General features: G+C 52.1%; 15 protein-coding genes across 15 annotated transcripts in view; 8 read left to right on the forward strand and 7 right to left on the reverse strand.

Annotated features, from left to right (window-relative positions):
• LOC100900130 (coiled-coil domain-containing protein AGAP005037) overlaps nt 1-12711 on the forward strand; it is a 16145-nt gene extending 3434 nt beyond the window's left edge. The window contains exons 3-24 of the mRNA XM_029111847.1: nt 1027-1305; nt 2065-2269; nt 3015-3083; nt 3279-3470; nt 3671-3874; nt 4032-4286; nt 4494-4601; nt 5227-5364; nt 5475-5684; nt 5820-5882; nt 6309-6371; nt 6452-6505; nt 7374-7517; nt 7578-7711; nt 7877-8028; nt 8133-8283; nt 8398-8537; nt 8661-8780; nt 9263-9266; nt 11527-11654; nt 11742-11936; nt 12049-12711. Coding sequence (XP_028967680.1) covers nt 1027-1305; nt 2065-2269; nt 3015-3083; nt 3279-3470; nt 3671-3874; nt 4032-4286; nt 4494-4601; nt 5227-5364; nt 5475-5684; nt 5820-5882; nt 6309-6371; nt 6452-6505; nt 7374-7517; nt 7578-7711; nt 7877-8028; nt 8133-8283; nt 8398-8537; nt 8661-8780; nt 9263-9266; nt 11527-11654; nt 11742-11936; nt 12049-12403 — 3363 coding nt within the window. The 3' untranslated portion in view covers nt 12404-12711. The remainder of the gene's footprint in view (nt 1-1026; nt 1306-2064; nt 2270-3014; nt 3084-3278; nt 3471-3670; nt 3875-4031; nt 4287-4493; nt 4602-5226; nt 5365-5474; nt 5685-5819; nt 5883-6308; nt 6372-6451; nt 6506-7373; nt 7518-7577; nt 7712-7876; nt 8029-8132; nt 8284-8397; nt 8538-8660; nt 8781-9262; nt 9267-11526; nt 11655-11741; nt 11937-12048) is intronic.
• Nucleotides 5075-22587, forward strand: LOC100904569 (muscle LIM protein 1). Its single transcript, XM_018640086.2, has 5 exons — nt 5075-5085; nt 12616-12626; nt 20035-20098; nt 20941-21079; nt 21237-22587. The coding sequence occupies exons 4-5, from the start codon at nt 20965-20967 to the stop codon at nt 21464-21466; spliced, it is 345 nt and encodes a 114-aa protein (XP_018495602.1). The 5' UTR covers nt 5075-5085; nt 12616-12626; nt 20035-20098; nt 20941-20964; the 3' UTR covers nt 21467-22587.
• Nucleotides 22588-23729: 1142 nt separating this feature from the next.
• On the forward strand, nt 23730-25126 carry LOC100900271 (peptidase M20 domain-containing protein 2). The gene is made up of 2 exons (XM_003744768.3): nt 23730-24788; nt 24893-25126. Exons 1-2 carry the CDS (start codon nt 23766-23768, stop codon nt 25124-25126), a joined length of 1257 nt encoding a protein of 418 aa, XP_003744816.1. The 5' UTR covers nt 23730-23765.
• Nucleotides 25127-25340: 214 nt separating this feature from the next.
• Nucleotides 25341-26907, reverse strand: LOC100904862 (uncharacterized). The gene is made up of 4 exons (XM_003744716.1): nt 26634-26907; nt 26273-26367; nt 25917-26124; nt 25341-25448 (listed from the first exon to the last, which is right to left on the reverse strand). Exons 1-3 carry the CDS (start codon nt 26884-26886, stop codon nt 26014-26016), a joined length of 459 nt encoding a protein of 152 aa, XP_003744764.1. The 5' UTR covers nt 26887-26907; the 3' UTR covers nt 25341-25448; nt 25917-26013.
• Nucleotides 26908-30967: 4060 nt separating this feature from the next.
• On the forward strand, nt 30968-33160 carry LOC100900413 (cytochrome P450 3A16). The gene is made up of 4 exons (XM_003744769.1): nt 30968-31808; nt 31890-32220; nt 32318-32495; nt 32783-33160. Exons 1-4 carry the CDS (start codon nt 30968-30970, stop codon nt 32966-32968), a joined length of 1536 nt encoding a protein of 511 aa, XP_003744817.1. The 3' UTR covers nt 32969-33160.
• Nucleotides 33161-34373: 1213 nt separating this feature from the next.
• Nucleotides 34374-38253, reverse strand: LOC100900554 (C2 domain-containing protein 5). Its single transcript, XM_003744770.1, has 9 exons — nt 38060-38253; nt 37724-37810; nt 37410-37610; nt 37061-37280; nt 36070-36917; nt 35710-35997; nt 35368-35579; nt 34994-35279; nt 34374-34917 (listed from the first exon to the last, which is right to left on the reverse strand). Exons 1-9 carry the CDS (start codon nt 38147-38149, stop codon nt 34807-34809), a joined length of 2343 nt encoding a protein of 780 aa, XP_003744818.1. The 5' UTR covers nt 38150-38253; the 3' UTR covers nt 34374-34806.
• A 2069-nt stretch (nt 38254-40322) lies between these two features.
• Nucleotides 40323-41682, forward strand: LOC100900695 (myoneurin). The gene is made up of 4 exons (XM_003744771.2): nt 40323-40673; nt 40778-41022; nt 41169-41290; nt 41365-41682. The coding sequence occupies exons 1-4, from the start codon at nt 40554-40556 to the stop codon at nt 41613-41615; spliced, it is 738 nt and encodes a 245-aa protein (XP_003744819.1). The 5' UTR covers nt 40323-40553; the 3' UTR covers nt 41616-41682.
• Usp5 (ubiquitin specific protease 5) lies at nt 41665-44722 on the reverse strand. Its single transcript, XM_003744717.2, has 4 exons — nt 44451-44722; nt 43964-44260; nt 42293-43829; nt 41665-42116 (listed from the first exon to the last, which is right to left on the reverse strand). Exons 1-4 carry the CDS (start codon nt 44643-44645, stop codon nt 41773-41775), a joined length of 2373 nt encoding a protein of 790 aa, XP_003744765.1. The 5' UTR covers nt 44646-44722; the 3' UTR covers nt 41665-41772.
• A 1836-nt stretch (nt 44723-46558) lies between these two features.
• On the reverse strand, nt 46559-51337 carry stmA (Protein EFR3 homolog stmA). Its single transcript, XM_029111835.1, has 10 exons — nt 51212-51337; nt 50948-51024; nt 50420-50820; nt 50107-50300; nt 49779-49802; nt 48799-49013; nt 48441-48637; nt 47718-48345; nt 47354-47597; nt 46559-47248 (listed from the first exon to the last, which is right to left on the reverse strand). The coding sequence occupies exons 1-10, from the start codon at nt 51219-51221 to the stop codon at nt 46746-46748; spliced, it is 2493 nt and encodes an 830-aa protein (XP_028967668.1). The 5' UTR covers nt 51222-51337; the 3' UTR covers nt 46559-46745.
• Nucleotides 51338-52827: 1490 nt separating this feature from the next.
• On the forward strand, nt 52828-54946 carry STUB1 (STIP1 homology and U-box containing protein 1). Its single transcript, XM_003744718.2, has 5 exons — nt 52828-53118; nt 53484-53625; nt 53843-54100; nt 54232-54482; nt 54613-54946. Exons 1-5 carry the CDS (start codon nt 52987-52989, stop codon nt 54691-54693), a joined length of 864 nt encoding a protein of 287 aa, XP_003744766.1. The 5' UTR covers nt 52828-52986; the 3' UTR covers nt 54694-54946.
• Nucleotides 54947-55420: 474 nt separating this feature from the next.
• Scgalpha (sarcoglycan alpha) lies at nt 55421-57760 on the reverse strand. Its single transcript, XM_029111848.1, has 9 exons — nt 57579-57760; nt 57384-57488; nt 57062-57195; nt 56862-56918; nt 56607-56723; nt 56415-56512; nt 56224-56334; nt 56074-56143; nt 55421-55949 (listed from the first exon to the last, which is right to left on the reverse strand). The coding sequence occupies exons 1-9, from the start codon at nt 57652-57654 to the stop codon at nt 55728-55730; spliced, it is 990 nt and encodes a 329-aa protein (XP_028967681.1). The 5' UTR covers nt 57655-57760; the 3' UTR covers nt 55421-55727.
• A 672-nt stretch (nt 57761-58432) lies between these two features.
• On the reverse strand, nt 58433-61726 carry Tmx3 (Thioredoxin-related transmembrane protein 3). Its single transcript, XM_018640089.2, has 7 exons — nt 61515-61726; nt 60887-61008; nt 60608-60771; nt 60324-60480; nt 59946-60138; nt 59572-59794; nt 58433-59478 (listed from the first exon to the last, which is right to left on the reverse strand). Exons 1-7 carry the CDS (start codon nt 61534-61536, stop codon nt 59052-59054), a joined length of 1308 nt encoding a protein of 435 aa, XP_018495605.1. The 5' UTR covers nt 61537-61726; the 3' UTR covers nt 58433-59051.
• Nucleotides 61727-62280: 554 nt separating this feature from the next.
• On the forward strand, nt 62281-63119 carry LOC100905391 (uncharacterized protein C45G9.7). Its single transcript, XM_003744720.2, has 3 exons — nt 62281-62331; nt 62452-62580; nt 62745-63119. Exons 1-3 carry the CDS (start codon nt 62287-62289, stop codon nt 62931-62933), a joined length of 363 nt encoding a protein of 120 aa, XP_003744768.1. The 5' UTR covers nt 62281-62286; the 3' UTR covers nt 62934-63119.
• A 992-nt stretch (nt 63120-64111) lies between these two features.
• On the reverse strand, nt 64112-66705 carry alpha-PheRS (phenylalanine--tRNA ligase alpha subunit). Its single transcript, XM_003744721.2, has 7 exons — nt 66523-66705; nt 65929-66069; nt 65698-65854; nt 65213-65614; nt 64645-64995; nt 64365-64528; nt 64112-64277 (listed from the first exon to the last, which is right to left on the reverse strand). The coding sequence occupies exons 1-7, from the start codon at nt 66658-66660 to the stop codon at nt 64140-64142; spliced, it is 1491 nt and encodes a 496-aa protein (XP_003744769.1). The 5' UTR covers nt 66661-66705; the 3' UTR covers nt 64112-64139.
• Nucleotides 66706-68295: 1590 nt separating this feature from the next.
• LOC100901126 (uncharacterized) lies at nt 68296-95557 on the forward strand. The gene is made up of 22 exons (XM_029111849.1): nt 68296-68407; nt 68537-68832; nt 69003-69440; nt 69548-69669; nt 69772-70017; nt 70162-70345; nt 70444-70554; nt 70672-70828; nt 70922-71055; nt 71207-71345; nt 71455-71724; nt 71835-72010; nt 72094-72375; nt 72496-72697; nt 72828-72981; nt 73132-73438; nt 73599-73741; nt 73852-74131; nt 74211-74486; nt 74591-74698; nt 74796-74964; nt 95199-95557. The coding sequence occupies exons 1-22, from the start codon at nt 68296-68298 to the stop codon at nt 95555-95557; spliced, it is 4665 nt and encodes a 1554-aa protein (XP_028967682.1).
• The last annotated feature ends 40886 nt before the right edge of the window (nt 95558-136443 follow it).

The following is a 136443-nucleotide window of genomic DNA, read 5'->3' on the forward strand; positions in this document are numbered from 1 at the left end:
CCTGACTCCCCCCACCCCAGCGAATGCAACTAGCTCGTTGGTTCTCCTCACTGACGAAAGCGTCGCCAGTTGACAGAGCAGACGACGCATTCGAGAGGGGCTGGTTGGTAAGCGGCGCGGAGGCAACGGGCCGGCTGTGGTGGAGGCTGTGTTGTCAGTGGCGGTCGCCCCCCATCGGGCGCGCGGACGGACTGACAGGCGGGCGAGCGAAAGAGACAGCGACTGAGCCCTCTAGTGGGCCCGGTAGGAACCCGTCCTGACCCGGTGGATCGCGTGTGCGCAGGGAGTCGCTTGTTCGTGAGTGAGAACTTGCAGCGGATCTCCCAAGTCGAGCGAGCCAGCGGGCTTCAGAAGAGCCGAGAGCTCTAGCCGCTGTGCGAATGAACCGGCTTCGAAATCGTCGTCGGAAGTTCCACGGCTCAACATGAGCTCCATCTTCCTTCGCGGTGCTCCCTGAAGACTTCGAACCCCTTTCCCACTTGGTGCGCGACGTCCGACGTCAGTGGTGCCATATTGTTTCTGCGCCCCATCATCGACAAAACTAGCGAGCGAGATAGTGAGTCGGGAGTGGAAGAGAAGCCGTCTCCATCCATCCACTCGAGCAGTTGATCGAGGGAAGCCCACCCCACGCATCGCGCGGCCCATCGCGTTGTGTTTGTCCTGTCCATCGCTGCTGGAACGCTCCGAAGCTCAGCCAGTGGGGAACGCTCGATGGCTCGTCGGTGAATTACGATCGTTCCGGGCCCCGCACCTCCTCCTCTTCTTATTCTCCTTCCTCATTCTTCTATTCCTCGATCGATCGAGAGTTCCCTCTGTGTTTCGCGATATTTCCGTGTTGTGATTTTTTTCCGCCCTGTTCACGTTCCGTACTTCCGTCGTTCACTCGCTCGCCGAGTCGTCCGTTCGGCCTCACTCCGATTGTGCTATCGGCGGCTTTCGACTTGTTGCTGAGAAACAAGGATCCTGGTGTGATGTTCTGGTGACATGTTGAACGCAATTTCAACTCGGCTGAGGCCCTCTTCGCAGCCGCCATCGACGGCCTCGTCGGGGGTCAGCGCGGGTTCTCCATCGTCTTCTGGCCAGAGCAGTCCCGAGCCGCCGCCCGCACCGCCTAGTCATCGTCACAAGCAACATCTCATTCGACGGGTTCTGCAGGCGCCTCTGGGGGGCAACAACCAGCAAGGAGTCAGTGGAGCAAGTAAGGCCAAAGCGCAAACTAGAGCCGAGCACCGGGATGCTCAGAAGGCCGCCGCCGCTGCTGCAGCTGCAGCCGCCATGCACAACTCGAATTCCGTCAAGGACCTCGTAAGTTCCATCGGCTCACCGGATAGTTCCCTGGCTCGGCCATCCCAAGGCTCAGAGTCCGACGTCGACGTATTTCAGACTGAGACATTCCCGTCGAGATGGGGAGCGACTTTCAGGTTTCTCGAATCTCACTTACATATCGAAGGAGAGCTGTCACGGCGACTTTTTAGCTCACCCGCACGCATAATGGCTCGCTGGGGTCCGAGTTCCCGAATGAACGCCGTTTCCAACTCTCATGGGAAGAAAACAAGAGGTGAATGGGTTGTAAATGTTCTCTGAGGCGCGCTCGTTTCGTCGAGTGCCGTTACGGCCGAGAAGAATCTCGGCCCAAGAACGAATGGCCCAGGTCAAAAGAGAGCTCTGGAGAGACCACGACTCGGAGCTCGAGTTTTTCAAAGCGCTCCATCTAATTCAGGTGTACAGCGACATGAGTTGTCAGAAGCCAACTCCGCTGTCATGACAGATGGTTCGCGAAGGAGTGTCGGGAATCAGATTGTAGCGACATTTGGTCAGGAGCGAAAAGCTAAACTGTTCCAATTTGAGCGATTTTTCTATCCGCTCCCAGAAGGCTCCCATCGCCCGGGAGGAATTTAACTCCGGGAAGCATCCTTCTCTTGATAGGAAACTCAAAGGCTGGAATGTTTCTGCTCCCTCATGAACGTCGAATGAATAATTTAGGACTCAAGGATATATTTCCCTCATCCCTGTAGTCCCTCGAGTCGCTTTCTAATTATTATGCTTTCTCTCTTCCCCATCCAGCGTCTATCTCAGGGTCCAACGGGTGCAGGTGTGATGGGGCCAATGCAGCCTCCGATGTACCAACCGCCAGCAGCACTGTATGACGACGATCCAGGGATCATGTCAGAGGTCGAGACCTCTGCGACCGGACTCCGGAGGGGCACCAAGGCCCGCTCCAGCTTACCGATCGTCAGAACGCCTAACAAGACTAACGAACGACCCCTGGGTGAGTAAGGCTTCCTGTCGGAATCGGCCTGTACTACATAGAGGAGGAGAAGGACATAATCCACTGCATGAGAGATCCGGCCTCGCCAGCACAAGCCGTGCCTCCGCGTACCATATATATGGGTCCCGAATCCAATCTGAGGCGAAGTTAGAGCATCGCCCTCGACTTACGGGATCGACGATTCTGAGCTCTTCCACTCGAAGCACTAAATCTTCCGCACAGCTCTCCTCTCCTATTTCCAATCAGTGTAGTCGAAAGTTCCGCGAATCGAGATAGGAACGAGTTCTCGATCCAGAGGGGAATCGATCTCGTCCATCGGCCACTTAAGATCGTAGTCCGAGGAGAGTGTTCCATCATTTAGAAAATGCCGTTCGAGCCGAAGCGAGGTCGAAGCGTTCTGAGAAAAAGAGGATTATCTTTTTCTTTCCTTTCCTGCCCTTGCCTCGTGGGCTCGTTTCCCCCGCGCGAGACACACCCTTGATTGACCTTCGGTTGGTCGAGACGACGCCCTTGCACCTCGTAGCCTTCTTATTCCGTTGTTGTGGCTTGCTGGCTCCGGTCGGTTCCCCGAATCGGTACATGGTTGATGTCCGTCAGTTGCCTCGTTCGTCTGAATCCGTCGTTCTTTGCGCCGCCGAGCATTCGTGTTTGTGTTCGATGGTCGGATCCTCTCTCTCCTCGAAACTAACACTGTGGTTGCCTCTTTGCTGCGTGGACCGTCACCAACGACGCCGACGACGTGCAGATCCGTCTGATTTTGCCGGCGGGATCTATGCGTACAATGAGTACGGCTCCGCAATGATGATGTCCCTTGGTACGTGAGCTTCTAACCATTAACCAAGCAGCCTTCCCACCCGAGAGCAATATTGGTGCTGCTGTTGCTGCATTCCTAGCTGTCGCATCTGGTTTGCCTCTGACTATCGTCTGAGTGGGTTTTGATACTTTTTATGGAACTCCCGCCAGTGATGTATTAAGAGCTAGACCCTAACGATTGCTTGTTCTCTGACAGGTCTTGTGTTTCTACAATACCGCAACGAGACGAAGAGAGCTCTTCTACCGAATGAAATCACATCGATGGACACCGTGAAAGCTCTTTTCGTACGCTCGTTCCCAAGACAACTCACGATGGAATACCTCGACTCGGCCATCATTCGCATCTACATTCACGACCCTGCGCGCGACATGTTCTACGAGCTTGAAGGTCCGTACGTCGGGAGTTTTAATTCGATTGTTCTCCCGCGTTTCGTGGATGGATGCCTCCTCTTTCCTGACCGATGCGAAACCGCCGTCGAGGTCCCGATCTTCTGCTTGGTCGACAAGTCCTGGGTCCCCTCGCTCCTTCCTCGTCCCTTCCCTCGGCCGCGATGCGTACGGCTCGTTACCATCTCCGTTGCCTTGCAGATCTACGTGACATTCGAGATCGATCTGTACTGCGAATTTACGAGCACGATCCACAGAGCGGGGCTCCGATAGTGTTCGCCCCGGCTCCGATGCATCCCCAGGAGGACATGAGTTATTTCTCGGAGCCCGAATTCGACTCCGATTACCCGAATAACCACAGCATGCACCGCCAACGAGGGCCTCCGCCTTGTCCTCCACCGAAAGGTACGAGCGGATCATCGCTGACTTGTCTTCTCACAGGATATCAGTACATTGTCTACATAAATTCGCACGGAGGGCTCGTTTGCCTCGCGACTGAGAACTTCGACACGCCCATGGTCTGAACGAGCGTAAAATTTCTCTCCCATTACCCTGTTAGCAGGATCGAATTACTACGGCGTCCCAATGTATGCAAATCGCGCGGGACCACCGCAGCCTCCGATGAGACCGTATTCGCCAGCGGCTAGCGAGCGGACGATGCGAACAGTCCCTCCGGGCGCAGTTGCAGCTCCCCAAACGGGCTTCTCTCAAACGCTTCCCCGAGGGATGACCTACTCAGGGGTTGTCCCAATGATAGCCGACGACAAGCGCCAAGTGGTTCCGATGAGCCAGTCTCACCACGACCTCAACCCGAAAGGTAAGCGCATGTCATGCGTCCGGGATGAGACTACCGCATGTTCGGTAATGACGAAAGGGATTGGTGAAAGTGATTGATGGGGTTCGTTGGTGAGTGTCAGAGTGACAGACTGATGAGAGGATGGCAGGGTGCGTGAATGAGTGTGTGATTGATTGATTTGAGTGTCTTGCCTGCGATGCTGTACAACGCCAGTGTTCGATGTTGCAGTGGGTCCTCCCAAGCCGCAGCGGTTGGCCGGTTTCACCCCTCAGGGCGTTTCCCCTCTGGGGTCTCCCCATAGTCCCCAACCGCCAACGGCCAGAGTCCCTATCCCCGGTAAGTGTTGGCTTACTCTCCGTATTTCTCACTCGATTCACAGAAAAATCACTCTCTGACTGACTGGCTGGCTGGCTATTGAATTCCCGATGAACTCGACTTTCGAGTTTCACGGAAGAATACGGCCGCTCCTGACGGCACCTCCGATCCGCTTACACGAAATTCACACGGCGAACATATTGTGCAGCTCCGTCCCCCCGTAGCCTAAGGAAATACGTCGCATGAACGTTCGTCTTCTACATCGCGTCGGGGCAGAATCTGACGTGTGAACTACGTATTCACTGCACTATGAATGGCGCGCATGCAGGTCACTCCTAGATTAATCTTCATCCACGGTGTCGACATCGATGGAAAATCTCATGCATGGTGATCGTATAATGTACTTGACGGGCCTCTCTGCCTCGTGAGTCTCGTGGATCGTCGTTTCGATTGGCGAGTCGAGTTCCAGCATTCGAATAGGCACTGCCGCGCTTGCAGTGGTATCGTTTCCGCCTCGGAAACTGCACGCTAATCGATACGCACGTGCGCATAAGCCCTGTTTGTAGCCTAGTCTCGGAGTCTGGAATCAGATTCGGGAGTTATCGACCGGAGTCTCCTGTCTGATTGGGTCGCTGTCGACTTCCAGGACGCGCATACAATCCACACGAGATGATGCCGCGCTCACGAACTCCCGAAGGCTATCTTAGTTCTCCCGAAAGGAGTTCGAGGATCATCTATGAAGCCGATCAATTTTTCGACCCTCGACTGGCTCAAGGACCGCCGGGTAGGTTCCTCTCTTCACAAACCCGCGAGCTGGAATTCTGCGAAATCCCTCTCTCACGAGAGGTGCTCTGGCCCATCGCTCAATGTGCTCCGGTGTGTTCGATCCTACAGGCGGTGGTCCGTTAGTTGACGAAGAAGCACGGCTGCGAGTGGAATACATGGAACGACAACTTGCTAGTTTAACAGGACTGGTTCACAAAGCTTTGGCGCCGAGTGGTCCAACGCCCCACGGCAGCTCCGTGAATGTCCAAGGAGGCCACCACGGGATTGGAGCACCCAATCGACCTCAGCACCTCATTCCTACTCGAGACACCGATAAAGGTATGTATGTCCGCTCCGCCTTCTGAATCTGCGACGAAGAAACTAGCCGCAGCTGACTCATGGGGGGGACACATTCGCGTGGAGTAGGTATGTCGACAGAGAAACGGAAACTAGGGTTTTGCTTCGACCCTCCAGACGGCTCATCGCCTTCATCGACGCTTGCAATGCCGATCTCAAAGTCAAGACAATCATTCAAAGGTACTGCGAGAGTTTAATCTTCGGAACCCTTCCCGTATTTAATGGAGCCATCAGTCGATTTCTGTTCGAGTCTACTCCGACTTAGTCCCTTTCCGCGTCAGGCGAAACTCTGAGTCCGCGGAATGCCGGACTGAACCGTCAAAAGTTCTTTTTTGAAAGGCTTCTCTTTGTCAAGGGATTATTCCCCGAGTCTCATACCCCAACGAACGGAAGGGATGCGCTCGAGTTTCACTTCCTCAATTGGAGCCTTATATCGCGGCGTACCCCGGAAGCCTCTTCTGTCGAGCCCCTCGACTCGAATCCGTTCCTCTCCCGGCTCCTAATCCCGTTTTCAACCCCTTTCCCTTACCTCCGCCCTCGATCCATTTTTGATGATGAATTGTCCGCTCTCCGTACGATTTAACTTTGGGCTTTGAATTACGCCAGAGGAGAAATCCGTATCGTTCTGCGAATCCACCTTAACACCATCAACACATTCACCTTCACAAGGTATCGCTTGCAGACAAAGAGCCTCGGGTATACAATCGGATACCTCGATGTACACACGCCTAACTCTATTCTAATTGCAGCCGATAGACCAATCAAACCCGCATTGAAAGGGTTCCGCTCATACTCTGTGTCGGGTCAGTTTTTTCGACACATTTTTGAATGGCTCATGTTTTTCCTCGGGCCAATCGTCCTCTCTCGATTTTGGCTTTTGAATCGATTTCGAATTTTTTCGATCCCACGCCAATGTCCGATCCATCTCTAGATCGAATGTTCGCTGTAAACGCCGCATTGTGTGATCAACGTCGAACGTCCGAGAGGAAGACGAGGCCTCTCGTCCCGAAAGGATGAAATTCCAGGCGTTTCCGTGCCATCATCGTTGATCAGAGCGAAATCTTCCCGAATCCATTTTTTCGTCATCCAAAAGCATCTTGAGTCTTCAGCCAGTCCATCCTCCTACGCCCAAAGTCCAAAATGCCCGCACCTCTCTCTCTCATCTACGACCACAAACGTCCCGGGACCGTAGCAGATGTCGAGAGTCCGTCAAACGAATCCCCGAGTTTTAAACGTTACGAATTACGTGGACTCGTTTTTTCGTGATCGCGGTCTTCAACTCGATCCCGAGAAATGGCTTCTTTCTTTCTTCGGACTCTGGGGGATATTCAAGTTCCAGACCTAGGAAATGAATTAGCCTGCATGTTTTTTCCGGAAAAGGTCCCCCGTAGAATGATAAATCCCCCGTACACAGGTCCTGAGCTCAAACGCCACAACGGTGGCGGTAGCTTCATGCCTAAATCGCGCCGGTCCCCGAGTTTCCACCTCTTCCCTTGAAGCCTCTCGTGACTTTTTGCATTTATCGTATGGAACACGGGAATCTTTCTCTCGGAGAGTCTATGCTTCGTACGATTCGAGTCCCTAGGAGATTCGCGTCGCTCGAATTCACTCCAACTGAGTGGAATGCAGAATCTAGGATCGATCTCTCAATCGTTGGCGAATCTTCTTCAGATGCGGACTACATCGCGGCTTCGAATCCGCCGGCTTTACCAGACAAGGAATCGCGTCTGAACAAGCCTCCACCTCCTCCTAAACCAGCATCTTTAGCTCAAAAAGGTGAATTTCGTATATTCGCTCGATCAAAATCAAAATCTCGCCGGAACGCCCGAAGCCTCATGGAGGGCTCTCACTCAGTCCTCGAATTTCCCCTCGCAGATCAAAATGTTCCACCTGAAATGTGTGTTCAGCTCCGACAGTTACGGAAACAAAGTAAAGATCTTCGCGTGGAGATCAGAAATCTCCGTCGAATGGCTCAAGCGCAGGCAGCAGCCCAAAGGGATGCAGTAAAGGTGAGTGTCCGTCTATGACAATCGGGCTCCTCCCGCCGGAGTTTCCGCATTCATATCCCTCCGCATTCATATTCGGCGACTCGGGGCCGAGTCTCCCATCGGCATGGAGGCTGCGCCCTCGCTCGATCGTTCCGTTCTGAATCGAGCTGCTTTCGAAATCAATAGGACACGTGCACTAAGATAAACGAGGCGATTGCGCAAGTGAAAAGCGCCCAGGAGAAGGAGGATGCTGAGAGCACTTGCAAGGATCGGAAAAAAGTTTCCAGAGAGGAAACCTCCTATAACGCTGACGCTACAAGGCTCGAAAAGGACCTTGCGTGAGTATGCCTCCGGATCGTGTGCATTTTTCTCCCACTGTCGCTGTATTCCTGCGTTAGACCTCGCCGACATCGATAACGAATCTCGGACCATGTAATTTCAGTGAACTGGAAACTCAAGTGGAGGAACTGCGCTCAAATGTCATCAACAGACGTTGTCGTGTGAACATGTCGAACGTCGAAAGCATGGCACTGGTACTCTCGAAAGCGAGTAAAACCGTTGCAGATCTCAAGAACCGGTTCCCTTCTCTTCAGGTATGACGCGCGCCGCCGATCATGGATGGCGCTCCTGAGATCCGAGAATAAATATATGAGAACTCTTCGGTCCGGATCTGAATTGGGAGGTTGTTAAACGGGAGACTTTTCCAGGACACGATGAAAACGGTCATATCGGCCGAAATGGAGACAGTCGTCCGCGAAGAGAAATTCCTCAAAGAAGAACCTGAACGGCTCGAGAATGCACTCCGAAGATGTAAAAAGCTCACCGGAACATTAGTTACACTTAAACGGTTGGTTCCTCCTTGGCTCTGTATGAATACTCTCGACGCTCATGTCAGCCGTCCGATCGTGGACTCGGTGCAGGTGGACGGGGAGCTCCGCTGGGATATTGATGACGCTCTCTTCGACTACAGACTGGCATCGGTTCAAGAACAGCGGCACACATCTTTACCCGAGAAGTCAGTATCAACCGACGGACCCCATAGCGACGGCGAGCCCACTCAAGCCAGTCAGTCCCGAGTAAGTCTCCCCCCGCAGAGCACAGATCCGAAGCAAAAATCCTCTACAGATCTTGAGACACTTCAAGAGCGGAAAATCGTCAAGAAACTCGAAGTCAGCTGTCTCTGACCTCAGAGCTCGGAACCCAGCCTGTCCAAGCGGCCTACGCTGCCGGGTTGCGGGGGGTCGGGAACGAGCGTGCTTGAAGCTGCAATTCGAGTTCCGCGAGAGTCGTCTCGAAATGCTGGCCCGAACCCCTCGAAAAGGGAAGAGCACCTAGTAATTTTACTGATGGCGAAATAAAGCTTTTGATTCAACCTGGTGGGTCGTAGTGTGGGGGAATGTCCGTCGCGATTACCTATCCGCGCCGTCATTCTGGCAGCGAGCCGCTTCCTGGGAGTCTGAAAGAGACCCAGCTCGTGAGAGAAAGGAGCTCAATTGCTAAGTTTGAAGAATTTTTGCTCTTAACATTTTTCGATTTTTGCCCTCACAGAACGCCCAGAAGTACGGCTGGAAGAGGAGTTCGAACTTCCGTGAGAAGATCGAGTATGATAAGCTATTTTTTGATATATCTTCATGTCCCTTTTTGTAAATGACGGCGAGAAAGTTCCCAAAAATTTCAAGCCATCCGTCGTTGGAGGAAGCAATCGCTTCGTGAGCAGTGGATGCGTTGTTCTGCTCTCTGGCCAGCCTCGATAGTTTTTGCGAAAGAATTTTTTGTGACCCTCCTGACCGACAACTTTGAGGCCTCCGTCGCACTTGGTCCGAGGACCGTTCGCATCGTACACATTTTTTTCCATTTATTTCAATTTTTTGTCAAGAGTATGTATACTCCCCGTTTTTTTACTTTCAATCATTATCCATTCACGGTTCCGTCTGGCTCATTCTCAAACATGAACCATTTTTTGGCGTGAGTCTCCTGATTCGACTGGTCCGCCCGAATGGAAATCTCTCTTGACTCTGACTTCGCGGAGGACTGGCATTGCGTAGCGTATTCCAGGACCAAACATTTCTCTTATTCCGAAAATCTGATATCTTCGATCTGCGATTACGTTTTCATTTCTTCACAGATTTTTCGGGATTTTCCGAGCCTCCAGACCCCATTTGACGTCCCGGAGCGTTTCCGCATACTTGTGTCGCAAATTTTCGCCTCAGTCAAATCTTGGCTGCGAAGTATATCCGAAATCTCGGAATATGCCTTGCAAAGCTTTTTTGTTACTGACGTCACATTTCTGCTCAGTTCCTTCTCATGCATTCTGTTTCTGATCATTGTTTCACTATGGGTTTGTTCGCTCTCTGAGTATATTACACGAGTCTAGCAAAGTTCAGTCGGTCATACCCCGCCTCCGAAGTTTTTCAATCTAAATCTAATGAATGACGTTTTTTTCTATGAAACCTTGTCTTTGAACTGTCATGGTGGATGAAATTCCTTCTTGCCATCCTATATGATAACTGCCTCCACATTGTGCACATTGGTTGTCTCCCGGAAGTATTTCCCCATCTTTTCCACAAATCAGCGGATAAGCAGCTATAAACTGATAGGGGCTCTTTTTGAACGTCTTCCGAACACTTTCTCCGATGCTCAGCTAATTTTTGAACTATTTAATCACTGCTCTCATCGTTTGGACATGCATCCAAAGGACGGTCTGTCCAATGAGGTTTAATGGCGTATGTCTTGGACATTTTCCGATGGACGGATTGAATTAGACGCTCGGATTGTCTTACGGGATGATCGACAGCAGGCTGGAAGTGATTGATAGTGATGGTCGGTCATCAGAATCTTCAAATCCCATGGACCGATTAGATCGTATCAGTCCTTGGGGCGATGGGGGTCAATATCGGAGACCGAACGAGTGCATGAACCTCGTTCCCGTCGTCCTCCATCGGACGATCGGAACTACCCCCGAGGAATTGATGTCAAGGGCTGCTTCGGAATTGCTCGTTTTCTCACGAGTCCTGAACGCGAGACTCATTAGTTCGACTCATCATCCACAGTAACGATCCGATGAATATAATCCGGCCCGAAATCCAACCGAGAGTCCACTTCCATCCTACCCCCGAAACCTCTCTATCATCACACCCATCTAACCGTCCAAGGAAGTCCCTCCCCCTCGTCGAATTATATTCAATGAAAAACAACAGTTCACATAAACAGTTCAAATACACAATTCTCCTGCGGCCCTCGTAGATGTGCTTGGTCGGTCGTGCACCCTCTACCACATTCGAGGGAGACGGTGCTAAGTTGGTTGTCATGATAAGTGCTAAGGTTTCAATGAAACTGTCTATGTTCGTTCGTTGGTTGGTTGGTTCGCTGGTCGGCTCGTTCGTTGGCTGCTCGGTGAAATTCGTGGCTATTTTCCGCCTACTCCCTGTGGCTATTTTCTGTATCATTCCCTATTCTCTCTGTCTTTGACTACTCTTTCCAACTCTGTGAACTTGTTGTCTCCCCGTGCCGCAGTTTATGGAGAGGAGGATTCACCACAGTGGGTTGGGCTGACCCGGAACCCATGGACTTGGGAGATGGGGTGGCGCCGATTCCACGTTTCGACTCGGCGGCGGCCACTCCGAGCACGTCGGGGGGTAACGATAACTCTACGTCTGCAGAGCATCCGCCACTCGTCCAACAGAGGAGCGAGGTTCGTTCCGGGTCGTAGCTCTCGTGTCTCTTCCGTGGGAACGAGAGGAAAAGCCAAGCGAAACCAGAAAGCAAAAAAAACACATCGTTCCGCCCGTGGCATCCGCTCCGAATCGGCTGAAGTCATTCACTGTGCTAACTTGCAGGGATCAAGCGGATTGAGTGGCAATGGTTCATCAAATCGCGAGAGACGCCGGTCCGAGAACGCACTCGACGCTTTGCTAGATGAACTGCAGACATTCTCCCCGCGTTCAGCTGAGTCCCCCTCTAAAAAGTGGGTGTGAAGGCCCGGAAGATGCGACAGTTCCGAGAGCCACAGCCAGGTGTCAACAAGCTCAACCCTTGTCTCTTTTCCGTACAGGTCGCTCCCGGTAGAAGCAGTCAGCGTTAGCGGAGACAATAGGAGCAAGTCGACAACTCCTCCAGGCAATGTCGGCAAAAAGACTCCACCGCCTCCTCCCCCTAGGACCACAAGCAAAAGCCCCGTTCAGAGTCCAACAGGAAACGGGCACCAGCAAACTGCCCGCAGATGCCAATCGGAACCTCCCTCAATCAGGTAGGCAGCGAAGTTCCCCAATCCCGAATCATAGGAATGATGAAGTACCTCCTTCATCCTGCATGGATGGAAATATTTCCTCTAAATCAAAACCCTTCCTCGATAACTCCAGGAAAATCAGCGAGCAGAACAGCTCTGGAAGCTCAGAGAGTGTGAACTCGCAAGAAGGCACCCAGAACAGACAGGAGCTCTTGGAGCAGAGACATCAGGAATTGCTCAAGAAGCAGAAACTTCTGCAAGAGCAATACGCAAGGTTACAGCTGCTACAGAAGCTGTCTCCGCCGAAGCCTGATTTGAAGAAAACCGGATCAGAAAGTAACATTCTCCACAAGGCATCTGGTATCTGCACCAGCCACACCTCAGGATCTCTCACCTCTTTAGCGTGCCCACCGGCGCAGAAGCTCACCAGCTCACCTTCGCAGCCCCAATTGGCAAGGAACAAAATATACGAGACCGACATTCTCTAGCTAACCGCCTACCTGAACTCTGTGCTCAACAAAAAGACCCCGAATCCCTTCCAACAGAATGAACTCGGAAGAAACGTGGCAGCGACTAACAATAAGACCCCATCGACGACATCTTGAGCAGATTCAATCACTCTTCGCACAGAGTGAAGGTACTCGGGTTATGGACAGAAGAAATTACAATTCAGAGCAGAAGTCAGACAAACAGAAGTGAGAACTGCACAGTGTGAATTGCCGTGAGAGTACAACTTCAAATACTACCTTAGCATGTTCGTAAAGGATCTCGTAGACCCGAGAAACACTGGGGCTGCGAAACGGCTTCACAAACACAAAGGTCATTGGAAGCAATTGCCAAAAATTCACCGATTCCACCACAACCACCGACACCACCACGCGACCACCTGGAACGAAAATTCAACCACCGAAACCACGCTTCAACACCGGTACCTTCTCTAGAAGCATCGCTCATCGTAATTGGTGCATTCTGATCTGGCGAACGCAGAAGTCAGGACCCGGAACGGAATCGTGACGCGTCACAGGATCGATCGTTGAGAGGTGTGGCCTTCTTAACCATCTTGCGGCAGAAATGGTGCTCAACTCATATTACAGCTCCCTAGACGTTTGCCTGCCGCTCTACAGCTAGAAGTTGATTAGCTTCCGATGCCGTGCTCGGAACAGGAGAACGCGAACCCGCGATGGAATCTGAGCGCGGTCAGGGAGACACTATGTTGCCGTTCTAAAAAGTTAAGCCAATCTTCAACCTTAAGTGTAGTTCATGTTAGACAGCTGGAATGAAAAGTTAGAAAATCTCTGTAATCAAAATAAATGATGTAACCATTTACCTACGACGTCGATGCGGCTGCGAGTGATTGTCAGCACGATCGGCTTATATCGTCAGAGTCTAGGAACGATGGATAGAAGGGTCGGGGGAACTGTCGAGAATTGTTGGAATATTCAACGACCCCCATCGATGGAAACATCGAGGATAAATATTTGAGTACGTCCACCATGCCATATCGCCAATCGTCTGTTATCGGCGGAGGTGATTGACATGGAGGAAAGGAAACGACCGATCGGAGCTGAATCAGCTCGATCGGAAAAGTGTTTTGACAATGTCTTGACGTTTGATGATGACGCTACTGTGCGATGTGAAACGAATAACAATCAGGTGGCTCACGAACTTTCGATTGTCTGTCTAAACCACGTTCATGGAGAAGAACAATGATGATGTACTGCATTTCGAAAACCATCTCTACTATAAATAAAAGAGTGATCTCTGTCTGTCTGCTTTCTCGTCTGTAGGTTCTTCGACGGTGGCGACTCCGTTCCCTCTGATCGTGAGCCTGAGCTCCCCGGGTCGAACTCGGAACCGGGGACCGAGATCCAGGATCGAAGTTCGCTCGACTTCAAGCCTCATGAGTCGCGGAACGAATCGAAGATCTGAGAGACAGTTCCGGCATTCTCCTTTCGTCTCGCGCCGTGGGGATTCCATCGCCGCGTAATCTTTTCCGTCAAAAATGCTTTCCCATAACGCTCGGCCTGCGTCGATCTGAATGCTTCTCTCTATCGGCATTTCGTCTCGAATTCGGGCTCATTTTGTCGGACTCATGTACCGTCTTGCCGAAAAGTCTTGTGTCATCTTGAATGGCCACCGGCGGAACGACATTGTTGGCTCCGCGGGGGACCTTCGCGAATTCGTGTCTGATCCCCTTATCCAATACACGTCCAAGACGCCAAGAATTGGGACATCAGCGGGCGTGCCTCCCTGAGGATAGTCTACCGATATCTATTTACCCGGAGAGCTCATGCCCGGAACCACCGCTATCGTTCATTGCCGGGCTGCGGTACCGGATCTGCCGGCGGATACTTACGTGATGCCACGGTCCGCAAGGACCGACAAACACCGGGTAGGCAAGCGACCGCGCCGGCGGAGAGAGGCGGTCCCTGAGAAGCGGACCGAGCTTCATTCGGAGTTCGTTGACCTCAGCCAATTTATTTCTCTCTAACGAGCCTTATGATCTTTCTTGGTGACAGCTCTTGTTCCGCAGCTGGATATCATTCATGTCGAGCTACTTGCGGCTTTCCGCTTGGAAATCACTTCCCTGCGACAACTCGTCGGGACTCCACTCTCACTCAGTCAGCCCGGTCCCAAGCTGCCTCATTCAAAGCATAGACCGATGCCGCCGGCGAGCGCGATGGAGGGTCATTCCTCGGGACAGAAAACTTAGTGCGGGTCTGCAGATGTTTGGAAGCCCGCTGAAGTTAATCGGCTGTTCGTCGATCAATCCGATTTCAGCTTTATTCGAGGAAACTTCCTCTTGAATGTTCTGGAAGAGCGACGATTCCACCAGGTGTTCATTCCGGGGAAGACATTCCTCCTATACACTCGCGTTATCCCGACGCTCGATTGATCTGGTTTGCCGATCCGGAACCTCCGGAGACATGAGCGTGAACGTGACTTCGGCATACCCGCAGCCGAAATCTCCCATGGGAAAACGCGTAAAAAACGTCCGTCGCGTGCTCGCGGTCAAGCCTGCCATCTTTGAGAGCGACAGACGGAGAATACTCTTTCGTTTGTCGTAGGGATTATTTATTTGTCGAAATTATAGACGCTTCATCTCCCCCGTCTCGACTCTCCTCAGAATATGTTTCAAGAGGGTCTGTCATCTATTTAGGTCACCTGGGCTGCGATCGGAAGCTCGGCATCATGTTAGGTTCGAGTTGCCTTTCCCGGAACGGTGTGACTCAAGAGTGTGAACTCTCGTCCGGCCTTGACTGCGCCAGAAGTCACTGACTGAGTCTCTTATCTATCGAACCGCGCTCAGATATCATAATTCCCCTAGCGGGAGATCAACCTCAGGCAACAGAGAATTCCTTCTTCTCGGGCGGGATATTCGAAGGAAAAACGAGGCAAGCCATGAGAAATCGAAGCAGACGGAGTTTTTGCCAACCTTATTGAATATGCGCTTTCTGTCCGCGAAGATCACCCGTCTGAGTTCTCTTCGAACGATTCCTCCGGGCAGTCCTGAAGCGACATTTTTTCGTAAGCAGCCGAGACCATCTCTGAAAAGGTCGGCTCCGTGGACCATTAATATCTAGTACCAAACCATCATCAAGGTGCAGGACCAAATAATGAGCGTCTGACTACAGATTTGAAACGCCCATGTGATTAATGAACGATAGAAGAAAGAATAATAATTGATTTCGCATTCGCTCTCGCTCGCAATGAACCTCGCAGAGGCATTCATCGATATCGGAACTCGACCTGGGGGTTTCTCGAGAGGAACTCTCTCTTCATGCGCAATAATGAAGTTCTTGCCCTTTGACAAAGCCGTCGAGCTCATTTTTTCCGCCTCGAGAGATATCTACTGGCCCGATCGCGAGGCCCTCATGCGTTGAGTCACCCATACGGTGATCGGACCGCGCTGTCGCTGGCTCTGAAATCGCAGCACGCCGACTCAACATTCCAAAAACATACAAGAGATTTGAATGAGCGTTAGCCGACTCCTCTCTTGGGAGAACATGCCGATAGCGACCAATTGTGAGTCATATCTACTGCTGCTTATCCCTCCGGGAGCGGTCTGCTCTTCCCTCGAGGGGATTTGCGCGGCTGAAGATCCGCGAGTCGGTCAGTCGGTCGGTCGGCCTGCTGGTCGCCCGATCTACTCCACATCGTATGCTCGATATGCTCCCGAAATTTAGAATTCATCGATCCGTCTTGGGTACCGTTCTCAATCGTCTTCAGGAAATTCTTCCGGGACCCTCTAACCAGGCTTAGAGGCAGTGCTCTAACCGGTGCTCTCCGCATGCCAGTGGCAGCGATAGCGGCAGTCTCGGCAGCGGCGGCGTCCCACTCAGGTCTCCGAACCATTTTTGTCTTTTCGAACCGCCGTAGGGTAGAGTTCCACCCTCGTTCGTTTCGCCAAAGAATTCGACTGGTTCTGGCGACGTTCGCACGTGAGGACTCGAAGGCCGGACCGTGTAAGTACCACGTAGTCGTTGCCTGCCGACCGGCCGACCGGCTGACCGTCGAAAATACATGAAATGCAGACACTTGTTTCAATTACGACTTGTATGGCTTCGAGATTTCTGGCATGCAGAGGATGATGATGATGTTCCGCTCGAGACCTTGATGAGTCGCGATGACTCACGCGCTCGATGAAGACTGGCTCTTAGTCAGTCCGTCAATCTGGTCGTCCATCGCAGTCGTCGCCGCCTCCTTCAAGCTCTGATGCTCTCCGGTGTGTCCGTTCACACAATAGACCCTGTTCATCGGGACTAAAATACGCTCTTAGCTGGAAGGAACAACATGGCTGATGTCTCTTTTTTTCTCCAGCGTTCCGACGCCTTCACGATCATGAGGCTGACGGAGAACGGATATTTATTTGTAATTATTATTATGGCACACCCATGTCCGGTGCCCAGAGCTTCGTGCGAGGATCTCGAACAGCAGAACTCGAAGCTTCGCGGCCGATCGGTTGAAATACTCAAATTTAGCGACAGGTTTCCCGCCCGAAGGCCCAAAATAGCCATTGGGCGTTTCAATGTCGTTTTGTTCACGAGCCATCTTGTTGTTCTAAATGTGGGCATGCTCGTAAACATTTCGAGAAGAGTACTAATGAAGTCTTTGTACCAGGGAAGACTCGTTATTGGTCTCCGAGTTAAGTATCGAAACCCTTGCTTTGTCCTAGTCCTTGCTCTTGAAATCGAGCGCCGCCTTGATCGAGCTGGGAGAATTTGAAAGGTTCTGTTGTTGGCGTCCTCGATAGATTCACTGAACGTAAACAATAGGATGGAGTCGTCCGGAAACTGAGACGGCTCGCCGACGAGCCCGGGCTGGGCTCAGGCTCCGCTCACAGGGTTGTTCGGACATGAAATAATATTAGATGACTGAATACAGAGACGGGAGACGTCATTATACACCGGAATCTATTTACTCGAACCGTATGAGAAATTTCTTTCCCTTTCGAAGCGCAAGAATCTTCGGTGAAGACTCAGGAGCCCCAAGGGTCGATGGCAGGGACTGATGAAAATTGCACGGTAGTTGTTGAGAGTTCTTGGGAATGTTCCCCCTGGAGTAAGATAACCCGAAGCTTCATAATTTATTGATCAGGGAATAGCTCTCAGTTTACCACATGGAGCTTCAGCATCGATCTCGAATCTGTTCCGCCAAGCCGAATCCTCTTCAGTTGAGATCCCTACAGCTTCGAGGGTTTTTCGAATTTTCTTGTCACACGATAAATCCATCCACCATCAGGTCACCCAGGTCAGGGAAGCCAGTAGAATCCAGGGGGAAGACGACTGATTTACAATCTTAAGCTCGAATTAGCTCGACCAAGCTCGCGGCTCCCAACCCGGAAGTTTGGTCCCTGGCCTGAAGCCAGAGGAACCAGGAATCGACTCGTCGCTTCAATGTTGCTTCAGGCGAGAAGCGTTATTTTTGAGCCTACAGTTATGGCAGTCCTGTCCGAAATGAGAGGCAACCTCGAGCGAAGACAGACCGATCGTCAGAATCATAAGTAGGTTGACATAGCTCCCTCATCGGGAGTGACATGCCTTGTATGTGCATATGTATGATACATCGGACGCATCCGAAGCTGCGATCGCTGAGAGCTGTGACAGCGTGTGCGTTGATTGGGGAGTCCATCAGAATTCGACGTTGGCGATCCTCGACTTCGGAAGATCGAGTATCTCCAATTCCACAGAGTCCGGACTTCGAATCCGGACTATATGCAGACGCTTGCTTTTTCAAAGTGTGGCTTGATAGTCGGCAGGATTTCCCGCGTAGGCAGCTCGGGGATGCAGTGCGATGATTGACAGGAGCCCTTGCCTAAGAGCTGACTTCGGTCTAATCCACGGTAAGGAAACGAAAACATAAAAAATAGAATGCGAAACTGGCACTCGTGAGGTGGTCGAAGTGCCGAAACAATTCAACATTGAATCCAGGCACGGCGATTCCCCTCTGAGAATCAGAGGACCATTTGCGCTGCGAACTAATTGGCTCGGTGGCATTTCTCCTCTGCGTTTGCCGGTGTCACGGCGATGAGGAATTCGAGGATGTAGACGCCCCTGTGGGGCCTTCCTGGAGAAACTCCGAGGCGGGAGAAACGGTCCAAGCGAGATAGGGAGCGGAATCTTCCATCCAGACGAGGTTCACTGGAAGCCAACGCAGTCAAGAAGTCTTGGCATTGCGCTCCTCAATTCCGCGGCAATTGCTTCCGGGGAGTTGTTTCGTCAAAGGAGATGACCTCCTCAATTTGCTAGAGAAGTGATTCGCTCGCAACACAGCCGCCACTGTCAGATTTCGTTTCAAGCAGACATTGTATGCGGACGCTCTCAACTCGAACCGGCTCCGAAACGCGATGAATTCAGGAACTCTAGAGAGAGATGGAGATCTTAGCGCGCTCGTTCGTAAAGCGTCGAGGCGATTGTTGGGACTCCAGTTTTTGGATCGACTTGCCGCTTCCGACGTGGTCGAGACTCCACTGCCCGCTGTGATGATCAGCGGAATTCAGCCGGGCGAGACATCGGGAGAATTTACCCTCGGCCTTCTGCAGCTATGCTTTCACGAATACAGTGAAAGTTTCTACAGTCGGCATAATCTCCAAACTCAGAGCCGCTCTCACGGTGGGCTCTATCAGCGTGAAGGTCGCGGAGCCACGAGATCCCGGTCTGTTTGTCTTCGTTTCTTTGGGAGGTGATGATTAGAAACCCGTAGCTTCGCATTTAAGAAAAACTTGACGCAGGACGTTCGAATCCCGCTCCAGCCCACTCAAGTTCGATAAATTGGTCTCCATGGGAAATCTGGAATGAATCCGCCCGACTCTCCAAGAGGAATCAAGTTCCGAGCTGTCGAAGCTGTCTGTTCCGAGACCCATCAATCAATAATTTGAACTCTTAAGGCGATTTCCTGAAATCTCGGGAGTAAAACGCACCCATCGATACTTATCCCTGTAAAAATAAATGGCTAGATATCGGACTGACGAAGTTTCAAATAGGCCTTTCCCTCCCCAAGAAAACCGAAAGTTCCCACAAAATGGGCACCGCCGCGTCATCTCGGAGAGACGAAAAGCGCGGAACCACCTCCTCGATTCAATCTCTGTTTGGCGGTGATCGGGAGAATGGGATTGATGTCGAGGACTTCCCTCCTCCCTACGGAACAAGAAATCAATGACTTCGTTTATTGTTCGCGATCCGCTCTAACTATTCGGCAGGGTTGCTCGGAGTCGTGACCGCCGCCGCCACCGTCGTCGCCGCTGCCGCTGCTGTCTCTAAAGCCGCGGCTATGTAGCCTTCCAGGGCAATCTGTGCGCTATGTGGCTGGCTGGTTGGCTGGCTGCGGTGTCTGAAAGTAGTGTGCCTGAGGTCAGTTGAGGGCGGTGCTCATGTTGTTCTCTTGTTCTGAGCGGCGGCTGCTGCTGCTGCTGCCGCTTCTTCTACATACATAGATGACTATGTGAGTGTGTGATTCGGTGAGTGTTAGGATGAGTGTTGGTAGTTCTGGCGGCCGTCCCGGCATCCTCTCCAGACAGGCCGCTCGGCTGGGAGGTGGCGGGCTATTTCCAAATAAGCTTCTCCGGGTGAGGGAATCCTCTCTCCTGTGGTGTGGGTGGCGACAACCATTTACCCTGCAGACGCATGGCGGTTTTTCCAGTTCGACCGAAGCTTTCGAGTGAACTCGATCCTCTGCGGTGTGTGGTCAGTGAAATACCCTTGCAATGAATCGTTCTCCGAATGGAAGAGTTTTCTGGCTTTGTTACCTTGCTCGAACCCAGGAGACACGCTGGTGTGCTGTGAAAAGATGTTCTCCCATTGGGATTGCGCTTCTGGATTACCAAACCGACTAACCCCCGCTTTGAACTTCTCTCTCTCTCTCTCTCTGATTCCATGCTGCGAAATCCTGCTACCTCAGGGGCTGGAGCCGGATTCCGTCCAACATTTGACGCGACACCGAGAACCGTGATCTACGGGAGGTCGTTCCGTAGCACGAAAAGTTTGTCGTCGTCAAATACATCACGGCGGATTCCTGCCTGAACTCCATACACAAGGGAGAATCTCCCGTCACTTGGGAGAAGAGATTTTTCGGCCCGGAGGGTGTCTTCAGCCCCGAAACTCTCGTCGTGCTCATGCACCTGCACTTCGGGAGTTTTGTCTCCGATTTGGTCTCCATGAAGACCGCTAGGTCGGAGGAAACATGGGCTCCGCTCGGAAGGAATTTTCTAGGACATCGGTCGCACATTTCCCCTATTTCGTTTCGATACGATTTCGCCGAGACAGTTTCTCGATAGATGCCTCTTCGCGTGCTTCCTGCGTTCGCTCTTTGTCGATGCGGGACAAATGGTGACCTGAATGTCTGTGCTCAAAGACAACACTCTATGGGTCGGCGAGCACGCGAGCCGTGGGCAGCTTCCCCTACCCAACTAAAGGAGTGAGGGCTCGGCGCTCTTATAATCTGCAAAACGATCTTTTGTGCTTTGGCCAGCGACCCTCCCGAGGTGCTCTAGGTGGTTCAGCTCACCGGTTTCGTTTTGTTTCAGCAGCAATCCGTGCCATAGAAATTGAAGATGCCTTTCCAGGCTCAGGAGGCCGCCCGCTGCCCCAAATGCGGACACCAGGTGTTCGCTGCGGAGGAGATGCTCGCCGGAGGTGCTAAGTGGCACAAAATCTGCTACACCTGCGGTAAGCCACGCGACTTCCCCGGAATGAGCCGAGAGGGAAAAAATAGGATATTCCGGTTCTCGGGTCAAAATCGAGGAACAGCGAGGAATAAGCTCCGAAGGAATAAGTTCGTCCATCGGCTGACGAGAGAACGAAACTGATTTTTCGGTGCTTCCAGGATTGTGCCGCAAGAGGCTCGACTCCACCAATGCCACGGAGCACAACGGTATGCTGTGGTGCAAGATCTGCTACAGCAGGAAGTTCGGACCTAAGGGAGTCGGTTTCGGTTGCGGAGCAGGCACCTTGAACATGGATAAGGGAGAGGTGTTCGGTAACTTCGAATCCTCCTCCAACAAGCCGATGGATCCCTACTACGGAATCAACTCGAAATTTTTCCAGTTCAAGTAAACTAGAAAAACCCGCCGCTAGCCCGACCGCATGACATTTCGATCGGAGGAGGCTCCGCCGACTCTCGATTTCCCGTCATTCCCCAGCACATCACCCAGAGGAGAAAGGTCCCGTCGAGCGTCAAGGCAGTGGCGTCAGACAGAGAAACCTGAACCTCGAGCAAACGTATTCCTTAGCCATCCACCGCCTACCTCTCCACCCTCTTCACCCCGCTTGTGATTTGTACACTTTCGAGTACAGTCGGCTTTGGGTGCGCGGGAGGCCCCAAGAGGCGGACTCTGACGTCCTTGGAGCGATGGGCCGACTTGAAACCGACTGGGCCGGGAATCGCCCCGAAAGGACGTGTTGGGTCTACGCGAACGCCCAGCGAGTCGTTCTCAGTCGAAGCGCGTAGCGAGCCGCGCGGGGTCTTTTGGACGCTCTAAGCCGACGTGCCCACGATGTGTCAACCGATGAAAATTTTCAACGGACAGCCAGACAACCGAAGGAGATACTATCCCGATATTAAAGAATACGCAATCCCAACGCTTAGCTCATCCCATTGTGTCCCTTGCGAGTAATGAAAGTGAAAATAGATGAACGTGCAGCCAGCAACTTGTCCTCCCCGAGATTTATACTCCCCGATGATGAGAACAACAACAACAACAGCAACAGCTACGACGACGCCAGCAGCGAAGACCACCACCGATTGCTTGATCAATCATTACGACCATTTCAACGACGAGTATATGTTAAGCAGACGATAAGCAACCTAGAAGAATGTGTCGATGGATAGAACGAAGGTGCGAGAAAACAGCAGAAGCGATACGATTGTACAGTGAGCGAGTCATCTGCGGGGCTCTCTTACGAACACCGACTTTTATCTTTTCAATGGAGAGAAAGAAGAACAGCAGCAGCAAGGAGAGCCTTGTCCCCTCCTCTTTGTAAACATTAACCACATTGATGGCGGTGAGGAAGCGGGCGCCTGCAGCGTGTCGCGATCACCCTCACGTGAACGTGACGTGCCGCTGCGCCCACGACTGCTGTCTACAGATGAAAAAGATGACGAAGAAAATATGCGCATGGAGAGAGGCAACAGACGAAAACGAAAAAAGATGTTAATAAACATTTTTACTCTTGATGATCCGAAACTCCTGGCATTTTCAAACGAAGAACATACATAGAAGTGGACATCCGAGCCATTGACCATCACGCGAAAGGAGTCGAGTCTCGACTCGCGAGAAACTCGCAATTATGCCATCCGATACGACGTACGACACGTAATATCCGTCCATTCATTCTGCTAGTTACACGGAACACTCTCCGAGACCGGTTCGAACGGAGCCCAGCTGGCAGTGGCCTTTTTCGCCACAGGTTTTTCCGACGACCACCTCGTGCACGGGAACCTCCTTGATGGTCATTCCGATCTCCACAGATTTGTGGCACAAAGCGGTGCACTCATTTTCCTGGAATAAGAAATGATATACGATTTCGAAGCTCGATCGAGCCATGACCCCCTTCGTCGGTCTTTCCGAGGACCAATTCCGTTCCCCTACCCCCCCTCTCGCCCCAGAGTCATGAGGCGCTCTGGATTTCTTCGAGCACGGGAGTCAAAAAGTGGAGTTCCACGAGAACGGGGTCACGTATGATGCACCGGCCGTCAATCGAAGTCATACATACCCATTTGATGAATTGGTTGGAACCGCAGATCTGCTCCTCCCCGGCAACGGTAAGGATGATGAAGGCAACAGTGGAAAACGCGAAAGTTACAACGAAACGCATGATGAGTCAAGGCGAGATAGGCTGCGTGAATCTTGGAGAGTTGTTCCTGTACTGCCTTTTATACCCGCAACCGTCCATCCGTCGCCTAGCTGGGCCTTCACTCCGCTCCACTCTTCTTTGCTCACTGTTCGGCGTCGCTGAGAGACCTTCCAATTTTTCCCACAGCTCCCACCTGATACTGACAATGATTATTATGCGACGCGAGTGGTCGATCAGCACAACTTGTCTTCATGTATCAATCAGCTTCGTGCGAACACACGAGTCGTGTCAAGTTCGCGGGTCCGGAACTTCAGTCCCGCAATTCAGCAAGCATAGACCGGTCGGAATCACGCTGGTTGATAGCTCTTCCGGAACTCTTTCTATAGGAGCTGAAACCGAGAGAGAAATTAATCTATTTCACTCTCGCTCCGTGAAAGGAGCCGGCGCTATCTTTACGAGCCATCAGCGGCGATGCTCCCCGTCCGGTATTGACAGCGTTCGTTCGGCACCGCAGTTCATCAACAAGAGGCGGAGGCTGGCGGCCCGCATCGCACCACCAATGGCGAGCGCAGAGTTCTTGGAACTTATCGAGACAGAACTCGCAGCTAAACGCAGCATTTTGAGACAGACTTCACTTCGGATTTGGGCGAACCCGGAAGTGTGTTTTGAAGAGCACAACGCGCACGATCTCCTCTGTGACGTCTTGGAAGATGGCGGCTTCCGAGTTACCCGCCACCATATCCTACAGACAGGATTCAAAGCCGAGTGGAGCAGCCGCGGTTCCGCAACGCCGAGAATCGCCTTCGTCTGCGAGTACGACGCTCTGCCAGAGATCGGACATGCCTGTGGCCACAACCTCATCGCCGAGTGCGGACTTGCCATGGCCTTCATGGTGAAACGTGTGCTCGAAACATCTGACCAGATCGACGGCACAATTGTCGTCATCGGAACCCCGGCCGAAGAGGGCGGCGGGGGAAAGATCCTAATGATCAGTGCCTTCGATGACATCGACGCTGGGTTCATGATCCACCCGTTCGGGGGAGGGGACAGAGCTTTGAATGGAAAGACTCTCTGCAGCGCGAGGTTCGAGGGAATATTTCGCAGCGACGTTGACTGTGAGCGTTCGGTGCACGTCAGTCGAGATCTGAACCGGAAAACGGTTGCCCGTCAAAGCTCGATGGACGCTGCCGTAGTCGCTTACGGGCACTTGGCTCTTCTGCGAAAAACGATGCCCTCCTCTTGGCGGCTCGGCGTTGTGATGAAGCCGATGGAATCGAACAAAGAAACTCGTCTACAAATTTCCTATCGATCTGTAAAAGGAGTCGACATGAGGCCCCTGCGAGAGAAAATCGTGGTCTGCTGCGAGACCGCAGCTCAGTGTACGCGCTGTGAGTTCGAGTATTCCCACACGAAAGAGTACCTCGAGCAGTGGCCGAACCACACGTTGACAGCTCGAATCGGGGAATACTGTACCAATTTTGAAGAAGACATGGAACTCGTACGAGAAGGAAAAAAGAGGGAGACCCAGCTTCTGGGTTCCAGCGATGCCGGGAACGTTTCCCAAATCATACCTTTTGTTCAGGTCAGTGCTGGTTTTTATCGTAAAAGCAAATGCTCGTTTTCGTTCGATCGACGGCAAGGGATGATTAATTGGTGGACGATTACGATCCAGCTGTGATCTTCCAGGTCTTCCCTTGCATTGATGGATTGGCGAACATACATCACAAGAATTTCACTGACGTTACGAAGACCGCTGCTGCCGAGGAAACGATGCTCGAGGTAGCGAAAGCGTGTGCGAGAACCGCCATTGACCTCCTATCTGATCCCAAGTTCCTCGAAGCCGCGTGGAGCGAGCTGCGTGCACGACAGCTCGAGGAGTTTTCAGAAAGTCGTAACATCGACGCACATTTATCTCCGTGATTCCTTTGCGGGAATGTAGTTCCGATGCGCTTCTAACGTGATATGTGATTCCGATCGACTGCCTCGGATAGCCATGTTCGGATGCTGACGTTTCCGTGAGACTGAACTCATTGAAGACTGTTCTCTGGATTTTTCTTTCTGAACTTCCGCCATTACATTTCGGTAATTCCTGTGGGAAACTTGAACACCCAATGGCTCAGCAGGTCGTTTCCTTCTCTTTTATTAGAAAAACTCGCCGACATGTCCATATAAACAGCAAGAGTATCATAAATGCAGATCATGGCGGCTCAACAACTTCATGAAGGAGTCAGATGTTCGATATCTGAAAGGTTTTTGAAGCATTAGATGACGGATTCACTCCATGCCTCCGTCGTCAATCGAAAATCCCCATGGAAGTCACCCCGGCACAAAACAGCCCGACGGAGTCTGCCGACGTCCGCCGTATTGTACCAGGCTTTGGCGCCAGACGGAAACTTCCGTCGGGCGCTCCTTCTGGGACTGGGCACCTCATTTAACGTGGGTCACTGATCGAAATCGAACTATCACAAAAACATCCGTCAAGACACGTTCGCCTTAATCGTTCCGAGGCTCGAACGGGTCTTCACGAGAACAGGATCCACGCGGTTCTCCTCCCTTCCACAATTCGGTGGGTCGATACCAAGGGAACTAACCGCATTCAATGAGCAGCCATGCCCATCGATTCGCAGATCCGTAGCTACCTCAGTGTCAGAAAACGTGCGCGAGTCTACGTGTATATACATGTATTTAGAGGCGATCTCAGGATACCCACTATTGACTCACGCTCAATGATGGGGAACGGAAGGATTCAGACGATAGCGGGAACTGAATACTCGGGCCGAGATTCATCCCGCTATCTCGAGCCGCTATCATCGTATCGCAAACATCGTCAGACTTATGAATGCGACCAGAATCATCAAGGACGACTCGTTCCTCTCCGACACGTTGCAGCCGTTCTCATTACATGTAGTTATGCATCCCTGTAGAGAAAAATGATCTGCAAGTCAAGTTTCCGCGCATTCGGAACACCGCCCTCGCACGGCATACTGCTTCGCGACTGAATCCTCTACTTTGATTGATTCCCACAATCGCCTTCGACGGTAAACACTTCTGAGCGGAGTGACTCACCTTCATTAGCTCGTTCTGATACCGAAACATGCCGCACGAGTTGTCCATGCTTTCCAACGAGCATACCCTGATCGTCAGTTGTACGCCGGTGCTCACTTGAAAACCATGGGAATAAGGGATGCTCATTTTAGTGGATCGTCAGCTGAGGTTCATGGGAGGCAAGAACTTCGGCGGAAATCTTTTTCTGATTCTACGATTGGAAGGAATCTGGGAAGACTCTTTCCCCTCTGAGCCTCGTGTCACAATCGAATGTAGTCGATCCACGATCGCCGACGTACTACGTCGCATGAACACACAGGGAAGCTGCACAGGTGTTGTCTGATTCTCTTGGCTGGATGACGAGAAGTCTAATGTTCCTCACCTGCGATTCCGTTCAGTTTTACGCAATATTGAGCGGGAAAACGCCCCGTGTGTCCCTCCTTTGGCACCATACAATAATGAGTATACAAGGCGTCTGTTGGGTGGAACGGGTCGTGACATCCTGGATTCGAGTTGTTCAGTGAAGTGCATGTGAAGCAGTCTATGGCTTCTGAACCTAGAGGCACGGACACCACGAAAGCCAGAGCTGTGAGCGCTATGTGGGTGAAAAGTCGGCGCATCGTCGCTGAATCCATTGCTGGAGGAGCGGACTCTCCGAGAATGAGTACGGGCTCCCTTGTGAGGAGCTGGAAAAGGAAAGGGAAGCTCTCGTTTGGTTTGGGAGAGGGTCGACACCGAAAGCTTCATCTAGGACCTCGTCTCGGCTCCGCAATCAGGATCCATTTGGCAGCCTGAGGGAATCTTCCTATCCTGGTATAGCCCCGATAATTCGATCACTGTCGAGCCTACCGCTCAATGTGCTACCGGGGGGTCCGAATCCCGGTGGTGATGGAGCCGTGAATTCAGGCGGATCCGGTCGAAATCGCGCGAATCTCCAGTGGGGGCCGCACTCCGACCCCCTCGCTGTGGCAACTCGGTAGCGCAATCCCATGATCTCCATGAGGGACCTTCTTGGGAACAAAAAGGGTCAAGCGATCGACGGAAATCACTTTGCTCCCTGAGCGCCGATACCCTCATCCCGCTCGGGTACTCGGGTCGATCACGGATTTCCGCACCGACGCGGCTTGTTTGCCGCCCCGAGAATGGGGGACACTCCTGCGATTGACATGTGGAAAGAGAGGGGCTCATCTGATCGGTCTCAGCAGGGGTACCTGATGATTTATATCGAGTCGCAAGAGTCTCGCATGGCGATGGAGGACTCGGAAATCGACCGCAGCGTTGTCCGGCCGCGTCGGAGATTCCTCTGGTTCGTCACTACCCGGGATCCGCGGCTTTCCCGGCTCACTCCTCGAGCTGAGGAGGACTTGTACAGGGTGTATCCAAAGTCTGTTCCAGCTCTCGAATCCGAAGCCTTGCTTTCCGCTGCTGATTGAGGGAATTGCCTGATCTGCTCCGGTTTGTTGATCGCGAACCTTATACGCCTGCTTCCGGCATCGTGGTAGTGGCCGTCGATTACCGTCCAGTATCAGAAGCTCAGGTAAATTATCTGGAAAATTCGCTCTCGGCCTTGGAGTCTGCCATCCACTAGGTTTGATGACATGGATCGGTTGAACGCACAGTCGACGGGGGAAGAGGACGGCTTCCGAAATGACGGCCCGATCCCTCATCAGATCGCTCGAATAGCCCTCCCGGTCGGAGGGCTTGCAGAGCTGGCCTTCCTTCTTTTCCGAAGTCCTGTCTGGCCTTCGGAAACGCGGAGCCGATCCTCCAGGTTTCCCACCTCCCACTGACTGCTCGCCGAGAGTTCCAGCATACTACGATCGTCTTTAGAGCCGCAATCTGCTCCGCCGCTCGGACCCTGGAGCAAGCATCTCGATATGTTGGAATCTGTCCCCTGCCTTCTCCGCTGAGCTTTGGATTTTTTTCTCGATGACATTCGCTGTGATTGATGTTCCGCCGCCCACGAGTGGGTGTGTCCCATGATTTTCTGGAATAGCACGCTGTCCCATGAGCAGCTCAAGCAATCAAGTTTCATCTCAAATGTCCTCATTGAACAAATTCACGCGGATGAAATTTTCTTCTGGAGAGAGTTCCGTAGATGATGGAGCTATCCCCTTCCTCCCGCACGGCGTCTTCACTCCGGACGGCATCGGAGTCCGATCGAGGGCTTCCTCGGATCTTCTGGCCTGACCGAAGTTTTGATTCTCTCTACGAAAAGGAGGACCCAATTATTCCTCGAACGAACTGATTTCGCCGTTTTCGCTGTCGCCGTATTGACAGGGCCGCTGTTTCTGGGCTCACACTAATGCAGAGGAGTGACTGGATGAGCGAGAAACCGAGCAACAAGGGAGTCGGCTGCCATTCACGTAATTCCGATCATAACTTCGGCCGAAAGAGGTGGGCAATCAGTCGGTCAGACGCTCGATCCAGAAAGAGTTGCCGCGAGAAACTCTTCTGGTCGCCGCGTGGATTCGGTTCTTGTCGTCTCAGCGGCATCGAATTAATTGGATCAGAGAGCTGAATCCATCGCACACCTGAAGCTGGAGCCGAAGTTACCGCTTGCAGCCATATCGCTGAAATACGAACCATCAGCATGTTCCTCCCCATGAGCCCGTCTCCCTGAACATTAGCTTCGACACGACCTTTGAAGAGAGCCAGTGCCAGCTCAGCCCTGAATTACGATCCCTAGTCCTGACTGCGGACGGAGGTTCCGTACGGCTTCGTGGCTTTCGGAATAGAGGCCTGTTTCCGGTGGGTTATTTCGTCTAACGACCCGCGGTTGGGACTCCTGCATCCTGCGGCTGTTGCGCGAATCAACGGGAGAACCATTCATTACGGAGTAAGTGAGCTTTACAAAGCTTGTACGGGGAAGAGAGCAGGGTTCCTTTGCAGCTAGATGCCGCCGCATTCTTGAGCCTCTCCGGGAGGGGGATCGTCGTAGACAAATGAGAAAACTGAGACCTCGATGTCTCCCCCAACGAGGTCTCTTCGTGTTGCCCTGCGTACCTGAATATTATAAGGAACAATAGACTTATACATGATGTTCGGCAGATAATAATTGGGGGTAGGGGATCGATGCGTCTCGTGGATTATTGGATTCCTTCGCTCGTCATCTCTGTCGCGAAAAACAACCTATTTTTCCTGTCGCATTCGTTCCTCTCTGGATTTGTCTTTAGCAGCTGAAGCCATACGGGAGCAAAGCAGGAACCGAAGAATGAGGGAACGTCGCGCAGCGTGTTCGGAGGGCCGCGGGGGATGGTTCTCTTCGGTTCCTCAGTGTTCGCGATGTCGATGTCCCGAAAGTACCTCGGGTCAAGGGAGGTCCTGAGCAGGATCGGCTAGGATTCGGCACGGTAATATTCTATCATGTGCTATCTACCTGAGTAAAATCTCATGTTTCAAGGTCCCGAATCGAATATCTCTGCATGTCTCGAGTTTCGGGGAAAACACCCTCATTACTACGATGGCCATCTTCGGGAATCGGAATTTCGATTCCTCGGATGCAATTCTCCGACGTCTGGCTCCCAGCCAATTCCTCTATCTGACCCACCGTCCGACGTGTATCGGAGGATTCGTCCAAGAAACATTAATTGCCATTCGATTGGGATTCTCCTCCCCGTTTAACGATGGGAGGGAGTGTCTCCGGGTTCGAGTCGGAGATGGGAGATCTGTCAAGTGGACAAGAGAAGGGTGCCGATGATCTTTGTCAGGCACCGCGATCACGCTCGGGCGGCTCCTCAATTTATTCCATGCGTCTGAATTAGAACTGACCAAGTGATACTTACAAACAACGGTTTTGATTTCGCGAAGGCCGTCGAGCGTCCCTACTTGCACGCTACTTCACAATCTTCTCTCACGCGCGCCACCCTTCGAGAATTCCTGATGGTTTGGTGGGACCGTCTGTTTTCGGATACGTGAGCAAACTAAACGAGGCTCCCAAGGGTCAGAGGATCGACACGACTCGCTACACTCTTGAATCGAGCCGCAATTCGGCCCGGGCTTCGGGGCTATACATACATGTATGCATACATATATATGCGTCTGGAATGACCGAGAGTCCAGTGGGTCAGCATGAGAGCTCGGCGCTGACAGCTAGAGGCAGACCGATTTGATACGTCAGCTTACGGGAATTTTTTTTCTTCGAGAGGCTTGTATTCAGGAGCTCCTTCTCCCAGCCGCAATTTTATCTGAAGCAGATTCAACGATTGGGGCATAGCATCGGCAGTAAGAGATTGGGAGTGCAGACTATTTCATCCCTATGCTTCAAGCCAGAAGGTCCGGATATATTTTCCGGTTCCTCGGCTTCCTGATTCAATTGGACCTGAATCAAGCGATGTGGTTTTCCTCTTTCTCCAAGCTGGCTAATGACGATAGGCGATCATTTGAATCGTCTCTTGGCCGATCCCGACTTTCTGTCATCTATAGATTTAGGGAAAAGCTCCAGACTGACAAGTCCAACCAAATCAGGACACATTTCCAAATCAAGGGCTCAATTATTGCCGATTTTACGCCGATACATCATCCCCAAAATCCTCGGACTCGTCCTCCCAGCCAATGTCGAACTGAGCAATTAGGCGAGAGGAAAGTTCCCATTCATTTTTGTGCTTGAGAACGACCGGGACTCGAGGCCGTTCGAGCGGAAACCGATTTTAGACCGCGAAAGCTCATCGACAGTCTCACCTCTTCCCGGACGCACTCCGGACCTGCTGTGGAATCATGTTCACGGCGGCGTTGTTTTTCGTGTTTGTGGCTCTGATCGTCAAGTTTTTGCAGCAGCGATGGATACGGTTCCAGTATTTCAAACGGATGGGCATTCCAGGTCCTCAACCTCATTTTCTCTGGGGTCACTATCGAGAGCTGCGCGAAAACCACGTTCTCTGGGAGGAACGATGGAAAGCCCAATACGGGAAAACGTTCGGTGTGTTCTGGGGCGATAAGCCATTTTTGATAACGTCCGACCCTGTCATGGCGAAGCAGGTTCTGGTCCGCCAGTTTTCTAATTTCGTTAATCGCGCGGAGCAGTTCGCTCTCGAAAGAGCGCATCCGATCGTTCAGCACGTGGTGGCCTTGGAGAAAGATGAGCACTGGAAACGCACCCGCCTGCTGCTTAGTCCTGCGTTCTCCGTCGCGAAAATGAAGAACATGATCAGTATGATCGAGAAGTGCGTCGACGAGTTCGAGAGCAACCTCAGGAAGAGGGCGTCCGGGAAGCAATTCGACGTGTATCCTCTAATCAAACGGCTCTCCATCGACAACATCTGCGGCATAATTTTCGGGATCGAGACGAAACTGCAGGAGAACCCCGAAGAAGACTCCGTTTTCCTGAGAGCTACTCTGAAAGTTTTCGAAGCGGATCCGCATGGTCTCTTGGATCTGATTTGTAACAGTTTCACCTCGGTCAACAACTTCCTCAGTTCGATTCTCTATCTGCTACAGTATCTGAGGATTGTACCTCATGTGCTCAACGACATGATCGATGAGGTCGAGAACATAGTCAAAGCTCGCCGAAAGTCACCTCCACGGAAAGACTTGATGCAATCTCTCCTGGACCATCAACGTAAGTTCCCTCAGCGCTTCTAGTCGATAGGTAGTCCCTTTCGATCCCGAATGAGGACCTCACAACAATCGTCTCCTTCAGAGATCAGCTCTGACGGCGCTCCACTGAAAGCGACGGACGCCGCAGAAGATCAGAAAGCGTCATTCGGTAAAACAATTTCGGCCCGACTGACGAATGAAGAAGTCGTGGCGAGTGCTATCGTGATGTTCGCTGCAGGCTACGAAACCACGGGCACCGCAACGGCTTTCACCTTCAAGTGTCTCGGCTCACATCCGGACATTCAACGACGACTACGCCGAGAGATCAACGATGCTACCCGAGGCAAACCGCTTAGTTACGACACGGTGATGTCCTTACCGTATCTCGACGCCGTCATCCGAGAATCTCTACGTCTCTACCCTCCGCTCACCAAGTAGCGTAATCTAGATAAGCTTTAGTATCATCGAGTTAATCAAGCGGAGAGTGGAAAAAAAAATTGAGCTGAACCAAGAAAAACAAAATTTCGCCAGTATGATTCATCGCGTGGCATCCCAGGACACGGAGATCAACGGCTTGAAGATCCCGGCAGGGCTCAGCATCCTTTTCCCGACGAAAGTGATGCACTCCGACGAGGACTTCTGGGAAGATCCGAATCGTTTCGATCCCGAGCGTTTCCTCAAGAAGAATTATGATGCCTTCACGTATCAGGTGAGATTGAATTTTTTCTATCACACCCCTCGGGAGGACGGTCACAGCGGTCCCAATCGAGCTTCTGGTGTAGAGCCTCTCTCTTTCTTCAATTTCCACCCTCTGATATTCGCCCTCGGACAGTCGCCCTCTCGAGAAACGGAAAAACGCGAAATGCTCCCTCCGGCCCAGAAATTGTGATTCCCCCAGCTTCGACTCGGGGGTGGGGGACAACTCACTCGGACATACATATGAGTCTTCTATCTCCCGCTAACATATTACATCAGAGTCTTCTTCCAACTCCATAGCCTTTCGGTGACGGTCCCAGGAACTGCCTTGGCATGAGGTTCGCTCTACTGACAATGAAGTTGACTCTATGCAAGATATTGCCGAAATTCGAGGTTGTCGCTACTGAGGAACCTGTCGTCGAAGTTGTCCGCATCGTATGTCGACCTGCTCAGCTGAACATCTCTGTAGAGGAGATCGCTCCTTGAATGCCGCCTTCGGAGTGGAATCGTGCTTCAACCACCGGAACCCCTGCAATCTTGGGAATGTCCGTCATTCACTGTCAAATATGTCACCGACAATGACTCATCTTCATCGGCTCAGTTGACCTAGCTGCCGATGGATAGTCAGCAACGCGCGCCGCTTTATCGTCAGGTGTCTGAAGAGCTCGGCTGCTTTCCCCCAGCTACAATAAAGAAATACCATCAGCTACCTATTGGATTCGATTATTGACGCTGTGTCTCGGGATATTCAGAGATTGCACTCGAGGAGGTCTGCCATTGGTTTTTCCGGGAGGTATTTCACGACGGTAACCCTTGCGTCCCTCCAACCGCTTCACGGGAGCCTGTGTCGCGGGTATTGACACTGGAATGGGATGGAACCTCCAGAGAGTTGCCGACGCATGAGATTCACCCTCAAGGTCTGAGCGGTTCATACGAATCTGCCAGAGAATGAGAGACCGTCCACAATCCGAATACCCGTTAGCCAGACAGCTGACTTCAACTCCCTTCCCTCGAAAGTTGGGTTGGAGTCAAGTTTCGGAGCGAGAACATGTGTGGAGCCCAACTGGAATCGCCAACTCATTTGAGTCTGCTCAGACTCATTTCCAGACGTATCCTAAGTTGGATAGAAGCTCGCTCCCGAGAACATTTGACCGGCCGAGCAATCACAACGAAGAAGAATCTTTCTAGCCGAAAATGCTTACATTAGTCCGGGATTCCGCTGCATGCGATGCATACTCCGAGACTCCATGCTGAGTATACGCTCTGGGGTCGTCGGAATCTCACGGCTGAGTGTGTTTGGTTGACGCACTGCAGGATCGAGAAGCCCGCTCGCCGGGATATGCGGTGTCTTTGGAGTTTCCCGTTCCCCAGGGCCCCAGCACGATTCCAGAAAGAATTCCGGTACCAAATCCTGACTGTGGCCATCGCACCAGTCCTGAACGGAGACTCCTCCCTCCTCCCCGACGCGATGGCGAATTGGAGTACAGTAAAATCTCGTTATAACGACCCCCATTAAAACGAATTTCTCGGTATAACGAACGAGGAATTTCTCCTGCTTTGGCCAGCTCGCCATAGGGATAGTGTTGAGCGGCATTCGTTACAGCGAAAACTCGGTACAACGAACCAATTTCGTCGGTCCCTTCGTGTTCGTAGTAACGTGCTTTTACTGTAATATTCTAATCTCCTTCTTACTCAAATCGAGCACTGGAATCGGCACGGAAAAACTTCGCGCGCTGACTAGTCGAACAAGAGTTATCCGGATGGTAGGCGACGCAAAAACTGGACGCGCCTCGACGGTATGAGCTAAACTACCCTTGCGATATGATCATTCACATCATCCAATTCCCCCTCTGACGCGGATTATGCAAATGATGGCACTGCGAGACTTATTCCAAGACGGAGAGACTTTATCTGTAGTTGTTTCCACTCATATCCATATGTATATTTTCAGAGGTATATATATATTCATATATTTGGCTTCGTTCTAGAACAGTTAACATTGTAAAGTTGGTAGATATGTTTAGGGGTAAAAGTCAAAGTTATGAACAGTATTGGGAGTGTTCGGGCGCTGACGAGCAGTCATGGTATACAACGTCGTTCCCGATAGTACATCATCACCTGTCATTCCCCGTCAAGAAAAGGGCACGCGAGTGAAATCAAGGGAGCACTGCGGGAAATGGATTCATACGCGTGGAAATGTTGGAAGAACAAAACAAAATTATTGTCGATCGCGGATCGAACAATTGTGCTTAGGAGCGTGGACGGGGGTGATATCTGAGATTTCTTTCCCAAGTCATGAGCCGGATGATATCTCATATCGAGTCTCACACCGGAAATGCAGAACCATCGAATACTTTAGTTATATTATTGCTAGGCTGAGTTTTGACGCTTCGTAGGAGGACGGCATCACCCCGTACGCTGACTAGACATTGTCCCTGGAAGGAGGAAGGATTGCTTACGATCTTCATCGGGACTCGATGCTTTGAATTTATTCCGGAGAAAATACGGTACCTGATGTTTATGAGTTCCGTGCAGCAGAAGCTGGTGATCGGTCTTGAAGGAGAGGAGACCGTTGCCACCCAGAGCCGACACATGACACCGAGCGATTGCTAAGATTTCATCGAGGAACGTAGCAACGAAAGCATTCAAGCTCTGGGTGAGATTAGTCGTCTCTCGGATCAAGAAGAAATTCAAGTTGCCCAAATACGATTCGATTTCCCTTCCCGGCAACGAGGACAGAGTCGACACATCCACTCCCACATGACGACCACCACTGTTGTCGCCATGCACCACTGTCCTGCGAGGGAGAGAGGAGCTCGCATTCGACGCTGAACGAAAACATTCGACGAATTCGTGAACTTTTTCTATTCCGTTCAGCCACTTACCCCAAAACAGTGACTTGCATCTCATCCGCCTGCGGGAACATTGTCTTGATCTGCAGACCGAATATCTGACACGGGCGGTATTTCCTCAAACGTACGAACAAGCTCTGGACGATCCGATCGAGATGACGGCTCATATCGTAGCCAAACGGCATCTGCGACGGTGGCGTGCAAGCTCCCACGAGTGCAGGTTGGAACGCCTGCGTGAGTCGTACCTGCGGTTCGAAAATTCTGTGAGCGCTCGGATCCGGGCTGGCGTAGCCAGGGCTGAGCTCAAGCTTCCTCTGTGAAATTCGGGATACCCGGCTCTCGGGAAAACACAATATTTATCCATCCCAAGCTTACCCGAAATGCTTGCATAATCAGTTGGGAGCAGCTCGAAGGCGGTCCCACGGCGAGAGGAGTTTCGGTCGACGCCAAGAAGAAGCCTTCCGGCGGTTGCCGAATAATACACGCGTCGCGTGACTCGTGTAAGAGATTGTCCGAGTGGTCGAGATTCATGATGCACAACCTTTGTTTGAAAGATGAGCTGAGAATGTCGTCATCTTCACTTTCCGATAAGGACCCTGAGACGACGGGAGGCGCCGTGCTCCCAGGCTGCGGGAGAGCCGGAATTACGCAAGCGGTACCGATCTGAGGGAAGATGGAGCGTTATCGTTGCTGATTGAGAGCGGATCGGCCGAGTTCAGAGGCGAAGCGACTCACCGCAACTCCCAAGAGGAAATGCTCTCCAATCGCCACTTGAACGTTGAGTCCGATAATGGCGTTCATACCACGTTTTTTTATATTGGCGAGCATCTGCTTGTGGAGCTCATATTCTAGAAATGGTAGATTATCACTGATTTCGCGAGCACTCGCTTCCCCCTTCAAATCTTTCTTGGGCTTGCAGACGCGCGCTTGGATGAGACTCGGTCGCTCGACCTGGCCCAGCGCGGCCGGTGGCTCGATCGTCATGAACAGCACGTCAGGCACTTTTCCCACCGTGCAAAGTTCACAGCTGCTCAGCTGTGTTTTGAATGGTGTTGAAGACGCTCGATACGGAGCGTGGCACAACGTACAATCCGTTTGACTCGCGTGGCCAGGACTAGATAATAACGCGGCGGTTCCGCTGGCTGACAACAGGAGAACTTCCTCGTAGATAGTCGTCGTCTCCGAATATCCGACGACAATATTGCATCCGAGAGATTTCGCGTGTGATCGGATCTCCTTCCGGAGCTCCGTCCACCAGGAGTCTCTCGTTTCGGCTTCGGACTCGTCCAACAGTTTCACGGACCTCGCCGAAACCACGCCCCCCACGCTTTCGATTAGGCCCGGCGGGACCTGTTTCATGGTGATAAAGGGGTATTCCGCCATGTCCTCCGACATCGTGGTCCTTGGGCCCTGATTGCGAGGGCTCGAGAGCCCATCGGTGTCTGCTTCCAGCTTGACCGCCGTACCGATGCCCCGCACGACGATACCGCTGTCGCCTTCGATATCGAAATACTGCTGATACCCAAGTACCGCGTTGCCACCGAGCTCTAGAGCCTTCAAACCGACGTGACGTTGGAGCTGACCTGCAAGGAATGAGAAAGGTCGTCAGCTTATCGTATTCCAAAGGGATGGGGCCCCGGGGAGGTCGGTGATTTAAACAATTCGAAACAATCAGCCGAGCTATCGATTCTCGAGCGTCCCAAATTTTCCGGATGTGACTGCTTACCGGCGAATCGGGCAAAGAGTGCCTGCCTGGTTTCATTTGAGGCTCTCGGCGTTCGAATCCGATCCATCCAGTGGAACTCGGGATCATCGCCTGCTATGAGCTCCTCGGTGAAGCCCAGAACGGAAACCAGACGGTAACCGTCAGGGACGCGATCAGAATAAAAGAACCTCATGCCCACCGAGGAAACTCTGTATTTATTGGCATCCGAAATGAGATCAACCTGTGGATGGACTGGACCTTGATCTCGGTCTTTTCCTCCTCGAGGTGGCTCCGCGAGTATCCCATACACCTCCATCGAAAGGAATCGAGAAAGTGTGTGACTGATCGAATATTCCCGTGCGGATCTCACCTTTACAGTGACATTGATTTCACCACGTATTCCATGGAGTGTATCGTAGATGGGGAGCCAACCCTGCATAGCGCAATTCGCCTCTCTGAGTAGATAATTCAAATCAATGTAGACCTTGCCGATTGCGTCGTTCGCGGAGTAGGTGTCGTAATCCATCACTCGGAGCTGCAGTTTTTCGTCCTGCAGCGCCTCATCGTCGACCTGTAAGAATTGAGGGCGCGCTATAGGGCAGTTGTTCACACAATGCAGGGGGCTAGATTCGATAGACAGGCATCTAGCCCCTGGCTCTCAGTGCACGAGAATATGATCGGTACCTCGAACCGGAACCACTCCGAGTTCCACTGCGGGTGGAGTGATTTGCGGTAAATTTCTGTTTTGTAGCAAATCTGGCCGAAGCGAACCTGGAAGAACACATGGAGTGAGCCGGGCCCCCTTCCGCGAAAACGCTCTGTGAGCAGTAAGCACGACGGTGATAGTGTTCGTGGGATTTTTGAGCTTCTCGGAGAAAATATTCCTCTTCAGAAAACGCCGTCACGTGCCCACTACGTCGATGGGTCCGATCAGCTCCGGGTGGCTGTCCTCCTGTCGGTAGTCAACCGGCGAATGGACAATGTTTTCGCCCAAGATTAGAGAAGGATATGATTTCTCACCTCGGTGAAAGCATCACAAGCTTCACTAGCTCTATCCATTACCGGGAGGTTCCTGGCCGCCACCACTTTGACCGACACGCGGCCAGGCATATCGAAGCTCGGATGGAATTTCTGTCACTCATAGAAAATGGAACATTGCCAGGCACAGTACTATCCACGCAGGGAACTGTCGGTGGAACAATTGGTCTCTGACGCGCACGTTGCCGAGTACCGACCGGGGGTCGGCAATTACCGCGTGCGGCGCGCAGCGCGCGACCGACGTATCTACTCTGTGTAATGCTGAACTTTTCCGTCTGGGTCAAGTCAGCCATTCGTCTTTGCTCCGATGCCGAGAACGGTATCTGGCCTTTTAACACTCATTCTGCGATTTCCGACTCGAGTGGGGTCGTTCCTGGATTTCGAACTCCGGCAGTCGATCTCGATGAAGGCAGCCTCTGGCCTACACCAAGCCCATCGAGCCGTGATATTCGATCTTGTTCAGATATCTTATCAGAGAAGATCAGTCTGACTGAAAGAGCCGGAATCCCAAGACGAGATTGAATTGCCGATGCACAAAAGAAAGTAAGCGAGTAGACGAGTGAAGCCGGTTTGATTTTTCCCCCAAACGTCGTGTCCTCGAACCTGTCGCGGAAAACGATCGATCTGCGGGACACATGGGATCTTTCGCTAGTTTGATCGACATAAAGGACTTCGGCATGCATTTTCTAGGAGTCTCTGAAGTCTTGGTGAGCGAAAGGTTGATTCTGCGGAAAGTGTACTCCGAGAACTTTCATCATGCTCAGCTCTTGAAATAGGAACGGCGCGGGGTCTGGGGCAGCTGTGTGGAAATCGGCTCGGATGGGAAGTTCTTCGAGCAAGCTACCGTTGACGCGCTCCTTCATCGAGGGGAGAGTCCCTTGTCACGGCTTTCACATGAAGGATGAAGGCGGCGGCGACCTAGGATTCCGCAGTTTCCAGCGAATCCACCGGTCGATCGGCTTTTGCTGCAGTCAGACTCGGAGTCTCTCATCGCTTCAACTGCGCAGCCGTTGGCGCACGAACGAATGCACGAAGACAAAACTCTGGGAGGAGACTCCGTGCAGTGGATAAACCGGTTTCATATGGTTTGTTCCCACGCCGATGAACTTCCTGTATCAGTCGTTACGTTTTTGTAACCTGTCGGCTGCGCCAGTAGTAGTTCGTGGCTATGACTACTTGGTCGTCTCACTCACTCAGTGAGCCCGTAAGGTTTGATCAATTCGACGTGCTGCGTGACTCCAACTGGAGAATCCCGGGATAGAGACCGACCGGCCGGCCAAACGGGTGACTGGTCAATGGCGATCGTTTCGGGCATCTATTCGAGTAATAGGCGGCGCGCGGAAGAAGGGGAATGATACGAGGAAATGGAGGGAAGGATTATCACGACTTCGAAAGTTCCATCGAGGAACACGGTGTTCACTCATACAACAGACCAAACATTTCAGCCGAACCGAACCCCTCGATCGCACCGTCAAAAAAGAGGAAATTCCCGTCGCTCTGAATTTTTGCGTACGGCCCGTCAAGGACTGTGTTCACCCGACGTTGAGGTGAAGCCGGAATCACTTTCGCGCGAGCCCCGTACAACGAGGCGTGAGCGGACTGGAAGATTGGCAGGACGGCACACATTTCTTCTGGGGAACTCTCGTCCACAAAGTTGTACAGCTACTCGTTCCGGTACCGTCAGCAAGCCTCTTGTCAGTTCACGATCGTCGAAGAACTCCGAGACCCCTGTCGTCTGGACCTCCGTTCCAAGCGGATCGTCTTCTTTTCTTTTCCGACGTTGTGAGTCTCTCCTGTCTCCTTCCGTACCGCGTCCTGATTCCTTGCCGCCGTCAAGGGGTCCGAGGATTACTCCAGCAGAGGTTCGCGGATGCCAACGCGGATTGCAGAGGTCTCGACCCGTTCTCGAGTTCTCCCGTTCTGGTTCTGGGCCTGTTGGCAACCGCGTCTAATCGACAACACGATTTCTCCCTGGACGAGGCTGAAAGGGTCACAACGTTTTTTCATGCAAGCTGCTAGGTCTGATCTCCAACGGCTTTCTCTGAGTACTGCCGGGAGAGAGCGACCGTTTGGACCTATAGCGTCCGCGGTCGTGGCAGAATCACTCGGTACGCAACGTTTCGCGGCGTTTGCGGTCCGATGCCGAGCTGCCAGGCGACGAAGAACTTTTTTGGCCAACAGAGCGCGCAGACTGGGCGGACTCCGTCGCCTCTTCGACCGCCCACTCGTGGAAGACGACGAGGAATGCATCCATCATTGTAAACATTGAGGCTCATTTCACGAAGAGAGTAATGAGTGCGACCGATGATCGGCTCGGAACTCGGAACATTGAGTCTCTGTTTACAATTTCATGAGTGCGACCGATCATATCTGCTAGAGCGTGATGCACTCTCTTCCGCGCGATCACTCTTGATCGGTGCTCGCCAGGAGCTTTGCGACGGAGTTCTTGGTAGTTGTTGGTTTTTTCTTCGTCGGAATGGCTGAACAAGGTGACGGCAGTGTTAAACTCGTTGTGATCAAAGCCAGTCCCACGGGGCAGATTCCCGTGAAGAATGTTCAAGTTCAAGATGTTCACGTCGTTATCAACTCCCCAGCTGTGAGTCACGACTTTCTATTTTGACACTGACTGGGAAAATGAGGCAGTCGTCGGTGAGTTTCCGTCGGGACGAAATCTCAAGCTCTTCCCCCTTCTTTTCAAAGTCTGACAAACCGTACCCGTGTCCTTGTTGTTGCACAGCACGGTTTGCGCTGAAGTCTTCATTACGGCGCCATGTGAAAACGCATCATGGTGACCATCCGAACAGACACGACGCGCTCAGGAAGGCATTCGAATGTCGGATCTGTCACCAAGAGTTCAAAACGAATTCCGATCTCTGGCACCATCGAACCACGGACCACAACCAGAGCGGAGACGATGTCTCGCAAGAAAACTCACAAGAAAATAGGTGGGTCCAGATGCCTGACACCTCCGGAAACGATGTGCTGCTGGGGGCACTGATCTCTGGACAGGGACTCGATTTCCCCTTCCTCTCCCCCTCTCGGGACCTGTAGACAATTGCTTCGATGACAGAATTCATCTGATTCCTTACAGGGGAATTGTTTGCGGATTGTGCTCTTTCTCGTATCGTAAGGTACAGGATCTCAAACGGCATATGGTGTCACAGCATCCACAGCACAACGGTCTGGAGAATCCAGAAAGCGGCACCGAACAAGGTAGGAACGGACTCGTCATTTTGGTGAAAATCCATTGCGCGCACAGAATTTCTCATGATTCTTCCTCCGAACAGCCGAAGGTGAGTCGGTAGCTGCGGACCCGAATACCAGCTCCCAAATCAGCGTCGAATCAAAACCTCCCGAGCAACCGATACGACTAGTCGTTATTACCCCGAACAACGTGCACGGAGAAAGGGTCACTCGAGTTCCGAAAACCGTGCAGCTCGCATTCAAATGCTCTAAAGGGAACAATAATACCCGGAAAGTTGTCGAAGAGCTTTTGAACATCGACTCGTCGGAAGACCAGCTGCTGGCCGGTCAATGAGTCTGAGCATTTCAAGTGTATGTACATGAAAGAGTTCGTCGTGTGTATATAATAAAACGTTTATTGATCGAAACTCTGAATTATTCCCTTTGCAACTTCGAAGCCTATAATTATTACCCTCATCATTTAGAAAGATTCACGACGGGTGACAGGAGAATTATTCGATACACTGATAAAGGTATAGATAGGCAAGATCTTTCGGGGGCTTCTCGGACAGGGCGACTTTCTCATCATTACAAATTACCCATCGGCCTTCCTTCCTCAGATGACACACGTAGTGTCCCGAAGACGTGCTCGACCCCATGTGGGTGATGAACGCGGTTAGTCGATACAGGCCCTGGCGGTTCGCGGCGCTCGAACTGGAGCCCTCGTCGGCCTCATCGGACGATGACGACTCGTTCTGTTGGTCGGCGTTCGAGAAAATCCACTCGATGGCTCGCTCAACGTTGTTTTGAGTCGCCCGCAGGGCTCGGGAAGCTTTGGACCGGGGGAAACCCATTGCTGGAAGGAAAAAAAAATCGGTCATTGACGTCCGAAATTCCAAAGTCGGGGGAAAAGGATGGATCGACAAGAATCGAGTTTCGAAGGTGACGCTGCAGACGAGGATTGATCTGGAGACGCCCATACTACGCAAGGATACATGAATGAATCGACGGCAATCTGATCCAAGGACTCACCCATGACCATTTCGATATTAGCGTCGTCGATGGGCGACACGTCCGCCTGACCCGGTATCACGAGGCGATCGTTGAAATCCGGGTCTCCCATGTGGTCCATGACCCATTGCATGGCTTGTTCGAGACCAGAGTTCTTCGTGAAGAACACCGCTTTCCTGCAGCCTTCTCTCGAGAAGCCCATTTCGACCAGCTGATTGACGACTCCCTCATCGATTTGAACGCTCGGCGTCTCCTGTTCGCCCGGCATCGATTCCTCTCCGGGTTGCAGGCCTCCCTTGGCTCGGAATGCCCGCAAGTCGAGCTCGTCGGGTACGTCCAAGGATATATCCAGCTTCAGCGGGGTCCAATCTGGGGCTAGCGTGAATTTCTTCACCTGCACGAGCAGATATTCCGGGAACGTGAGGAAACGAACCGTTTTCTCGATAGTCACTTTTTCGTTCGCGGCGGCGCTGAAACAATCCGGTACGTGCTCGGTGGCCATGAAAGCCGAAATACAAGCCGACATTGGAATTTTGGCCAGAACGTTCCCCTTCGGATCCAAGCGCTCCTTGTTGAGCTCCGCCGCTTTTTTCTTCACTTGGTAGTCTTCGACCTCCTGCTTATTCGTCGCGCTGTCCATCGGGACAACGAGACGCAGCACGCGCTCCTCGCGCTTCTTGTAGGCCACCATCTTCGTCTTGGAACACTGGATTCGTTCCTCGACTTCGAAACTGAAGGGTCTGCTCGCGGGGTGCTCCTTGTCTTCTTTGTCTAGGAGATCGAGTAGATAGCAGAAAAATTCTTCCGCGTCCTGCTGTCGTTTCGAGCTGAATTCCGGGTGGTTCCGGCCCACCACATTCTTGAAGGCCTGCGGACGCACCGCTGCGCATTCCGCGTCGGTCGCGGGTTTTTTCGAGTATTGGCCTGAGAGAACTCCCATGGCAAGCTTGGCCATTTGCGTTCTGAGATCAACGTTGGGATCGGCGTCGCTTCTGAAAATGTATCCCTGATACTTCTCGAAGTACCTCCTCACGAAATGAGGTACCGTCAGGAGCATTTGCATCACAGCGTTCATGTAGCAAGAGTTGCCCAGATTCACCAGGCCGGTGTAGCCGGGACCGAATAGCGGCTCGAGTTTACAACCTTCTTCGGTGCAAGTGGCCCATTCCCCGATTCTTTGGTTCATGTCGAGTTCGAGCTCGGCCATCGACTTCTCGGTCTTCTGCATGGCAGCCATGTCGATGCCGAAGTGCGCCAAGTGTTTCTGCAGGTGAGTATCGATGACCATGTCGTCCTCGTCGTACGAGTACACGTCGGCGCCTTTGTGAGTGATTGTGCCCAACTTGACGACTAGAGGGAAGTGCGTTTCATTGTAGTGTTGAATTGCGTGATTGTTCCCCCCCGTTCCGGTGAAGAACGAGCGACCGCAGTTGATAGCGCCGTCCGTGAGATTCAACCACAGATTATCCGTCAATTCGCAGCGAGAGCACTTCCATCCCGACGGAGGAATTTTCACACCGTTGTCGAGTTGCAACAAATCAGCCGACAACTTGCTGGGCTGAAAGAACACATTCAGAATTCAGTTTTCTCAATAAAGTCGACGCCGATTAATTTCGATATTCCAAAGTATCGTCCCATGGGGCTTTCCATCCCTTCGCCGGCGTTGAAGTTGAAAAGACATTCGGTACAAACCTGTCTAGCTTCTCCGTCCCAAGTGCCGACGATCGATTCGAGCTCCGCAACTTTGAAGGCACTTTCCGCGCTGACAACGCCCTCTGCGCTTTTTCGGAGCCCCTCGGGCAGCTTAGGGTCGTCGAGGTTAAATACAGCCCCCTCCGGAAGGATGACGATTTGCTCTTCGGTTTTGAATTGATGTTTCGCGGCGTCTTGGAAGCCGCCCTCTAGACCTATGGCCAAACGGGTTGGGGGGACATGTTCTTCCTTCTGACTCTCGGTTCGGACTTTCACGCGCTTTATGTGGAGAAACGCCTGGAAACGGACGGGCTCGAATAAAACAGGCGGCTTCTCAAAGTCCGGATACCGGCAACGTTCCCCTTGCTCATTCGGAAACTTCGCCATGCTCTCCGGCGAGGGAGCTCAGTTCGTCCAAGGCGAAGGGTACTGATCGCGATTCTCGACAGGGGTTGCTAAAAGAGCGGATTCATGAGAAGAGACTCACCTTATAATTGGTCTTCGCAACGTATTCCAAGGCGAGCTGCTTCGAAAGTCCGTAAAAAGAGTATAGTGACACATATAAGCCGTCTTCGGATTCCGGCGTTGTGAACGAATACGCGCACTCATCTTTGTAGACGCGATCCGACGGTCCGGGGACACGGACAGCAATTTGCTTCAACGATTCGTAAGAAACACTCATTTTCGACAAATCTTTTTCAGTCGTGCCGATGACGATGTTGTCTTCAACAGACCGGCAGCCACGGTCGCACTCTCCCTCGATCTGAAAAGGCTGACAGTTCCGCGCTTTACTAAAAAGACGGGGCCCAGCCGCCACTGCTTTGTCCCGCTCCTCTGCCCGCCTCGATCGCTCGACGACGGCGACTGACAAACTCTTAGGAGACGAAGCGTAGAATGAGCCGAGAGGGCACGAAGTTCTTCTCTCAGTGAAGTTCGGAGCCGAACAACTCCCAGAATCAGGGTCACACCGCAGTCAAAAGTGTGGGAAAAGGGATTCGTTATAATGGTATTAGACTAGGCCCTGTAGTGATTTCCCGCTAGACTGGCGGCGCGCGTAAACCGAATCTACGCGCGAAGCGGATCTGCGCCGGATTCGGACCTGTGCGCAAACAGGACGATTCGCCCATTTTGCACCCGCGCGCGAATAGGGGCCCGGTACTAACATTCGGTTTGCCAAAGTTTCGAGAGAGCTTCCCTTGCTTAGGAAGATCCCCGAGCCGGAATTCTAGAATCCTGATTCTTTCGAGCGAGTTTGATGGAAAATTTCGCGCTGACCGAATGGCTCTTGGCAATCTGACAGAGCATCGATTCCAAAACCAGGAAGATGAGAAGACGGATATTTTGTTGTTCTTGTCGCACGCACACGGCGAGAACCCTGCGGGAGCATCAGGCACCGCGGACAGAAAATAAATCATCACCGCGCGAAGTTCTCGGGAATCGCATCACACGACTAGGCATTCGATTTTTTCGGCTCGGAGTTCACGCTGTGATCGTCTCCTCCCGCGTCCTTTGCGCTCACACTGAATTACTCAAGCTATATCGATACCACATCCCAGAAAGTTGGGATCTGGGATCCAGATCTGCTCCCGGTGTTCTAGAATCTTTCGAGGGGGATCCCCTTTCGCGGGACTCCCCCGGAACAAGGGCTCTGCAGGCCAAATCGTCGATTCGAAGCTGCGCTCGCATTCTCCAGCCCCCCGTTAGAAATTGGGACTTATTTGCCAATCGAGTAACGAGAGGAGCGATGGATCGGTGGGCGAGCAGAGGTGGTCCCCCCATTCTATCGTCGAACGCCCACGGCGTAGGTTGTCAGATCCCCGGGTCGCGAAGGGAGTTGAGATGCATCGAGCAACCTGTGCCAATCGCGGAGATGATCGACGTCCGAGCGGATCGTAGCGATGTCGAGCCCGAGGGCATTCCAGGCGGCATGGTCCTTGCGCACGGGACCGGGGAGGCTCGTTGAGGCACGAAGAGGACGACCAGCGATCGTCGAGGTACCGGTCGTTCATGTTCACGAATGATGCTGAACGACAAACTATTGGTCTGCACGCGGAGAGAGAGCTCCGATCTCGCTGCGAATTCCGAGGCGAGAGCATTGAGCAACTCAGAGGATAGGCCATTTTCTCTCCGGTAGGGAAAAGGGGAAATTCGGTGTTCCCGAGCGGAATCGCGCAGCCGACTCGAGGGCGTCACACTTAGCATGCGCAGTGAGCAGCGCTCCTACGCTCAGGGCAAGAAACGTGGAGCCCAGGGCAAGGCCTGCGCTGAGGTGTACCGATATGGCTATAGAGCACCGATTTCCAGCCTCCAGGTCTCTCAGGCTTGCCTCCGAATGAAGAGACCGACTCCGGATGCCCCTGCGGAGGTGTTCGAAAGTACCGTATACGGAATTCCGGAATCGCTTATACGAAAAACATATAATGCCCCGGATACTTTCCCGTCCCTGAATCCCCACTCCACAGGAAACCACCGAGTATCGAGGGAGTCCGCTTTTGAAATGAGAGGAGAAGAAACGGAAATGTGAAAAATTGATTTTGTGCACCACTGATGATTGATCCACCCCATGCTTCGAAGATTACGAGAGGGAACGGTTTACTCGACGAACTCAATTAACAGTTTATTACACTCTGTACGTTTCATATTTGATAGGAGCCCTCGAGTTCGAAGCTTGACCTCGGCTTCTTCCGGAACCGGAACTCTGCTCCCGAGGGTTAAAAAACACAAACAACGAGACACATCCTGATTTCACAGGAGTTGTCCCATACCACGCCAATGATCATGATCAGTAAACGAAAAGTTCAGGGAAATGCCCCTGGAATGTAGGCAGTGCAAGATTTTCATCCACCTCCGCGGGAACGTCAGCAGCATCTAATGGGACCAAGGCCAAGATCTCGTTCAGAGCGCCTTGGAAGGAACAATTGCTTTGAACTTCTTGACAAAGTTGTTTGAAGGGTGTCGTCTTGAAAACGTTCACGACTTCAGCTCGACGCTGCTCGGAAGTCGAGGTCGTCCTTTCGAGCATCGATTTGAAAGCTTTTACACTGACTTCCTCCAAGTCGACGAACTTCTTCGCCGTCCCCGGTGACGAATCGACAGAGCCCAAGTCGAACGAGGCACTGTTCAGGCTTTCGGCAGTCATTTTGGGTCCGTCCGTCGACGTGGTCGCCGTAGGAGATTTTGTGATCAAAGTCCTTTGAGCTACGACCGAGGAAGTCAGTGCCACCGGAGCGGAGTACGGTTGGAAGAGTTTGGAAGTATCGTGGCCGGATGAATGCAACGCTTCTCCTGTTGGAAAGATAAGAAGTCAAGTGATGCAACAGCTGTCGAAATGATGCTCGAGCGATCCTGTTCCTGAGCGAGGCAATCCCGGATACTTCCGTCCCGACTCACCGATGGCTTTCATGCTGAAGAGGTATTTTTCGTTGAGTTGGAGGCTCCCGGGCGAGTTCGGATGCGATGATGGTGCGGGTCCCGGGAGGAGCCATGGACATTCTTCCTTCCGCGCCGTGATCACTTCGTTAACATGCGTCAGCATGGCCGGTATCGATGTGAGGCTCGAAGCCAGGTAAATGTAAGATGCAATGAACCGATGGACGTACACCGAGTTCTCCGTTGGTTCCCTCTGCATTTCATCCTGGAAGGAAAATCATGAATAGGTCGGGTGAATGAATTGATGAATGAATGAAATAATTAATTGATTGATCAAGTGCAAATGTCTGATGCGATCGATGTTCTCTAGGTCGAAGGAACTCACTTGGAGTGCGAACATAATGCGCAAAACCTCGGTCAAAAGCTCTTCTGAGCCCAGTTCGATAACGATGAGGGCCATCGTGATGTATACTGATACGAAATTGTCGTATGTGTTCGATTTGAGTAGAACGTTGCTGTACATGTGATACAATATTTCGGGGCCGTACTTCTTCATAAACACCGAATCTTGCCGGGAGCACTTCTCGACCGAGAGACTCGGGAGGGGGTCGCCGGTGCAAGGTACGAAGCCCAGAAGCTCCAGCTTTGGCAGGTTGTCATGACGGTCGAGAAGTGTTTGCAGAATTTTTTGAACAAGAATTCGAACGTTGGGGTCGGGAGCCAAGGACATCCGCAGGATCGACTGAAGGAAGCCAAGCGGGAGCGCTTGGTTGAGGTTCACGGTGGAATATTTAGTTGCCACGGTCAGCAGTGATTTCAGCATGGTTTTCTGCAGCTCTCCCTCCGTGGAGCTGACCACATCTCCTTCGGATATGTGTGGAATTTTGGAGAGTATGAATAACATGATCTCGGTTTTTTGATAGTCTGGTAAGTTGTTGGCGAACTCGCCGAGCGTCTCGATGACCGCTTCTTGGAAGCTTGATTCCTCGTCTTCTTTATCCAGTTGGATCGATCTGTGAACGAAGTTCAATGATCAGTAAGGCTCCCGAGATATGTAGGTGATCGAGAATTTCCTCCCCGTCGAACGTTCCGTGGAGGAATGTCAGACCTTTTGAGATGGTTGAGTAGCGAGTGAAATATATCCAATACTGAAGGTCCGACGCTCTCTGAGGCGGCGATGTTCACGATATGGTAGAGAACTTTCACGATGCCCGTTCTTTCAAGATGGAAAGTCCGACTCTGAGATGAATACTTGTTGTCCAAGTGAGCCATTAGTAGCTGGATCACCGTGTAGGAATACTGAGCCTGGAATCCGGAGAAAGCGTCACCGACGACTCGAATCCCTCTATTTGACGAACAATGAGGATTCGGCGTTTGCTTCAAGTTTAAGGTTCAAAGTGAACAGCAAATTATCGTCTTTTCGATGCACACAGTAAGCTCTCCCCTACGGTCCGAGTCGAACTCACCTGTATCGAATACATGATGATCTTGAAGACGTGGATGGCGAAAGTATTGTCATTCACTGACCATAATTGATGTTTATCCAGATGGATCAGCACAGGCTTTATGACAGAATTGATGTGTCCGTAGGTGGCCCGAGACATGATCTCGCGAAAGCAATTTATAGCCAACGATTCGGGGCTCTGCTTCGATTCGTCCTGGCCCAAACCATCGAGCCCACCTGATGAACGAGAGGATAAATTAGTATCGTATTATTTTCCCACGCTCCTCCAAATGCTCTAGCCACTACAAGTGTGGTCATGAAACCATCGACATTACGCATCTGGTGAGGAAACACTGATTATTTTATCGGTGTAGAGAACATCGAGCACGACACAGGCCGAGAAGTCCTCGCTAAAATTTTTCACTAAAGGCTTTTGCGGATAAGAGTGAGCTCGAAGTGACTGAGTCAGCGGACCGGTGCTGATCGCAGCCGAGGAGGTCCATTGTGCAGAAGTGTAAACATGCGCGCGCGACTTGGGGCTTGCGATCGCTTGATCCTATGGATTTCCTTCGATCCGGCTGCTTCAAGCGAAGCTTCTATTATCTCGAGCTTTAGCGGAAGTGGGAAATCAGGGTTGCGGGACGATCCCGCGAAGTTCTACCGAAAAAGCCCGAGAAGTGTGTTGGGGACTGTCCAGAGCGCAATTCTGGACCCCCGGGAATTAATTCAGGTCTCCCCAAAAATCCCGTGAGGATGTATCAAACGTATAGGCAAACCTCTCATAAGAGGGATGGGGAAGAAATCACAAGGAATGAAGCTCCGGTGACAATTTCGCACAAAGCTATGAGGTGATTGAACGCAGCGATAAATAAAGTTCCATAGGAGAATAATAGCCAGCTAGGCGAGGAGAAGAGTAAGATTGCGTCAGTGATGAACACATGAGATCGTGATGGAAGTGAAGAAAGACATGACAAGAGCGCGAAGGTATTCTGAAGTACTCACTCGGAGAAGACAGGTCGATTCCGCCTGTTCACAACAAGAGTTCATTGGAACAGTGACATTGACAAAAAAAAAGAAAAACACGAGCCTAGTTAATTCGATCAATCGATTGATCCTCCAGTCGACTGCCGGAGGACCAGATTCGCCCGAACCAGGGGCCCGCATGGATACCCAGCTAAGTAGGTCACGCTCTCGTAAATCCGCTCTCCTTGAAGAAGCGTTTTTTTGTTGTCGCGGACCGCGACCGTCCATCCAGTTTCATCCTTGGGCTTGGGGAAGATCATGAGTTCATTCTTGAAGCCGTCGCATCGGATTACCCAAGAAAGATTACCTTGACGCAGAAGTCTGCTTGTCGGGCCTTGCTCGTCGGAGTCCGCCGACGACGGTAGCTTCTCGGCCATGTTGAATAATAGCGACGGGACTATCTTCCCCATATGGGAATCTTCCCAAATGTTGACCTGGAGCTCATCGTTGACGGTCTTCCGAACCACTCCCTGAAGACCTTCGACGCCAGCCATGCGCAACCTGCGACACAACACAATTATACGATCAGACCAATCGGCATGAATCACTGATAGAGAAAGTCAACTCGAATATAAGTCATTTTGGATGCGGTGCGATCGCTCACCGCGCAATTCCCTCACCTGGTCATCATCTGAGGATCGCTGTTCGTATCATGCGCCAGTGAGGCGAACTTGCAGACGAAAAAATCATAACCTCTATGATAAGATGGAGTGTCTTCTTCGATATTGGCAAACTTCACAAAACTTCGAGTAGCTAATAATTGCAACTCGGGGTTTTGACATTCGAGGAGATGTTGCACGATCTTCAGAAACGATTCCACAAACAAGTTTAGACTCTGCGAATGACAGGCGACTAACAATGAATCCATGGCTTCCATGGAAATTTCGACGTATTTGTCTCTTCCGCGACTGATGTCTCGCTGAACTCTATGAGCGATGTATTCGCCGATTCTGTCCAGTTTCTCCGGAGACGACACGGCATAAAACGTAAGCTTCTCCATGGAGGCTTTAACGAGTCCATCCTGAGGGAAACAAGAAGAGCTGTATTCCATCTCGATGTTGCCTTGAGGCTCTGCTTTCAGGATTATTCATCTCAATTGGACACGGTTCGTCGGAACAGACGGCTCGCGAAGTTTTCTGATAACTCACCTCAGGATTTATCGGATAGATGGAGTCAACTAATCTCTTGTATCGCGGCTTCAATGCCGTGCAGCAACCTAAACAACCTGTAATAGGGACCTCGATAAGAAGCTTCGGAACTCCGCGGCGTAAGAGAAGCCAGACCCCACATCGGCCATGTCAAGGAACTTCGGGCTTTCCTCCTAACGATGGAGTCTCTATCCTAACATCGCTCGGCTCGTAAGACACTGTCTCAGAGCTCGAAGACTGCTCGTGTGGACCAGGGATTCTTACCAGAACACATGTTGAGTGATTATGCGACGGCGTTCCGCTGATGGTTGCTCGGCAGAACAGCACTACAGTTTCCTCTACCTCAGTACTCTACGCTCTATCTGTCGTGGAACACTGCAGCCTGACACTATCTGTCTTGAAATACTGCAGCTCCCAGAGCGACGGATGGGTTCCGACGGTTAATCAAACTCCCGCCGCGACGCCCGCACGACATTCGCGCTCTCCGTTGATTCGCGGAGCGTTGCTCTTCGGGAACGGCTCAGCTCATACATTGAGCGCAAGCCCCTGAGGTTCGCAATCCAGTGACATGTTCAGGAATCGGACCCTAGCGGCTTCATCCGTCAGAGGAATAATGAATATGACTGATGATGATGATGATCTCTGTCTGAAAGAGACAGAAATCCTACGCGGATTTCGAGGAACGTCAGCGGTTTCCTCGAAAAAGGGAGCCGAATGGCTGTCTTCAGGAAAATCGCTGTATCTGCTTTGGGACTCCATGGCCGAATGCTGTGAAAGAATGCAATACTTCCCGTTCGACAGTTAATTCGCAACACCAACACCAATCGGGTACATATCGGCATTCCCTTGAAAAAGTCCAGGCCCTCCTTGGTCGGAAGCTTTTCAATCAGCCTGAATGAGACTCTCCCGACCACCTCATTCAATTATGGAGCAAGGTTTCGATCTGGTTCCGCTTCTCGACCCCGAAACTGATGAACCCCAACCTAGAAACGATTCATCTCTACTCCGAGTTGTATCGCCGTCTTCAGAGAGATGCTCAGAGACGAGCCCTTGCTTCCTCAATCTTCAAGATTTTCTGCCCCAGGTGTGAAAATGCTAGCCGGGGTTGACGATCTCTTCCATCATTGCTCTCGTAATCATCGACGTCAAGATTGAAGGTAGCTGTCGAGACATCTTCGGAAACTGAACAGCCAAGGTGACCGCGCTGTGGCTCAGCCGAAACCCTCCGATTCATGTTACTACTTATTTCAGCGCTTCCAAGAATGTCTTCCCGGATTTCTCAAAAATCCCCCTTTTCCCAGTCGAGCAGAATTGACTGCCCGTGGGAATGGGGCTTCCCCCTGAAAGAGAATCCGAGCCCTTGATTGAAATCCTGAATCCTGAGGGAAGCAGGAACCATCCATCAGACATCCATGAGCCGTACATCCACTTACCAACTTTCTCACCCCTGACTACCCCGTATCCATTCGACAGAGAACATCCTGGATTCACACGGAACCCCAAGCTTGAAGAGGGACCTAGACCTGATGCGTTATCCAGCCAACCTCCGATCTTTTATGCGGCTCGAAACGCAGATAAGATCGTCGGTCGGGAGTTGCAACCAAGAAATAGTAGCTGCGGTGCGGTGGCTCCCGGGACGTGAATGCTGCTACTCTGAGGGCATCCGTCATCTGACCATCAGCTGCTCTCCGTCGAAACTTCTGGATCTGAATCCCGAGGAGACCGCTTACCGGAAGGTGGCTGCCGCTGTCTCGGATACGCAGGGAGCTGCTGACGTCGGCGCTGCGCTGGCGCTGCCCGCCACGGTTTGAACGACCAGCCCGTATGCGCAGAACGCGGTGCGCCGTTGTCTGCTGTCAGCTGTGTGGTTCCCCGTTCTCCTCAAATCGCTGCTTAGTTGGAGTGCTCTCGTCGCCGATACTTCCGTCGGTCGGTCGCTTCTCCGGTCTGTTGCCGATCTTTCGACAGTGACACGGCAGTTACCTCAAGCTGTCCATCCCGCTTCGCCTCCGAGAAAATCGCCGGAGGTTGTCTGTACAATGAAGGGTTCGGGAGGCAAACAGCAGGTCAAGATGGAGAGTTTGACCGCCGATGAGTTGCGTGAACTTGGAAATAAATTGTTCTCAGTCCGGAAATACGACGAGGCCTGTCAGTGCTACTCGAAGGCAATCGTGAGTCCATCGCTTCTTCTGTAAATTGTCGAATATTCTGAGTATATCCACGCTCTCCAAACCCGTGGTCACAAGCAGCTGAGCGGGAGACGGAGGTTCCCGCTGCTGAAACTTTGTTGACCCAGAAGGACTTTCGGTCACGTTCTAGAAACGACAGTATCGCCGTGCGGAGTTGATGGACTCCCAGATGGAGAGAATCTCCGTCAGATTTTCTATATTAGTTCATTCGAGGAATTTCTGCTATGTAAGAGGAACGATCCGAGTCGCTTCCGGAAACGAACCATTCCCTAGAAAGACATGCCCCGCGGATTTCGCTGAAGAGATCACAACGTTCCAAGAAAAAACGTTCCCTTCTCTGTTTCCAGATCAAAAATCCCTCGGTTCCGCTTTACTTCACCAACAGAGCCCTCACATACACCAAGCTCCATCAGTGGGAGCTCGCTATCCAAGATTGTAGACGAGCAATCGACCTGGACGCGACTAATGTCAAGGGCCAATTTTTCTTGGGTGAGTCGTGATTTATATGATGATTTTTTATTTGTTCTCATACGGATCGATTCCTGGCGCCAAAACAATCCTAGCTCGATGGTCATCGCTTGTGAATCGCACTGGGGGCGGATTTATGATCGCGCGCGAAGCATGATACGAAGAGACCACGACGGAAACGACAAAGTGGAATGAGATTCTCATCAAACTTCTTTCTTCTGTAAATTCGAATGTACAGGCACTGCTCTGCTGGAACTCGACTCCCTTGACGAGGCGATTGTGCACCTACAACGCGCTCTCGACTTAGCCAAAGAGCAGAAAATGAACTACGGAGACGACATCGCGGTCCAGCTGAGAATCGCGCGGAAAAAAAGATGGAATCTCCAAGAAGATAAAAGAGTGCAGCAAGAGATCGAGCTGCAAGGCTACCTCAATCAATTGATTATATCCGATTTCGAAAAGAAACTCCGGGACGCTGAGAATAATAAGGCCCCAGGTGGGAAAACTTGTTGTCTGCTTGTCTGGGCGATGGAATACGGGAGCTCGATTGAGATTGCCACGTAATTCCACGTAGATTCTGAAAATACACTTCGCTGCTCTAAGTTCTTCTTCGATTCTTCGTTCCAGCGAGTGAAGTCGCTAAGATACAGGACAAGCACGAAGGTGTGCTGTCGGAAGTGAATCAGCTCTTCGCCAAAGTCGACGAGCGCCGTCGGAAACGTGAAGTCCCAGACTTCCTTTGTGGGAAAATATCGTTCGAGATCATGAACGAACCCGTTATCACGCCTTCCGGCATCACATACGACAGGAAAGACATTGAGGAGCACCTACAGAGAGTCGGGCACTTCGATCCCGTTACAAGAACGCCGCTTACACAGGTAGGCGAAGTTTCATATTCTGTTAAAAAGACGGGAAGTCGACGAATTTCGTTTCGTCGCGATTCGTGCTGGCTGAGCGTAATTTTGAGTACCCTCCCGGATTATTCACGCCTGTAACTTTTTTTTCCAGGATCAACTTATACCAAACCTTGCTATGAAAGAAGTTGTAGATACGTTTGTCGGGGAGAACCCATGGGTGCAGGATTTCTGAAGCCTAGCGTCCACCAAAGTTTGATCTTGTATATTGCTCGTATCTTGAACATATAGAATGATTTAATGAGGAGCTAATGTATGCTTCCTGAAGTGCAATGTAAAGAAGAGAGCCCTACTTAAGTCTAGCACTCAGGTGCTGCTCGATTGGGCTCTTTCTATGTAATTTTCGGTTCTCTGTTCATCTCCTAAATTGCCTACTGTATCATATGACCGTGGAACAAGTGAACTTTCGCCGCGAATAAATACCATGAGAACTCCCTGGTGTTGTACTATTCCCGGGAGACTAATCACGAACATCACCGTTGACGACGGAATCGCTCCGAATATATGTAGTTCATTTCCTCCGGATATCTAGAGAAACTGTGTTCGAATCTTCAGGTCTCGGGTTGCACTGGCCCAAAGAAGACTTATTCAATGGAGAAATCTATTATTTTTTATTAAAGGGAATCCATGGAATGGCTTTCTTCGACTTCCGTCCGGACAGAATTCGATGAGGAAAGGCATCGTTCCCGGGGGGACCGATACCCCCGGATATATAGCACCGTGTTCAGAGAAGGGGATGATCTATAACGGCAACAAATATCTTCGGCGGGTACTCTTATCTCCTTGCTCGGCCGAGTGGCTTTACGAATATTGGAAGCCTGACGCCTGGCGGACCGTGACAGTCAAGCTTGGCTCAGGAGAATCTTACCTAGGGTATCAAATCACATACACCGTTCATTCACATCACACCGCAGTCGTCCTCCCGACTGCCCGAAGTTTTCGAAATTACCCGACTCATCCTCCATGTCTCGCACCCCGGAATGAGAGTCTAGGGCTATTATTGAGATCACGATCCAGCCTACTCTATTGCCTCGGAGTCGGATCCTCGGGCTTCGAAGTTTGGGAGGAACTCTTTCGGAGACTCGCTCCGCAAGAAGGCAGTCAGCCAAGCGCTCTTTTTGGACATTTTCGAGAACGGTTCTATGAGATCTTTTTCGGATCGGTTTCGCATTACTCAGTCAGAGGTCATGAAGACCGACAGGGAGAGTTTCATTTCCCGTCGCCTTCGTCATTGGAATAGAGGCACAGAGAGGTTCCCCCGATTCCGGCGAGGAGAGCAAAACAAATCACCAGAGGAACAAGCAGCGATACGAAGATGTCTCTCGTAGTCGTTCTCCGGGGCATCTCGTCGAGGTCGGGGCCGTCAAAAGGCGGTAGCGGCGCGATCGGAATTTCTTCAGGAGGGATGACTCGTTGCGCGGCGACGGTTCCCTGATATCGAAAAGTGCAACCCTTGAGTTCTCTAAACTGAAATCGCCTCTCCTTCGACGTCTCGCATGTTGTCGAACAGAAACCCGAGGAAAGGCGACACCACCGAGCTCTCTAGCTCACTCACCTTGAAGAGACGGAATCCACACCAATCGGGCGCCAATCCGAGTTCGCGGAAGCGCCATTCCACCGAAGTCCTGTGAAATTCAATCGGATGGATTCACACCAACATTCTCCCGTAGCCTTAGCGACGCTTCATTTTTTTTCGTCTCCTCACCTCTTATAATGACGCGGACAGGGTACCCTGTTTCTGAGCTGCCTGACCTCGAGTTCCAAGCCTCTCAATTCGGAGGAAAAATTTTGTTCTGCCGCGAATCTCACAATGAATCTGAAAAACGCCGCTCTCACTTAAGAACTGGACATCGATCATACCGGAGCAGCGGATGACGTCGATACCTGTCAACTGACCCTTCTTTATCGCGCGGATCAATCGGCTTCCTCCCACCGACATCGAGCACAGATGCGACTTTGCTCACGTAAACTCTTTGACTTGAGCTCCACAGGTTCTGTCGCGGAGAGAAAGGTCTCACTGCTGAACTCAGGTACTATCGCAGGGAAATCTTTCCTTAATCCACCGAAATCATGGTTCATTCAACACACCTGCATCACTGCTTCGAGGCGTTGCAGGACGTCCGTACCGAATATATCTTCGATATTATAGTTCATGAACTTCATCTCGACCTCGAAGTTTGCTTGGGGCTTCCGACAGGGCAGGACCTATATCGTAACCGGAGAGATGAACAACAATTAGGTCCCACGATCACCGTCTTTTGCAGCAAGATATAGGGCACTTCGTGAAGTCTCCTCATCTCAAATGAGGAGACACCTCAAGAGGCTCCGATTGCGTCGTCTTACGTTCAGCTGGAATCTACGATCCGTTGACTCGAAAGTCTCCTGATCTGTCGAGATGATCTGAAAATTTTGAGGAGCATTAACGAGTAGATAGGTCACCGTCAGCGACGGGAAGTCTGTAATCTTCTAGGTGTGGGTCCCATGGGCTCATAGTGACGACTCGAATCAGCATAAAGCCGAAATCCTCTTGAGCGGGAGCTCACCTGGACATCGAGCGTATCATTCTCCGGATAGCTCCCGTAGAGCAGTAGATCATCCTTGTGAGGCTTGATGAAGTTCCATCTCGGCAGATCCGGATATCCGACCACTGAAGCAGCGTGTTCGACCGAGTTCGAATCTGAGGGAAGAACGCACGATCGCTTAAGCTCGTGGGATCCAGTCACCCGAGTACTCATCGGGAGAATGCTCACATTTGTCATCATCTAAATACATATTTTATGGTCGATGTTCGGTATATGGCCCGGAGTCGAGCGGAAAATCAAACGTCTGACTGTCGATGATGTTGAGAGCTGGTTGAAAACTCACCCTGTGTATTCAGTCCAACTAATTTCAAGAGGTAAACTTGACCAGCGCAGACGTTAGCCTTTTCGGGTCCGAATTCACCGCCATCCTTAAGGTTGATATCAATGACTGAAATCGGAGATTACTCGAATGGGTTACGTTGACTCGTGGAATGAGTTGAACCCAATTCGAATCGACTCACGTCGGCGAAGAACTCACCTTCTAGGCTGCACTCGGTACCAGAAAAGAGGAAGGCGATTGCGAAGACCGGAAGATATCCGCGCAATCGAATCATCTTTCCCCGATTCAATGTTCGAAGAATTCCGCTCTGGAAACCGTCCTCGAGATAGGCGTGCTGAACGAAACCAACTGAGGGAGCTTCTCGGAGCTCCGGTCTAGGAGAAGATGCAGAGAGAAGAGAGTCTCGAGCGCATGCGCACAGCCCGAAGGCGCAAACGCGGCCCCGAGCTGAGATAAGTGAAAAAATGCCCGTCTTTGAAAACTTTCAGGGATCTTTGGGAAATGTGATTCTTCGTCCGGAACTCGGCACCTAAGTTATTGAGGAGTTCCCCCCTCACGATCACCAGGTTCTCCGACCCGGGAGAAGCCCAAAACCCATGCTGGAAGGAGTCATCTCTAAAAGGGATTCCGAGCCGAATAGTTACAGCTTTCGAATCTCTGGTTCAGGGCCCCCGGTTGATTCATCGAAACGTGTTCCTCCTAAAGATAGTCATTTTTTTCCGGAGCTGTCGAGCCTCGGGCTCCCGCAAAAACCATGTGTCCAAATCGGACTGCTTTGGAACATTCGCGTTCCGGGTTCCTCTGAAAATCTTTCCTAATGGACTACACCAGGACAGCTCGTATTCTTCTTCCGGGGCAGAACTCGGGAGCTTCGGCGAATTCTGAGACCTCCCGGTACTTTTTCTCTATCCACTGACAGTTCGGAGAGCTTCAATCCGGGTTCGAGGACAATATGCCCTTGGCTACCGCTGGCGCACTGTGTGGCGTCTGGATTCGCGCGTCACGACGGGTCTATGTCGTCCAGACCGCGAAGCAAGATGACCACTGTTCGGACTCGCCGAGGACAATTTTTATTCGTGAGAGTCGGGGAGACATGGAATGAGTGAATATCAACATACGGTACATATCCACTTCCCGAGCATTGTTTCGCTGCGAGCTGAGTCGAAATCGATTCGGTCGACGTTGGGGAGAAGAACTTCACTTCTCCCCACCTCTGAAGCGATAATGATGGATGAATTACGTGAATGTGATGAAAGCGATGATCCGATGTATTCTTAATCTGAGACAAAGGCAGCTGTGGGTTGAGATTCATGAGTCTGACCACTCGTTCGTGGGACTTATGATGGCCCGTTCGAGGCTTGTGATGACGAGCGGCTCACATTCTCGGACCGCTGGTCTCCGGCGCACGGAGACCTTCTCCATGCTAGTGCGCCTCCTCCGACTCCGCTGTATCGGAGGAAAGTTACAGGACGCCGCTCACAGTATCAGCTTCGGAATCGCTCGACATCTTCTCTCCTTCGTCTTCCGAGTCGATGAGATTGCGTCCCTCTTCTGGTATTATTCTCCTCACACGATGCGCAGCTTATATCCGCAATCGATCGGAGCCTCTTAAACGAAGTCCCCATTTGGAGCATAATTGAGTCGCAGAATCCATGACCTCGGACATGGAGGCTAATCCGTTTTTTCATGATCATCGTCCTCTTCTTCCAGTTCGTCCTCGTCCTCATCGGATGACTCGAGGAAATCGGAGCAACACGTCAAGTAACAGATTGCGGCGAAGAAGGCCGTCGGTATGAGGAATATCACGAACGTCAGAACTGGCGACGACCGATACATGTTCTTCAGGTTTTGTGACACATCGAAATAGGATCTGTATATTCTGTAGGGCAGAGTGTTGCCGCCGAAACTCGGCGGTAAAGGGTCCGCTTTGTCGATGGCGTCGAGAAGCTTGATGATGTCCTCGGGGTCATCAGCAGAGCTGCTTAGGTAATACTTGTAGGTCTCAGGATCGACAACGATCACGGACGGCAATCGTAGCTCTGTCATCGCAATCGAGTACGGAATCTCGGTCGACGGGAACCAGCCGAACAGGAATTTGCTGAGGAAATGAATGATCGATTTTAAGGAAGCTTGTCACTTGAATGTCACTGCTTGAGCATCTGAACCGACTTGACGCTTCGAATTTACTCACTCGTGGTAGAGCTCTTTCGTGTTCTCTGCTAAGGCTTCGAGCATGTCTCTGACTTCTTCCATTCTCATTGTGTCCAGCCTGCCGATCTGATTTTCTTCCAGGACTGCAGCCACCAGCATTTTACGTGTTGCCAAGATTTGACGGAAGTTCGCGTAAGTTATTCTCTGGAACGCCGGGAAGCGCTCGGAGATTATGAACTGATCCAGCAGCTGATACTTCTCACCTGGAGAGAACGAAATTCCCGAAATGAGTAAACTCACGCTCGACAGAACAAGCACCCATCATACAGACTACAAGCCTTGGTCATTGCATTTCCGTTCAAACTGTCTATTCAGTACATTCTTGAGAGATTCGTTGAAGCTCGGGGGACTCACTGTTATAGGGGACGAACGCCCCATCTTTGTGGACATAGATCCAACTGTGATCCTTGGATTCGTCGACGCAATGGATCGGGACATCGATGAAGTAGTTGTAGGCATACATATGCTCCGCGTGCTCGGTGAAATTCTTGACAAGCTCCCCAGCTTCTCCGTGACCTTCCGGATGCGTGGCCAGAACGAAACTCGCCTGAAAGAAAGTGTTCCAATCGAGATCGGATCGCACATCCATCCCCAGCCATCATTATCGATTAACAGAAGAATTTGTCCAAAATTATTCTGCGCGTATCGAGAATTGATATCGAGTTTTCCGTTTTCGCGGACTACGTGTACTTCTGATCATATTTCCTCCTGATGCGGAGGAATTCGACGAACCTGACGATTGTCTCTATCGCCTGAATCGAGGATTTTCCTCATGTCCTCACAGTTGCTGAATTTCTTGATCGAGGGACCATGAACTCTGCGCACAAACTCCAATATCGGACTGAGGAGACGCTCTCCTTGGTAGTCGACGACTTTGTCTTTGTTGATACTGAAAACGACGACGAATTTCTAATCATTCCCACTCAGATCTGCACAGAAATAGATTTACTAGTATTCCGGATCCGGATCGAGGAAACCAGGTTTCGTCAAGGTACCCTACGACGAACATGACTTACTATAAAATCGTAGGGAATCCTCCTACTCGAAAATGCTGCGCGAGAGACGTGTATTTGTTGCAGTCGAGCCTGGCGACCCGGACATCGGTGTTCACTAGCTTCTGCGCTACTTGACTCCAAACCGGTTCAAGCCTCTTGCAGTGATTGCACCACGGAGCGTAAAACTGCATGAGAGAGACAATTTTTCGTACTCGACCCTCCGAGAGACAATGGTTGAATACAGAGAATCGGGGGAATAGCTCAAACATAGAAGGCATATGTAGGCGAATGCCGGCTTACCTTGACGAGCCATACGTCTTTGTCTTTGTACTCGAGAAATCTATCGCTCAATTCGATGATCCGAGCCGCTTCACAGGTGAAAATCAAGTGGACGGAATATAAAAGCAGCCATATATACAATTCTGGAAAAGAATTAAGAACTGAATCAATGCAGGGTTTTTCAACTTCCGACGAAGATAACTTCATCCGTAGGGTGGTGATACTCATGGCTTATTCCGCCAAGATTTGCCTTCGGAACCTTCCACGCTTCCCGCCCAACTCAGAGCGGAAAATATGGTCGTGGAATCGTCCGGAACAATGACTGCATCCGGGAACACGGAGAAAGGGGAATGAAGCCGAGCTCCATTCAACCTTTTCCGACCATACTCTAGTACTTATAATTTTAACAGTAGGGTGAGAAGCTCGATGTAGTTAAGTCGGTTCGTCGATTTCTTCCGACGAGTTGTAATTAAGAATCGTCGGGAATATATTTTCGAAATTCTTTCATCTTGAACCCGACGATTCTCCCTCCGATCATGATGGATGCTCATGCTTATAATAATCTAGTTCCGGGCTCGGGAAACTCCATCCGAACACTCCCAGGAAACATCAGAAACAAACCCCGCGTGAGTTCAGGAATCTCGTTTACCTGCGCGCTTGTTGATAGACATGCTGAGTATGGAGTACAGACTATTGACTCTGTATGAGGTCCTATCTCACAGCATCTTCTTCCTCGCGCCTGTCCTGCGCGCTCCGCGAGCGATTGACAGCCGTGCACCGGATGTTTTCAGTACCGAGAGCACTATAACTATTCACTGTTCATTTCATCTGTTCGTAGAGTGGGCAAGTGAAATGGAGAGTGAACGACTAGCAGAGGAGTTCGTGTGTGCAGCCTGCTGCCGTGGGCGGTCCTCCCTCCCTCGATGATTACAGTTCAAAAATCTGGCGCCAATCTGACAGCTGTCCGGGCGGAGTGGGGGTTCACCCATTCAGTCAGCAAGACTTGGGTCCTCGCAGACGGAGGGCGTACGCTCGACTAATTTGAGAGGAATGGAGGGACAGCTTCCATCGCGATTTGGGGATGCTAGTCACTTTCTAATCGGTTCGCGCCCCGGTTTACATACAGTCCTGAGTGGACTTCCGTTTACCGAGGAATTTCTTCGTCTTTCCCCAACAAAAGCTAGAATACTGAGCACGGAATCGTTCCGGTCAGGTCGGGCAATCGCTGGCAAGCTCATGAGACACAATGGCGGCTCTCCCGGAAGGCAGCGCGCGGCCACTGCCACTATGAGCCTTCGGAAACTTCCCCATACAGTGTATGTCTAGGTTTAGTCGCGGTGCTCCATCGAGAGGAGGCAGTGGCTGTTCCCTGCTCCATACAGAAGCGAATCCACTGCTCGAATCGTTCTCTAATTCGAACCATGGCTTTCAATCACGAAGCTGGCACCGCGATTGAGTGTCTGAGCGTGAGTGACCCAGTTTGGTTTCAATGGAAACAGAATTCCGGTGAAGTTCCCTCGAAGGCAGCCGTCGGTGAGCGCCGGGAGCCGGAGACGATTCGAGGACTAAATAAAATTTTCCCCCAGATCCCCATCAAACTCGCAAAAGAGGTGACCATTGATGCCGAAGGCCGAGAAATCATGAGGTGTGGATTCAGAGTAGGAGGGGGCATAGATCAGGATTTCACGAAAAGTCCTCAGGGGTACACCGACAACGTAAGTTTGCGAATTATGGTGACCTGCTCGATCTTGAATATCTCGCAGATCCGGCCATCAGTGGATCCAGCTACCGTCTCTCGAAATTCTAGATGAGGTGTATAGTGTCCCAGGATCCGTACTGGATCTAGATTGAACACGTTCTCTTATTACTTCCCGCACAGGGCGTCTACGTGACCGAAGTTTACGAGGACTCGCCAGCACAGCACTGTGGATTGAAGCAGCACGACAAGATCCTGCAAGTGAATGGATACGATTTCACCATGGTGACTCATAGGAAAGCCGTGGAATACATCAAGAAAAACTCCGTGTTGAACATGCTTATCGCTCGGAAAGGAGTAACGCACTCCTAAGCCGTGATTTTTATTTGGAATAACTTCCACAGATCGATAGTCGGACCATGAATACTTATGACGAACTCTATTGAAGATGAAAGTCCCACCGTTTCGTGGAGTATGCACTGCAGTTGTGATATCCGCAATATTTACACAGAAGAGACTCAATGCTGACCTTCCCGATTCCATTGCGAAAACGAAAGGGATCAATGGTTGTGGGTGCCCACCGTGCCGCCGATGAGCTTTTCCGGAAAATACCGGATTAATGCAGTTATAAACTTTCCGGTAAAAAGGGATTACTTATCCAATTGAGTGTCCAGCATCGAAGATATGTACGTCACGATATTCCACGGGAAAAGCCATATTACGCGTGAGAAGCACCGGACGCTGCGCGGATGCATCCGAACCCTGTTGTGCGTGGAGTATAGATATAGACACATACCCGATTGGACGGAACTTCGTGCCATTTTATCAGAATTATGTATGAGCAATATCCAAGAAGTCATTCCATGTATTTGAATGATGCTGAGAGTGAGGTCCACTCTCGAAGGGGAGCTTTGACGTGTGACCGGGAGACTCTGGCGAATGTGAGTGACAGAGTCTGCAGACGACGCGCGTCGCTTATCTATACGGGAATTTCCACAGGACCTCCGCAGTATTCGGTCGAATTGGTCTCTGTCCTCGACCCATTAAGGAATGGATCTCACGGGAACAATATCCGAGAGAATTCTCAGATAGAGTTCCCTATCACAATAATCGAGAGACTGAAACGCTCTGCGTCGTTGGCAGTATAAGTCGGGGACGACATTGATGGAGAAGGCTCAATCGTTCTTATACCAAATCGATGTGAATCCGGTCTAATTTATTGCAGTGCAAAGTACCTGTATGTACACCGATTCGAATACTGATCCATCGGAGCTCAGCGCCAATTGAGAATGTCGGTAAGCCATCAAATAAAAAGGCGTATTCGGCGAATAAGTGTCGTGATTTGCTCCCCCTTGTCGGCTGCCCGATCTGCTCCGCCTGCCTGATCCGCGAGGTATTGGTCTGGCAGCTCTCTCGCTGTGGGAGTATCAATTATAACAGTGAGATCCGTTGTAGGGGGAAAAGTTCAGCGGTCCCCCGAGCACAAACGTCTCCAGAGTGGCTCCCCCCCACTCCCCCCCTCACCAAAATGAGCTCTTCATCGGTTGATAAGTTAAATCATTTATTGGAACATTGCAGTCACTCCTTGTCTAATCGGCAGATAGGATTGTTGTAAACCATCTGCAGGTCGACCTTGTGTCCCACGAGATCCCGTATGTTGTCGATTCCGTACTTGATCATCGTAGGTCGCTCCAGTGATAGACCCCATGCTATCACCTGAAATCGAAAAAGGGCCGGCGTCAGAATCTAACTCATCCCCAGTACAGTGATTGTTTCTATCCGGGTCCTCCTACAATATCCCACCTTGACGTCCGGGGGCAGACCCATTGGGAGAAGCATTTCAGGCCGGAACATCCCACTGTTCCCAACTTCGACCCACTTCTGCAGGCCTTCGTGGTAAGAGAAGATTTCCATCGACGGTTCAGTGTACGGATTGTAGGCGGGCTTGAAACGGAGCTTCTTGATGCCTGGAACGCAAATGGCTCTATTGAGGGCAAAGCGAATGACAGCGGAGCTCATTACGACTCTCTGCCCTTGGTTCCGGAGAAAGTTCTGATTTCTTTTCAAATACCAATCGGCTTACCAAGTTTATCGAAGAACGCTTTGATGACTCCCATCAAATTGCCGAGGGTCAGCTTCCGGTCAGCCACGACGCCTTCAATCTGATGGAACTCCGCGAGATGGGTCGCGTCGAGAGTCTCGTTTCGGAAGACACGATCGATACTGAAGAATTTCGATGGCTTGAAACCGTCTTTGGCGAGCTTATAGAGCATTCGCGCGGAGACCGCCGTGGTATGGGTCCGGAGGAGATTCTTCTCGGCTTCGGAGTACTGCCAGTCGTAGTTGTAGCCCAGGGACTCGTAGCCGCCCTTCGAATGTGTTTTGCGAACGATCTCAGCATAATCCTCCGGGAAGTTGGTGCAAGTTGCTGGATCTATGATCATAATGGGGTCAAATCAATGAAGCTACCGAGACTGTGTGAAATTATGATGGCCCTCCATGAATAATAATCCAATAAATTCATGGTCGATCACTGTCTTTTGCAACGGCTCATTCATGAGTCATGAGTTCATGATTCAGAATTGTTCCAGATGTCTTATTTTCCCGGAAACTCCGCCTTCATATTGACAAAGTTACAACCCGCGACGAACCTGAGATGAAGAAGGTGTCGTGTGCGTCTCTGGCTGGATGCTGCTGGGGTTGGAAGAGCGCGTCGAAGTTCCAAAACGAGGACTCGACGAAACGATTTGTCGGCATCTCGGTGAAGCCCATCTCGAGGAAGATCTGCCGGAACTCTGCCCGCACTTTGAGCAGGGGATGCAGATGCCCTCGATCGGGTTGAATGCCCATGGCATCGAAATTGTACTCTTTGAAAGATTTCGTCTCCCACTCCCCCGATGCGATCATTTCGGCGGTCAGATCAGTTTCTTGCTTTTCGAGCTCCAGCTTGAAGTCTGGACCTTTTCTTAGCACATATATCTTCACTTGAACTTCTTGAATTAATTTCCGTTTCTTCAAGTCATTCAACTTCGATGTGTCCACCTGCGCCGACCCTGGAGAAATGAACGATCAGTCGACGTCCGATCGGTCTGACGCTGAAGGAAGCGGAATCCTGTTCTGAACTTGGGATACGAACCCTGGTGGATGGTGTTGAGGATGGATTTCACCTCATCCTGGATTTTATCTACTTTCCGTGAGATCCGCGGTCCTTCCGGGTGACTCTTGTCGAGCGTGATCCATCCATTCGACATGGCTTTACTGAACCCTACCTTACCGCTAGCCCCGACCAATTTCTGAAAATACGAACTCTGTATGCGAGAAGCCCTCGAGCGGATTTTGTATCCAGGAGGCTCAAAAAGCAACCTACCATGAGATCAGGCTGTTTGATGCCTCCATCAATCGGCACGGCATTGTACACTGCCGCTTCATGGCTGCCGTCTTGAGCGATCTGTTTACCTTCGGCCGTGAGCTCGAAGCTCTTCTCTGCTTTCAAATCAGCTTCTATGATCTGGATTGGAATAGAAAAGGTGCGATGAGACCTCGAGTTCAGAGGCCTTGTCTAAAGTTTCATGAGGAGTTATTCCTAACGGCGGGCTCGATGGATCTTCGGGGATTCTGCGCTGAGTACGATCGACGATTACATCATCCTTGAAGGTTTCCGACGTTATACAAGAGAAGGAGCAACGTTTTAATTCGCCGCAATGGGAAGGAAGGAGCATCTCAATTCGATGCGTGCACAGAATTTGTGAACAGATGTCGCCTTAGGGAGTCGGAGGCGCCAGAAAATCAGTATCTTTCGATTGGGTGGCCTGATACAGAGCCCGCGCGGTCGCTGTCTCTCTGTCACTCACAGGGGAATCTCTTCCGAAATTCCTAATCAGCTTCGAGGTTTCGAATCAGCAAGTGTTCCTGTATGGAACGAGATACGGAGACTTCCACGTCCTCTTCCCGAGAAACTCACCCCCGGAAAACAGAGTATACTCTTCACCGCACCGACGATTTTCTGATGATCTTGGCTAAGTATTCTGGCGGCTTCAGCCGATGTCAGCTCGTTCTTTTCACCAACCAGCGCAAGAACATCTTTCACCAAGGTAGCCATGGTGTACCCGGCACTCCAGGTGTGCCACCGAAAATGTGCTCCGCTCAGAGTGGCAATAAGCTTAGACACCGCAACACGCGTCCGCCGAATAATTTCGAAACATGCGCTCAGCTGTCTCTCGACATTTCTCTCGTCGGGTCGGAACTTTGGAATACTGTTGTCTCTCGACTACTATTCTTATGTCAAAATAGTCCAATAGCAACCGAGAATCTTCAGGAGCCCGGCGAACAGACGTGGAGTGCTTCATGAGGCTCAACTGATGACGCGCACTTTTCGAAAGCTGATCCCGCGCTCATCCTGACGCGACGGGATCGGAAGACCAAGGGAGAACACGGAGCATCATGAATATCGCTGATCCCTGCTCTCGTGCTCGATATGGCTTGAAATAATCGCAGGTCGAGCAAGCATGGTTTCCGAAGGTCAACGAAAAGCTCGAGCAGCTGCTGAGAGTCTTCTCATCGCATATCGAATATACTTATTCCGATTGCCTGATCTGAGGCCTACAATCTTAATGGGAATAAACAGTTGGAATGAAAAGCTCTGTGTCGAAGGCTCGTGTCGTCGAGCGAAAGAGTTGATACTATTTCTACGGCAATGGCTCTTACCCAGGGAGTACCCGGATTGAACTCAGGGACGTGATCTGTGATATCGGTCGCTTCAATGCGACCGCGGCTCCGTTTGAGGGGCTAATTTTTTTTTACAAATAGAAGGGCTCCGCGAACCCTTGTTCTGAGCACAGAACGACCTTAATGTACCAAAAATTAACGTTCGGCATCGACCGACAGATCGAGATCCTTTTCCCGGCTATGGTACTTCCAAGATCTAAACGGGTGATCCTGGTTCGGAATCGTTCGGACGAAATCCATGGATGAGGGGACTGCGTTCTCCGGAGCTGTCTGGCTTCCCCCAATGGAGCGAACGTGGTGAGTGGTGAATTCGACGGGGGAAGTGTGTGTCTGTATTACGTAGCGCCAACGGATAGACGGGGACTAATTTCGAAAGTGAAGACAGGAGACCGGTCTTCAGCCTCGCGAGCGGTGTCTCGCAGTCAGCTGTTAGAGACCTTCTGGTATCTGCAGGCTCGCTCGTTCCGAACACCTGGGCTCAGGTAGTTCTTCATTGATTGATGCGGAGGACGGCGGGGACTTCCCGGTGAGATCCATCGCCCCACACCGCTCTTTCTGTGCATGCGCGCGGCGAATGATTCATAACATTGGAACACAACCTGAGCGGAAGGGGTGCCACGGTACTTGAATTTCGTTTGATGAATTCTGAGCATTCGTGGCTCGCGTATCGAGGAAGTTCATTTTTCGTGGGTTGAAGGATTCCTCCTGCTCATCGGCTTTCTCCAAGTCCGCTCCGAGCGTGAGCTCCCGGAGTGAGGTCAACGGTGGGAAGTTGAAGATTTCGATTTCGTACGCTGTCGAACATTTCGAGCAAGTCCGCTGCTCCGTTTTCCAAGGAGAAAATAGGTCCGCCACCGAGAGCTCAGGCTTCCTCGAGCGCAGGGTTTGAGAACCATCCAGCAGTTCTTACGGTATTTTACTTACCGTTGACTGGAAATGAGACCCAACAGGTCATCGATTCTGAGATCATCTTCATTCACGGAGTCAGTGTTTTCCTCTCTTCCTCCAGATGGCAGAGTACGAGGAAACCCTGCTGGTGGTCAGCTTCATCAGACCCGAGTCAGAAACTTCTACGGCAGCTTTCGAGAAGATGGTTACGCCGGTGTCAGACTTCCTAGATCGTGAGAAACATAGGCTCCGCATTGAAGACCATTGTCTCGTGAAACCGATCGTGATTCATCGCACCGGAGGACGCAGGTCACGCTCTAGAGAACAGGGTGACGGACTCATCTATGAAGCTCCGTTTGCAGAGGCAAAGTTTTTCGTCAAGTTCCGGAAAGACGAAAAGAACCCGTCGAAAAGCCAGCTGCCTTATCTCTACCATAGATGGTGTACGGCTCCCCCCGAACTAGAAGCTTGGCTGAGTCGTGGCTCGGACCAAGATCTCTTCGAAGGAATCGAGAAGGGGTTGGTGCGAGACGAGTTTTATGTGAAGGAGCTGTCACTCGGAATCATCATGAATTTGACAGACTTCTATCCAGAGGATGTCATCCCTTGCACGATCCCGGATGCAAAAGGGCCGTGGAAATCCGGCATAGTTGCTAAGGTGGAGCTCGCAAGCGTTATGTTTTCCTCTCGTTCTCGCCGTCTCTGAAAAAAATAGAGCTACCTATTCCCGACAAGAATATGCCTCTAATTTGCTGCTATACCAGTTTATATGACGGATGAGTCTAACTCGGGTCTCCGGAGACACTCGTAACCCGCTCATCATTCCAGGCGAAATTCGACCACGTTCACAAGAAACTTTCGATCTTCATCGACATGATACATTCCTGCAAGAAGTTGAATGGCGGCAAGACGAGCCAGAAGCTGGAAGTGAATTATTCGTCGGTCGCGCGTGCGATCGTTGACCTCCGAGAAGGAGAGACCAACCTATACTTGCGGATAACTCACCCCGCAATCCTGTCCGAATCGAAGGGGGAATCGAAACGACCGAAATACCATCGTCATCATTTGATGGGCTGCGCTGAAAAAGACTGCGTGCTGCGGATCATTTCTCGCCGCTACGGAGGTTGCAACGTTCTTAGACTGCAATGGCAGAACGCCAAAGGAGTGCTTCGGTGGCTGCATACTATAGTTGCGAAGCTTCAGCGAAGTGAAAGCGTCATTGCGTCGGTCAGGACGAGGCCGAAGCTCAAATCTGCGATCAAAGAAGTGAGTCGACCGAGATCTTGCAAGGACTCGTGTTTCTCGATCGATATCCCCATCGAGCCTGCCCAACGAGCTCGTCGTCTTTTCCCGACGCATTCGCGCTTTTGCAGCTCAACGGGATTATGCACGAGTTCTACAACGACGAATCGATCTCGTTCAGAGCAAAGTATGCCATTGAAGCCTGTAAATTGATCTCTTTCGATCTACTGAGACAGTTGGCGACCCTCTCCAGGTGAGTTCAGGAGACGTACATTGAGTAATTCGAGGAGCACGGAGCTCGTCATGCTGGAGAGGTGTTTCACATGTCTTCTAATCCACATCGAGTCCACCGCAGGGAGAAGGTGTGGGAGTTTCTCGAGCTGTTGAAAGAGTTCGCACGATATGAGGGAAACCACGAGCTTTTCGAGAAGACGATGTTCAGCTTGTTGAAGGCTATCGACGAGGGTAATGTTCTCCTGTACACCGACGCCGTCCCTTCCCAATTCCGAAAATTCCGGGTTCAGGAGCGGGAGAAGAAGCGTAAAGGGATCGCGGACTGCGACAGTGAGAGAAGTCTACAGGGAATGGCTATCATATACAAGTACGTAAAATAGCCTTCGACTTCGCAATCTGTTCCTCGCGAAATATCTTTCTTGCTTCTTGAACACTCGCGATGAGTCTACCCCCGCGAGATCCTTCCCGGACCGTCGTTCCTGCGGCTCTTGGCAAGTCATTGTACCCACAGGGTATTCCTCACACCCTCACGGACCATTTTGCGTCCTCCGGAGGAACACGGCGAAAATCGGATTCTGCGACAAGTCAGCAGGGACTACATGCTACGAGTCGCCTTCCGAGACGACAATCTTGAGAAATTGACGCACAATCTGACTCGAGAGGAGGGTCGTAATTTCTTGGAGTACTTTCTCAAAGTGAGTCGCCCCCACGAGCCCAATTCTCCGATTCCCCTTCGGAGCACATATTTTCCATGCCTCTTGGGGGGACTCTGATGGTCGCGGATTTTTCGCAGGGATTTCTCAGGGATGGAATCGAAATTGAGAACAGGACCTATGAGTACTTGGCCGCGTCCTCGTCGCAACTGCGCGATCATGGTTGTTGGTACTACGCCAAGGACGAGCATGTACGCGCCCTCGATTTATGCGTTTAGAGAATCGAATTTATCGAATAGCAAGCAAACTATTTAGAGAATCGATTGTGATCCCGGCAGCGACCGATTCAAAGTGAATTTGATTTCAAGGGTCGCGATTCAAAGTCGATTCGGGAAGAAATGGGATCATTCGATGATATAAAGAACGTCGGCAAAAAGATGGCGCGGGAGGGGTTGTGCTTCTCGAGTACGATCGAGACGGTCAAGGTTTCCGAAGATGAATGTACAATAGAAGAAGACATCACAGGTCAGAACGTGTCATGAGACTCACGAGTCTCGGAGTTTCGCTCATTTTCCTCGACTACCGACACGATCGGGAAGTGAAAGGAAATCTTTCCAGGTGGTGCGCATGAGAAATCCAATAAGCCGTACACGTTCAGTGACGGCATCGGTAAAATATCCGCGGAACTCAGGGATGACGTCTGCGAAGCTCTCAAAGACAGTCTCAGGGACAAGAAACCGTCGGCTTTCCAAGTGAGTCCCCCCATATACATATATGTAGTATACGTACGGAGAAACGGACTTCAGGGTCCAGACGACCTCAGAAGGATGGCGAAGCCACATCTTTACTGCACGGGATCTCTGACCGAAGATTGTTCCGTCTTGTCTTTCATCGGGAAATAAGATCCGGTTCCGAGGAGCCAAAGGAATGGTGGCCTTCGACCCTTGTCTCGAGGGACGGCGATTGGTCTTGAGAAAATCCATGGTCAAATTCGCCTCGACATCCAGCTCTTCTTTCGAAGTGATCAAATACTCGGAAGACAGTAAGTCAGCATGTAGGAGTGCATTTTCCCTCTATCTTTCCGAATTTTCCCGTTCAACCCGTGCTCGATATCATTTATTTCGTCGGGAGACATCGTCGTATCATTTCAGGAAGCCTGACTCTCAACAAACAGATTATTACCATATTGGAACAGCTCGGAGTCCCGGCCGAGATATTCTTGCGTTATCAGGAAGCGAACATCATCGATTTCGCGGACGCTCTACTTTTCGAGAATCAGGCTCACGAAAGGCTGACAGCCTCCATAAAAAAAGATCCCGATTGTGTGATAGATTTTTCGAAATTCCGCGAGTTCGGAATGTCGGTCGTCCGGGATCCATACTTCCGGGCCATGTTGATTGAGCTCTACAGATACATTATAAGTGAGGAGACTTTGCTCCGTTTTCACACTCTGAAGCCGAATGAAACTTCTAGCGCTATTCATCGCGTTTGGTCTTGTTATCTCACTCTACGAATGCTCATGATTTTCCAGCGAACCTCAGAGACAAAGCCCGCATCTCCATCCCTTGGGGTCTTGGGAGGAATTTGCTTGGGGTTATCGATGAGACCGGCAAATTGGAATACGGCCAAGTCTATGTGAGGTACACTCCTAGGGAGGATACGTCTGGACCAGATATCAAAGTGGACAATAACACTGACGAGGATGGAGTTCCTCGTCAAGCCGGGACAGAAGTCGTTAAAGGCGAGTAAAGAGCTCAAGTCGATTCAATGCGCCCTGATGACTCATGTAGTCGCCGGGGAGGCTTCCGGAGCCGAATATCCAGGAGTCTTTCTTCGATCTGACTGACGTCTCGAAAATGAATCTAGGCCGAGTTCTCGTGACGAAATGCCCCTGCGTACATCCGGGAGACGTGCGAATGTTGGAGGCCGTTGACATTCCTGAACTGGCGCATCTTGTCGACGTCATCGTTTTCCCTCAAAAAGGTCCCCGACCGCATCCCAATGAGATGGCCGGGTCGGATCTGGACGGTGACGAATACGCTGTCATTTGGGACCAGAATTTCTTCTTCGATGTGAGTTGGATAGTTTCAACCCGGGCTCTTCTGGAGCGAACCAGGAAGGACGGGTGTGGGAGACCGTGCATGAAAGCATCCACGAGCATACGGGAGGGTCACCTTCTTCTTCTTTTCAAGAAATGTCCATGTGCGGAATGTAAAAGATCGCCCCGACCGGACGGAAATCATAGGCCCATGATATTTGATGATGCCCCGGCCGAGCCGAGCGAAAGCCTCGAGTTGGAGGATTATTACAATTTCATCTGCCAATTCATTCTGAATGACAACAAAGGCACCATCAGCAACGCTCACCTCGCGCATGCCGACCGGGAGGAAGATGGTGCGTATATCGGAAGTCCTCGCAATTCTTCCTGCCGGCGATCATTCCCTGCGGGAAGCTTTTCCGGCCGCCGATTTCTGAAGAGGGGTCTCTGGACCGGAGCTCCTTACGATCGATTCCGTCGTTCTAGGCATATTTTCGGACAAGTGTCTCAGGTTGGCGGAGAAAGTCAGCATGACTTTGGACTTCGCGAAGACCGGCCGCCTCACGCAATTGGAGCCCAGCGAGGTCGTTAAAGTTTACCCTGACTTCATGCAGAAGCAGGATCACAAGGCTACTTATCGGTGAGACAATAATTAATCGATTCCGAGTGTCCGCTTCGGAGGGTTTTCGATGTTTTCATTCTCTCCCGGCAAGGCGGGAGGGGAGTTAAAGTTGCTCGTTCGATGATTCACTTCTTACGCGGCCGTCGGAGTAAAGATAGAATTTTCCAGCTCCGAAAAGGTCTTGGGGAAACTGTATAGAGCCAGTCGAGCCCTGGAGATCACTGTGAAACAGGGTTCTAGCGGATGTGAGGAGAGATACGTGAACGAGAACTTCGAATTAGAAGGCTGGGAAGAAAAAAAACAGGATGCACTAATATTCGTGGAGAAGTACGAGCATCGACTCACCAATATCATGGGGCGCATGGGAATACAGAGCGAGGCTGAAATTATGGTCAGCATCGTTACCCAGGTCAGCAAATACATGTCGAAGAGCTTTCATGATCTCGAAGAACTACAGGAGCAGCTGGAGCGCCAAGTGAGTATCTTCGAAGTCCACCTCCCACAAAATGCTCTCCCTTCAGTCTTCGATAATAGTCCTTCCGTTAAGTCTCGAGTCATTCTTCGCTGGCGATGGCCCTGTCGCGAACGAGTGGAGCTCTCAGCCGTCGCCTGATTTAGAATGATCTCCCGTTTAGCGTTTTTTCCTCAATCTGAAAATGAAAGAAGACTTCGAAAGAATGACTCGAGGTGATAAAGATCAGAAAATGCTGCTTGCCTCGGCGATATACATGCTCGTCTACGACCCCCCGGGTGGCGAGAAGCTGACGCCTTTCTATGGGTGAGTCCGCGCAGAAACTCCGCGATCCCCTGATTTTTCCCCTCCGATGGAGATTCCTCTCGCAGCATCAAATTAAGTCAACTCCCGGTCTGACTCGGAATTGTATCCAGGGCTCCGTGGATCGTCTTCGACCAGCTCTCAGACTGTAGTAAGGTGAACAAGGATTATTTCGAAGAAGTTCCCAACTGTCCCATCGCGCTCCGCATCACGGAAGCCATGTCCGAGAAATTCCAGAATGACAACTACAAGGACAAAATGAAGTCGTTGATTGTCATCAAGAGATGGGCGGAAGCCGAGGGTCTCCTGGGCTCAGAAAGAGAGTTCAGCACCTGTAACGAATGTCTCCACAGCATATTCGAGGAGAGCCGAAAATCCACCATCCACGAGCTGGTGAGATCTCTATCTAGAGCGGTCTATCTCGCAGTCCTTCAAGCGAAGTGTCTAATTAATTACCTATTCTATTGCGAAGGAAATCGACCCGAGCATGGGTGCACATGTTCTGCTCTTCATCCGTTACTGTGCAATGAACTTCGGCACAAAGATCCGGGCGCTTGAGCTGCCGAAATGCAAGCGGGAATGTGCGCTGCAAAAAAAGTTACCTGAAATGATACAAAGAATAACCAGCGCGGCTATCGGAACATACAGCAAGCTGGCTGTGACCAACGACATATGTGCAATAACAGGCCTCAGTTGCGGGAGGGAGCACGGACAAGGGAACTTCTGGACCACCCGGAGCTGTGTACCGGTGAGGGAGATTTCTCTGTGCCCTCCATGAACGCATTCTAAGCATTATATGGATCTCGATTCATCGCGAACCCCCGATATCTCGACCTCACACGCTTTTCGCAGTTGGTTCTCAACGTCAGAGACATCAAGAACATCGAGTTCCTGCATGAATATCAGGAGCATATTCCTACGATCCTGCGAAAATGGTGTGACGCCGAGGAGAAGGACCGAGTGAGTTTCGAATAAAGTTCGGTGGTGGTAATGGCCGTCGAGTACGGATCTGAGCTCCGATGGACGGCAGAGTAACTGACTTTATAAAAACTTGTAGATCGCCCTCTCTTTCGAAAATTCGAGGGGGGAACGTCACATCGAAGTGATCATGGAAGCCAAGGAGTGGGTGCTACACAGATTGGAGGATCGCCTCTACAGTTTCGATAATGAGAAACTCCTCAGACAACAACTGGAAGAGGAGCTGAGAGCGATGGGCAAATATAAGAGTAAGTCTGGACCTCATGATAAGATCGGTCGGGTGATCGAGATTTCGGGGGGAATAATCATGCCTCATTTCCACGTCCAGGAACGGAGTTTCGCGCAGGGAAGAACCTGCATTGAGAAACTCATTGACGATCTTCGGAATATTGGTTCAAACGGCGCATATGAGATCGATGCTAGAGTGCGTCAACCAGCAGAAATCGTCGACGAAATAAAGTTCTGAAATGGGATTGGCGTAGTCTCTCCTCAGTCGAGCATCCGAGTACGCTCTAATTTTCGGCGGCCTTAATCACTCGGTCGATTCCGTACTTTTGAGCTCTACTCGGCAGGCGTTCCTCCATTTCTGCAGGGGCGGATCGCATGGACAGCAAGCGTTTGTTTCTTGTCGGATTCGACATGACGGTCCTTAATCTTGAGGCAATATTTATAGATGCGGAGCGGAGGACCCCCTCGTTCCAGAGATGGTATGAAAACGTAAGGATTCCTAGAAAATCTCCGCTCATCGCTCCCGCTCTATGAAGCGCCGTGAGGACAAGGCGGACCTCATGGGTCCGTCCCCCATCTCTGAGAATCGGTGTGAACGTGCGATTCGCGCCCCTCTAGTGTAGACTTATACGTTTCCTCCGCACTCTGATACTTGAGCTCTCATCGACTGCCTCTCATTAAGAGAACGGGCTGTCAGCAGATGGGGTTTCCGAACTCCCGGTGCTCCAGGAAACAAATTCATTCCCCCAATCGGAAATCATACCGGAGACTTGCAGAACGAGACCGGAAGACGGACCCAGAAATGAACGGGCGAAAGGAACTCTGATGGGCTGATGACTGATGATGATCCCCTCTCCTTTGAGCTGGAACGGCCGCGACAGTCGCTACCTCGCGCCGAACCCAGAGGGTCACAGGATATTGCGCGATTCCCCCATAGACATTCACCTGCATATATCCCCAGAACCCTGCTTTGTGCAGGATCTCGAAAGTAAGTGGGGGCTATCGACTCACACAGCAAGAATACGCGAGAGGAGGAGATCGGCGGCCAAGCTTAGAGACCCGCATCGTCGGCCCGAGTGTATCTATCGCGACTCAAGAGTCAGTCTTCAATCCGGCCTACGAGGGGCACGCACGAACGATGCGTGATGTGGGACCCCTTGAATTCGCGGCTGTCAAGTAGCGCTCCCTGCGTATCGGAACGTCGCATGCCTTGCTTCGAGGCTGGCCCGGTATTCTTGCACACAAGTGAGATTATGTCCATCGATCGGTACTGGAGTTGAACGTACTGGAGGGTCTCCAGGCACGAGAGAGAGGGTGGAACAATGATAATAATTAATAATAATGGGAGGATGCCCGACGATTATGGTCTCGAAGGTCGACACTCGAATAATTGACCACCGAAGGAGTAGGGCTGCTCTGTTGGAAGGAGTGTGCCAGTCCCTCAATGAAGGCACCAAGAGACCTACCGCTCGTTGGGGGAGTCCTCCCATCGTGGTTGATAGCTCATAATTCACGAGTCGAGAAGAGTCGAGTAGGAAGCCGACGTCAGAACACGAACCTCGTATTCCTGAGCCGAGTATCTGGGAATTCGGAGACCCAGGAGGACTCGGATTCGGATAGACATTGACCAGGTCACCGAGGTTATCAGATTCATTCCAAGCCAAATACAATATCTGACAACAAGTCCAATCTCGCCGAGAGGCTGCCCGCGGATGGGAGACCATCCGCGGCCCGTTCCGAATGAGGAACTCAAGTCTCTACAAACGGAAACTAGGGCTTCTTTGGAGCCTTGCTGATCGCTCAATCGTCAGATGATGGCAGAAATATGAGAACTGTTCTTGATCATGCCCGATTGAGGTTCCGGAAATCCGACCGCACCCACAACCGTGCCCTGGGTTCTTCTCGTTTACCCTCGAATGCAGATTTGCTCGCTTTCTGCCCCCGCTAGGGTTGGACATCGCCTCCTCGATGTCCTGAGTGCCTAGGTTGGGACAATGCGACCGCGAACCACTCTTTACACAGCAAGTGTATCCGACTGGTTCGGGGTCGCCTTCATGTTTCCGCGGTAGCCAGGATCGAAGCTGGCCTCATTTGCTCGAGCGGCGTTGTCACGACAACGCAGGTTCCGTGCGCGGTGTGCAAGCTGCGCTAAGTAGTCGAGCATCCCTCCGGTAGGTAACGTGGCGTAGGGTTCTCCCGGTGGAAATCGATGCAATCGTTGGAACATATCCGAACAATCGACCCGATGAGAAGTGAGCAAATCGATTCATTTGAAGCAAGAGTCTGATGGACAGCACCCTCCGCCGTGAGATTCTCCCGAAATCAGCGGACAGGAAAAAAGGCGGTGATGTGAATCGCTGCAGCTTACCTCGGCAGACTCAGGGCCTATTTGCGACGCGGGTTCACTGGTCACCGCTCCCGAGACCCCGCGAGGAAGAGTGCAAGCCAGTCGGCGACGATGGGAAAACCGTCTGGTGTAAGGACGAAGAATACGCGACGGTGCAGGCGATACCTCGTCCTTCCCTCCCGCAGAACCGCGTGGTGCATTCGTTTCCCACCGTGCGGTGGACGGAGAGGCGAGCATCGATGCGAACGCCAGGCCAGCTCATCGAACCTCGAGTAACCAATCCTTACTGCGCCCGTCGGGAAGGTCGAGCACCACCAGGATATTCAAGGCAGCAGCGAGGGACCAGCTCGAAAGAAGACCCTAACGAGCCCTAGAGACAAAAATGGTCCCCAGAACGAAAATTGATGGGCTCCAGATTATTGTCGCGAGTGAGTCCGGTGAGAGAATATTTGTCAGATCGGATCCGCTTTGGTAGCCGACGAAAACTCTCGGGTCCTGTCAGGCCGATCCGGAGCCCGAGAGGAATCGGTCTCAACTCTCAATCCTTCGAGGCTTTGTCGCTACGTGCACAGTGGACCGAGGTTTTATATCGCACTCTCGAAAATTTCACCTCTTGCGTGGAACATAATTTCAACGAGCTTTGCGGAATCATCGGGAGCGCCGACGACGAGGGCTCGCTCTCCGAATCGCATCTGAGAATTCGGTGAATACTTGACGACTGTCCTAGCGCTTAATCACGTAGAGTGACCAACTTCCTGCGATACGCACGGTTGTTCCTGTGATTAAGACAGATCCGATCGTTGTTCGTCCTCAAGCTCACGACCTTCATCGTCAGCCTTTTCGGGGACGATCAGAGCGGGATACTCACGGAATCCGCGAGAGCGGATAGACACTCTGTGACTTCGACGTATGCTGACGGAAACATTCATGGATCAAGATGAACTTCCGGGGGCTTTGGGGATGTCCCGGTCACTGGGACACCTCGGGAGGACATGAACAGCAGAATTCAGTGGTGGGACGCATGCCGACCGCCGTTGATTTCCCCCCCGGAGATGATCTCTGTGAACATATATTCCGGCACGGCTGCTCATCGAGTGCCCGAGTCGTGACCCATCTGTCAACCGGATAAAAAGAAGGAGCACAGACAGCTTAGAGCCTAGCTTGCGTGCAAAACGCAGCAGTTTTAGATTTAGGACGCATTCAGAACGGGTCGGGTGGACCTCGTCCCTCGACCAAACCGACGTTCGAGATTTTCTTCCTCTTTCTGGATGGCTCAGTCTGCGTAGCTGGCGACATAAATTTGAGGTGAAGATTTCCGAGAAGTCAGGATCAGGGATCTAACAGCTCGCAGCTCTTCATACGGCTCGGAAAGTACGTGCCGGGACCGTAATGCCCGTTATACACACGACCAAACGCGTTGCCGGCCGAGCAGATGTCATCTCATGGAGGGAGAGTCCGTAAATCTTGCTCGAGAACTCCGACTCTCCAGTCGTGTAGTTTTCCGAAACGGACTGCATATGAGGATATTCGAGTTTCTGACAGTCTTCTTTTCCGACTGTTGTGCAATACCCGGTTGTCGGGCCTCTCGACGACGGGATGTTGCGTGTACAAATCTCGGTAGACGAAAGTCCGCGTTACGTCGGAAGTCTTTTCTCACGCTACGATGGATTTTTGAGTGGAGTACTTCCCCACGGTCTCTCTAGGTTTTTCCTGAGATGCGAGCGGAGGTCATTCCACGCAATGCACATGCGCCCCGAGCTGCACATCCTGTCCAGCGACGGGATCTGAGGCGATTCTTTGGTTCACAGTTCTCCGGTCAGCATGATAGTCGCTCCGGTGGAACTTCCGCAACGGGACGTGCCTCTGATTGAAGTTGTCCCGGAGCCCATGCGCGAGAACGTGATCGCTCGATAATACGGGAGTCCCGCGAGAGTAGCGCGGTACAAGCCCTTAATGTGCGGAGGACTCCATATATCTGACCTCTGAAATACCGAAAGTGTTCGGCGTTGCAGAGTATGCGCCGCCGACGACAATGAAACCCGTCCGTGTGGTGGTTGATGCGGGAATAAACGACTGAACGCCAATCAAAGCGTGCCGCCCTCTGACCTTAAAGAATCGCTTCCAGCCGTGCATGAGAACCATGCGTTGAAACCCAGACAATAATCACCCGCCCGAATAGATAGATGAGCCGCGAACGAGAATCTCTTGGGGACAATCATGAATCATAAAGAATTTCCGCATCACGTCGAAACAGAAGGATCCCGATGTTGTTCCAGAGGTCTCGCGCTGAGATCAGTCGGAAGAAGAAAGATTGACGGCGATCGCGGATCTGGTTGATCTCTTCGGAGAGGAATATTCAATGACTTCCGAGTATGTAAATAGTACTGGGTAGTCACTTGTTCGCTCGGATAGATGTCGTGACCCTACTCGAGCAGCAGCAGCCCATGTCACCGATCCAGCCGCCACCCAACTGAGTGAGTCTTTATCGACGCCAACCGCACTCGATCCTGCTTTTCGGCAGTGTCAAGGAGGACGATTTAGATAGTCTCTCTAGATAGATGCCTGACAGGAGGAACACTTTAATCTCAATACATCGATACCTCGGGGAATATACAAGATGGAGGGAGCAGTGACAACTTCGCGAATCTGAGATCGTTGCTTCGCGTGCCTTTTCCATGATCAGCGTAACGCAAGACAGATGCGATTTCGGGGGAAGAAAGCGCGATCCCGCATCACGGGAGCGTTCGTTTAGACATCCCGAATCCTCTAGAGCTTTTGTGGGGAGTGTCATTTCGAATGAACTCCATCCTCGCGAGGATAGACTCCTGGAGGAGTCATCGGAGACTCGCTCGGAATGAGAATGGTCCGCCGATTCTCGGAGATTATCACCGATGATTCCCCGTCTGCCGACTGGACGTGGCCGCACCGAGTGGCGCGACTTCATTCATAGATGGGCGTTGAGATATAAGGCGAGAGACATGAGCTGAGGGAAGAATATAATTAGAGCTATATAAACATGATATACATCCATATACATGATATATATAATATAGACATACATACCGTAAAATACCCAATACAAGCCCGGGCGTCTATTTTTTTCGAGAGCCTCTTGGGGAGGGCTTATATTGGAGGGGGGCTTCTATTGGAGAGGGGCTTCTAGTACCCTACTTTTCGACTGAGGAACGCCGATGATCAAAACAAAAGGTGGGAGAACTGCTTAACTGCATTTTCCCATACGAAGACATTTATTTCATCCCATAGATTATGGTCTAAAAACTCTTAGGTATTTACAACATCACAAAGGTACGTCATATCTCACAAATCGATTTATCACTTTCGCTCTCGTATGTTTCTTCGGGTTCGGGGAGAAGTAAGTCGTCTGTCAGGAGAATAGGCTCTTCTTCCTCATCTCTTCCGAGGCTGGAATCAGACTCTTCGCGGACTTTCAAATTCCTCGTGCATTCGATCAGCTCGGCCAGACCATTTGGACAAGCTGCATCAGGCTTGAATACGTGTATGGGGTGGTCCTCGGTACCGTCGATAGCGTTCGATATCCCGCAAGCCTTGAAGGATTCCTCGATGATCTCTGGAGTCAGTCGCGACCAGGAGTCGACGATCCATTTTAGGCACACGTCCATCGGCGGAGCTCGCATATTACCTTTGGGAGTGTACGATTTTTCTCCATAGAGCAACCATTCTTCGTACTCTTCTTCGATTCTCTGTTCGAAAGACTTGTTCCAATTGACGTCCGGGGCTTGAACGAATTCAGTGCAACCTCCGGGCACAACAGTGGAATCGACGCGCAGATTTCTTGAGCGCGAAACGCATCCCCTTTATTCGGAATGTTATTGTTTCATCGTTCAATGCGATCGACAAATCGCTCTCAGTACCGTCTGCGTTTCGCATACTCTGATTTCGGGGGGCTTGTATTGGGAAGAGGGCTTGTATTGGAAAGGGGCTTCCATATTTTTGAACCGTCGGAGGGGTGGGGCTTGTATTGGAGAGGGGCTACTAATAGGTAGTGGGCTTTTATTGGGTATTTTACGGTACATTCATATTCACGAAGAATATAGAAGATTTCGAGTGCAATTGAATAGAATAATAAATATTATCATATCATGTCATATAAGCATACATGAACATCACATGTATAAGAATTACACAATGTCATGCATAATAAAATACATAAATATCATGATGCATATACCTAATATGAATAATATATATCATACAGATAATGACTTAAGAGATATTGGATTCGAGATTGTCACTCCGCTGGTTATGAAGTCTCGGACAATATGACGCATCGCATACGTACGCATCACACTCGATGTATACAAGTTCGAACTCTGCGTAGTTAGCGTCGAGATGCGGATGCTCACGCCGATGTGGAGGCTGGGTACAAGTAAAACAGATCCCTCGAAGAAGGACTGAGCCCCGCTGGACAGGCGTCAGACGTCACCCGCGATGTCTAGTGATCCTGGAGCTCGGAAGGTAGTCTCAAACCGAAATTCAGGGACTTTTCTGAGCTCGACTCGCGCGGGAGAGAATGTATTCGTGTGACTGACTGAGAGCCTCCGAGAGACGCTCGGTGTGCCGATAATCCGATATATAGGATCGATTCCTGAGTCTTCTGTCTACTCTTTGCCTATTCGAACGGCTTGCCGACTACGCACCGCTCCTAACCGGGTCTTTTTTGAGTGTGATCCACACTCCATTGCTTCTGAAATTCGAACACTGTCGATTACGAGGGAATTCACTCCCTCCCCGAGGTATTCGAGGATCGATTATAAATTCACAAGGATACCCGAGGTAGCTCCCCGGACACGCGATGTTTTTGGAGACGCTCTCAGGAGAGCCATCCAATAGACAGCGGTCCACAGATCCGTGGCCATGAGCCGCGACGCTTGCGCTCATTATTATTGATTAGGTAGTCAGTCCGAGATCCTTCCAAGTCTGGCTGCCCGCTGCCATCTCGGGATGGATCTAAACGACGTTCAGTTCTCATGCTGTGTCTCACACAGACGACCACAATCGAGCATCTGCGATTGCGGCTCCAGTTAATTATTCCGATGAGACGTTCGTCGGTTGTTTCCATTCCCATACTTTTGACGTAGCCGAGTTCCATCGACGTCTCCAGTCGGAGTCAATTAAAGGCAAAGCCCGGGCTCGCGATCTGGGACGGAGAAGCTAGCGGAGGAGCGTATGAGGGACATTGCTTCGCGGAGACGAGGGAATCAAAAGGGGTAAGAAGAGCTCGCAACTTCAGACATCATTGATTCTCCGTCCTCAATAGATTTGTGTAGTTCGAGGCATCACCGACATCGTCTATCGTTGTATCCACACAGCTCTCAAGTATTCGCGTACCTGCTTGAAAAAATCCAGAAATGCGAAGCATCGGTAATCTATGTTTCCGAGAAGTTTTTTTTTCGCTAAGATCAGCCGTATGCGATCGTCAGCCTCATTGAGAGGATATTCAAGATGCTGCGTAACGAACTAGAGGGCTGATTCGAGCCGAACTCCGAGCTTCCGTCAATAGGCTGGTCAGACTCGAATTCGGATGCAGATTCCCGGGATCTCGGCGAGCCGCCGAACTCAAACCCCCCGCTAGTCTAGAACATTATGCAGTCCTACGGCTTCGGAATACGGAGCGATGATACGGGAATCGAATTAGACTCTTGTCCGCACGATTCTCTCTGAGTCAGGACCCCGGGTTGAATACCCGACAGTCGGGTAGCCAGCCAGCCAGTCAGTCTGGGAAGCCTTGTCACCTCTAAGCCTGAGTTCGCAGGTCACTCCCTGGAGATGACCGGCGCCGTAGCCACTGAAGATAACTTCGCAGTATCTTCCAAGAACTCACAATGATTTAGATATCGATCGATTTTCTAAGGTGTCAATTAAATCCTCGCCGAAAGAAAATCCGTATGCTCACAGCCAGAGTAGTAGACGGAGATCCATAAGAAGTGGGCGATAAGCGTCGACGTGGAGCTCAATCATAACACTAATGATATGTGATGGGATCGGATAAGAGCGTCTCTTCCACCCGGCTTCGAATTCGTAGGGATGCCAGTAGCAATGAGCAACGTACACATGAAATGCGCTCTGAATGATTCGATTTTTTCCCCTCATCGCTGAATTGCACTCCTGATCCTTTGCAGGATTAGCGGAAGAGGAAGCGGGAAAACCAGTAGTCGTGGCTTGCCCGATAGCTTCCTAAGACCAATCCGTCCCATGGCGGGCGACCATCGCTCTTCCTCTTAATTGACATTGCCACGCTCTAATAACACTAAGTGAGTAGTGAGGGGCTGCATGGCTCAGCGGAGAGCGGCTGCACTTCCTCATTTCTTCTGCATCTCCGAGCTTATTCCCTCCACTCCTCATTCCCCCGAATCCCATGATCAGGCCGCCCCTCCTCTCGCCGACTTCAGGAGTTGTTGAGGTACATAGTTCAACGCATCATTCATGAAGCTCACTCGAGGTTTGGTGACCCGCATCCTGGTAGATCGGACTCGGTTCCGGTGAGCTGCTCGGCCGGCCGAACTGGCTCCAGCCGTCATGAGCCCAGATCGACCCTGCCAGAAACCGGGCTGCCGGAAGATTAGGGCACCGCGAGCTCCGCGGCAGCCGTATTCTACGACATCGATGTACATCTCCTCTCCGAGGTGACATCACGACGAGCGGGATCGATGGGGCTCCTCTGCTTGATTAGGTACCTACAATCTCCCGGGCTACGCATTATCAGCTACGGAAGGGGGCGATTGCCTCGCTTCCGTCATGAAAGAAGTGCAGAATCAAGCTGCCGGTGATGTCGTACCACGGAAGTTTCCGTGGTCGCGTGATACCCAAATGGCCCGTGAATCGTGGAACGGCACAGCATGTCTGGCCGGGATCGACCTCCCTGAGGTCCCAGTCTCCTCAATATACAATGAGGAACAACTCAAAGGTGATTATCGTTCTCCACAGACCTACAATGAGAGAGGCGGTGAGATCTATCAACTCTGCTCCTCGGGCTTCAGAGGCGGACAACAGAAAGCTGCTGTTCGTTTCGGATAAGTACACCAAGACTCCCGAAGTCGTAAAACGCCGTATCGGAGGGAAAGCATCTCGAGTACAGGGTGGAGAAAAGCTCGCTAAAATCACGCGGTGAATAATTGATGGCCACCTCTGTGAATGGTGTAACTTTGTGGGGTGTGAGTGAGCGAGTGTCTTACGTTCCGACCTTCGAGCTTCGACGAGATCTCCGTACGGTGCAGATCGTATGGAATGGGAATGTCAAAGTGTTAAGCTCGCCGAGCAGGAAATCTAACGGAAGGGAATCAAGACATCCACGACTCTTGAATTGAAAGCTCTTGGATTCCTTGTTCCCAATGTGCGAGCTACCTCGTGTGTTTGCCTCGTCCACGTGACTTGGCTGAGAACAAATAAATTACTTGTCGCTCATATCGAACTTATTGACGCGCCCTCTTCGCAGGAACACCAGTCTTCATTAGCGGATTCTCGCTACCCGCCGGCAGCGCGCGTCTCGAGTCTAGACATGTCGACGACTTTTCCCCGCACAGCGCTGAGGCACGGAGCTGAGGGAAGGCGGCTCAATGTACAAACTTATGAAACCGTCATAGCTCAAGGCTCCGACCACCCGCCCTGACGGGAGGCTCCCGGATTTTCGGCATTTGCGGAAAACAGGACGCCGCCAACGTTCCAGGTACCGTGGATATTCGAGCCCATTTACAGATTCCCCCTTCCCTCCCTGGTTAGTCATTCGGCGTGGAGGAGGGACCCGGCAATATCAGGGAATGCTCCGGCGATATCGCGTCATCTGAGCGTATCGATTCTTCGAGGCTGCTCTGCTAGTTTACCGCAAACGTGAAGAAAACGAGGGAGTATTTCCCTCGTTTCCGACGAGCAAAGTCAGTGGACGAGCGTGCGATATCCGCTGTTCAGAGGACCTCACTGAAGAAGAGTCATGTGCATGAGGGTAATTAATTTTGCTTCCCCAGCTGATCGCCCTGCTTTACAGACGAGCAGGGCACAATGTTGTGGGTCGCTCGCATCATCCATAACCGAATGACGGATATTCCGGACGAAGAAGCTCGATCGCTGACGGTTGCACTGACAGTGACGAAGTCGAAGAAGACCCGCTCGTTTGCGATTTCGTTCCGCCGTTGCGACGAATCCTGACAAACGAGGATCTACCGGAGGCGAGATCGTACACATGCGAGATTGGGGAAGAACCATCTCGTTGGAGGGTTCCGGCGCGTGCGTCGTCATACCCTGGTGGTCGACGGGCTCATCTGAAATAGTGATGTATTATGAAGAAAATGGAATATGGGAGAAATATCATGAGGTTTCTGTGCGATGGGACGAAGGCCGGGGGAGCCAGACAAGGGATCGATACCGACGAGTTCCGGTGCATGACTGGCTACCTGACGTCTTCGACGTTCAGATGATTGTCTTGGTCCTAGAATCCCGGTTTCGGAATCCAGGGAGTCTGATCACGCACGGACTGGAGGGGGAAATCATCACGCTCCATCACCCCGATTATTCCCAAACTGGAGAAGCCGACAGGCCTTAGGCTGTTATTCACAGACGCGCCGCGCCGGTGCGGAATGGCTATGGAGCCTACGACCGCTATAATTGTCTAGAGCTAAGTTGGGGAAGACTTGAACGCGGTCCTCGAAATCAAATCAACACATCGTTACAAGATGCGGAGCTTTTGATCGACTGCGCTCCATGAGCTGGACTGCTTATGAGCTCGAGCAGGAAAACTCGGACAGGGAAAACTAACGATCAATTATACCCTTCGCGACTTAGCTGCGGGAGAGCAAATCGTTACGACTCCTCGCCTCCGTCATTGATTCCATCGTGGCGGAATGGCGGCGATTTTATCTGGTCGGCGCCGCGCTACGAGTCGATTGGGCTCGGGTCCCACGCCTGGAACCTTTTTTTTGAAGTCCTCGTCTCTCGTGGAATACTATCATTTTCACCACATTGAAATTATTCTCATCATTCCGAGGGTTGGGACTCCGATGACGCCATAAAATCTTGAGAAAGACGGAACGGCTTTCAGTTTCATCCGTATATATATAATTGAGCATACATGACAATTCACGTACGAATCCGAATTCGACTTCTCTACTAGACCGAATGGAGGACGGTCATTGGGGGGATCGGGAATCCTTTGCTCAGGGATAGATGCGCCGATCGCTCTAAGACGGAGGGGAGCACCCTTTGGTGGAAAAAGCTGGAAAAAACAGGGAATGAACGTCGTTGGCACTATGATACCTCCGAAAAAGGCGCCGAGTATGAACGTTCGGGCGTTCTGACTATAGATTCTCTCATCCGACGCTGGAGCAGAGATTGCTCCGGAATCTTGGACCACCGACTTGAATTTCGACCGGATCGCAGATCGAGACTCCAACAAATCTACCAATCGTCCTCCCTCGATGATCCCCTTGCAGCATCACCCACCGAGTGGCGTCCCACGATGTTGATCAAGGAAACTCCTCGAAGTAGCGATCTCGATCGAGGAATCGAACGGGACCCTCCGTGGAGACGGTCGGCTCCTCCCGTCCCGTTGGAGTACCCTAAAATATTTCGCATGTGAGCTATCCCTCCCCGATGCTATTACCTAGCTACCGACCTACCTTCCCACCGACCTCGATAATCCCAGATTCCCATCGGAATGAAGCCGACGCTCCGCGGGAATACTATTTTTCCACTTTTCGGTGGAAGTCTCTGGAGCGGAGTCATCGACGTCATTACACGTATCTCGCATCGAATTTCAAGTGACATTTGGGGCATTTGGTATCCAGTCGACGTCGGCCATTCCTTCTGCGTAGGTCTATCTCTCGTTTCAGTCTCCCGCCGCACGTCCCTGACGTTGAAGTCATCGTCCGAGTTTCCCCCGCGTGCAGACGGTGGATTTCTTTTCAGCCTACGCACATCGTTCTTTTGGCCTTGCCGGGCGGAGAAGAAATCGCGACAACGGATGGTGAAGATGAGCGAATACACTACCGTACCACGAAACTGATTCGCCGCTTCCCTGCCTCGAACTGCACAGTCCTTTTTCCAGGGGAATAAGAAGGGGGAGATATCAAACGTTTCGGAAGTCTGTAGACTCGCTCGACCGCACTCGTTCATCGGTTCATCATTGCGCTCCTCGTGGTACCGGCTACAAAAATTCAATCTGTGAATCTCGCGGAGCGGTGGCCACTTCGGGATTTGCTCGGCTTTAGTCGAGACGATGCAGCGTTAGTCCATCGCGTCGAGAGCATTGTTGTCTGTCATTGTTCGGATAGAAAGGGTATTTCTCTTCAAGATATTCAATCCATTCGAATCTGACACCGAGCGTTGTGCCTGATTCTCCCATGCGAGGTCGACGGGATTTTCCCTCCCGTGGAACAGGACCCGAAATGTTTTCGAGAAGCGACGGTGCACTCCCACAGCAGACCACAAGTTTTGCATTCTCTGGAAGCGCGGAGTCGCGAGGCCGAAGTTTTCGAAATCATAGCTCCTGGCGAGTCTCATGCTCCTATTGCAGGAATGGGAAGGCGTCTGAGGAACCGAGTCAGGCTGCGAGAGAACTTCTACGCACATCTACGTGCCGGAGGTTTTTCCCCGTCATCCGAGGAGACAAGGCACCTGAATCCGCAGGAATGTCTGATTGGTGTCTCCCGCATAATATAGATACTTATGTGGCTTGCCCTGTATCTCTGTAAAATCGTAGCGATGATGATGAATTGTATTTTCGGGAAACATATGCAGTTTCCGAATCAGACCCACGAAAAAAGCGGAAGGTGTATGAGACACATGTATGAGATTTGGCCAAATCAGATAGAGCCTCTGCGACGGGGGATCGTACCAGGAATATCCGACTCTCATCCCGATGTTGGAACTTCGAAGCAACAGCTGATCACATGCGTGAGGAAAGTCTTTCGTGTAGAGTGTAGGGTTCCGTAGGGGGTCGGCGCATCCCTCAGGTAACTCGAACTTCTTCCAGAGGATACTCGCAGCGATCAGACTTTTTCAAGCCGAAAGTCAGCCGGCGATATTGCGGATACAAACTCTCGATAGAATGATTAGGACGTCTACTTCAGCGTGCTCTCGGGGAATTTCATTTCCTGTAGGGGGGTACTCCGGACGAGGACGAGGAAAATTGCGGAACGCTGGTGTAAAGCATAAATAATATCCAATTGCCGCCTTAACGGATTCCCGAAAACAACGTATGGACTAGCGACAAGAATACCACGAGGAGCGTATATAGGATTTTTTTCAGCAAGGTTTCTGGGGGGGCAGAATCATGATGACCCCCATAGACCGCAATGTACGAAGGCGGCATTTTGGGGGGGGGGGGGCAGTGGCCCGTTGTCTCCCCCCCCCTATATACGCTACTGAATACCACGCCTATCGCCATCGTTCGGGGGAGGCTGATCCATCGGCGACATTCATCCCTCTGGAGACCCATCTACTACATTGTGAGAGAGAAACCCTCTCCTTGTGAGGATTTCGGACGATAGATTTTCCTTTCGCTCGAGGTAGGCGATTAGCCGCTACCTCAAGATTCAAGCGATTCTTGAACTACATCTTCGGGATATTTCGTTGCAACAGTTCTTTGAATCTCGACCGCGGGAAACGTCTCCGTCGATAGCCGTGTGCTTCACTCTTCATCACGTATATTTGCATCAAAGGAGCTCGACGGACAGGGCGTATCAAGATCTCGAGTTCATAACGGTGGCTGTCTTTCGTGTTCCCGCTGCTATCCAATTGTGTGCCGTGTGGATCCGCCCTGACTTTAATTACAGCTGCGCGCTCCCCTCGCATCCCTTCCTGAACTCTCCGCAAAGCTATCCTGGAACTTCGCTCGATCGGCAGAATGGGACTCTTGTTTCCTTATCCTCTTCATCATGATTATTACATAGCCATATTCGGTCCGACGGGCCTCCAACGGAGGCCCTCCACGCAAGACGGGTTGAGCAAAATAATTTTTTTCCATGCTCGGATCGGCGTGAGATCGCCACTCAGAAGATGCCAACTTGTCCAATCTGGGACGATGCTATCATCATGTATTCATGCATCTACGAGCCATCATCGCTCGTCGGGAGATTAGCAATCAGACCCGGGCACCACTCCCGACGACTCGCCCTGAGAACCGCGAGGGGAACCGCGAGTGGGTATCTTTAGGCTTATGCGCTCCTCTAAGGACATGATAGCCTTTGCCGGTAAGGTGTCCGAGGCCGAAGCGGACGGAATTACAAGGGTAGAAAAGATTGCGTGAGACGCAGCCCCGTCGACGAGGGCAGGGAAGGGGCATATGATGAGACAAGGCAGTGATATCATGAGTTGTGGCTCGCAATGATCTCTCCAATATGACCCTCCTTTTGCGAGACCGTCCAATTCAGGACGACTTCATCCTATTTCGCCTTCTCGGGGCTGAGCGACGGAAGATCTGCGTTGCGCGGAAGCCAAGCTCCGTCTCTCAAGGCGCTCTTCCGATCCGGGCAACTCTATCCGTGACGCCGAATAGCGTGGAGAAATGATGCAAACAGTAACAAAGCTACGGACAGCTATGAAAATAAGCTCCAAGGGATCCGACTTGGTCTTTTCAACAGTCCCGTATGATTGCATTGCATGACGTGGTTTAGACCTGCCGACCGCTAGGTTTGTGAGCTGCCTGGAATTCCCCCGGACGGCTCTTCTGCTCTGTAGCGCCAACAAGATTTGAGTGGCGCGGCGACCTAAAAAGAAAAAATAGGCAACGAGCTCGCAGAGGACGACAACACAAACCACCGAGCGACCTTCTGCTCCGTCGAGCCACGCAGACGGTGGAAGAAGCACCAACGGGACCATCCGCAGCAGAAAAAAACAGGAGCTTATAAAAGAGACAGTTTTCCGCATAATTTCGCGGGAAGCGTCTTTCCCGAATGGAGTCTGGTTGACTTCCTAGCGAGCGAGCGAACGACCAACCGACCGAGCGGCCGGCCGGCCGGCCGGCCGCTGGCTCGTCGGGGGGCTCGCCTTGCTCTGCCTCGGTTTTTCGACTCGGATCGCTCTCGCCTTCCGCGGAATACCCCGCTTCCGAGAAGGAACATTTGCCGTTTCCCCATTCCGAGTTTCGAGTCGATCGCTTTGCCGATTGTTGAATCGCGGCTCTTCGGAGGCCGTTCGAATACATCGTTCACGATCGTAGCGGGCTCGATGGCGATCAAGCTTCAGGCTCACATATGTATGTACATATGATTATGTTTTTCATGTTGACCCTGCTGTCCTCTCGCGATCGACCTCGAATTTACCCTCGAAGTGTGATCTGAATTCTCACTCCATGATTGTGCGTGATCAGTCCCAATTACCCGAGGAGGTTGAGCGTGACTCCAGCACTAATCAGGTAAATATCCATCGTCGCGATACCGCGATTCGAGCTGGGCTTGACGCGGGTCAGTGGAGAGGTCGACAATTTCAACAGAAGCCGCCACGCGCTCCATGGAAGTCGCTCTAATCACATCAATTATTTTCGAATCCGCAGAGGCCACCCCCCAGCTTTCTGCCGGGTCCCCTGGGTACCATATGAAGTATTTTTTCTTTCTAAATGCACCTTCATTCCATTAAGACAATGAAATCCAAATGGAAACGAGATATCAGCTTGAAGAATTCAACGCGTCCAAAATTCTTCAACTTTCGACAACCCTCAAGCACAAAGATGATTTGTTGTGAATCTGAAGGCTGGAGAATCCCGTGGTCGAAGATTCTGGAGGTTTTCCCGATTATCCATCAGCTCTCAGCTCCGCTTCGGGGCGCCGGAGGAAGATCAGCGGGCATGGCCCCGGAAGGAGAAGAAAATCTACGGAGGGGCGGGAGGAGAGTGAAGAGAGAAAGGGGGGAGCCGAGCTCCAGAACACAATTTCTTGGAATACGTTTAAGAAACGTACTGTGTTCGATCGGTAGTGAGGTGAAATTGATCGGACGTCCACCTCCCGGACGATTCGAGGATCCTGTTCGCTCTCCATCTAGCGAGTGGGGCATGAGCAACGGCCCACAGGGGAAGGTCGCCTCGAGCGGGTTGTTGGTCCGACGTCGAGTGTCCAACGGCTACGCTCACTACCGGAACTATGGGATGCAATTAGGTGAGTCCGTGGGCTCCGCGCTGAAGCTGACGAGGCTACTCGAGCACTTCGCTGGGAGCGTTCGAGCCGCCGATTCGAAATTGTTTATGAGCTCTTGTACTTTTCCTCCGATCGTCAACGAAAGCACTCTAGTGTGTTTATTTGATGAGCCTCGGGGTCGTCGCGGGCTCCGCTGTCAGCAGACGCGTATCCGGGATTTTTTTTTGGGGGGGCACACGATGACTGCGGTCCCGAAAATTCGGGAATCGGTTCCAGAAGGCGACAGAGGTAGCATGGAACAATATTTTTGGGGGGACATTGGCCCCCAATGCCCCCCACCCCTGAATACGCGCCTGGCTGTCAGGTGTCGTCGGGTGGGGCATTCCCGCGGAAACCTACGCGAAATACCTCCGCAGATTTTTTTTAGAGATTCACGAAAAACGTGTCCCTCTCTTGAGAGGGGGGGGGGCACGACGACAAATTGACGGCCCCGTGCCCCCGAGGACGGTTGAATCCTCCGAAGAGGGGAAGAGGGAGCGAGTACTTTATTTCTCTGCAGATAAGGTCGAACGGAGGAAGCGAACCCTGTTGAATGAATGCTATTGTTGTTGCTCCTGGTGGCGTTGTTGTTTGCGGAGTATCTGCTTTGATGGTGTCGTTCGGTCGCTTACTTCTTCACTCAGAGCAGGGCGAGAAGGGGTGACGAAGGGAGCGCAGTCGACGAATCGGACGAAGAAAGATGGAGACGGAAAAGATAAGTACACTACCAGCAGCAGCAGCAGCAAGGGGAGAAAAACCACGTAACGACCTCCAAAAAGCGAGAGGGAGAGAGCGCGAGGAGAGAGACAAAAGATTCAAACACAGGTGGTTCACTTCAGCCGTCGCTACCAGCGATTGTTTGTGCGACTCTCTATGTCATTCCTATAGGTAGAGAGGAAGACACACCGAACAAGTAAAACCAACCGAAAACAAGAGCGCTCGCAGAAAGAAAGAAAAAAACAAGAAACGAGACAGCACAGACGAGGAGAAATGTGAGATCAGAGGGGCGGATCCCCGGGTAGATCGGAGAATGAGGTAAAAGGTCATAGCTACGCGGAGTCATCGCTGAGCTTGCGCCACACTAAAGGGATTTCGCAGAATCAGAGACGATCGCGAGACTGCGGAAGAGAATCCGTCCAGGAGAAGAGCGCGGATTCCGAGCGAAAGTCGAGCGGTTTAACCTGCTTGGAAAATAGTCGGTAGTCGGAAACCGTGGAGACCCTCAACGGGAGATATGTGTCCCCGTTGGCCCCCCGTTCACGTATATGCGTGAGAAGCGCGGATTCCGAGCGCACGAATAATTGCTCAGGCCCCGCATACTCCGCGCAGGGAAACATAAATGCATATGTAGTGACTCCTCAGTAGCGAGATCGATTCTGCGCGCGCGAGTAAAAATCGGAAGACATCTCGACGGAAAGAGACCAAACGACATGCTCGTTCTGGAGGAGGGTTTCAGAGGGTTTCGGCCCGGGGATCCCGTTAGTTCAAAAATATATTTTTGATGATGATGCCAGGGAACAAAATCAGGAAACGGCGTACGCCGTGATGCCGTGAAACTGCGCTCCGATAGCTCAGGATACCCCCACCAAAGGGAACTCAGTACGAGCGCTGATGACGCGGCGGATAATCATCATCCCCACGATGAATATTGTTGGACACCAGAATCAACATCAACACGAGAGAGACCTCGTGAGCGTAGAAGCGGCAGGAGACAGTCGTGAAGACCGTTCGGAGACGAGCAAGATGATTGGATCTGGATCAGAGCTGGCTCCCTAGGGGGAGGAAGGAGCGACCTCTTCGAATCGGAATCATCCGCTCCCCACGAAATCCGATCCGTGCTATCGAGGAAATCAACCGAACCCACGAACCCGTCAGAGCTCTCGGATCGAGTCCGGTTTTCGCGCGCCTCGTTGCCTCTCAACGATCTATGCTCCAGGACAGGTCGTGTTCTAGTCCAGGAAAATTCTGAAACAACGGTCGAGTGCAAGCGAAAACATTGGTGGGCGAAGAAGCAGACGGCTTGCCGAATGAGCAAGCGAGCAGACCAGAAGGATGGTTGCCCGCCCGACGTTCGCCTGCCTGGTCGTTTGCTTGCCTGCCTGCCGGGTTGAATGGGTGGCTCACTTGCTCACTCGCTTCCCCGCTCGCTCGCTCGCTCGCTCGTTCGTTCGCTAGCCAGCTAGCAGGCCAGCTGAGGAACACGAGCGAGCGAAAACCGCGAAGCTTCGCCCTTCCTCCTTGTCTTGCTCGGTGGCAAGCTTGCACACTCGCTCGCCCGCTGGCACTCGGCTCCGCCGTCGTCGGGGCTTCACCGGTTTCGCGTACCGGTGGCTCGGAACATTCGGTCGCGCAACGAATTGATGGAAATCGAATGCTGGACTTGAAGAGAATTTCGCGCGCTTCTCCGCCAGAACCCCCCAGCAGCGGTCCTAAAGCGTGGAGGTGGATGCTCGCTCCGGCGACCTTCTGGTTGCGGGGGGTTGGGGGGTGGAGGGAGGGACGGACCTATTGGATGATCGAGAGAGAGAACCCGAGGAGGAGGGTCGGACACGTGCTTGACGGAGCTCGGCAAAGCGGCAATCTCCTCCTCGTCTGTGGGGCCTGGTCGCCACAGCCGCGCCAATGTAATGACGAGCTCGCGAGTGATTGCCATGAGTGATTGTGATTGAAAGCTAATCGCGCGCTTCAGCGCATCCATTTGTCTGTTTCGTAAACATCCCTGTCGGCTTGCTCGTCTGATCAGCAGCGAGCCAGTCGGCTCGCAAGTGTCGTCCCGCTGCAATACGCTCGCCACGACTGCAGACGGGATCAATCAGCCAGCCACCTTCCGCGCAAGCAGCCGACCGATTCGCCGACGAGGATTGACCAACCTCTCATGCAAACGAGCAGTCGAATTCCCCGAGACGGGAACGACTGAATCATCGAGCCACACACCATCGTCCCAGCGAGCAGTTTCCCTAAGCCTCCCAGCCGCTCGACGACACCTTCATTGACAAACAAACACCACACATTCAGGCTGTAGGGTACGTCGAACCGACAGATCAGCACCTAGGAACAAAGGATAGCGATTCAGCGAACAGCCTCTACCGTGACGTCACGCGTCAGTGTTCGGTGACCGGGGGATTGTCTTCGGAGTGCTGCCTGTTTGTTTGTTTGTTTGTTTATTCATTTGTTTATATCATCTGGTGTAGGACTAGCGTCGGAGGATTTCTCAGCGTCCGTTAGCGTGAATGTCGCGGCCGCCGCAGCTGCGGAAACGGCGACGACAGCGGTAGCCGAAGGCACCGATGCAGGAAGTCGATCGATGCTCAAGCGAAGGAGGACTCTCAAGTGAAGTGTGATTGTGCGTGTAAGTGTTAACCAAGGGAAAATACAAGTGAAAGTGACTCTGTGAGAAGTGATGAGCTAGTCGACGGAGCCAGTGTCGCGAGTAGGCTCCACGCGGACGGACGAAGCGACTCAGTCGATCAGTCAGTCTGTCGGTCGGTCGGTCGATCGATCGGTCAGTCAGTCAGTCAGTCAGTAGCCTCTCACGCAGTGGTGACGCACCGTCGGCTGGCTGGCGGCTGCAAATTGCGTGTGAGCTTGCAGAAAATGAAGTCGGCTGAACCGCTGCATTTAGGAGCAGTGGTTGGCAGCAGACTTTCCAGTCGACAGGCATCAACAACAGCGACAGCAACATCATCCACAGCAGCAGCAGCAGCAACAATAACGCCGACCACACAATCGGTATCCACCACAGCGACGACGGTGACGGAATCAACAACAGAATCACCTTCTACAACGATAACAATAATAAGGGGGATAAGGACGAGCGGTCACGACGACGAAGACGACGACGACTACAACGCTCAAAAAAAATATCATTTCAACAATAAAAACAACAAGTTGAACAACAAAACTCTCAACGTAGACAACGCCGACGTAGACGACGACGACGACCTCGTAGACGCGATCGGTGACAACAATAACAGACGGCGAAGCAATAACAACGCCTCGGACAAGGATCCGTGCCACCACATCCGCGCAGGTGCTGGACGCAAAGTTCGGGATATTTGGTTTGAGGAATCCGCTCTCGGCAAGAACGTTTTCGGCATCCGTTGTCGTCTATTGAGCTGCAGCGCTTAGGCTGCTGTTGGTTGTGGCGGCGGCGTCGTCGGCGGCGCGGCGGCGGTCGAGGTGGTGGTGCTTGAGGACGTGGACGTCGACGTTGACGTGGTGGCCGGCGACGATCCCGCCCGGCAGTCCGGCTGCGGGGCAGAGGGTTGGCGTGGTGGCGTACTGCTGCGTCGCACGCGACAGAAAAACATTCCTAAGCTAACTCATCGCCAAGGCCACCTCCTGCCGCGTAGTGTGGAGCGACTGGCCGCAACCAGGAGCGCGGGGCCGTCGCTCTGCCCCGCAGACCGCCAACCTGGTGTCGTACTGCCCCCGTTGCAATGCAGAATTGCTTTCAGCTCCGAGCGACGGCTCCGAATACGCTCGAGGAGGACGGGACCACCTCAGACAAGCAGCATCAGCAGCAGCATCGGCGACAGCAGATCATCACCATCACGAAACGCAGCAGCAGCAGCAAGCGGGACCATCCCGTCGGCATCGATCATCGCATCACCACGCACGGCACCACTTTTACCCTCGTCCGGACAGCCCCCCCCTCCTCCGCCAACATTCTTCACATCTTCAACAGCAGCAGCAGCGTCATCGTCATCATCAACGGCCAACTCAATCAGACGTACATCAAAGCGGTTACCAGCACCTGGGACGCTCTTCAGCAACGGCAGCACCGCTTCAACCATACTCACCGGTTCCACCAAGAAATGTTCTCCCTCAAGGTAAGCGGATCCAGAGCTCGGGGAAGTGATCCCCGTGAAATTCGGCTCCAGCTCACCTGGACATGCCAAACGCATCAATGATATTGATTCTGGTTTGCTATTCCCGTAATCGGTTTTCTCTGGAAAACGTGTTTTTCCCCCGAACGGTTCCCACCGGGGTACGACATATTCGATCGAACGAGGCTCACCACAACGGGCTCGCCCGGAATTTGGCTCACGGCTAGGGAAATCATTCTAGACAATGAGTGTACGCGGTTCCGGGAATCGGATCCCGGGCTCGGTAGGGATTCACTTGAAGCGATTATTTCCACAAGACCGGAGCTCTGCCCCGCGTGGGGGAATATCCGGTACGGAGCAGGACAGAGGTCTCTCGTCGATTTTTTTCTCTCGAGTCTTGCCCGGGAAAAATGTCGTGTACCAGGGGACCGAACCAAAGCTAAAACACTCTGACGGCAGCGACGGAGTCTGACATGCTGCCTCGATGTTCGATACCGGATGACACTTACCGCGTTATCTGAGCCGCCCCGCTCTGCGTGCCTCTCATGTACCCGGCCACTGTGATACAACTCGCGATAATTAGGCCGTGATGCTCCTGTATGATAAGCAAATCCGTCTTCACGTCTTTTATGGGTGAAGAGTCTATACCTTCCTCTCTCGTCGCTCACAGCGAACTCGCGTCTGGTAGCGACTGCTCCACGTATTTTTCCCTACGGGAAGTTTTCCCCACCACGAGAATGGAACTCAGCAGAACTTAGCGGACTTAGACGAACATGGACGTAGCTAGGGAGGGGCATCAATGGCTCCGATAGTCAGCCGGGTCGCTCCGGTTGCTTTCGAAAGTCACCTGCGAGGGTTCTCTGCGAGCTCTTCAGAAGACGTCCGTAGGCGATCGTGCTGTCCACGACTGACGTATTCTTGTAGGGAGGGGGTAAACCGATCCATAGGAGAACCACGTGCACGAGCGATTCCCGTCACGTTTGATGCTTCAAATCAGTGAATGCTCTATCGGACGCATGCGGGCGATGATGGTTTCCTCGACGACCCATGAATGAGCTTCACGATTTCGCCGGCTCGCACAGGAATCAGGGGTACGAATAGCGGTCGACAGATAATCGGTACGACGTTCGATCTGCGCCGGCATATTTCCATTTGCCGCAGATTCTCGTGCGACTTGTGTCTATTCAGACGTCCTCGACTCGGCGTAGCCTTGTCGTGACCACACATCTAGGCGTGACTTGGAGCAGCATATCGGGAACATGCGTGAGAAACGCTCTCGGTGCTTTCTATAACTCACTCTCAAATTCTTACCACTGCTCACAGAGCACAGCTGATTCAGGTCTCAATGCCTACTGAGGTTTGCTCCTGACAGAACGCGCAGGATGACGGATCCTGGCGGCCGAGCTTGAAAAAAGATACCATTCATGCGTGGGATCGACGATGGAGACCCGAAGTGCCCGTCTGATTGGTGGGGAACCATCGTGCCGAAGTGATCATCTCGTGGAATCGAAGTGCCGGACTCGAACGTACGAATTAGGTTTATGGAAGATGGATTCTTCCGATGAGTTTGAGGAAACACGAAATACTGGTCATGGGGAGGATCTGCTGAGGTCATTTATCGGTCATCCTGGACCTTATGTCCCTCTCGATCAAGATACTCAATCTCACTCCTTATTCCTCTCGATCACGATACCCGATCTTATTCCCTATTCCCCTATGGGATGAGCCTCCTACTCGAGGTTGGGGTCGGAGTGAGCAACTTTCTGCTCTCGTCTGGTGAGTGCCTCGGAATCGGCCTCGATTCTCGTCACGGAATCGGTAGGCAACGGGTCGCACCGTATTCCTCTGACAACTCGGAATTTTTTCTCCTTACTTCTCTTTATGAATTCCTTGACCATCTGACGATTCCTCTCCTAATTGAGGTGAACTCCGCCTCTGAGATGTGTCCGTGCTCAGAGCTATCTCCTCCGTCCTCTGAGGGAACAGACAGCATTCGAAAGAGCCGGAAATCGCACCGATTCTGAGCCGTGGTACTCGATAAGGCTCCGATGAAGCCGTGGTTCAGCCCGTCGACTGAATTCGCTAGTCTGGTTCGAGGTGCATGAGATGGGTCTGCAAATCATCAGGAGAAACAGCAGGATGATCGAAACCATTTCCCGCCCACGCAGAGCCCATTTCAAGTCCAAAAGGAACTACGGAACGGGAAGCGGTTCGGGAGCAATAATTATTCAGGCACGCATTATTGATTCGATTAATAATTCGATGGCACTCTGAGTCGCTCCCTCTACAGAACACTTCATTGGATCATCCCCGAGCTCTGTGGCCTACGATGGCGGCAATGGAAGCGGAAACAGGACGGGAGAAAAATCTCTACGGAGCACCTAGACTGTCTCGGGAAACGATCAAATATTTATGGATGTGTTCATCATGGGGGATCTGCGCCGACATCGGCGACGGAGGCATCGATAGAGTACATGGTGATGGGTATGAATGAAGATGAAAGCGATGTTCGCTCTCGAGCGAATCTGAACACTCTTCGCGATTCCCCCCACTCCTACTCGAGCACACTTCGCACTCTCGAGATAACTCGCTTCTGAGTGTATCTGTCGATGATCGACCGAGATCGGAGCTGGACGATCGACCGGGACATATTCGATTGCTCATGATTATCTTCCCAATCATCCCGACGGAAGAGACTGTCGAAAAAATGCTGGCAACTTCTTCCCGATCTTCGGATCATTCATAACTGCCAGGACCTCCCATGGCATCCCATCCGATTCGAGAGAGGGAGGTCTCCCTCTCGGCTCCCAAGGAAAGTCTCGTTGCCCTTGCAAGTATTATCCGTCGCATACACCGAATCCAGGGAACTTCGGCTGCCTCGAAGTGCGGCTACTTCGAACGTTGGTTTTGGACAGAAACATCGGTAGAAACATCGCTCCTTGAGATAGTAATTTTTTTCAGCACGTGGCTGCTTTCACACGCCCTACTGTGGTTTTAGTGATTGCGAAAACTTCCACGAGCGCGCGTGAAGCTGTTTTTCAGCAAAACATCGATCGGAAGTTCTCACGAGGCGTGAGGGAACTTCCGCTCATCAGCTCCATCGAATCGCTCCAATCAAAACCGAAGCCTGAGCTTCGGGCTGAGCGCTGGTACCAATGCCGAGACACGCGACGTCTCATCGCGAGCGAAAATGTGGGATTTCTCCATGAGGGCGGGGCGATTTGATCTCTCCGAGGTCATTCCTGGGGTTTGATTCCCCATTTCGCCGGTGCGTCGTTTCCGGACTAACATGAGCGAGATCTGGCGATGCGAACAGTTTCCTCCAAAGTTCAGCGAAGCGGACTAATGTCACTTTTATAAGATCACACGAAGCGATATTGGGTCGGTCAGATAAGTCGGCAAGTGCTGATCACGGGAGAATAATTTTTGAAGGGGCTGCCTGGAGTATTTATGCACAGGCAGGATCACGGACGGTGAGCTCCGTTTTTTTCCTCTCACAGATAGGAGGGAAGAGACCGTACAGAGCCTTGCTGAGAATCACTGCACCGGGGAAAAATTAAATACTCTCATGGTGTCTCCTCCGCTTCGTTGTATCGACTCTTATGTTCTAAAGATATCAAGCTTCCGTCTGCTCCCGCGTGGAAATTCACGAAGGGATCTCGTTCCGAGGGAGTCGAATTCGGGGAGCGATACATCGTTGTACCACGCGCAGTCATGTAGTCAGTTGTTAATGGTTGTATGCAAAACGGATTCGTGAGCGTCGTTTCACCTATCACCGACGGCGAAGGACAAAGGGATGGAGGTTTGGGACTGCCGAGCCTGCCGTTGAGGGACCGCGAACTTCCATCAACTCATTTCTCCCGTTTCATATACATGCGGGGGATCAGAGTGCGCATCCCAGACAACTGAACACCGCCCGGGTGACGTTCTCGACAAGAAAAATCTCGTGATTTGCAGCGTGCAACGATTCTATTGAAATCAACGAAATAACTGAGGACTGGGGACTGAGGATACCAGGTGTATCGGGGATTCACAGTATTTGTGAATCAATGCGGTCTCCATTCGAAGCCAACTGACGAACACAGTGAAAAACCTGTCCGAGATCGGACCCCGGAGATTTGTTGAAACACTGTTATTCTAAGCACATATTAGAATCCTCTCGAGATATGAAGAGTGTTGTCGTTGGAATTTAGGCGAGCCGTGCCTCGGATTAGGGTCTGGCTCCGGAGAAGCTGCTAAAGAACAGCGCGCAGAGGAAATAATACATGAAGTAAAACCTGCCTCTCTCAATCATGAGTAGAGTTCCTAAACGAGTATTTTGATCTTCCAACTTTCGAATAAGAATAGATCTGATTGCAGTATAGTATACTCATTCTAGCGTTTGCCACATCTTCCGGCGACGGGGAAAACTCATCAGAGGCGATTCCCAAGTCGATTTGGTCCTCGGTCCTCGCTCTTGCGGATTGGATAGATATGAAATGTCCGAAGTTCAGGAACTCTAATCATGAGCGAAGCCCTGTACGTGTTGACAGAAATGTTCAGAAACTCTAAGCTGAGCAAGTCTACGTCGCATGTTGAAATTCTCAGGATCGACGCCCATTCCCACGCGAACATGGAGCGGCGCGCCGCGGCTCCGGGAGCATTGAACAAGGAACCTTAATTCCGGGGAATCGAGACGCAGCGCTCAGAGCCTTAAATTAGACGAAACATAGGCGGATCACGTCCATCGAACTGTCGTAGAGAACAGTTCCATATCGTGGAGTTCGTCTCGATACGTCTGACTATGAGGCGCGGACGATCCATCCCGGTTTCTCCTCAGTATGCCTGGCAATCCTTCACTGGCGCGGGATCGCGCGATCGTGTCGTCGAACGGAATTATGGAAGGCCAGTGGAAGAACCTTAGCCAGATTCAGGAAGCGAACACCGAACCCTGATGCCTATGTGGCGTGCAAACTCCGTGCGTTGCGTTAACCGTCGCCGCTGGCACGTGTAATAAAACTAATGTTTCTCTAATGTCTCCATGATGCATGACTAGGTCTATACGACCCAAAACGAACGTGAGTAGAGTCTCTTTGACTTCGGTCCCACGACTACAGCGGTATTGCGGGTCATGCAAACGTCCCTGGAGGTGGCTGATTGCAGAGATAACAAAAACAGAATGCAAGCATTTGCTCTTCCGAGGAGTCGACGAACGGAGAAGGAAGAAAGGAAACGGATCTGAAACCGCACCGACTTCAGAAAACAGTCACCCAATATATGATTCGCTCCGTCCCCCTCGTAAACCGTGTCTGCTGGATCGCAGAAATCCTACTTGAACGAGGGAGGTCTCCGATTCGAGTGGAGATTGAGCAATCCGTGAGAGTCTAAGTTCCATTTCACTAACGAGATCCTTCTGGCGGAAATAGGTTGGGGGTTCTCCCTTCAGAACGGCGAACAACAGGAAACAGCTCTTTTCGAGGAATTCTCTCCGAGAGTCCAGGAAGTTCGCAGCAGTGCCTCGGGCCGTCCGAGCGTGGTGTCCGGGTCCCGGCCCAAAAGAGGAATTTCTCACTCGAATCAGAGTTCTTGCGGTGAATTTCCGCTCTCGATGATGGTAATGTCTCGCGATTCGGGATTCTGGGACGGGGGAAAATCGATTCGAGAACGAAAAAACTCGTCGATTGCTCGGAACCTGGAAGCCGGTCCTCTTCCAGGAGAGGTGGTGTACCCGATGTTTCTGAACCGTGGCAGGAAGTATGTACATGGACGCTCCAATCAATTACTGGAGATTTAAAAATGAGGCTTCCAGCCCTCCTGTAAGGCTGGTCGACGGGCCGCGGTCACTCTCCCAATTCATCTGTTCCCTTCGTTGTGCGATACAAGAAGCGATCGACCAAGCTAACTAAACAACCAATCAAGTACCTGTCACTAAGTAATTGAGACGGCTCCCGTAACGGCTCTGGAGAGCCCCGATGGAACGGAGTCTCGGCAGTAGGCATTGTTTTTCTCTCGCCATGAAGCGATCCACCGGGTCTTCGACCGAGGGAAAGACGAGTGGACAGAAAGAGCATTTTGGCAGCTCAACGCTGAAGCGCTTTAACGCTTCCGAGGTCGCTCGGTGAGTGACGAGGGTGTGGCAAACTCAGCCGTCCAGCTCGACCCGCTGGCCGACCGCCTGTTTGCTTCACAGTTTCATACTCAGCTCATGCAGTGCGTTGGACGGTAATTAGACTTCAATTAGTAAATTAATGGGTATATACCTCATGGCTTTGCCCTCTGGAGTCAACATGGAACTTCTCGGTTTGAGCAGAAGCGCCTCGAACTAAATTGCTGCTGGCACTGATGGTGGTGCGCCCACCGAAACAGCGGTCGATTATGGAAGTCATCATGGAGGAATGTTCGTCGAGGGTCGGAGTTCCTCCGAGCGTCGGAGTTTGCCATTCGCGCTACTTCCTCTCTGAAATCTCCATAATCCAAGCTCTCACCTAAGTTTTTATCTGAGTTTGTGCGGCTGCCTGACCGTCCTCCTGAATGCTTGGATCCGACTACGTTTCGTCCGTGGAACCGCCGAAGGAACTGTCGAGACGGTGTAATCGTGAATTCGGAGCAGCGGTCGATCCGAAAAGTTTCTCTTGGTGCTCCCGACGTAACCGAGATTCGTCTCAGCTCGGACCTGGGGAAGTCGCATCAGGTTCTGGAGCGAGCGGATCCTGCGCCGACACGGTGATCGAACGTCGTCGCATTGATTGCGTCTGCTAGAATGGTCGTTCAGAGCACAATATTCGGATATTGCCGGACTAGCTGCGTCGAAAGCTGCTTCGGGCCATTCATCCTCGAATTTTTCCACAACGAGTTTCTGCGATTGCACGGCTATTCATGACAGTCGTCGTGTCCCTCTCGGTCTGAAGCAATATTCGGAGTCATTCCCTTACATTATTTATCAACGCGGAATGCGAAATCCAGTCGGACCCTGAATGCGAGAGGGATCTTCCGCGGATTAGGTAATCGCGTGAAATCCCGGGAGAATTTCAAAGATTCGACACACAGGCGGTGCGCCCAGGCAATATCAAAAAATGAGTAGAATTTGCAGAGCGAAAGCTAACGTAGACGAAACCTTGACCCTGCTTTTGGCTCCCATTAATGAATCACTCTCGTCGCTCATCATGCTGACCGGAGCCATCATTAATATTGTGTTCAGGGCAGCGGGCGCAGGAGGGACGCGACGGGGTTCTCGCTTCACAACGAGGTGGTCGGTGCTGCCGACGTGCGTAATGTCGGGATTCTTATTCAGGATGATCGAGCGGATAAAAAAAACTACCTAATCCCATGGCTTCCGATTCTCCCCTTGCGGAGTGGCTCGCTAATCTATCATGCTTCCAACGCTCGACTTCTGTTTGCTCGATAGCGAAATAGTGTTTTGAACGCGACACGAAGAATGGGAACTGATTCCCTCGGGATTTCGGTCAGGAGTTGCTCCGTCTCCATTGAACAAACTTGCAAGTCGCAGGGAAAACTTCCCTCGAAATTCCTCGAAATACGCTCAGCGAGGACAACGCGTGTCCGTCGGGAATACGTCGCCTCTAACTAAGTCAAACTTCCAAAAAGTCCTGGTGAGGTTTTCAAATCATTGAAATCCGGAGAGGCTTCTTGGGGCGAGAGAGGGTTTGAATTCGTTCTTTGGCCGACATCGTTTTGCGTGCAGAAAGAACAGAATCGCTCTCTTCATCCTTTTTTTCTCTCTTCGCGTACCGGGAGTAATGATGCAGCCTCCAAAGAGGTCTCTGGACCCTCATCAAGATGGCCATCGACCCGGAATTTTTTTACTCATCGACACGGAAATGAGTCAGCTCTGCTATTAATATATTTTATGCTATCATTAGGGGTCGTTCAGACGCTGTTCAGAAGTGTGTTGTGACTTCAGGGCGATATCGGGGCCGACGCGGTATACTCAAACTGGAGAAAGCGACATCGGGGAGGGCTTCTGTGCTGGAGTGGATTCTCGATAAATGTCTCTCCGCTCCGACTCTTCCAACGCTCATTCCAATGGCCATGATGTTCGATACAGCAATGATCCCTCGGCGTCGATGGAGCCGCGCAGCTTCTCTGCTTAGGGTACGAAACATTCCGATGCACCACCGACATACATACAAAACATGCGGCCGAAGCGATTAACATTTTGAACGGAGCAATTGCGGATCGGGAAACGAAAGCAACCTGATTTTTGCGCGCTCGCTCTCCGTGTGAGCTGAGAATATTAGCATAAGTTGATTTTCTCCCGAGCTCTATGACTCTTTCGAATGGCGTCCCGGGTTTTTATTTCAGCAGTTTTTATTTCATTCATGGAAAAGCGTTCACGGAGAAGAGATTTCGAGCGAGACTTCTCCAGACCCTGGAGCTTGGGATTCGCCTCTCCAAATGAAACCGAATTATTACCGAGTCCTTCTGGATGGACTGAGCTTGAGTTTTCGTTTCTTTGTCCGAAAAATATTCTGCGGATATTCGCGTTGTTGAGCCGGATTCTCCCCTTAATAAAATGCTCGTGTGCATTAGACGCGCTATGAGAGAGCAGGTGCTGCTTCGCGGGGACGTGATATCATTCTTAATCGAAATAGATGTCTATCGAGGAGATTAACGATAGATTGAAGATCAATCAGCGGAGAATAAGACCGCCGTCGACCCCTCGTCTCCCGAATTTGGGAGAGCTCAGCAACAAGGACGGTGTCAGCCTTATGAAAATTGATGAGTCGTCGATGATCAGGTTAATTAACTGCGACATATCCATTGATTCCAGGTGGCTCTGGCTTGTCTGGGCCGGGCGGATACCAAGACTACGGCTTCATGAACCATCTAGGCGGCAAATTTTACGGCCCTCCGTCAGCTCAGGTCGGGCGCTCACCCTACAACGGTGGCTACGGGGGCGCGTACGACAGAGGAGCCGCCGCCGCTGGCAACGCTTACTCGCCGATGTACGGAGGAGGCGGAAACCCCTATCAGGCCAGGCTGTATCCAAACCGGCCGGACATTCGTCAGGTCGTTGTTTCCGTTCCCTCGGACTGCGTCGAAATTCAGAACGGGCAAGCAGTGGCTAGATACGAACTGATTTCTATTCGAGAAAAACACGGACGCTTCAGGAAAGCGGTTCCTCTATTACACCCATCTCTGGCCATACTTCTAGGCATTCTCAACACACTGCTGCCAGGAACAGGTTAGTTCATGGTACCATGTCAGCCGATTTTCGTTTCTAGGGCTAGATTTACAAGGATAAGTAGGGCGCATACGAAGAACCTGCTTTCCAATGCCGAGCTCTTCATGGGCATCAATTCAGTTCCTCCACAAAAACGGAACAGCCGTATATTCCCGTAAAATCATTCTGAATCCAGACGGGAAAGTACCGCCTTCCGGGCCATGAGGGGAAAAAGATTCGATTCGGTTCCGTCCGTCCATTTTGCTCGGGTCATGGAAACGCATGATACTCATCCAGGGATCTTTGTGTGACTCTCTCGGCTAGAAAATCGGACTTCTCTCGAGCGATCATAACTCGGAGGAGAATGTAACGAAAAAGTTCGCGAGACATCCTCTCCCACTGAGATGAAGTCTGTCATAAATCATTTTCTCGGGCTTATAGCAGACTTGTTGGTGTTCGGGAAAGGGCATGTGGTATCACTTTCCATTCATTAGATAGAAATCCCTCTTGTCTCCGCCGAAAAGTGACTCGGTGTCCGCGCAGTGAGAAAATTTTACAGCGCTGCGCCGGAATATTTTGTCGATGCTGTTCTCGATGATCTTGGCCTTATTGTCGCTGTCTTGATGATGGTCATGATGGCAGTGACGAAGTTGCTGCCGATATATTCTCGTGAGTGAGTGTCGCTTCGGAGCGCCGCTTGTATCTTGTTTAGTTTTCTCGTCCTGTCGTTTTGCAGAAGAAGCAGCTCCGGCTTGCTTGGGTTATCCGAAGCTTCCGGCCAACGGCTTCCTGCTTGACACGTCGTCAGCCTGCTTCTCGCTGTCCATACATGCATTATGTATCGGGAACTTGGTCGCGCGCAGGTGCCAAACGTCTTTTCGTGTCTTCTTGTTGGAGAGCTTTCTCTGGTAGTATCCGCGTCAATCGTCTCCACCGTGTCCGAGGATTGTCTACTCCTTCTGCTTCTCATATCGAGTCGACTGTGAAATGCGGGCGACATCAAAGAGTGGAATAAACCCCAGACTTAGTGATTCATCATCACGCCGACAGTGAAAAAAAACCCGACTGATTGTATATCTTCACGAAGGCGGAACAGCCAGGTTCAACTTCGGGTTTGAGAATTCAGCTTTCATGGGTCCATATTTTGCCCTAGCTGTTAATTTATCCATCACTGAGTGAGGCGGATGCGTCCACACAAACAGCTATGTTGAAGGAGTAGGCCGCCAACAGTAGTGCGCGATCCTATGGCACTTGAGTACGACACAGCCGAATCTCGAGCTCTCATTCCGATTGTGAGCGAGTCATGAGGTCAAGAAGCAATGATTGATTCCAAGAGGTGCGCCGGCGGGTCGTGGATACGATCATCCATTGAAAGGGAGCCTCCTCTCCATTGTCTCTGCTTCCGTTCGCTCACCGATGCCACACTATGCCGGAATCGGTGTACCTGCTTGTATTGAGAGCTCATCGGTATCCGCTCACCTTCCGTGTACTTATTCAATTGGGCACGCGACGAGTCATCGATTCGTTTGCTCGCGTGGCTACGCAAAAGTAAACTTGTGCGCTCCGCGGAACAATGAGAGAACGCTAATGCAGACACGAGCGGCGCTAGCTCCTGTGACGTCGCGTTTAACTCCCCCGTCCTGGGGGCAGTAATCGCCATCCACGTCGTCGTCGCCGCCGCCGCCTGTATTTTTGGGAACTCTCTCGAAGAGAATGCTGGGAACTAAATCCCAGCCTCTTCCCGCTTATTCATGCTTTTGTTATCAGACTGCTCAGGCTGCTTTTTGACTGCCGAGCTCCTTCGACGGAGAGATTCATGCGGACGAGAGAAATCACGGCCGAGCAGATGCCGGCCGGACAAAGCCGTCGAGCCGCTAAACGAGGTGACGAAGTCGTCTGCGAATTCACCAAGTTCCCTCCCCCTCGAACGAGCATCGTTATTGTCCTTATCGACTAGCTGTCGCAGGGATGCGCGCGCGCGAGCAGTGTCGGGCATCAGGAGCGTCGTCGAGTGCAACTTCCGAGAGATGTACGAGATTCTGCAGAAATGCTCGCCGGGAGGGGAGCAACCGGCCGGGCAAAGCAGGGGCGGACGAATGAACGAAGGTTATGCTGAGCTTAGTCACAGGTGAAAGGTATGCAACCGATGCAATTAAACAGGATCTCGTTCATTATGTAGATGAGATGATACGCGCCAAAACTGCCTTGCCGTCCGGGCGTCCCAACGAGCGGCCGGGCGAACGACCGACCGACCCACCGGTCGGCCACGCTGCGATAGACTTGAAGGGCGCTGCATAAGTTCGCAACCTCGCCACGCAACAATTGTCCAAGGGAGCAGAGTAGAGCAATCGACCGCCCACGCTCAGGATCAGGAGGCACTGTACTTATTCCGGTTTAGCCGAGGCTGCCTCGTCGCCTGTAAAAGTTCCGACCTTTTGTTTTGCTGCTTACGGGAACGATTACCGCAGCACACTTGAACGGCGATTGTTTCGCTCAATGGTTTCTGCGTCGAGGAAAGCACGTAACGATGAAGTCACGGCTGGCTTAGCGACGGGAAGCTCAGCTGGGAGATGATTTGCAAACGATCATCCTTTCGTCATAGAAACAGCGACGCAGAAGTGAAGCAACAGTTTTTCCTTCCGAGTGCACTTGATGATTCGTCGAGAAATCTCGAACAGCGTGATCAGTGGCGCATCGTTCACATAAAGCCACGCGAGCAAGTACGTTCGCAAAGAGGGAACTGGCTCCCGACACGAGTCGCTCCTTCTCCGAAGGATGCTACTCTGATCGACGAGCCAGACCGCATGTTTTTTTTCGTTCGCGGTGTACGTAAGTCACTCGCAGGCGGGGAGCCGCGCCTAAACCTACGGAACTTTCGGAGAGCTCGCTTGTCGAGTGCCCTTCTTCGATCTACCCAGAGTCACAAGAAAAAGCGGAGGTGTCCCAGGATCCGGCTGTCCGCCTCGAACTCAGCGAGGAGACCGGCCACCTAGGGAGCGGAGGGAAAAAAGCAGGGGTAGGGAGATAAACGCTGGTTTTCCTGAGGACTGGTTCTTGTTTAATGAGAGAGAATCGCTTCGACGGAACAATTGGGGATCTTTTCAAGGCCCCCGATGGCCAACACCTGCTTCCAGCTGCTACTGCTGCCGCCATCACCGCTAGTCTTGCTGGCGCGCCTGTTTCGTATCAATAATTGTCTCCGGGATCTTTCCTGCGCTCTCACCATTGTTCGGAGCACAGTGAAGGGAAGCAGTACATTCCGCGTCGATTTATGAAATTGCTCCTCCTTTCTACGCTGACGGGCCTCTGGAGTGCCCCCTTGCGAAGTACTAATCCACGACGGTGCTCAATCCCGGATCGCTTGAGTTCTCTGAGGAGAGTTTTCCTCCGACAAGTTTCATTATGACGTCAGCGGCAATAGGATCCCCACCAAACCTCTCGAGAGCGACTTTTTCTTCTCGAATTGAGCGTTCCCCTACGGGCTCGTCCCATGAGGAACTCTTTGCCATTCCTCTCACGACTACGGGATGCTCTTGTTATTTTCCTAGTTGGCGTCTTGTTGAATTTCGCGAATCAGATACAATCGCGCATTTCGAGAGAACTCGAGAGCCTCCCTCGGAGTCAGAGATCCCTCTCTGGAATAGAACGGCGTCAAGCCGACTCGAGCAGCTGCGCGACCCCGGACGACTGCCTCCCCGGATATGACATCGTTATTGCTTCGTCTGCGTTCGTGGAGGCGAGGGAATTTACATGGCCCCAGTTGACTTGCAACAGTTTCCTTTCGAATGGAGAGCAAACACGATCGCTGGCTGGAATGGCCGACGGTGGATGAGGTCGGGGTTGGTATTCTCCCGAAGCAGTCTTCCTCTTATCCCCTTCGCATGCTGTTGTCCTCTCTTGATTCAATTCTGAGGCGGTGCGAAGTCGCTCTGCTTGCTCTAATGTAGAAGTTCGGGAAATTATTCGACGATTCACTTGAAGTCTTGTCGGACTGACCGGTCGCCAACTCAGGAGCACCCGGACTCAGGAACTCGGACCGCTCAGAAAGTTCTGCTTCGGACACTTGATTCTTCCTCCTTCAATGTTCTACGTGGGGCATCCTTGGCCCGACTACGATGCTACTCTGGACGTTCGATTACGGCAAGCCATCGCGGAAACGACAACAGCTGTTCCCTCGATGGGAGAGCTGGAGAGCTTGAATCAGAAGAATGGCTAATTGGTATGCGTGTGGAGCCGTTGACTCGATTCATACAAGCTCCTTCGCGTATTTTCCGTTTCTGCTACCCGGTCTGGTTATTCCCACTCTTCTCTGGTCGCACGTCTCCTTCCCATCTCCTGGATATTGCGTCGCGCCGACACATCGAGACTTCGATATTCTCCGGATATCGTCCTCCGGAATTATTTCCCTTGAGCTCCGATAGGCAACGCATCGAATTTCTGAGTCCCAGAGAGTTCCAGTGATCTCTCGAAACAGCTGAAGGGTCATGCCAACAATCCTATCCTTAGGAAGAGCATAATTTATCAAAGTTGCAGGGGAAAATTCGAGGAGCTCCAGTCCCCGAGAGCTCTCCTCGCTTGGGACTCTTCGATGTGCCGTGACCCCTCGAATGAACGTCCGCAACTTGTAATTTGGACGTCAGTCGGCTTCGCCCCTCATCTTTATCAATGGGACTCTTTTTCGCCAGTTGACCATTGTTAAGAAGAAACGCGGCTCTCTCTCCCACCCGACTCTGAAGACAAATTACGATCTCGTTCCCTGCGAAGTTTAGTTTGACCGCAATTGTCTCTCAACCTCCACCAGAGTCCGAGATCTCGGGGGTGGGGGAAGGGGGGGCTGAGCTAGGCGGATAGTCCAAGGGAATTAAGTCGTCAAGTCAGACGAGATTCTCGATTCCTCTGCACGAAGGGGATTTCGGCAAGCGTCCCGAATCTCCCGCTGCAAAGCAGAGCTCCGCAGTCAAGAATCGTACAGGGACAACGCACGTTCGAAAAGAAGGGTCGACAATTACCAGAACGTGGGTACTTATTCTGACGCAAATTCGGCCTTCGAATGTGACTGCGTATTCTCTCAACTCGATGCTTGCAGCGTGAGCTCCACAGTTGCGCCACATAGTTCCTTGTCGAGCGCTCCGGGGAGTCCTCGCTTCGGGATCTCGAGATCGAGCTCCGTCGTGACGCCTGAATCGCTCAGAGCAGTATCGCGCTCAGCGACGTCAGAGGCGGAGAGCGAAGGGGACGGGCGGGATGGCTAAGATCTGTGTACCAGCTGCCGCATTTTCTTTTATGGCTGAGTGTAGAAGAGAAGGGGAAGGCTGCTGTCCTGCCCGACTTTCTTGTTCGAGCCACTGGCCCACTCCAAAGGGCAGGATGGCAATATTTACGTTCGGCTCCACTTAATCCTCGGCCGCATCGAACGAATACCAGCGGTTGCTGATACGTGGCCGATTCTACATATTTTGCTCAATGAATAGGTGGCTCGTAATGGACAAAGTCGTTGGCCTGAACTTCACCGTGACGCGTCTCAATAAGGGACGCGGGGGAACCTCACGATCGAAGTCTGCTCAATCTTTCATCCTCGCAACCCGTGAGGAACTCGGATCCACAAGGAACATTGAGACATTTCCCTCTGAAGGAGGAGGAGCCGCTGGCGAACCGCTCAACGTCGGCCACGTTTCCGCGCCGGCGGGGCCGTCCGGCCCGAGACCCAACGGACAGTGGGGAAATCGGAGTAATTCAATAGAGTATTGTTCCTGGCCCACCGGCCTCGCTTGCGGCAATCGAAATGACCTTCCAGTCTGAAACCGATGCTCGGCTTGATCCGCCAACGGGTGCTCCCGCTGCTGCTACTACGGCGGCGGTGGCGGCAGCAGCTCGATTCTCTCTTTCGCTCAGTCACTTCGTTGGCCCGCAATCTATTTGGTGGTCATGCGACCTTGCCGTGATGAGTCCGAGCCATTGAGCGTTTTTTTTTACCTCCGGAGTAGCCCCCACGTGTACGCGCTGCTCAGAACATCGTTGCATATTCGACTCGAATCCCGCTCTCTCCGTTCATCGCCCTCGGAACGCGCGCTCGTTCGTTCTTTGATCGACGACACGAATTCAGGGGTTCGGGTCGTTCACGTTGGCAGTGGGAGGGAAAAAATTCAGCCGAGTCACTGTCGGCTGGATACGTGCTTGCGAATTCCATGGACGGCTCCCATGCTATGATTGCGCTAAAAAGTAGCCTGTCAGGGCACGGGAAACCTCTCAATCATTCGTCCATTCGCTGAACGGAAATACGGCAAACATCGGCCCTGAACAGGCCGGGCGAGTGGGTTTTTAGCTCGTTAGAAACATTTCCGATATGGTCCGCGGTGCCGCAACGGTTATCAGACGTTCCGGTCCCGGCTGGAGGGTTCGTCGGCGGCAGTTTGCTAAGCCGGCGCGGCGGCGGCAGACTGGACGGTTGTCAAAATCACTCCAGCTTCTAAATGCATGGCCGGCAGGCAGGCAGTGAAGCCCCACACGATATTGCCGGCCGGGCGGGCGACGGGACGGACGGACTACACCGTCCCGCCGTCCGAATTCTACGGCCTCTCCCGCGTTCCGTTGGGATGTCAATAAGGCAACACGAGGAGATCGTTCGGGGCGTCCCTTAAAACTGTCGCGTCTGAACCTTGGTTTTCCATATGCGCGCGAGCACTCACATGTGGGGGCATCCGACCATTCGAGACATGCAAGCACGCATGCGAAGGTCGCCGAGGATCGAGGGTACCTCCTCGGAGTTGACCCAAAAAAACCTCGGTCGGCATGTCGGAAGGAGGGAAGTGGGAAATGAACCGATCTCCGGCACTCCCGGGTCACAACCGAGACTTGAGCCTCTTCGTGGTGCTCAAAATGGAAGTCGATTTTATCCGCGTGATTCATACAAGGTACTCTTTTTCGGGCTGATCCACACAGCCAAGGTTTAACGTCCCGGGTACTGTTATTCACATTGCTTCCGAGGACGGATCCATAGAGCAAATGTACCCAGGAGGATCAAGGCCGAGTACCTGCGTTTCCGTAAGGAATATTTTTCCGGCAGCAGGGATCGAACCCACACCGCCTCCCGCGCGAGCGGCGTCGTTGCGGCTATGCACGTTTGCACGAGTAGTGACAAACGCGCTAACCACTCGACCACCCGTCGGTTCATACAAGGTACAACGACTCGTAATCGTCCACGCAGAGCGCTGCGAGAGCTCCGGTATTCGAGATGCACCAGACGCAAGAGTGAAGTCTATTCGACTGAAATCACGTCTTCGCCGGTAAGTGCTGTTCCCGGAGCCCTCTACATGCATCTTTGCCACAATTCCGAGGCATTCGTGCACACGAATAAATACTAAGCTCGACTGCATGTGCCCCGCATTAAACGCTCGAACGAAGGGACGAACGAACGAAGCCGATGTTCCGTGTGAAGCCAGTCGGCAGCGTGGATAAGCGTCGTGTTCGGCTGACAGAACAAGCTCGAGGGGACGCGAGGATCATCGAATGCGATAGCAGCCGCCCGAATATTTTCGGAGGATGAATCTGTGAAGTTTTGTGACCTTGTGACACGGCTTACATTTATCTGCCATACGTACACGGGCATGCTCACTGTTGTCGCTGCTCGTTGCCGCTTACGCCGATGCTGCCTATGACGTGACCGCACGTCACGCACTCCTCGGAGAGAATCTGTTCGCCTCGCTGATGGTGCAGCGCTCGCCGGATTTTTTTTCCGAATGGACAAACACCCCGTGAACGAGCCAACGGCGACGGAATCCCGCGGGAGTCCGCCGCGTCGAGGTTCGAGTTCAGGCCAGAAATACGCACCTGGCAGCCGGAGGTCTATCGATTGGATAATGAGCTCTGCTAGGGTCTAGTTTCTTCGGAGAGAACCGTCTCTCCCCGACGAAGCCTTGCGTTAGGCCTGGGGCTACGGTTGTCAAACAGTATTTCGAAATTCTTGAGAAAATTACGTGGATGATTGCATGGAGGAATAAGTCTCACACGGATCCGAGTTCCTTGACTTCAAGCCTCTTCCGGATGCGATCCAGCCCCTGCCCAGTACATTAATCGATCGTAAAATACATTGTAAAAAACTGTAATGAAAATAGAGAAACAACGCTAAGCACAGACATTGGACCGAAACTACCACTATCAAGCTGCTCGCTAGCCGGGAATCCCAAAGCTCTCGGAAATATTTATGACCCGGCGATTCTGGGCTTTAGAGCTTCGTTTCCGTAATGGAACACCGCGGACAAGCCCAACGATCCCGTCGAGTAGTGATCCGGAGATCGACTACCATCGGAAACTCTCGGATAATTTTTCAATTGTTGAGCGCAGCGCCTCCCTTCGACCGATCCAGCTAATTTTTACTTGAGCTTCAGCTAGGAGCGGGGGATTGCATTCACCGAACGTATTGGCGTCCCACAGAATCGGCTCGATTGATCAAGCTGAACTGGGAGCGAGTGCAAAGTCGTCTGGCGCTCAACCGACGACCCGAAAGTCCGTTTGACCAGAAGCAGGAAAAGATCCCGAGGACACAGTGCCAGACGGATAGACGTCCGACGGACCGAGTCAGCCGTCCACTGCTGCTTGACGGGATAGACGGATGAACGAAGCCTGCGGACGGGGATCGCGGACGAAGAGTGGCAGGAGAATCCGTCCGTCCGTGAGAGCTTTCATTAGGAGCGACAGGCGACCGTACAATGACAGTAGGCGGTAGCAAGCGACCGACCAAGGAGGAACTGTAGGCAAAACCTTCGCGTGTTCCAGCCAAATCTCATTGCGATTCACTGACGCCATCCATATAGCTACCTTGAGAAAGAAAACTGCGCACATTTATTACGCGGCGCCGGTGCACGATTTCCCCTTTCGAAACAAACAATACTCCCGCACTACGAACGTCGCCGTCACCACGCTCGATCCCGGAGGCGCCTCTGGAGAAATTCAGAGGGCTTGGCAGCTGCGACATGTTTATTTCATGTCGTCTCCGTCATTCAGGGAGAACAGCGGGTCGTTCGATTTACTAAAAGGAGTCGAATTCTCGAAAGAATATCCTGCCTCGCGAATTCCGATTCTCGAGGATTAGAGACTCGATGACGATAGACTGAGAGCCTTCCTGAAGTGATGATGTGAGCGTGGGAAAATTTCTCGGGTCGACTCAAGGCCGAGCGGTCGAAATGTTAAGAGTGTGACTTTGAACGTTCGAAATCGGCGCTCGCGGACGTTCGAAGGCAGCCAAGTTTTTGCCTCGAAGAATATTCCCGTCTGAATGTTCGAGGACTCGTTGTTCCGATCGCGTGCCTTGACAAGTTACCGTCGACGTCGTCGAAGAGTTAGATCCGAGTCCGCGCAGGCTGAGGTATTGTTCGAGAATTGACTCAGACCGAGAGGAGTTTGAGATATATTTTCTTCGCGAATCCCGGGAGAGCTTCCAGATAGACGATATATCTACCCACACTTGCCGTCGTGACGCGCATTCCCCCGTCGACCGTTTTCATCATTTTCTTCGCAAATATGTGTCGAGTCGGCTCCGGCTTCTCGATCGTAGATATTCCTCAAGCGAATGACTGTGGCGGAATCCCACGATTGGGGCTTCGTCTAGGAGGAAACCATAAGAATCGATCTGAATGTGTGACTTGGGATCGCAGAAGTGACCAGTTGCTGTCACGAGCCTGCGCGATATTCCCCCGACTCCCGATTCCGGCTCTTCATGAAGTCGCCGACTCGAGTCGCAGGCGTCCTTCATCCAGGTTTCCGGTTTGTAATGCGCCTTTTCAGTTCCTATCTCGACTCCTGTCGATGAGGCCTCCGAGGCCGGTGGATTCAGCGTACCTATGGGGACACCGCACCGTAGGAATCGCTGGTCCGGAGGAATGATAGGAATTGTCGGAGAGGGAGGATACAAAAGTGCGAACTCATTCATATCGCTCGCATTCGTGAGAGAGCTTCAAACTCCCTCTCGTCACCTCGCGCCATAGCAACTCATATCGTTTTGAACAACGTACAGCTATCGCACTACACTCAGCTGGTGGGGAAGCGTACCTGGTGCTTTGATGACCGCTCTCAACGCCGCGCCGCACAACAGCGGCGTTAGTTTGAGAGATCGCTGCTCTGATTGCGGGCACTGTTTGAGGTCAGGCAACGCGTACGGAGTAGGTACAGCATATTTTATCTCGAGGCCCCGCGCCGTAGCTGTTTTCGAGTCACGAGCTTTGGAATTCCCCGATTCAGCTCTCTGATGTGCCTGGATTTTTGATATCGATCTCGAAAAAGGTTGACAACAGCTCCGGATAATGCGACGGACGCTTCGCTGTCGACGGATCCCCTCCGGACGGGTTCCAAGCGCGGCTCGCTGGATCTCGATACCGGAAACGCTTGTCGCGAAACACGCGTAGCCCCGATCGGAATCAAACAGAGAGGGGGGATGCGAGGATTCAAGAGGAATAGTGGTTTCTTGGTGGTCGGCTCGAAGGAGGGAGGGAGCGAGAGAAGCGCTTTCTCTAATTAACGAGAGATCTTCAAAGATCGACGAGACCGAATGAACTTAATTGAAGTCGAGGAAACTATTTTTGACCGACTTGTTTCCAGGGCCGGCTCGAACATTGTTCATTTTATGTTCGAGGAAAACTTCCCCTTCCAGCAAGACGAAAGATTAGAGCTCAATTCAGGAACTCATTTACAGCTGGAATGGGGGCCGGGGAATGGGGATTCCGCGTAACTCCGTTAATGACGTGAGCGAAATCGACAAGACTCAACGGTGAAGCGCTCGAAACCGGGCGGTCGACTCGATGCGATTAACGTGCAGAATCTGCGTGCACGTTTAGCAATTCAATTTTCGGACTAAAGATGTCGAACTTCTCAGACGGTGACACCCATTCTCAAGGTGCCCCAATGGGTCCTGCAGAGGGGAGCTCAGCGTGACCGTAAATCATCACACGGAAGATTCCCGCGATTGATACGTTCGCTGTACATGGATTGGGCGTGCAGAAGTTTGAGTTCCTCTTGCACCTGTTGATCCGATGGACGATCTCGATAGCTGCGCCCCCAGATGCACGTATCGAATACTCCAGAATAACACGCATACAAACGTATTTTTCACTCTCACGTCAGCAAGATCCGCCGCTGCTTCGAGCACGACTGCTTGCTATGAAGCTGTCTGTCCACTCAGGGGAGGAAGGCCCGGGAAACCGAGAGATTTTTCCAGCCTTGCTCATGTACCTCCGAGAGAGCAATAGAATTCCGCAATCGTCGGTTCCGAAACAGCTGAAGAAGGCGTTGCGTCACAGGCGATTTCGCATGACGAAAAGATCAACATCGGAGATATTGAGAGCCGGAGCCGCACCCAAGATCCCCTGTGAGAAGCGAAGGTCTCTCATATCCGGTATCGTCAAGCAAGCTCCTATCAGCGACATCTTCACTCCAACTAGTACTCATTATTAGAGTTCCTAAATTTCGGACATTTCCATTTTCCGACTCTCGAATAAGGGTAGATCCGATTGCGGCATTCTTATTCTAGTCTTTCGCACATCGTCCGGCGACCGGGAAAACTCGTCAGAGGCGATCCCCTCGTCGATGTGATCGTCGGTCTTCGCTCTTGCGAATTGGATAAATATGAAATGTCCGAAACCTAGGAACTCTACTCATAATTCCATGATCACCATAGATCAGTCGTCAACCGAGCGCCTCAGCATCCGCGCGGTGTCAGATGGCCAGTACTGTGAATGAGGGGGACGAATGACTCAGCCACGTGAATCACGCTCAAATCCGAGGACAAAGGAACCTGATCGAGGAAACCCCCGTGACGGCACCGATTCGGAGAGCTCAGACTGGAAGTCATCAGCGGGCGACTCAGAGGATCGTCGGAGCTCCCGAGATGGGAATGAGGATCAGACCAATAGAAGGACTCGCGAAGCGTTCCTGACCGTCTCGAGGAGAAGGTCCGCGTCTTAAACGTCTAGAGCTACCGGGTGATCGGAGGGGAGCGGAGAAAGATTTCGCAACTGTGTTGGTATCGATCCGATCATTGTCTTCTACGAGGTACTCCCAATAGTTGCCCTCACCCGATATTCGGGGTGATCACAGAAAGTTACCGGAACGCCAGACCCGTGATCTGGTAATTCAGGAATCATGCGACGAGTGATGGCCGGGGAGCGAAGGCGATATCCAGATGCAAGATGAGGGCTCCGTTTGGGAAAATTATCGAAGTAGAGGAAAGGTGGTGATTTCGGCGTAGCCGGTTCTGAGCGGAATTTGCTTCAGGACTCTGTACGTCCCGTCGAGTTTAATTTCCTCGCGTCGACTGCTTTCTATCCAGGCGACTTGCATTGCTCCACCGTTCCGTTTTCCCCAGTTGTTCTCGTCCCTTTCTCTCACTGTCTCGAAGACTCCTCCCGAGACTCCTGTGCATTTAGCGAGAGCTGCTGGCCGCAGATCCAGACGTGCGACCGTGCGTCGATCGCTCGGAAATCCAAAGAAGGCGGCCCGGCAGGACTCGAGGAAGGATGACCGGAGGGGTGTCATGGAGGAACAGGATGAATCGCTCGCAACCCTCGATCTACCTCTGCGACCTGGGGAAGCTCCAATAACGTGGAAGTTCGTATGCTAGATAGGAGGGAATCGATTCGGTCGAAGCCGGTTGTTCCGCGCATACTAGCTGTTCGACGATTCACGATCAATTCCGCGGTCGTGTCACGGCGGTATGCGACGGGAGCTCTTCCTGGAGTCCCTCGTCTGTCCATTTCTGGTCGCGGTCCACGATGTACCTCGGTCGATCGCTCGCGGGAAAAGTCTGGGGAATGGAGCGGCGTCGCCAGTGTGCGTTCCGAGGGAGGCGAAAAAGGAAAAAATGCGTGCGGAATTCGGCGCCGATGGGAAAGAGTTACGTTCCTTCCAGCGAGATTCGGCACGGTCGGATGAGCACGCGGCGCCGAAGTGAGAGAGAAAAAAAGTATCGAAGGAGAGTGCGAGATAAAGAGACAGGAAGAGAGAGGGTGTACGCCCACGCCCATCTTTTCTTGAGGCTAATTTTTCGAGCTGCGCGAGTACACTTGCCGTCCCGTTGGCGCGAGCTCAGTGCTCGAGTCTTGTTCGGAGAACAAAACGCATGCAAACTTTCCACAGTTGGATGACAGCCGCTTCCCGTGTTTCGTCCGTTTCCTCTCTCTGCCTCCCTCGAGTACATCCCGTATGTCGTGCTCTACGCCTCGAATGAATGGGGATGCAGCGGAGCGTGGTTTATTGGCTCGTCGGTTCGGTCAATTTCACCGGCAGCTCAGTTAGACCGGATTCAAACATTCCGGTGCCATTTGCCGCAACTGTGACAATGATTTATTAAACCTGAACTCCGACTAAATGACCGATGTACACCCCTTATGTCTCCCGATAAAAGTGCTTCAATTGCATTGAACTCCCGGAGGCGTCGACTGAAGCTGGGAATTTTCTTCCCGCGACGAGGAGCGTCCGACGCCGTGCTCAATTTTCCGAGGGAGAAAATCTTCGGAACTACAGCGAGGCATCAAAATCGGTTGATCAATGTCCTTATCGCTCGGGCGGTAGTCGTACTGAAGAGAGATCTCACTGACTGAGAGGGATTCGAGAGATCTTAGATAAGAGCTTTGCAGAGGTCGAGCCGTTCCTGGCGCTCAAGCTCTCTCTTCAGCTCACTCGCTCCGATGATCAAACGTTCGTTGGACGGACATTACAGCAAACGAGCTCTCGTGGAACCGGAGACAAGAAGAAATGTGATGGCGATGCCGGGAAAAAAACTGGTCCTCGGCGTATCTCGTCAGGACGGAGCGAGAAACAAGAAGGAAGGTGAAGACGGCACAAGGAGCAGCGAAAAGCTCGGCGCCCTTTGGCTTCGGAGAATCAAGATACAGTGGACCCCCGATTATTCGTGGTTGGACTCTTGCGCCTCCGATTCTCATCGTGTGGGAGGAGAAAGTCGACACCACGACCGGATTCCTCAGTTTCTTGAAGAATCGAGCGAAGTTGTTTTAGGAAGCGATCGCGTTGATCTACGTCGAAGAGAGGCTCCTCCTGCTTCCTATGAATTCATATTCGCAGATTACCTCAGCTCGGGTTAGGTTTACTGGGAGAGGGCGCTCTGAGCACGCGGAACCTCGTTTTCCGCGGAACGACCCGGGACCGTCGAAGGCGAAAAACGAGAGTTCACCGTAATGCGGTGAAGTTGCATTCCGACAGTCAGATGCGATGCGTAAGGCCTAGAGCGGCGTCGCATTCAGCGCTTCTGCCGACTTCCGCTGATTCGACTTGATCCAAAGCGATTCCAGCTTCTTCGATTTCATGGAAGTCCCAGTTCCACAATGTACCCTCTCAAGAGCACCGATAGATATTATGGGGAAACTGATTCCCCCGGATTGGAACCGCGACCCAACTTCGAACCGGAGTCATAATTCCAGCCAGATACCGGATTCAATTGGCGCGTATCGTCCCTACCGACGGGAAAAGCCCCACAGCTTCTGAATGTGAGTTGATGGCACTCGGAAGAGTGATCGAATTCCGGTTCGAGGCCTCATTGTTCCTACGTCTTCATCCGAAGCGCTCGAGTAGGGGGAATCCGATCAACCTCGAGTCTTGAATCTCGAGGTTCTCGTGTTTCGCCCTGAGGCGACCAATGGGAAAAAGCTTGTATTCAATGACGTTCGGATCTCAGTCTTCGTTTCTCAGCAATTTAAGCGAAGGACGAAAATTCCGTTCACCCGTAGCATTATTATCCGTTGATCACAAGCGTGCAGTCGAACAGACGTCCCGGAGAGATTCTTTCCGATTAAATGCGGAGGTAATCCATTCATCCCTTGTGAGCGGTCCCACATTGAGTTGTCCAGCGAAATCCCATGAAAACGTGAATATCCATGAATGTGGTGAGAATCCGATCCGTGCGCAGCGGTGATTGAGGTCGATGACACGGAGGACGAGATGCGGAAATCGAGAGTGAGATAGGGAAAGAGCAGGAGGGACCTGAAGAGAATGCGCTTGGGCAAAGTCCTCCGTTGTAAGTCACCTCGAGCCATCTCCAGCCTTTTCCGAACGCGATGTGATTTCAATACTAAATATTCTCTCAGACAGAGAGCAAGCAGCGCCGGGAAATGCGTGAACCGGAGTAGAGAGAGAGAGGTCTCAGGAAGCACGCAGACGACAGCGGGAAGGAAAAACGGAGGAAGAGAATAGAAACCCAGAGCATTCAGACGAAGAACGATAAGAGGGCGAGCGGAAGAAAACTTCCATGGGAGCAGGGCCGAGCGCTCAGAGCAAGAAGCAACGCGAACACTTAGATAAGGAATAACATTGCCTCCAGCATCTGATCCTCCTCCCCCCCCGTCTTATTCATCTTTTCTCGCATTTGATTGACTCCTGGAATACTCCCATTTCCATGTAGGTATCTTCGCCTTGAGTGTCCAGTGAGGTCCCAGTTCCTCGCACAACCTGATTTGTGATCGCTTGCTCCCAGAGTGGTTTTCCGCTTACGCCTCCCTCCTATATATCTCGGGAGGATCATAGATTTGTTCATATGCTTCGAAATTCGTAGCTTGGAGGACTTTCGCTGCGTCGATGGTGAATGAATAATGCTGCGAAATCCGCGAATTTCACATTCACGATCGTACAGTCGGCAGATGCACTTTTCATTGCCAACCGGTATGTTTGTGTCGTCCATCGCAAATGGCGTGATGAAAAATATTCATTGCTCCATCAAGAGGCTGCTGCCTGTTTTCCTGTTTTGTGGGTTTTTCCAGCTGTCGCTTTCCTTCGCGGAGCCGCAAATCACGAAGTTCGCCGTCGCCGTCGGTGTCCTCGGGAATCTCTCTCTGTGTTCTCGCTGCAGCTTTTCCCGCGGGTTTCCGTTCCTTCTCTGTCCTCCCCACTCGTTGAGCTTGAGATCTTCTCCTTACGACGATATTTGGGAATAATTTCTCGCTCCCCTCGTTTCACTTCGTGGGTCGATGACATCTCTCGGATGCCGCCTTGGTACCAAATTCCTCCCCTTCTGGCTGGCCTGTGTCCACAATGTGGTTCATGGAATTCGGTCGACGTTTTGACGCATCTGCTCTCTTCCCATATATTGATCTGTTTCGCCTCATCGTTCAGAGATCATAAATCTTCCTCGGGATCGATGCCTCGGCCGGCGGAGCCTGGAACTGTTTTCCAAGCGATAAAAAGCGAAACACAAGGAGCAGAACTGATGAAGATATCCGTGCGTCATTTACTAGGCGAGGAGCCGATTGCTCTGGGATTCTTCACAACCATGCGCGCCACCACAATCAGAACGACCACTGGGGAGGACAACAATGTTTCTTGGTTCGTTTGCTTCTTGCGCCGTGATTGTTCTTGCGCATCACCATCGTAAATGCGAACGGGAAGTTTCCGTCTTGGTCATGTGTGACGGGGAAATAGCGCGGTTCCATGACTGAGGAAATCGTCGTCGTCGCCAAGCTCCCTCTCTCTTCACTGGTTCCTTCCTTTCCCTTCTCCCTGTCTCGTTGTGTGACTCGTCTCCATCGCTGGAGACTCCGTAGAAAGTAGACAACGCCGCTCAAGTTCCGAAAATACGTTTAGGAAATGGCGAATCGTCGCGACGTCACCCGAAGGTCCCGGCGTAGAATTCCACCCTACGAGGGAAAAGTTATGGATATAGATCTGGTGGATAATGAAACGTTATCCGAGCGATTAAGAGGCGGTGAGGAATCAGCTTCAGACCCAGAGTTCGAAGAGCTCTCGGAAGCCTCAAATAAAAAAAAATTCTTCTTCCAGGTGAGTTCATCCGACGTCTAGTCTGTGGATATCTGGGACCCTGAAGATCTCTCCGTGGCTTAGATGCGATTGCATGAGAGGCATATTAGTTACTCTTCGAGACTGCGACAGAGCATTGAGAAGAATTTTTCCATCCATTCATCATCATTCCCAATGTTGCTCCTGCACGACGAAGAGGGAATAGAGGGTACCGGCGAGGAGGTGGACACGTCGAACTTGATTGATTCTGGAGAGAGTGTCACTCCACGCCGACTCGGAACCGTCACCATACGACACCGCATAGACGAATGGCTCCGTCATGGTGGCAACAGTAATCGAGAGGAAATTATCGGGCTTATCCTCCTACTGACGGGGACTTCGTCGGCCACCGATCCTTCCGCTCGAAGGCTCATTTCTCCGAGATTCCGATTGGACGATCCTCGTTTCAGACCAGGTAATCCCTAAGAAGACTTCTGAACTGAGGACTCGGCAGCCGGTACAGAGTCGAGCGGACGAATGGAGACCGTACCATCTCCTCGCAGCGCCGGCGTATGGGGAAAAGCTAGAGCTGTCATTCGAAAATTAGGAAAGTCAGCCGAGCCAGAGAGCATGTCCGAAGATGAACATGCGACGGAAGAGAAAGAGTAATCAAAGCAAGGCGATAGTGGAGGGCGAGATTTGATCCTCTAGTGCTCCCAGTTCACCATCTCTTTTTCTGCAACGTTTTTTCATCATTTCCCCACTCCCTCGTCCCACGTACCTTGTGCCCGACTCTCTCGAATACTCCCTGTGAGCGGGTCTAAGCTCATCGGCAGCTTCACTTCCAGCTCTCCCGGTGAGCCTGGCTGAGGTCTCCGGTCTTTCATCCTTCCCGCCGGATCCCCTGGAAAGACTAACTCTCATTTATCAAATATATCTTCAACTCGCCCCGTCCTTCCAACTCTCCGTCTCGCTACAAACTCTGGCCTTCTCCCTCACTCGAGTGCGTTCGCCCCTGAGTATCTCGCCTACAGGATCGTACCGCCTACTTCTACTTCTTCTCCTTAAACCTCGTCTCGAATAGACGACACGAGACGAGTGACTCTTGCCCATGAGCCGGTTTCTCGACTCCGTTCCCAGCCGCTGACGCTGAGTGACTGACTACGGGTCGCTGATGAGCTTCACACTTTTCCTCCGGGGAAGCTAGGCGCGCCTTCCCCCAGCCCCCGCCGTTTCCTATTCCTCTTTCCTTTTACGGGGCCGCTATGTCTCCCCCCTCCTCTCCCCCCCGAAGCGGAGTCAATCGTCGACGACTTGAGTAGGTCTTGACCTTCAGCTGTTGGTCCATTTGAATTGGTGTAATTCGAAATAGTCCGCATGGTTGGGGTCTCGGCAAATCGACGTCATTCGACGACGTGGGACATCGTGACCAATTCGCTGACGGGAAGTTGCGCCACACGTACTTCCAGGTACACTTTATGGACGGAGGAGAGAACGCGCGTCCGGTTGCGACCTCCTAATCGACACGTATTCCGGAGACGCATCGGGAAAAGCGAGCGCATACACAAAGTCGCAGGCGTCATTCACTGAATGCGTTTCCGAAGCGTGCTCGCGCCCCTCGGCTGCCTCGCTTTCTCCAGAACGCAACACAGAGCCTTGGCTGCGGCCGACGAGGACAAGCGGGCCCTGTGACTGCGGACCGAAACTCTTGTTCTATAGAAGTCGGGGTTGAATGCAAATTTATTCCGAAACAAGCTTCCTCGTCGCGTTCGGTCCTCTATCTCTCTTCTCCGCCCATTGCTCACCACCGCCATCGCTCTCTCCCGCTCCCTTACTGACTGCGTGGTTCAAATTGCGCCCCCTGATCGTTTCTTGGCGCAGCGCGTGCCGGACTGGGTTTTTTCCTCAGCGAACCGCCAGTTAGCGAGCTCGGAGACCTATTCCCAAGACCAATCGCTTTGTGTGCTTCGGAACTCCAGAGGAACAAAGGCAAGGAGATTCATGTCAAGCTGGCGTCTCCATCCCGAGGAGTTCCCCGACGCAGTCGCGGAAAAGACGTTCTGACTCTGATTCTCTGATACTCATGGATGCGATGATGAGCAGAATCTCGCATCGAGTTTTAGGGCTCTGTGTTCCGGGGCGGATTCTCGGAAGTGGTCCTTGGTCCCGACTCCGAGTCTCGCGTACGTGACTGAATGACTCTGCGGGGTCTCGAACGACGAGGATTTTTCCATCGATGTGTTCGCGATGAATTCGAACCAGAAATTGATGTCGCGGACTCTGCATAATGTGCGAGTTCGCGCTGAATAGAAGCGGAAACTTTCATTGAATCGCTCCGTTCGCGTCCGCCGCCGCGCGCTCCTGAGAGTTGCCAGAGGCCTCGCAACACAATTACAATCACAATTATTATTGTTCCCCGCCGCTGGCGCTGGGTACACACGGAGCTGGCTCCGGACGAGCTTCATCATCAGAAAAATATGACTGAAGCCGAAGTCTGAGGTTTCATCTAGCCTAGGAAAAAAACAGCCTGAAGACTTAATCGTTTTGAGTTGTCGAGATATACCGGCTTCTACCCCGACCAGCTCATATGGACTGAGATACTCAGCCTGGGAAATAATGTCACGGATGGCTACCGCTCATCGTGGAGGGATCGGAGTAATTGTGTGTCGAAACCGTCAGAGCGTTCGTCTCGGCTTTAGCATCGCTTATTTCCTCGTGTGATCGAGATTGGTTGGCGGCCAGTGACATGAGCGAGAGAAAAGTAGTTTGCGCGTGAGGACGCCGAGAACCGAGAATTACCTCCCGCGGTCTGAGCTGAGTCCGCTTGTTTTTTCTTCCCGAAGAGAGGAGGAGTTTCTTTTCATGGCAAAAGGAACCTCCAAGAGAACATCCAGTCGAACTCGCTGGTTGATATCGTGCGCAAGCGCGAGGTGAATTGTCCACAAGCGCGAAGTGAATCGTCCGCTCACAATTAGATAGTCAGTCAAATGGTCAGAGGATCGTTCCCCATAGAGGTTTAAGCAAAGCTCAGCTGCGGTCAGCTGACTGTCTGACTGACCGCAGTATTTTTCGTCAGTGACTGACTGACCGATCGCGCGCTCGAAGGCGTCCTCACTCCCTTCGAATCCAGACAGAAAATCTTCCACAGCTGTTCCAGTGGAGGAGGGTTATGAGAGACCCTCACATCGACCGAGCACACAAGAATGTGAACGCTCGCAGGAATTTTAACCTCAAACGTCTTCTCGAGATAAAAACGTCCCCTTGGATGTCCATGCGTTGGACTGCGATGGCATCGGCAGAGACAGCTCTCACCACTAGAATCCGCCCGTGCGGCAGCGACGGCGGTTCTGGCTGCAGCACAACAAAACCGAGTTTCTCAACTCGATAGAATGAACTTTTTCCAGCTCCCACATTCTCCACGGTGGGATGGTCAGACTCACGATGATCGAACTAAGACGTGGGAATCTTATTTTCGGAATGGCATTCTGAGAAAGGAACGAAGAACGAATTCTTCGACGATCTCCGGAGTCATAATATTTAGTATATGACCAAATTCACGACCACCACGAAGGCTCCGAGTGGACCCTGGTCTGGATTCCCGTCACTCGGCAGGAGGGTGCCCATCAAAATCGGGTGCGGGGAAGGGGGGGAGCTTCACGGTTCGAAGGATTAGAGGGCTTCGAAAAAACCGAACTCGTGAACGTTTATCCGTCGTGGTCGGAGTCGGCGAGCTCGTACGTAGTACCTACGTACGCCAGTCGTAACGAACGACAGGTGAACGAGAGAGATAGAAGTGCATCGACGTGATTCGACGTCCAAGGACGCTTGCTCGCTCCCGAGCCGCAGTAAGGGTCACACGCTATGAACCGTCAGAACGCTCGCCTGCTCGCTTGTTCGCCTGCCGGCCTAGCCGCCCGTCCAACCGCTCACCCGTTCGAAGGTCTGCACCGCGCACGACCGGGGGATACCACGCGAGGGCGCAACCGACTGGATGGGGTGAAGTGATGCTATCAATTTACAAATTGCGATCACGTTGCAACTTGGCCATCCGACCAGTCACCAGCCCAACCTTCCGCCGTTCGCCCCCCCCCTCTGCCTACCGCCCGAGTGGAGAGGCTTAAGTCAAGTGCCCCACCGTATGGCGAACCTAGTCAGCCACTGCGGTCCAGAAACAACGTTCTGAAGGTATTCATGACCGGGGCGCACTTGCGTCACGTTGCCGCTACTCCGATATTCCGCCCGGTGAGTCTGTTGGCCAACCAGACGAACCTCGATCCGGTCAGCTGGACGTGTGGTCCGCTTGATATTCGGTCGGATCGGGTGGTCGGTTCCGTAACATAAACACACTGCCTACACAGCCCGAGGAGCCTCCACAGTGTACAGAAATCAATACGGACCGAGGGAGAGACTCTTCGTCGATGGGAAATCTTCGGAATCGAATGCTCGATGCATGCTCCGACAACAGTTGGAATGCGAGAGGATCGCTTGGGTCCCGCCCCTGGTCGGCGCCGGGAGAGCGGGCTCGATGTATCGCAGGGTCCCGACCGGATCGAATTTCCCTTCTTCTGAAACTCCGGCGACCTGTCTTGTTCCCCGGGTCGTCGTTGAGAGGCTCTGTGATAGGAGCAGTTGCGTGAGATCACATCCAGATGGTTCCCTGAGATCTCTTTGCGTCGCCGAATAGCCGAGACTGTAGCAGCCGGAAAGTGAATCGCTGTGCCATAGCTAGACTCCGGGGAACGCGATCAGTATCTCATTGAGCGACTGTCATTTGTATGTCGATCTTCACTATTCGGGCGCGGTGACCGCTCGTACGGCGCCTAGAAGACAACAGGCAACAGCCATTCAAACGCATACATGGACGGAAGGGAAAACGCATTTTCGCACAACCCGCGTGGGCTTAAAATTATATATGGACTCGGAAAAGCCTCGGCGGAGCGACGGTCAACCGGTACCTTCTGCGAAATCCCCGAGCTTTTGACCCTGTTGAGAGTGGCGAGAGATATTAAATACGTTGTGAAGACCGATCTGTACGAACGAGGTGTCGCTGATCTGGAGCGAGTCGACGTTCAGGGAAAAGGCAGCCACGGGAGTTCTCGCGCGCGTTTATCCGTTTGCCGGGCAGGGACAAAGGAAGCAGGGGGGATGAAACAGCGTGTCACGTTGAGATTTCCCTCAGGAGTTCTTCCTGTCTGCAAGTGAACGAGCGGGACCCGAGCTGTTTTGTGGAGCACGCATCCAACGAGCTCTGAGCGAAATCCACAGCAAAAACAATTCTAGAGCTGAAAAACATTTCCACTCACCGGTCGGTCGGCCGACCGGCTGGCTGGATGACTGGCTCTGGATCCGCGCTCGATCGGCCATGGGTCGAGCGAGGCGAAGAGCCAGCGGCCGCAAGTGAGTTTCGTCGAAAAGACAGTCGGAATAGGGAAATCACGCCTCATTAGCGAACGAATTTCCGCCAGCGTAGAATTCACCGAACACTTAAATCGAATGTTCTCAACATCTTCCGGCCGATCGCTGAAGGCATTATATACGATCGATTCGATTCTCGCGCCCGACGATTTCCACGCCGTGAGTCCCGAGGGACGACGGATAAGTGAACGACTGGACAGAAGGAATCACCGGTTTCGGGTGAGAATTTCCGCGGAGCGGGAAACCTGCAAACAAATCGAGCTCATGAAAATGAAGAATCCACGAAACGAGCTCGTTTGTGGAAGATTCTCACAATGGAGTACCATAAGGACAGAGACACGAAATTCGCTTAGTTCGTGAATTTCTTCCGTTGTCGTTCTGTGATTGAAGTTGAAAAATTGTCTCCGAGAGCAAGCGGTTTCGAGCGGAATTCCGCTAAGCAGAAAATGGGAGCCGTAGCTGCCGACACCTAACAATGAAAACTCCATCACCGAGACTTAATGTCAACCATTCTTGTATGCAAATAGCGTCAGGGCTGCTCGACTGACGCGGCGGCGGCGGCTGGCCGGCCGGCCTCGGGGGACTACGGAACTCTCGGTCAAATTTGCCGGTGCTGTTCACATGCATTAGTCGGAAAGGGCGCCGGGTGAAGCACGACGAGGATTGCGATAGGTGGCGGTATAATGTGATGTGAAAGTCACTCGGATGGTCAGTGGGTCTCGTCTGCGTCATCCGAAGTCAGCTCGTATAACAGCGGACGTCTGACGAGCGGCAAAGCAAATCGTTATGGGCGAATAAACCGATAGCAGGCGCAACACGGGTCGCCAAACCACCGTCTTCGTTCGGCAGTCATTGTTGTCACCGTCGTCGTCGTTGTTGTTGTTGTTGTTGTCATTGATGCGCCTCGTCGACGTCAGATACTACAGCGGATGAGAGAATGGGATGATGTACATGAGGATGGCAGGTGGGAGATAACGACCGGTGGAACAGGTTGAGCAGGCCTCAACATGAGCAAATCATCACGGTGCTTTCTCAATGAGTCGACTTCCTTCTTGATGAGCGGAACTTGATAATTTTTTTCAGTTTTTCCAAAAAAAACCCTTTCTGTGTTGTCGAATCGAGATTTGGTCAGGGAAGAAATTCCGGAGATCGGCATATACGGCACGTGGTTTAGGAATCGAGCCTCTTAGAACGGGGAGAGGAGGAGAATCGGGATAATTGAACACGGGTAACAAGCCTGGTTATGCGACACGGGCACAGTAGAGAACAAAAAGACGATGAAAGAGACTACAACGTTGCCAGCAGTGAGGAAAGCGACTCAACAGCGATTCCGCCTCGGGCTGCCAAGATGTCTCCGACGCAACGGATATGACCTCCTCTTTTGTGGGAACGACGACGTCGACGGCGATCATCACTGCCGCCACGACCATCACTGGCTCGAGCACTGACAACCACCACCACTTCGGTCTGGAGTTCAAGCTCGGGAAGAAGACGATGTCCCTCCACGCGGCGGTCTGGACATCGACGGATCAAGAACGCGGATGAAAAATGTGCGAGCCGGAATCCGTCTCGAGCCCAGGTTCGGATCGGGGTCGGGAGGGGGGGGGAGGCAACTGGGATTTATTTTCGAAATTGAACGCTCATGCTGATGCGCATTAATGATGAGCCCCCTTGGTCCTCTCTCGTGCAGTCTCCATCCCTCCGCGGACGAACTTATCGTTCGTCGCGTGTGAATTCAACATGTGCGAAGACCGAGCAGCCGAGTGCGCAGGCGAGCGAAAAGACAGTAGAGCAAGCAATAAGGCAGGAGAGCATGCAGGAAGGCGAACGGCCAGGCATCGGTGATGTGATCTCCGTCGATGCAGCAAGCAGACAGGCGATACTCGGTACGCTTGAGCGGACCAATGAGCCAGCGAGCGGCCGAACAAACGTACACTCGAGCACCATCATAGCCGTCGCTACCACAGCCAGCCGCACCATTCGATCGCTTCGAATGGACTTCACGTAGCCCATTCAAGGGAATGGGGACGTGTGAGGACTCAAAGGATGACAACGACAATGACCATCACGGCTCGCAGCTACAGACCAATGCCACTAAGATCCAGAAGAGAGTAATCATCCAACTGAGGGAATTCGCCGGGAGACCGTTCGGAGAGGTCATAGAATTCGGACCCGCTGTTCACGTAGACTCGGAGCGCTTTTCCGATGAATTTATTGCTTCCAATGAAACACGCGTCCTAGTTTCCCCGGCGCGGGCGGGACAGGTGGACACGTGGCTGGACCACGGAGTTTCGATTTTTCATTCTGCGACCCAGACGAAGGGACAGAAGTTTCGAATCTTCAGTTGAGCCCCCGCAATTCCTTGCGTGAGGTCACGACGGGGACGACGAGCTGAGAGACAACTACCGTCCCCACTCCGGGACCGAACATCGAGATTGGGCTGGAGGTTGCCAGCTCACTCCGATCGTCCTGTTTCGTCCTGAGGGCTCTGAAATATCTCGAATGTTCAGCAGCCGGCACGTGGGCTTGCCCACAGGATGCTGTGAAGAGGTCCTCTTGCCATCTTCTCTGTTTGCGTCTCGCTAACGGATGCGTGCTTGCGTGCATAGTAGGCCGCGACAGTGAACGAAATGTGAGCCGTCCAGTCACTCGACCGCACGAGGTCTGTCGAAAGCAGCTGCTCGTCCCTGGTATGAGTTTGCTTGCCTGATTCTTTGCTTGCTTGCTTTCATCCCTCACCGTGGATTCTGCTGACTCGCTGCCGGACCCAGCCGACTTCGACATGGTAAGGCCTCTGGCCATATAGTTAGTAACGACTTTATGCCTCAGTCGCCTTTACGGCCCTCAGTCGCTGCTGCTGCTGCTGCTGCTACCTTTGCCTCTGTTGTTGTTGCCGCCGCCGCCAACGCCGCTGCTGCTACGTACCTCTCAAGCTTGTAATAGACTCCGAGCTCTCGGCTTCCCGAACTGCCACCGAACGTGAAAGTCAAACATTGCTATAGTCAAACACTTTCCCCGGAAACTTCGCTCCTCGGCGCCTGCATCGTTTCTTGGGCGCTCTTATCCGCGCCCTCCTCAGCTTCTGGCCGAGGTCGGAACACTTGTCGCCGATCGGGCCGAATCGGGGGGAAATAGTTTGGAACATCGTTATGTGATTCTTACGGAGTGCTCCGGCCGCCGACGTGGCTTCTGAATCGTAAAACGATCGCTCCCCGCTTTTCACGACGGTGATTCGCGGCCAATGCGGAGCACAGTGTGGGTTCGGGCTCAATTACGATCGAACACACCCTCTTCAGCCGGACGAAAATTCCCCCCACGGGAATCTGCGGTCAAATATTTGCTTCGCTTGTCCAGTGGGCTCCGATGCCCCGGAAAAAAGAAGAGCTGATCGCGACGAGGAACGGCGGGGGGAGGGGAGGGGCGGAAGCTCTGCAAAGTCATTGTCGAGCTCCGGTCCGACCGATTGCTCATCAGCAGGAATGAATACGGAACAGGCGAAAGTATTCCAAGTGGCTCTCGGCATTGAGAGGATTTGCTCCTGTTGGCTTCCGATCGTGATTCCAAGGCTTGCGATCCGTCCGTCGGAGGTATTTCGGTACGAGCTCCGTACACTTCGCGGAAGTTGGAATGACAGCTCGTGCTATCGCGGGACCGTGCGATCGGTTCTGAATAAAATACTTCCGGCGGAATCTGACTCGCGCCCGCATCTCTCGAGCCTCATCTCACGAACGAGCAGTCGGATGACTTGGGAGTTTGCCTCACGGTCGCACGGTCGCTCAGCCAGCTGACGGACTCAGTTCGCTTGCTCCGCTGCGTCTCTCCTTGCCTGCCGGCGCGCCCGTCCGTCCGCCAGCCAGCCAATCCAATCCGCGTTGTCAATAAATCTCGAGTTCGCTGAATCCTCCTATCGGACTGAAGACGCAAAGCAGGATTGTTCACCAGCCTGCCTGCCAGCCAGCCAAGTCGAGTCCTCTACAGAGGGGGATGAGACGGCTTCGCATGAGAAGACTCCGGAGCGGGAGCGATCGGCGATACATTGCCACCACCTTGCCTCACAGACCTCCATCGCAACAGCGGCAATCTCAGGGAAAACGCGTGCATGCGAGCTCTAATGTTCGCTGTGTTTAGTGAGGGAGTCGTATTCTACTCCCATTTGCTATCTTTCCCTCTCTCGCTTGGAAAATGCTTTCTGATCCTTTCACCCTTGGTTAGACGCCATTCTCGCCCCGCTCTTCGGAGAGGGGTGGGAGAAACAAACTCCGACCTAAGTTCCGCGAACAGCTCAGCGCGCGCAGGAGGATCCGCGATGAGGAAATGAGGAAAAAAAAATCAGAAAAAAAAATGAGGCAAAGGAAAATTTTATTAAAATCGAAGAACTCTCTGCTGTCGCACACCGCGGTTGCGATGGGGGGAACGTCCATGCCCTGTGCGGTCTCCGGTGCCCTGGATGAGCGAGTTCGATTCCTTCGGTGTGCATTTCCCGGAGCTCCTGCTCCTGACTGAGAGGATAACTTATACTCTGTCTACGGCCGTTCACGCGATTTTCGGAGAATCATTTCAAAAATTCGCGCTCGGGCTCCTGGGCCTTAAATAGGAAATCCCGAATGTGGAGGGGGGAGAAGAAGCCAGGAATGAAAGCGAGGGTTTTTACTGCGTCGCGGTGAAGAATTCAACAGAGGATGCAAGACAACGACGTCGACGACAACAACGCCCGCGGAGAGCGGCCGGAGCGAGCGACGGCCAGAACACATTTTTGGAGAGTTCACAATGGCCTGGATCTTGTCATTACTACAGGACACTTCCCGCAACCATCGCGACCGCAGCGGCGCTATCTGGGATTCCAACGGAAGCGCATGCCGGCGAGAGGTAACTCTTCCCTTGCTTCTTCGCCATTCTTGCTCGGTTGTCTGTCGCCGCCCCGGCGAGTCGTCGTTGCCGCTGCCGCTGTTGTCGACGTCGTCGTCGTCCCGGGCATACCTCGCCGGCCATTAATGTGGGCGGGGGCTGAGACCGGCCGCTCGCCCGCTTTCGTCTGCCCACTTTCTGCCACTTCGATTGCGCGACACGCCGCACCGGTGAGGACTATTCGGCTCCATGGAGAGTGACTGTCTCCCCACCACCGGCCCTTCCTCTCTACTTCCTCCGGCGCTACCCGGAACGCCGAAATGCGTCCCTAAATGCTTCCTTGAGATGTTCCGATGCCGAGTTTCCAGGAAACCGCAGAAAATCACAAAGTTTGATTTGAGTCTACAAAGTCAGTCTTTTGGAAAATCGAGCATTCGGAAGCTGAGCTCCGAAGACATCAATAAGAGCCTTGACGACGATTGTCAACACTACCACGACGACTATCCAACGAGGCATTCTCCGAGCTGCGAACAACGGCGACGCGGAGTAGCCGAGTCAGCTTGGTTCAAACGATTTGAATGTGTCATATTTCACTTGGAATAAATTATTGCCGACCATGTAGTATTCCTCTCCGCGCTCTCTCCGGTAGCTCTTTTCTATTGCGCGGCCGGGAGGAGAATAAAGCCTAAATAATGTTCAAAAGGGTGCTTCGTTCAACGTTCAACAGAAAAAATCGCTGAGTCATTCCGCCGAGAACAGATTTGTCTCGACTCGTTCTCGGGAGAACGCTTTCCTCCTGGTCGCGGGGTCGGCGAGAACGTTCGCGACTCAGATTAGAGCATTCGTTCCCCGATTTTCCCTCGTATTCTATTACGGAAGAAATTCGCGGATCGATACCATCGCCCGGCGTGCTCAGCGGGAACAAACAGGCAAGAGAGATAAAGCATCGGATTTTCAGAAGCAGATGCTCCCTCCGAGCCGTCTTCACGTTCGCGGCGACAGAACGTCGGGTCCGTCCGCTGAAATAACGGTGTTTGTTAGTCAAATACGGTCCCTCGGATTGGGGAACTCGGTGCAGGTATACGACTCGCTCGAGAGAGATGGTGATTGAGACCGAGACTTCATTATCCTAGGAAGTAACGGACCGCCGAGACCCGCCTTATCTGACCGAGCTTAGTCGCCGGTCAAAACTCTTAGACTGCGAAAAAGATTAACTTGGCAGGGGAGATTTATAAACGAGGGAACACTTTCGGCTGACGGAAGCCGAGCCCGCTCGACCGTCTCACTTATTATACCTCCGGACTGCGGACCATGAGGACTCGCAAAGTAAGCCGGACACTGCTGAAAGCTCGCGGCGCGGAATTTCCCGTACCTGGAACCATCGCGAGCGAGAAAAAAAATCGAAATTCGAATAATCCTTCCGCCAGATTTATCTGGATTACTCTGAGCCGCGAGATCGGCGTTATAAACAACCGGGCTTTGGATGTGAACCCCTTCGGAAGCGAATCCGCATGCGATATCTGAAGGGAATTGTTGTCCCGACTCTTACCGGGGAAGCCTCCCGATCGACAGTCACCGAGTGAAAGTGTTCCGAGAATTTCTGGCTCGCGAATGCGCGATGGACAGACTGTTCGTTCGGAAGCGCCACGCATCTGCCGTCGACCCGAGAACGGGGAAGAGGAGGAACTCCGGGAACACGACGTTTCCAATGCGGGAGCTGAAGCTCGCCGCGGTCTAAAATTGACGGTCGATCCTCCGATCGATCGATAACGAATATTGGCGGAGCGAAGCGGCTTCTCCACAAACGATGGTGTCGTTTCTTAGGAAATAATAAACACAGCAGGACAGGTCTCTTCTAGGATGAGGAACGCCGAAAGCCGAATATTGGATTTTACCGAATATACATATTCGATACGAGATCCGAAGATATCGGCTTCTTGTCACGCAAAATTCGAGTCAGACCCGACACACGACGCTCCGAATGAGGAATGCTCCTGTTTGTGGAGAATGAGAACTTCCAAAATGTAGTTTGGTGAACTTTTGGGGCAGCTTGTTTCCATCGAGTCAGGCTCGCCTCTGGTTCTCACGCTTCATTCAAGCTTTGGTCTCGGCACACTCAATGACCGTAAGTCATTTCTCCGCGGCAGACTTCTGACCGCTCTTGTCCTGAGTCTCCTCTCCGTCTGCTCCGAGTCTGCGTCAATATCAAAATTCTTATGAATAAATATTGAAGATAGATAATAATAATAATCATCGTGGTCGAAGGAGCCGAGCATGCTATTTGTACAGCTCTGAACCGAGAGAGAGTGCAGATCGAATGGAAGGGGGGAAAAAGCGATGCCGATATCCGGAGGATTTTTTACGGAATGCCCCGTAATCTCACCACGAAGGTCTCGTGGTTTCACGCCACGAGATATGTTCAGACACGGAATCATGAACTGACTAAGACCTACATTGTACATGAAAGACCAGTCTCTCGCTCCCCTCTCGAGCTTTGTGATGGAGAATCAGATCCCGAGGGGAAGAGTCGCTGACGAGACTTTCACTTGCTTCTGATTCGGGCCATCCGGGAGGGAATCGGGATTCGCCTGTCATTCAGTCGGAATTCGACTGTCTCAGGGCATTGCCATCTCGAACTCTCGCGAAACTCTGGGATGCGGAACCTACCCCTGAACGCACGCCGATGGATCCAAGAAGGGGGAAGACGCGCTGACGCCTTGACGGACCTGTCGTCGAACTGAATTAGCCAAAGTTGTCTCGCAGATGTTCGCATTCTCACAATGAACCTGAGCGGTCGCCGAGCGTCTGCGGCGACGTTGATGGCGGTCGGTAGGTTTTAGTGATGGTGGTGGCGGAGGTGGTGGCAGCAGCAGCAGTAGCGGTCGAATGGAGGGGGCAACGGCGCTATGATGTGCGGTGAGAGCCTACCATGGCCAATATCGGAAATGTGTCTGACGGAATCGGGCAAGGGGTTCCGTCCATCTTACACAGCCGAGTGATCATCACTGCGGGCGGCGGCGGTTGTTGTTGTTGTTAATAAAGTCAGCCGTTCGTTCCGTTTACTACTGAAACATATACTAGGTCGGGCGCGAAACGCTGATTATAAAAACTTCAACGCCGCAGTAGGCACGTTCATAGAGACTTCGCGACGACGATACCCCAGCCACCACCGGCAAAGGCAACCGCATCGGCGATACGTTTGACGGTTTTTTTTTCTTGAGTCTCCGAACCAAAATAGACTCCCGCCTCGCTCGCCCAGCGCTCTTGGCAACTGGCTGATAACACACTCTCGGAAGGATCGATTAAAGGGACGCTCTCGAATCCACAGCGTCGGAACTTCCGGAAAACCTCCAAGCTCCAGGACCTCATCCTCTTCTCGGGAAAACGGGAGGAGGGGGATCGGATCCATCGCACCACGATGTGACACAAACACGCGTTATCGTGCTGAGAGATCGCTGGATGGTTTTCTTAGCCCGACGCATGGCAGGGATCCTGTCGATTCCATCGAGCACATGCTCGGCCCGAATCTGAATTGATTGAGGGCTTCGTGACCCTCGAACCTACCGTCCAGCCCGCTGAAGTGCCGAGTTCCACCTTGCAGGGAAGCTCGGAGACGATAATATTTCCCTATGAGAACGGATGGAATTGAGGCCAATGAATCGGAATCGGTTCTTCGGAAAATACAGATAGGAGTCCTGGGGTCTCGGGCATTATTATCTACGATGCGTGTTTCGCGATTCCAGAGGCCTTTCCTCTGGAGGAGTCTTGGGGGAAAACCCGGAATCCGCCTCGACGCTATTCTTCCAGAAGAGGACTCCTCTGTATGCGTTCTTCATCTGTTTTTCTCCACCGAATCATTGCCGGGAAGCAGAGAGCTACCGCCTCATGTCCGGAGTGAACGGTCATTTGCTCCGCTATAATAGCCCAGCTTAAGTGATGCTGTTCGAAAGTCACTCGATGGTGGGTCTCGAGCCCGACCGGCCTTAGTTTCGGCGGAGGGGAATTGGCCCCGAATGAAGCCAACGAAGAAATTG

The sequence above is a fragment of the Galendromus occidentalis genome, unplaced genomic scaffold (assembly GCF_000255335.2).
Source record: "Galendromus occidentalis unplaced genomic scaffold, Mocc_1.1 scf7180000077474, whole genome shotgun sequence".
NCBI classification, from domain to species: domain Eukaryota; kingdom Metazoa; phylum Arthropoda; class Arachnida; order Mesostigmata; family Phytoseiidae; genus Galendromus; species Galendromus occidentalis.

Bases quoted from the DNA above. Each gene is read 5' to 3' on its own strand.
- LOC100900554 (XM_003744770.1), bottom strand. From the start codon at position 38,149: ATGCCTGGCCGCGTGTCGGTCAAAGTGGTGGCGGCCAGGAACCTCCCG. The intron at 35,998-36,069 runs GTGAGTCGCTTC...ATCTTCCCTCAG, and splicing joins ATTTCCTCTTGGGAGTTGCG to ATCGGTACCGCTTGCGTAAT. The intron at 35,280-35,367 runs GTAAGTGGCTGA...TCTCCCTCGCAG, and splicing joins ATGCAAGTCACTGTTTTGGG to GACAGTGGTGCATGGCGACA.
- Usp5 (XM_003744717.2), bottom strand. From the start codon at position 44,645: ATGAGTGTTTCTTACGAATCGTTGAAGCAAATTGCTGTCCGTGTCCCC. The intron at 43,830-43,963 runs GTTTGTACCGAA...GTGTTCTTTCAG, and splicing joins GGGACGGAGAAGCTAGACAG to CCCAGCAAGTTGTCGGCTGA. The intron at 42,117-42,292 runs GTGAGTCCTTGG...TTTTCCTTCCAG, and splicing joins TAATATCGAAATGGTCATGG to CAATGGGTTTCCCCCGGTCC.
- LOC100901126 (XM_029111849.1), top strand. From the start codon at position 68,296: ATGGCAGAGTACGAGGAAACCCTGCTGGTGGTCAGCTTCATCAGACCC. The intron at 70,829-70,921 runs GTCAGAACGTGT...AAATCTTTCCAG, and splicing joins AATAGAAGAAGACATCACAG to GTGGTGCGCATGAGAAATCC. The intron at 74,132-74,210 runs GTGAGATCTCTA...TCTATTGCGAAG, and splicing joins AATCCACCATCCACGAGCTG to GAAATCGACCCGAGCATGGG.
- alpha-PheRS (XM_003744721.2), bottom strand. From the start codon at position 66,660: ATGGCTACCTTGGTGAAAGATGTTCTTGCGCTGGTTGGTGAAAAGAAC. The intron at 66,070-66,522 runs GTGAGTTTCTCG...ATTCCAATCCAG, and splicing joins GTATACTCTGTTTTCCGGGG to ATCATAGAAGCTGATTTGAA. The intron at 65,615-65,697 runs GTTCGTATCCCA...TCATTTCTCCAG, and splicing joins CCTCAACACCATCCACCAGG to GGTCGGCGCAGGTGGACACA.
- LOC100904569 (XM_018640086.2), top strand. From the start codon at position 20,965: ATGCCTTTCCAGGCTCAGGAGGCCGCCCGCTGCCCCAAATGCGGACAC. The intron at 21,080-21,236 runs GTAAGCCACGCG...CGGTGCTTCCAG, and splicing joins CAAAATCTGCTACACCTGCG to GATTGTGCCGCAAGAGGCTC.
- stmA (XM_029111835.1), bottom strand. The intron at 49,803-50,106 runs GTAATCTTTCTT...TGTTGTGAACAG, and splicing joins AAGCAGACTTCTGCGTCAAG to GCGGAATCGACCTGTCTTCT. The intron at 48,638-48,798 runs GTGAGTTCGACT...TCCGGATTCCAG, and splicing joins TCATCATGTATTCGATACAG to GCTCAGTATTCCTACACGGT.
- LOC100905391 (XM_003744720.2), top strand. From the start codon at position 62,287: ATGGCTTTCAATCACGAAGCTGGCACCGCGATTGAGTGTCTGAGC. The intron at 62,332-62,451 runs GTGAGTGACCCA...ATTTTCCCCCAG, and splicing joins CCGCGATTGAGTGTCTGAGC to ATCCCCATCAAACTCGCAAA. The intron at 62,581-62,744 runs GTAAGTTTGCGA...CTTCCCGCACAG, and splicing joins CTCAGGGGTACACCGACAAC to GGCGTCTACGTGACCGAAGT.
- Scgalpha (XM_029111848.1), bottom strand. From the start codon at position 57,654: ATGATTCGATTGCGCGGATATCTTCCGGTCTTCGCAATCGCCTTCCTC. The intron at 57,489-57,578 runs GTGAGTTCTTCG...CTCCGATTTCAG, and splicing joins TACCGAGTGCAGCCTAGAAG to TCATTGATATCAACCTTAAG. The intron at 56,724-56,861 runs GTAAGACGACGC...GTTACGATATAG, and splicing joins ATCGTAGATTCCAGCTGAAC to GTCCTGCCCTGTCGGAAGCC.
- LOC100900271 (XM_003744768.3), top strand. From the start codon at position 23,766: ATGGCGAGCGCAGAGTTCTTGGAACTTATCGAGACAGAACTCGCAGCT. The intron at 24,789-24,892 runs GTCAGTGCTGGT...GTGATCTTCCAG, and splicing joins AAATCATACCTTTTGTTCAG to GTCTTCCCTTGCATTGATGG.
- Tmx3 (XM_018640089.2), bottom strand. From the start codon at position 61,536: ATGTCTATCAACAAGCGCGCAG. The intron at 60,481-60,607 runs GTAAGTCATGTT...CGTCGTTTTCAG, and splicing joins GGATTCCCTACGATTTTATA to TATCAACAAAGACAAAGTCG. The intron at 60,139-60,323 runs GTTCGTCGAATT...ACTTTCTTTCAG, and splicing joins GCGATAGAGACAATCGTCAG to GCGAGTTTCGTTCTGGCCAC.
- LOC100904862 (XM_003744716.1), bottom strand. From the start codon at position 26,886: ATGGATTCAGCGACGATGCGCCGACTTTTCACCCACATAGCGCTCACA. The intron at 26,368-26,633 runs GTGAGGAACATT...ATGGTTTTCAAG, and splicing joins AAAACTGAACGGAATCGCAG to TGAGCACCGGCGTACAACTG. The intron at 26,125-26,272 runs GTGAGTCACTCC...TTTTCTCTACAG, and splicing joins ATCAGAACGAGCTAATGAAG to GGATGCATAACTACATGTAA.
- STUB1 (XM_003744718.2), top strand. From the start codon at position 52,987: ATGAAGGGTTCGGGAGGCAAACAGCAGGTCAAGATGGAGAGTTTGACC. The intron at 53,119-53,483 runs GTGAGTCCATCG...CTCTGTTTCCAG, and splicing joins AGTGCTACTCGAAGGCAATC to ATCAAAAATCCCTCGGTTCC. The intron at 54,101-54,231 runs GTGGGAAAACTT...TCTTCGTTCCAG, and splicing joins TGAGAATAATAAGGCCCCAG to CGAGTGAAGTCGCTAAGATA.
- LOC100900413 (XM_003744769.1), top strand. From the start codon at position 30,968: ATGTTCACGGCGGCGTTGTTTTTCGTGTTTGTGGCTCTGATCGTCAAG. The intron at 32,221-32,317 runs GTAGCGTAATCT...AAATTTCGCCAG, and splicing joins CTCTACCCTCCGCTCACCAA to TATGATTCATCGCGTGGCAT. The intron at 32,496-32,782 runs GTGAGATTGAAT...CCAACTCCATAG, and splicing joins ATGATGCCTTCACGTATCAG to CCTTTCGGTGACGGTCCCAG.
- LOC100900695 (XM_003744771.2), top strand. From the start codon at position 40,554: ATGGCTGAACAAGGTGACGGCAGTGTTAAACTCGTTGTGATCAAAGCC. The intron at 41,023-41,168 runs GTGGGTCCAGAT...GATTCCTTACAG, and splicing joins GAAAACTCACAAGAAAATAG to GGGAATTGTTTGCGGATTGT. The intron at 41,291-41,364 runs GTAGGAACGGAC...TCCTCCGAACAG, and splicing joins AGAAAGCGGCACCGAACAAG to CCGAAGGTGAGTCGGTAGCT.